The sequence below is a fragment of the Stegodyphus dumicola genome, chromosome 9 (genome assembly GCF_044657685.1).
Source record: "Stegodyphus dumicola isolate Sdum_Otavi_A_Nest chromosome 9, ASM4465768v1".
Lineage (NCBI taxonomy): Eukaryota > Metazoa > Arthropoda > Arachnida > Araneae > Eresidae > Stegodyphus > Stegodyphus dumicola.
The window spans coordinates 70,590,066-70,704,581 of NC_140776.1; the positions used below are offsets into that span (position 1 = coordinate 70,590,066).

The 114,516-nt window shown below is 31.7% G+C and overlaps 5 protein-coding genes across 9 annotated transcripts; 2 read left to right on the plus strand and 3 right to left on the minus strand.

The window, feature by feature from the left end:
• Positions 1-14,757: 14,757 nt before the first annotated feature.
• On the minus strand, positions 14,758-23,670 carry LOC146995379 (lambda-crystallin-like). The gene is made up of 5 exons (XM_085823579.1): positions 23,365-23,670; positions 22,392-22,626; positions 19,962-20,123; positions 16,605-16,905; positions 14,758-15,158 (listed from the first exon to the last, which is right to left on the minus strand). Exons 1-5 carry the CDS (start codon positions 23,397-23,399, stop codon positions 14,941-14,943), a joined length of 951 nt encoding a protein of 316 aa, XP_085679705.1. The 5' UTR covers positions 23,400-23,670; the 3' UTR covers positions 14,758-14,940.
• Positions 23,671-27,116: 3,446 nt separating this feature from the next.
• Positions 27,117-34,369, minus strand: LOC146995380 (uncharacterized). Of its 3 annotated transcripts, none has more exons than XM_085823576.1 (4): positions 34,132-34,368; positions 32,159-32,301; positions 31,927-32,040; positions 27,117-31,278 (listed from the first exon to the last, which is right to left on the minus strand). In XM_085823576.1, exons 1-4 carry the CDS (start codon positions 34,238-34,240, stop codon positions 29,275-29,277), a joined length of 2,370 nt encoding a protein of 789 aa, XP_085679702.1. In that variant the 5' UTR covers positions 34,241-34,368; the 3' UTR covers positions 27,117-29,274. The 3 variants fall into 3 exon arrangements, with proteins under 3 accessions (XP_085679702.1, XP_085679704.1, XP_085679703.1); XM_085823578.1 differs by lacking the exon at positions 34,132-34,368 and adding an exon at positions 33,194-33,253; XM_085823577.1 differs by lacking the exon at positions 31,927-32,040 and having other exon boundaries at positions 34,132-34,369.
• Positions 34,370-41,576: 7,207 nt separating this feature from the next.
• On the plus strand, positions 41,577-72,453 carry LOC118198102 (dnaJ homolog subfamily B member 13-like). 3 transcript variants are annotated; one of them, XM_035369698.2, is made up of 5 exons: positions 43,239-43,384; positions 52,055-52,250; positions 52,760-53,015; positions 68,437-68,686; positions 72,297-72,453. In XM_035369698.2, the coding sequence occupies exons 1-5, from the start codon at positions 43,281-43,283 to the stop codon at positions 72,442-72,444; spliced, it is 954 nt and encodes a 317-aa protein (XP_035225589.1). In that variant the 5' UTR covers positions 43,239-43,280; the 3' UTR covers positions 72,445-72,453. The 3 variants fall into 3 exon arrangements, 2 of the variants coding, with proteins under 2 accessions (XP_035225589.1, XP_035225590.1); XM_035369699.2 differs by lacking the exon at positions 68,437-68,686; XR_004759699.2 differs by lacking the exons at positions 43,239-43,384; positions 52,760-53,015; positions 68,437-68,686; positions 72,297-72,453 and adding an exon at positions 41,577-41,870 and having other exon boundaries at positions 52,055-52,189.
• On the plus strand, positions 57,225-58,691 carry LOC118198101 (protein roadkill-like). Its single transcript, XM_035369697.2, has one exon. It carries the CDS (start codon positions 57,461-57,463, stop codon positions 58,559-58,561), a length of 1,101 nt encoding a protein of 366 aa, XP_035225588.2. The 5' UTR covers positions 57,225-57,460; the 3' UTR covers positions 58,562-58,691.
• A 2,644-nt stretch (positions 72,454-75,097) lies between the features above and the next one.
• On the minus strand, positions 75,098-98,352 carry LOC146995381 (alpha-tocopherol transfer protein-like). Its single transcript, XM_085823580.1, has 6 exons — positions 98,168-98,352; positions 96,623-96,774; positions 86,288-86,530; positions 81,182-81,375; positions 77,041-77,151; positions 75,098-75,396 (listed from the first exon to the last, which is right to left on the minus strand). The coding sequence occupies exons 2-6, from the start codon at positions 96,768-96,770 to the stop codon at positions 75,214-75,216; spliced, it is 879 nt and encodes a 292-aa protein (XP_085679706.1). The 5' UTR covers positions 96,771-96,774; positions 98,168-98,352; the 3' UTR covers positions 75,098-75,213.
• Positions 98,353-114,516: the final 16,164 nt, after the last annotated feature.

Genomic DNA, 114,516 nt, shown 5'->3' on the forward strand with positions numbered 1-114,516 from the left:
TTTCTCGCATTTTCAAAAACAACGGTACCTAGAGCCATCCAATTTTGAATAATGTAGTCATCCAACCGAACATGAGCACTTGTAATCCCGAATTTGGAATTTGTTTTATTAGCTATTTCCAATTTTGTAAAACTTTAACGAATTTTTTATTAACAAACTCATTGATTTAAAAGCGTACAATGGGAACACTACGAAAAAAAAAAGGTATCTCCAGCGCCCGAAACTGTGTATCGGAAATTCTTAAATTATGCTCTTTTTAAATATTTTGGGATATTGCTGTTGAATTGAATTTTATGGTTAAGTGCGAAGAACATTATATTTAATAAATAAAGGTACCACACAAAACATTAAAAAACACTCTTTTAGGCGTAATATAAAATATGAAAAGCTTTCAGATTTTCCTTTATTTTCTCTCTTTTCAGCCAAATATAAACTGTAATATTAACAAAACTGACGTGGGTTCCTATTTACGAAGGGAGTTGAAAATTCATTGATTAAGGGGTAGAGGCTTTCTGCTTTGGAAAGAATGCTTTTAAGAAGCACTTTATAAAGGAATTCTCGTAATTAATTTGCGCACTTGAAAAGCACATAATCTCTATGCACTTATATCTATAACTTTGGATTACAGTGTCTAATCAACACCTTGAAAGAACGGTAGTGGTACTTACTGGATAAAATTGTATCTCCCATTAAGGCTATTTATGGGTTCGACATTCCACATCGATGCTGCGTATGATCGACAAGGCAAGCCCTGTTATAAGAATGCAAGCCCTGTTATAAGAATAATTTCGACACGCGTAGAATCGACACTGACATACGAACGATAGTTATCAGCATAAACGACATGGTAAAAAAGAAATTTGAATAATGATATAATAATAAGTATTGCACTTTATTTTACGTGCACACAGTCTTCACACGCATACAGTCGATACCACATACAATTTGCCTATATATAATCGGCATTTTCATAATAGCCAACCGTGTCTAACCAAGAAAATAATAATTTGATAAAATCAGCGATTTCCAGGGTAACTGCATAAGGTCAACAACGATGCAAATCGAAACCAGTTATTGAGCTGTTGTTTTGGTTTGGTTTATTTAATTACGGCAAAGAGCTTTAGGCAAAGCATACTACGGCTGTCTGCCTAAGGGGATGGATGCCTTCGTGAAGGATTTTCTAAGGGAAACTGGCTCGTATACACGTTACACATGGGGAAAAACACGAAAACGCCCATGCAACCAGCCCGTTCGCGGGATTCGAACCTCTGACCGAACTACCAGTGTTCAGCGACTTTACCTCTCGGCCGCTGCTGGGCGCGAGCTGTTGCTTTGATCGTACACATTACCGATCGTGGGCGTCATTTTCGTCGTTACGAAAGAAAGATTTTAAATATTAGAGGGAAGATTAAATATTAGATGTGTCCGCAGAGATAACATTTTTCGTTTATTTACCAGTTGTAAAAGTGAGCCACCTGTAACCGAGAGCTGAACTCTGGTAGTTCAGTCTGAACCAATCCCTGCGAATGAGCTGGTTGTACATTTTCAAGAGTTTGTCTTATGTATAATTTGAATACAAGCCAGCTTCCCTCAGGAAGTCTCCCATGATGCAACCCACCCCTAAAGCAGACCTCTCGCAATTTTCTAATAAACATACTAGTATAAAAGTTTTTTTTTTTTTAAAGTCCAAAGAGGCTTTGTCCCTGAAGGACTATACTTTTCGTTTTGCGATTTTGCGTTGAATCACTATAAATGTCCGTTTCACTTTTCAAACTGTTGCCATCAAATGTTAGAGATATTTGAAGAAATAAATTAATGAAAAATCTGCATAAATCTCTACATATAATAAAAGAAAGAGTCTGTCTGTGTGTCTTCGTTCGTACTTGCGCGTAAGCTAATAGACCCACGGCTACGAAATTTGGTACATAGGTGCATCTAGACAAGAGGCAGTGCACTTCGAAGCGATTTTTTCGAAATTCGAATTCTAATTATTTTTATTTTTATTTTATGTTTTTTTTGTGACGAAATCGCGCCATTTTGAGACATAATGGGCTATAGGAAAGCGAGATTTTACTCTACACACTCCATTTTCACATCATCATGAAACATAGGCACTTACCTATTTTACAAACTTAAAATAAATTTCGTGTTTCAATAAATCGATTAATTACGAATTTATTTAACAAAGTGAGCTTAACACCTTTTCAACGGGATTTTTTTAAAATTTACGGTATATTTTTCTTTGATTTTTGGACACGTTAAGCTTTCATCCTTGCGACTGCTTTTACAAAATGAATTTTGGAAAAATGATAATATTTTGTATTTTTAAAAAATTTTTTAAAAGAAGCTTCCGAGTACACTTCTCACATCTCACATCTTTAAAAATGTGATTTTGGCAACAAATTTCCTTTCTTATTGTTGTTGATAGATTTTTGATGAAATCGCATCATTTTGAATAGTTTCATTCTTTTAGAAATATGGGTTTGGCAACAATTTTTCATCTTATTTCTTATGTCGCTGTTTTTAAGAGATTGGCATATTCCATTGTCATTTTTTTATATATATAATACATTTTTATTGATTTTTTTGATAAAGTTGTTCTTCAGAGTAAAATTCTGCGCAGAATTTTTTGTTTTTTGAGTTTTTTTTATGTTAGTTTTTGCTTATTTCACTGTTTGTAAGATATTGAAAAGTTTTGCATGATTTTTTTCCTTCACCGGAAAGTTGGTTAATTTTTTTATTAGAATAATTAATATTTGTATTAAGGGATATAGCTTATTTCATTGTGATTTTTTTTTCTCTTGAAAATCTCTACATGTAATAAAAGAAAGAGTCTGTGTCTGTTTTCGTGCTGCGCGTAATCTAATAGACCCAGTGCTACGAAATTTGGCATATAGGTGCATCTGGACAAGAGCCAGTGTACCTCGAAGCGACTTTTTCAAAATTCGAATCAGATTTTTTTTAATTTTACCTTTTCGATTTTATCGCATCATCTTTAATAGTTTCATTCTTTTAGAAACGTGGTTTTGGCAACAGTTTTTCATTCAGTTGTATGGATGATGACTGCTTGATGCTGACTGTTGAAAATCAGCACTGTTGCCACTTGGAAAAATGACGGCGATAATTCTGTGTAGTTTTTAAATTTAATGTTTCTCTTGGATACTGGACGTTTGTTGAGAAAAGGCAACGGGAAGTTGGTTAATTTATTTATTAGGCTAATTAATATTTGTACTAAGGGATATTGCTTATTTCATTGTAATTTTGTTATACGTAATATTTTTTTAATGAAGTTGTTCTGCACAGTAAAATTCTGCGCAGTTTCTAAATTTAACGTTTGGTGTTCCCTTCAGTCACTTTTCCGGTACATTTAAAATCCAGACGAAGGCTGGCAGCGAAGCTGCTAGTGTATGTATATTTCTCGCAACAACGGTACATAGAGCCATCGAATTTTGAATGACATAATCCTCCTGCGACTATGGGCATCTGGAAGCCCTAATTTGAAATTTGTTTTATTATCTATTTCATATTTTGTAAAGCTTTAACGAATTTTTGATTAACAAACTCAACGATTTAAAAGCTAGGAATGGCAACACTATATGGGGGGGGGAAAGAAAACAAACAAACAAAAAAAAAAAAAAAAAAAAAAAAACACCATATCTCCAGCTCGCGGAACTGTGTATCGCAAATTCTAAAGATAGGCTCATTTTAAAATTATTTTGCGACATTGCTATTGAACTGAATTTTATGGTTTAAGTGCAAAGAACATGATATTTAATAAATAAAGGTAACACACAAAACGTTAAAAAAACGCCCTTTTGGACGTAATTTAAAATCTGAAGACTTTCAGATTTTTGTTTACCCCAATGGCGTAGTAAAATGAATCATTAAAATCGAAGGTGAGCTTCTTAATAACATTTATTTCGAATATTCTAAGAAAAGTAGTTTCCCGTAACAATCCTAGTAATTTTAATTACTAACCACACGCTGATCGAATGATAAGAGTGATTAGCTTATACAAATTAAATGGGTGATGAGATGATTTTCGTCAGTTTTCGAGAAAAGAAAACCTGAGAACTGAATTCCCATTCGAAGAAAATCTGCGAATTTCGCTTAAAAAAGTTTAAAGGAACTTATGCTAAAAACAAATTCTTTAATCTGCGCTGTCATCATGGCTAACCAATTTCACTTTTTAAGTAATGAAAGACAGACCTGATGTTCCACCGTCGGTTATCGACTGAATGCTGTTAACAATAGACAGCCTTCTGTGGCCTATTATGCTTTTCATTACTGATCGGCTGTTAGAGGGAAGCCTCTTCTCAAGGGACAGAATATACCACTTTTATGTTCTAGCTTTCTGAAACATTTTAATTTCAAGTGCATTACTTGGAGATCATCAGGTGACAGTAATGAATCCCCCACCCTTCCGGAACCTACAAATGAGCACAACTGAACACATTTCAAACTTTTCCCCACACGTTCAGCGGATGTTAGGAAACATTCCCATAACTGAGCAATAAGAGAATTTTATGGATGTTATGTTTGAATATATAAATGTTAGCGTTAAAGCGTGGAATCCGTTATTTCATAAAATAACTAGGCATTCCATGACTTACCTCAGATAAAGTACATAAAATTATTGAATTCTACACTTTAACTAGTAATTTTATAGAATAACAATTTCCTAATCGTTCAAGAATTAGAAAACACCCTTCGTCAAAGTGTTAGTAAATGCTTAATCGTAAGTAAAGATGGTGTTAAAGCGTTAGTAAATGACGAATTGTTAATAAAGATTGCATGCGAAAGCCGCTAACTAATGTAGCAATAATAGTATATTATATGTTCCGTTTTTCTTTATTATTTATAAATTATTCTATCCGTAATATGAAACATATTTTTGGAGAGAATTTCACCGCTTACCATTAGTTAATTTATCAAATAACGAACTTATTTTAATCTCAATTTGTTTATTTTTCACTTTACCGGTCTGTCATTTGTTAATTATAGTATAAGTAGGTAAAGTGTGAAATTATACACTTTAACCGATTGGCTAGTTATTTCATTAAAAATCAAGTTTTTCTATGAAACAACTGAATTATACGCTTTAAAGGTAACATATATTTGTAAAGTTGCATCATTAATAACGTTCACTGGCAAGACAAGATTCATGATGCGAAACTTAGCTGAAAATATCCTAGTCCTATCTATTTTCATGGTTTAAAATTTTAGCCGTTTATGGTGGAATATTTTCAATTATAAAACATTCGTGGCACTTATTAATTATGAATGAAATAAATCCTAATAAGCAGATTTCGTAGCATTGCCCGCTTTTGTATTTTAATACAAATACGTAAGTGTTGCATTAGGTAAATATTTGATTAAAGGTATGTGGTTATGGCAAAGCCTCGAGGGCTATCTGCCTAAGAGAAGGGATGCCTTCGTGGAGGACTTTCTAAGGGAAATTGGCTCGTATACACGTTACACATGTGGAATTCCACGAAAGCGCCCATGCAGCCAGCCCGTTCGCGGGATTCGAACCTCGGACCAAACTACCCAGCGTTCAGCGACTTTACCGCTCGGCCGCTGGTTGACCCATTGATTAAAGGTATAATTTACAAATAAGTGAGAACTCCATGACTCAAAAGAAATGTTATACAATGTCGCTTCTCAGAAATCATATGTAGAACAGAATGATTTCTGAAAAATCAATCAAATTTCAAGTTATTCTGAAATGTTTTCCACAACAAAATTTATTTGACAAAGCCATCGCATAAATGCTGCTTATTATTATTTTCATATTTCTTTTTCATCAGTGGCATTTTGTTAATCATCTTATGTCATTTGGTGATCAAAATATTTAGACCGAGTTTAGACTTTTCGGCAAATATTCAGTGATTGCTAGAAAACCTGTCCAGAGAACGGGAGACCACTAGAGAGGAAAAAATAAGCAATGAAAAGCAAAAATTATTATGGAATACACCCCTTAGAATAATTAGAACTGATTTATAGGAATTTAGCTAAAGTAGTAACATATCATTGATAAAAGTATATCCCAGGAGAAAATATTCATATTATTATATAATGTTCCCTTAAAAAGAATGTAATATTTAGCAATCATACTTAGTATTGCCGATTTTTCAAGAAACACAAAATTCACAAGGTTTTGTGAGCTAGTACACCATTCAGTACTTTGAAAATGAGTCGCACTTGATCAAACAAACCATAGGCTTATACACAACCGTCCAGGAGTAATGTAGTCAGGTATTTTTTTTAATGTTATTATGCAAAATATAGAATTAGTACTAAATATACATAAATTTTAGACTTGATTTTATTTTAATTATGTTATAAGGTCAAGGACAATTATAAGATAATATTCACGCCAAGAAGGCTCCCGCCTTCTTGACGTGCTTTCGTGGTGTAATGGTCTGCACGCTGGGCGTGTATTCCAGAGGTCCTAGGTTCGATTTCCGGCCAGGGCGTTGCTCATTTTTCAAGTCTCCTGCTTCCATAAAATATCGAATGTCTCTACATGGAAGTAAAGAAATATTCGACATAACGGACATTTAACTTTTTCTTATAATATAAATTTTGCGTGGGAACAGTTTTACATTGAGCTGGAAATAAGTTTATGTATTCTGCAGTAAAAATTTACATTCATTCAATTAATTATTTATGTGTACTGAAAATTGTTTTTTCATTTTATGCAAAATTTATCTGGCGAAATTGAATTTAGAAATTTTCTGCATTGGCTATAATTTTCTTCCTTCTGCAGAGATTGGTATATAAACGAGACTTATTTGTCGAATGCCGTTACAGCACTGCCGTAGCACAGTGTCCGTTTATTTATACGATGTTCCCATCATCGCATTTTTTGCGATCCTTTTCTGTTAATATATTCAAAAATTTAAAGGGCTATTAAGTAAATTACAGCATTATATGTTACATGAAGGGGATTAAATTGAATCCAAATTCAAAATATTTGCATGTCTTTTCACTCATATTTCTAGCAATTTTATTTTCACAGGGAAAGTTACCAAACACTGATGATATAATAAGATTGACAGTCATTTGTTTAATACGTGTTTAATACGTAGTTGTTTAATACGTAGTCATTCGATTGACAGTCATTTCTATAATACGTAATGCAGCTCATCAGCGCTCCAGCGGTCGCTTAACACTTAGCTCGACAATGGCTCAAATCCCAGCAAACAAACTGGTTGCAAGATAATGTAGTTATTTCTTCATGTGAAAAGTAAATACGATCAAGTTTCCCTTTCTCATACTTCGTGAAAACCTCCACGAAGGCATCCCTTCTCTTAGACAGACAGTTCACGTGCTCTGCCATGATTCAAATAACCAAAGCAAAAATGAGGAGAAAATGCAGTAGATACTAGCTATTCAAGAGATAGAACAATTAATAATAGATGTAGAAGAGCATTTTTGAAATAATTTCTTGTACCAATTCCGGGGAGTTCTAAATCACCGAGAGTTCTTAAATGTTAAATAACTTCAGTGCCTTTAAATGAGTCTGAAAATTGGAATGATGGAGTTGAATTTTTTGAATTTTAAAATTTGCAAATTGCTAAGAAAGACGAATCTTCTGCTCAAGTGTTTGCAACAATTTTGAAAATTCAAAATTTGCGAATCTATGGGCGACGTGCGTGATTAATTACATCAAACGCTTCTAATAATTAACATAGAAACTCTCAAATTCCGGGGACTGTAAATAATCTAAAGATATTTAGAAATACAGCAAGATTTGACAGTTGAGGAAAATTGAAAAATACGTTTTAATTATCATAAAAGATAAACAGAAAATAATTATAATGTAAGAAAGAAAAATTTTCTCCTTTCTTTTTGTTTATTTTCACAATTTAAAAAAAAAATGATATAAATCTAAAATTTGGTTACTTAGGGAAATTGCTATAAATTAAGCATAAAACATATCAGTGTGAGAATGGTTTTGCATACGAACTGAGACTGCAACACCAGTTTTAACCAGCTTCAGATGTTAAAAAGTTCCATAATTAAGATCTTACTGTAAATGCACAAAGTTTAAATCTTGGCATAAAATTAAATAACTTGGTCATTTAAATCCCGAATATTGGAAAATATCATAATTAAGAATTTTTAAATTTTTGTAATAGCATACGTACAAAATAATGATCAACAATTGATTCAAGGCTTTCATACGAATACAATAATCCGAATGAAATGTAAAAGATTATTACTATTCTAATTTATATTGAAAGTTGTTACACGACCTTGAAAAATCAATATTATAATTTAAAAGGCGAATATGTAACTGAAATTATTAAATGCCACAAAAATGCAAATATAACGAGACTAATACGACCACTAACGGCGGCTTCAAGCAATTTTTAGGCCACTTATATAGATGGTTGCATTAGAGAGGCAAATGTATAAAAGCCTGTTTATTTATGTTGTAGGAAACACATTTAGAGTTCGCCGTCATGAGATTCTCTGTACTTATATGTAAAACAGTTACAAAAAATATGTCTTACTAAAACGATCAGACATATTTAGGCTTCTAAAATGATGTCCAAAATTTTAAAAAGAAAATCTAACAGAAAAGTTGCTAAAATGGTTAATTTAAAGTAGTTAACACAGTTTATGATAAATAAAACAATAATTAAAGCATTGCTTCAGTATGAGAAAAGATTAGCATAATCATCAAATCAGATTATTTGGGATATGGCAAAGTACCATAAGATTATCTGCCGAAGTGGATATGGATGTCTTCATGGAGGACTGTTTAGAGCGAGGAGTTGATACAAAAATTATTTCATACGTCTGATAGAAACTTGATAGAAACTGACTCGTATTTATGTTACACATTGAGAAAACCACGAAAATTTCCTGGTGAGCAGCACATCCGCCATGATTTGAACGCCAATCGAACTACCAATATTCAACGATTTTTACGTCTCGGCTGCTAGTGGTCGAAGGTCATTTAAGTTATTCTCTGAATTTCAAAGTTATCGGTCTATGCTTTATTACACGATTATTCATGTTCAAATTTTTGGAAACTAGAGATAAATTAAAAACTGGAATTCTGGATAACCAAGTTAAATAATTAAATTTATTTAATTTTACGTTTTGATGCGTTTTAGGTTATGAATACGAAAAACTCCCATGTATGATTTATTTGGAGCTCAATTTGGAAAGTAGAATTAATAAGTTTCTTTAATTTGGTTCGGTTTACTTGACTATAACAAAGCGCACGAAAGTTATTTGCCTAAAAGAAGGGTTGCCTTCGTGGAGGGCTTCCTAAGGAAAACTAGCTCGTAACCACGTTATATAGGGGAAAAACCACGAAAAGCTGCTTTGCTAGGAATCAAACCCAGATCTAACAACCACGGTATTCAGCAATCACCACGGTATTCAACAACCGCTCGGCCGCTTTTAAGTTTCCATAAGCTTTACACTTAATTGTAATTAATATAACTACTATGAGTAAAAATCCTTTCTAAGATATCCATTCATGTTTCAGCCTATCAGCGACCGAGCGGTAAAGACGCTGAACACTGGTATTTCGGTCCGAGGTTCCAATCCCGCGAACGGGCTGGCTGCATGGGCACTTTCGCGGTTTTCCCCATGTGTAATATGTATACGAGCCAGTTTCCCTTAGAAAGTTTTCCACGAAGGCATCCCTCCCTTTAGGTAGATAGCCCTCGTGTGCTTTGCCATAATTGAATAATCCTAATCCATCCATGTTTCTAGTTGATTTTTGGTATTCTGTGAAGATCATCACCCTAGAAAGATGATATTCAGTGCACGTGTTTGTTTATACCTATAGAAATGTCTGTCACTTTTAGAAGTGATCGTCTTAGGGTGATGGTCGCCAATCGTTTACGGGCTACTAGATGGTCCGGCTCTGAGTGGATTACGCATTGGTGCATTGTAAAATGTATTAAATCCTCTCTAAGACGATCATCCACGTTTCTAATTATTTTGGTCTTTGGTGGAAGTGGTCATCTTAAAGAGATAATGCTCGGCACAAATGTTAATTTCTACTCTGGGAAATTCTTTTGGAAGAGGTCGCCATAAGAGGGTTCACTGCATATTATATGTTTAAATCTAGATCACGTGGTTATAGGATCCATTTTAATTAGATTTTAAAATTTTAGTAAAATAAAAAATCTGAAAGGTTTCAGATTTTAAATTACGTCCAAAAGGGCCTTTTTTTAACATTTTGTGTGTTACCTTTATTTATTAAATATCATGTTCTTGGCACTGAATTTTATGGTTTAAGATAAAATTCAGTTCAAGAGCAGTATCGCAAAATAATTTTAGATTGGTCACATTTTTAGAATTTCCGACTCACAGTCTCACGCGCTGGAGATAAAAATGTTTTTTTTTTTCTATCCAACGTTGCCATGGCTCGCTTTGAAATTCTTGAGTTTTTTAATCAAAAATTCGTTAACGTTTTACAAAATATAAAATCGATAATAAAACAAATTTCAAATTTGGGCTTCCAGTTGCCCATATTCGCAGTAGGATTACGTCATTCGAAACTCAATGGCTCTAGGTACCGTTGTTTTATCACAATATTTGGTGGCAACGGTTTGAAAAGTGAAACGGACATTCAGATTGGTTTGACGCAAAATCGCAAAATGAAAACAATAGTCCCTCAGGGACTAATAATTTTGAAATAAACCTCTTAATTTTAATAACTGTGGTATTCTTGTTTTCAAACTTAAGTGCAAAATTAAACAATTTTTTCCTGTGCAGATACGTTACTTTTAATTAAAATCAAATGAGGGAAAAAAATATGCGAAAATTAATTAGCTAAAAAATTTAGTACTATTCTTATCGCAAACCGTAACTTGAAATTGCATCTACAACTGTTTCTTATACCAAAGCTCAGGATGAATTCGTTTTCTGTTATGCGTCAATCAATGTTTCACTAAACCGCAGCTTAAGGCTATAACTACATGCGGTGCGAGGAGAGTAATTACTAAAGACCTGACAATGACCGACGCTGGACAACCCGCCTTCCATCTCGAAATCTTCTCCCTCTAAACACCCCTCTATTTTTAACTTTAACGGGGAAAACCATGGAGGTAGGAAGTAAGAATCCTCCATGGAATCTCCCTTTCTTACCTCCATGGGGAAAACAGCAGCCAAAAAATTGTCTTGCTTCTACTCACACATGTTTCCGCTAATTCGAAGTTACGGTTGTTGAGACAAAACTTTTATCACCCAGCTTGGCGATCTTTCTAAACACGCCTTATATTTCCCATTGCAAACGAAGGGGGACATTTTTTCCGTTCCTTATTTTCCGGGGACATTCTTTCCGTTTCCCTTTTTTCCGGGTGACATTTTTTCCTACAACCTCACAAACCAGATTCATGAATAAAGATAAAATAAAAAAGAAATTAAATTAATAACAAATAATTGAACAATAAACAATTGAACAATAGCGGAACACATTTCATTTTGGTCTCCGGCTGAATTAAAATCCTATATGTATATAGAACAGAGTGTCAATCAAAATAATATAATTAAAAACATATACATGTATGTGTAACTTTGTTTTTATATTTACGCGACAAATGGAAGTGCCCTCGTGTAAGTCCGACAAAGGGAGGTGAAAGGGAATACTGGCCACACTGTTTCTTTTAATTCTACAAAATTATAAGGCGTATAAAATATATGTAAATTTTCATTATATAAAGAGAATAATTTAACACTGCAGAAAATTTTGCATATTTATGAATTTAATATGGAGAATTAAAGCCGAACTTTCATTTCAACGAAAAAAATAAAAGTACCGTATTCTATTATGATTAAAAAAACATTTGTGTGCGCTATCACAAACACTGTTTTAAAGGTGAATTAAAAGCACGGTTTCAAATAACCTAGTTAAATTTTGAAAACTTGGATTTTACATAAATTAATTTCATTCCCACTTGAAATTTCATTTTTAATCATAATAATTATTACTCGTAAAATTTTTCGGGAAGTCATAGCTATTTTGGATTTCCTGAAAATGTATGCTGTTTTTAAGTGGGCATTCGTCTTGTGAGCTTTTGTCTTGCAGTTTTCTAACTCGCCGCTGGCTAATTCAGGCGAAAAACCATTGCGTTCCTTTTTCTTTTACCCCCAGCTGTGTGAAAAAGCAATTAAAGAGAGGAGAGCCTTGCTTAATTGCTTTATCCCCTATCGAATCTGGGGTGCCAAAGAACGGCCTCAGAAGGGACGGGGTGGCAGGAGAGCAATTAAAGTGTGGTCAGGAATAAATTAAAAAGAATTTTAAATGTTTTTTGTTAGTTACTAGAAAATAACAATATCTGAAATTCCACGTTCGCACTTATTCTGTCTTTCCCGTTTCATTTGCTGTTTGAAAAGTCACTTTATGATTAAGAAAAGATATATTTAGACTAAATGACCCTTACTACTTTGACCTGACTTAGCCTTTGAGTTCTAATATTTATTAAACATTTTCTTTAGATAAATTTATTCCGAGGTGTCCATTTTTTTAATTGCACATACTTCTAAAGAAATAGAACCACTGTTCCTCTGCTTTTGACAGAAAATCAAAATGTAGCAAGTGTGTAACGACGATGTACATGGTTTATTAAAAATATAGTGAGACCTCTATAAACACAACCGTTCACGGTTTTAAAGGATTTTTGTTGTAGATATGGTGGTCTTAAGCACTATAGCTGTAATTAAGAGCACTGTAATTTTTCTTTCACAATCAGCTGTTGTATAAGATTAGCTGTTTTTTCATGTTATATAACATACGTCTTGAACAAATATACAGCAAATGCAAGACAAATTATTAAAATTTTACAATTTGAAATGTTAATACTAATTTTCTATTACTATACATAATACTATTAATGAATGATGAATTTATATAATATATATATTTAGAATTTAAAAACGATGAACTTTGAATCTAATGACTCTATATATTTATGTAGTTACAAAATTTTATTAAATGTTATTATATAACATTTAATAAAATTTGTAATAGTTCTTTGTAATCTTCACAATCTCTAATAAAATGCTTCATATTTATTACTATATTTTGAGGGGATTGTACTTAAATTTGTAGATAAGAGTTATTCTTCTAAGAGTTGTTCCACCCTAAAAAAATAAAATGAAAATTAAAAAACACTATTCCAAATTGCTGTAGTTGAAAGATTAAGAGGTTACATTTGGAATTCATTTTCTGACAGGGTGACAGCTGACAGTTTTAATTTATTCAGAAATCTTAAAGAAAATATCTCTAAAAAATCGCCAAATTATGATTGTCACATTCAAAAAAGCTATCAATGAGAAATATATTTAAACTTTGAAAATAAGTTCAATCTAAAAGTAAAGAATAAAATATCTCTTAGCCAAGTTTTTATTGTGCTTAACTGTTTTAATATTCCTAAGCTAAAAAGGAATTAAAGGAAAAACTAAAAAGAAATAAAATTAAAGTTTTTTTAATTAAAAAGTTAATAGTTTTAATAATGAAACATAATTATACTTAATCTCAGCCATATTACCTTAAAAATAGCATGTGAGAAACTCACGATGATATTTTTCATTTTCACATACACATACCAAAGTTAAATAAGTAAATAAATAATAAAATGCAATTTCAGATTTATCATCGAAATGTTATAGCTAATCACTTAATCAGAGAGTAGAAAGTTTGCTTTCAACCTAATAAATTAAACGAATAAAGCAGTGATAAAATATACAAAGAGACATATATTTGAGACATTAAAATTCAGATTTGAATACTCCATTTATTATAATTAAAATTATAAATGCTATAGTAATAAAAAACCATAAGTCTCTTTTGATTATGTGCGCTTTTATCACGGTGGGCTTATATCTATGTGGGCTTTTATCGGTGTGGGTTTTTATCAATGTGCGCTTTAATCGCTATGGGTATTTGTCGCATGGGCAATTATCATAGTGGGCTTTTGTCGCGAGCGCTTTGGTCCAGTGGGCTTTTGTCTGGGAACCTTTCGTAACAATACGACTAATTAATCTATTAAATTGTTATAGAGGTAAATAAAAGATATCCTTTCAATATCATTTTAACATTGATTGTAAAATAAGATAAGAATACTGAAAAAATTCTATTACCTGTCAGTTTGCTTACAAGGAAGCTGATATTTGTTTTGCTTACGTGTGTTTTTATCATGAATTCTATGGAAATTAAAAAGCTGATTTCTTGGCTAAATATCCTTTACATTTACTCATAGATATCAATATCAGCATTTGAAAGAATTATTGGAAGTCCTTTTATTATAAGAAGCTTTTATCTAGGTGAAATGAGGAATATATTTCATCTTATAATGTTGAGGGCACCAAAAAGTTCTTTCCCTCTATTTACCACAGAACGAATCCCAGTTTTTCCTCTTCATTAATTTTAAAGTATCTCAGTTCTTATCTGGTCATGATAAATTTGAAAGTTACCTGTTTCATTCCAATCTAAGTTCAAAAAATTTATGTGAGTACCCAAGAAAAGTACACCAAGATGTGGCACAATTACATTTTTCCTGCCCTACATTATGCTTGAAGAATGATTTGAAAAGTTTTGGTGTGACTTGACCAGTGAAGTTATCTGATTTTGTGAAGTCTAGACTGCTGTTCTCTGTTTATGTTCATTTTATTTATGCATGTAATATTTAATATTTTTCTTTTTCAAGCGCCATGTCATACAGTTGTGGTGCATGGCAAGATTGTATGTGTTCAAAATAAAATAAATAAATAAGAAAATATTGAAAAAATAAATTTTATTTCCCTTCTAAACTTGAATATATCTCATACAAAAATTTTCCATCTAAATACAAAAATTAAATGCATTGCAAAATTTATAATTCATAACAATCATATGGTATTTGTCTGGATGTTTATACAGCACAGAAAGAATAACTGCCCGTAGAAAAACCTTATACGCGTTTATACATCAGAAGATATAGATTTCTTCAATTTGGCTAAACATGCTAATCGCTCATCTCTCCATTTTCTTCTCATTTCTAAACAGTCTAGAGGAACCTTCTCACAAAGCTGACGATTTATTTCTTCAGCCATTTCTCCTTCCATGCGAGGAACGGGACCAAAGGTTTCAGAAACATTGTAAATACCATCTGCATAGCGTGAGCAATAATCTAACATACCTGAAAAAGGGCAATTCATTACACAAAACACTGAAATGAACAAAAATGTTTTATAAGCATTAAGATTTGACTACTCTAAAAATTAATTACAATTCATTAACACAATTTCCATTAAGCTGAAACTGAAGTATTAATTTGATCTTTTTATTCAGCTTTATCAAGATTAACATTCAGTTTAGTTGAATAATTAAACTTTCCATTCACCTCAACAGAAGGTTAATTTTAATAAAACCTAACCTCATATTTAACTGAATAATTTAATCTAACCAAAAGCATCACTTATTTAATTTAGTTAGGAGTAAAAAAAAAAAAAAAAAAAAAAAAAGATTTACTTGAAAAGTTAGCCAATCAGATATAGTAATAACATAAACAATTTTGTTTGAAACAAACTTGATAAGAATAATTTAAGAAATGCAATTGAAATTAATATTCTTTTTTCTCTCATTTTTTAAAAGCTTTCAGATTAATCACAATTTTTAGTTAACCATGGATATTAATAAGAAATTTATTATAAAAAATACACTAAATTCATGTAAATATGAAAAAATAGAGAAAGAGATTCATATTTGTCATCAACCAGAGGTAAAATCCGCTTGATAAGAAATAAAGTCATTCCTAACAAAATTTTCTTTTAATTAATTTTGAATAATTTATAGCTCTTAAGCACAGAAATTAATTTTATGTATTTGGTGATATATTAACTATTTTCATCAAAACTTGCATATAACACTTCAGCTGAAATGGCCAGATCGTGATTAACTATTTTCGTCAAAACAACTTGCATATAACATTTCGGCTGAAATGGCCAGACATTTCATGCCTTTCACTTAAAATATAATAAATCTTTACAGAAATCTACAACACACACAAAAGAAAAGTTCCACAATCTTGATGATTTAAAATTATCAAAATACTTTTAAAAATGAAAAGATGGCAATAAGTTTCAGCTGCACCATATTTAGAGAGTTGGCAGCTGAAATTTTTCAAGGTAGAATAACATGCTTTTGAAATATGTATTCTACACAGAAAATAAAGCCCTCCCCCTTTTAAATTTAAGTAATATATTTTATGTAACTTAAATTTGTTACCTAATAAGGTCTCAACTGCACTATTTCTACACATATTTATTTTCATAAAAATAGGCAAGAAAATGCTGGAAAAAAATTTATCCTCTTATATAATTTGTTTTATATAAGAAATAATTTTCTGCATAATAGTCATATTTATTTTTAGTACAATTTTTATATGCTATTTTAATCATGCAGATATTAACAGTTGTGAATAAGTACTATATTTTAAATGATATTACTATTACTGAAGAAGAACTATATAATATTTCTGGTTATTAGAGAATTCTGATTGTACATGTGGAAAGAGGCACTAGTATTACTTTTTAAAAGCAATGAATTGTTTAGCAATAACTATATGAAGTAAGTCGCATATTACCATCTGCATTAAGGTGACAAGTTTCAAAAACACCCAGAAATGCGTAACGCATTCCTAATCCTTCAGACATTACAGCATCAACATCCTCTACTGACATTACACCATCTTGAACAAGCCTCCAACACTCATTGATAATTGCATATTGCATGCGATTGATAGCAAAACCATAGATTTCTTTTTTGCAGACCACTGGCTTTTGCCCAATTTCTTTCATTAATTTTACAGTTTTCGAAACCATTTCTGGATCTGTCCATGATGATGGGACTACTTCTACAATAGGAACATAGTACGGAGGATTTGCCTGAAATAAAATAATACAAGATGATTATGAAGATAAATTCATACATGGAAAGAAATGTAAATTTCTTAGCACAACAAGAGGGGCAACATTTCAAGACAATTATGAAGTGCTATATTTAAATAGCACTTATCACCTTTGCACCATTTACTTTGCAATTGATTTATTGATTTTTACAATCTACAGACCATATATCAAAGAAAACAAATGCAAAATATCCAAAAGAATATGATTATATATACAAAATAGGATACTATTCCGTTTTGGAGACCGTAAAAAAAACTGCAGCGAAAATGTATGCGCAAAAGCGCCAAATCTAGCAAATGTGCCCATTTAAACAGCGCACCAAATCTAGCGTATGCACTGATTTCAGATTGCGTAAGTTTATATAAGTTTATACAGTTCTATAATTCTTAAGACGCCATTGAAATACTAGTTTAATTTTTAAATCCTTTTTTGATATCCTATGAATTTTAACAATTTGGGAATTGCCCAGCCCATGAAGAAAAGTCTGCAAAAGAATTTTGGGTAAAGTACAGAATCACCCACTGCGTAACGCGTTTTTAAGTATTGCACATACTCGGTATCCATGTACACATTGACCTATTTTCACTTTATCCCAGAATTGCACAAAAATGGCACTGCGCACACCCTTGACTTTATCTACGTACACATCGACCTATTTTCACTTAAAAAGAAAAAGAAAATTGACAAAAATCCAATTGTTTTTACCCTTGTAAAAAGCCACAAACAAATAAGTGGGCGATTCTGCGCTTTAACGAGAATTTTTTCATAGAAAAGGCATCATTCATTATAGAAAATTATGTTTGACCAACCAATGAGATGAAACTATGCTTTAGCGATAACTCGCTAGTGAAATAGCGGTGCAGGCATCCATTCAGTTATGTTTAGCAATTTTTATATAAATTATAATAATGATCTGAAATAGTTATTTACTCTTACGCTTCCATTCAATCATGTTTAGCCTTTTTTATATAAATTATAATAATAAAAAAGTATTATATGAAATTAACTTTTCATCTAAATTATCACACGAGAGATGCAAGAAGCAATTTTTCTAAGAAATGTGGTTTTCCATAACTAGCTGAAAGGGTAGACTCTAACATGCACATAAAAAATTATAATAATATTTAACCACATGTTCTTAACAAAATACAATTTTTATTTTTTACTAATAATGCTATTTGAAGTATGATGATAATAGACACAGCATTTTTTTCAGAGATACTCAATGTCTACTTTCTTTTTAATAAGAGTAAAATCACACTTTAAATAAGGGTAAAATAAGATCATAAGGAATTATTGAAAATTTCTAGGCCCTTTAATATTTTAGATCTAAACGGTTATTATACAGTGCCCGAAGTCTGAAGGATAGCTGAATCTGTTTCTTCATATTCTATAAGATTTTTGAACCACAGTATTCTTAACAAATAACAATTCTCTCACCAAATATCATTCTTGTCTGTTATGCACTTTCAGTGCAAATACATTATAACAGTCCTGGATTTCATGTGATAGTTTTTTGTTCATCAGTTATGCCAATCTTAATGTATTTATCAATATAAAAAAGTAGATCCAGATTTCAAGATTACTAGGAAAAGTATCGATGTTCTAAGAACTGTAATCATACTTAATTATAAAGAAACTTTTAAAAGACATATTTTTTTCATGTGTAGGTTTGACATCTTTAATATATATATATATATATATATATATATATATATAATCTTAATTTATCCAATTTTAAACAAAAAACTTTGTATGGTTCAGCATCACAGAGAGAAATATATTACTGATTAATATTATTAAAAACTACATATAAATGAAGTTATATTCATGCTAAAAATTGATTCAAAATAAGACAAAACATAAGAACACTGCAGTACTTTATACCATTCTTTTTTGGTGTGGTGTGGTGTATTTAATTACGGCAAAGCACACGAGGGCTATCTGCCTAAGGGGAGGGATGCCTTCGTGGAGGACTTTCTAAGGGAAGCTTGCTCGTATACACGTTACACATGGGGAAAACCACAAAAACACCCATGCAGCCAGCCCGTTCGCGGGATTCGAACCTCGGACCGAACTACCAGTGTTCAGCGACTTTACCGCTCGGCCGCTGGTGGGCCCCATTCTTTTTTGAAAAGACAAAAATACATATTAAAAGCAAAGGATTAAAATTCTATATCAAAAGAAAAAAATTTTTTAATAATAATAATTTTATAATGCTGTGAAAGTCTTCCTATTAGATATTACATTAGTTATTTTTGCTTAATAATGAACGTAAATAATTTTGAATCATTTATAATCAAAAGAAATTTTTTATTTGAGTTAGCTATGAAAAATCTTAGCTAATATTACACCAGGGCTATAATAAAAAAATTCCATAATTCATTTTTTTATTTACAAATATGTCAAAAAGCAAACTTTTATCTTACTTTTCACTAATTATTTAGTTATTTTCCTAAAATATTATTCTGCTTGCATATGCTACTAGCCTGAAGGCAAATATAAGGAAAAGACAAGCATGTTTGTGAACTTTTTAGAATGAGGGTACTTAGAATTTGTGAATCTTAAAATTCTCTTGATATATTAAAATTATAGTTCAAATTTCATTCTCTCACTTACTAAACTGAGGTGGAATTAAGATATCTCTCATGCTTTTACTCAAACCACAGAATCAGATCTAAAAATTCATTTATTTATAACTATTACAGTTACTGGTACTAGGAGTATTTTTTCTAGTATTGAAGAAAATATCAATAATTTCACAACCACCAATAATTTCTAAGTTTGTATAGTAATTATTTCCCAGAAACTTTCAGTAAAGCCCCCTTTAATTTTAGCTAAATTTCTATTTCTATTTTTATTTTAAGTATAAATATAAGTTTACTGTTTATATTTTAAGTATAAATTATTTTTAAAGAATATAATACATATCTCAATTGAAAGAAGAAAGTCAAAACTTGCATAACTTATTTCCAATACATACAGCTATGCTCTATTAAATCATAAGAGTAAAATATATTTGAATTACTTACAGGATGAGCAACTAGGACTTGCTCGCGATGTTTCATGTTCTCTGAAAATGTTGATGGAGTTATACAACTAGAAGAGCTACATAAAGGTATGTTATCAGCCACAAGCTCATCTAATTTTTCAAATACTTCCTTTTTCAAGTGAATATCTTCAGAAACAGATTCCTAAAATATTTGTTAATAACATCAAAAAAAAAAAAATGTATATAAATTTTGAGACTTGGCAATAAGAAAAAAAAAAAAAAATTAAATAATATTATGTGAAGATTACATGAAGGTGAATTAATTACTTTATTGTTTTATTTTACACTATATGTTTAGACATTCAGGTATCAAATTTTGTGCCACATCGAGCAGTAAAGTTAGCAAAATAAATCAACTGTTCAAATTTACCCAAAACTTCACTGTACATAATGTTTTGGGTAAAAACACTGTTAATAAATACTGATATAAATAAAATAATAAATATTGATCAGCTGAATGCGTCCACACCACACAAAATATCTTTAAGAAGTTCATTACATGATTTAGCATGTAGAGTTTGAATACATTAGAAAGCAATAATATAAACCATAGCCACCACTTTAATGAAGCAATCACTGAGCAACTACTACAGGACAGCCAAAAAACAACATGCTCTTTGCATGTTACTTGCTGCAAATCAACAGAAGATGGAACTCATATTTTCTTTTAATAAAGCATTTTAAATAAACTGAAAATTTAGATTTTAAAGCTTGGATTATTACACACAAGAATGGATTTCAATATGGATATAGTTAGGAACATAAGTTACTAGGAAATAACATACCATTTAGCTACACAGTCTCGTGCTCCTTATCCCTTCAGGGCCATGATGACATGTGATCATGCAATTCTCACTTCTGGCTTATGGGATCATATATGTGATCAGCCCTTCTGAGTCTTGAGGCCTGTGATCACAGCGGTGTAATTTCAAATCGGAACATTATATTTAAGTTTCTAAAGACCACTAAATGGGAATTGAATTCTGTTATATTTTTGAATAATGCTCCATTGAGCTTTGACCTTCAATATGCCCTTTTAGTTAAAAATCCCCCCCCTTTGTTTGATGAGGGCAATTTGAACATGTAAACACATTGAATTAATTCATTCTGTATGGGAGGGCTCAAATATCACACACTTTCTACTGACATTTCAAGAATTTGTTTCATAACATTGTCATATTTAACTAATTATTTAATGCCATTATAACTAGTATACGTGTGATATTTTGACTTGAAGAAAGAGAGTTGCAACGGATATCTGGCAGCGTAATGGCTGAGTGTAAAGGCATGAAGATGAAGCTAACCAAACTGAGCTCGAAGTATTACAGTCTTTATTTTCACGCATATAAAATCATGTCTTTGTAGACAAGATAGTTCTAGATCATAGTTAGCAACAATAATTTTTATGTACATAGGTTAACATCATATTACGTCATCTTAGATCAGGAATAAAGGAGGACAATTATGCATAGCGGCACAGAGATGGTTGCAGGGCAGGAGAAGTTAAGAACAGAATGATGTAATTGCTCACGAAGCAGTATTTATACTAGGCAGGTGCACAGGTACAGCTAAGCTGCGATTAGTAACTGGATTGCAGTCTGTCTGCTCCTTCTTTCTTACTGCAAATTTATCAAAAATGTAAACTTTGGGAATAGGTATCAACTTGTTTGTGGCCACAATATGTTTGCTGAAATAAAATTTGAATTAAATATACTTTTACTGCCAAATTTCTTATTCACTGTGGATTGGAGTTTCAACATCTCTAAGCCATCAAAATTCTCACTGTTTGTTATGGATTCAACCACCTGAGTTCTACTACAGAATCTATTACATAATAATATCTTCTTTCACCACAAAAATGTACCACATTTTTCGACAGCATTAAGTGTTATGTTAAATAACCATTCTAAAACAATTTTGCAAAAATTTGCCTCATATCAAATTTCTTTTCTGAGCTCTTCATCAATAATCAATTCCCCTTCCCCTGTGAAGCTTATTATACAGCAGTCCAGACTATTAAATATAAATATGTTTTTCCAATAATAATGTAACAATGTCAATTATAAATTATTATTCCCTCTGAAATATCTTAATTACTTCAGTCTGCATTTCAAATTTAATGAAATGCCATTCCCATAGCAGATAACATGTTTTGATAAAATATTTCAATAAGAGGGAAAATTAGCCATTAAGATTTAATAAGGAATGCAAAGTCATCCAGGCCAACTTCAAAGATGAACAAAATTTCAGTTGTATTATTCATCTACTCAAGTGATACTTTAAGTTATGGCATTAGTATGCTAACACGTTGATTAACTAAAGAAATGCATGACCCTAGTTTATTTTATGATTAAAATGTTAATTAATCTTATGTATTATTAAACATTCTTAAATTAAAAGTAAGACAAACCTGTACATGAATGGCTCCCTTAACAACATCTGCAAGATTATTGGTTTTCGATATTAGTTTAAGTTGCTGTGCTGCTGAAAGCTCTCCTCGAAGTAAACTTGAGCTTTCTAATTTGTTCAACTGATCTTTAATATCTACCAATGCATCTGATGAGACTTTGGGATCTTTATCATAAATGACTACATTATAGCCAGCACTAGCAAAAAGCATAGTCCAGCTTCGCCCAATTAAGCCACTGAAAACAATAAAATTTACTTAAGATGTGAAGTATATGGATTAAGACAGATTTTTAGAAAATTCATTGCAGTAAGAATAAAAACTAAAAAGAGGAAAACAAAACATCACAAAATTTTTTTTACTTAATTTTGTTATTAAATAAATGAATTTCGTACACACATAAACGTAATTCATCAAAAAACAATTTATAGAAATAACCTTTTTAGGCACAAATTTTAATTATAAATTTCATGCATAACTTGTTAATAAAAAAATTTAATTAATAAAAGTTAACTGCTATGGTTTATTAAATAATCTTCAAATGCTTAAGGAAATTTATTTCATATAAGATGAAAATTTTAAAAGTAATTTTACCGATGCACACAATAAAATTACAGTCAAATCTAGTTACATTTACACTGAGTTATACACAGTTTGGATTGCTTAATAATTTTGTTCCGTTAATAAAATGAAACCATATCAGCTCCTACAGCTAGTTTACACACTGTTATAGATTCAATGCATCAGTTATTTGTTTACTTTTTTTATCATATAGTTGGGAACAATCCTAGTTGTTTCTTTAATTTCCCAATCTTATCAAATAACTAACGGGACATAAAGAGTTATACATTTATAGCAAAAATCCTTCAAAGCTGGTACTGTTACTTCAGATTTAATTTATAATCTTATTTAAAATACTGAAATATATGATTTTAAAAACTGACATGCTTTGATTGAGATTATTTTCAATTCTCACCTGCCAACAATTCCAATTTTAGCCTTTCCAGCCATTATGAATTAACTGCCTGAGCGTCAAGTAAAAAAAGGTTAAATTCTTTACACTATCTCTTCACAAAAGCTGATAAAGATAAATCTATGAACTGATAAAGGAAGTCCAAAGATAAACCTGCAGTTAATAAGAATAAAATGTAGAACCTTCATGCATACAATTTTAATTTTAAATAGTTTTGAAAATATGAGGATAGATTATAGCAAATAAATGTAAATATACTGAAAAAAGAAATAGACTGCTACGAATTTTAAACCCGACAGTCAACAAATTTTCGTTTGTTTACATTGTTACCCATGTGCTCAATTCAATTCAATTCAGTTTCCAATTGTATGTCATAGGTCGTAGGTCATGATGATTAGTCCAAGATATGGCCAAGGCCAACTAGATATCTATTTAGTTGGTGTAGTGGTCCAGTTATTGCATGAGAAATAATTATTTTTTATTTCATATATTTGTTCATATATTTAATTATTTTATAAAATTAACTTTAATATTTTGTTAATATTCATATTTATATTTAAATTTCTTTATGCTGAATGGCAACTAGTTAGGTTTTGGTTTCAAAACGTTGATCGTAGCGTCGCATTTCGATAGCTGGAAAATAAAATTCAATAACTTAGCTATTTGTTTATAATTCATGCTGTTACTAGTCATAAATTAATTTTAAACATTAGTAGCCAAGGCTACATCGTGGTGACCCTGATTAATTTTCGAAATGTCAACAAACGACTCTTCTGAAACTGCTATGAAAGATACGGTCGCCGCTTTTTCGAATGGCCAAGAGTCACAAGCGCGAGTCTCCTTTCCCCATCGATGACGACTAGCTGATAGCTTTGCACTTTGTAATCGATTACGAAGTCTCGATACTTTGTTTACGTTTTAGGCGGAATTGTGGAAAATTTTGCGGAACGGAAAAGGGCCTTCACCTTCATATTTTATTTTATTTATTTATTTTTTTGCGGTATACGAGACTGGGCGCAATGCGAATAAATCTGTATGATACACAGAAACTTGCTCATATTGCTGATACAATGATCAAGAGTATTGATATGTTTAGTTCATTTCTGTTGTTAAAATAAAAAACCGCAATTGTGCATGTAATGAGTGTAAACAATAATGAAAATTTAGATATGTCTGTATTGTTGACTAAGTAGTAATAATGCCTGATTGTAAAATATATATTAGACTACTGATTGTATATGTACGATTTAAAGTAATAATTACGTAGGGTAGAACACAGTGTTCATAGGGATATATCTTTTTTAGGTGATATATCTATTTTAATATATTGTGTACTTAATTGTGTGTGCATATATATACGAATAAACGGGCCTTAAAACTTGGATTGATTTAGTAAAAAATTAAATATAGTATAATGTGTTATTATAAACATTATAATACTATACCACACAAGCACTTTCTTATATATGTAATATAATCTTAGAGAAATACCAACTGAATCCTTCTTTGAATATCTATAATATTCTCTGACTGTGTTGTTTCATATACAATGATCAAGCAAAGACAGCGTTAAAATTTTGCTCCGAACAGCTGAGATGCGTGTCTTAAATTTTGTACTAAACAGCACAAACTTATGTCTGGAGGAAAGAAATTTATAAATTTTGTTTTGTCTACGATTTTCATTTCTCTACATCGAAAAATTATACTGGGGTGGGGGCACCACTTCACTTGACATTTGATTTCAAGTGGCATCTGATGTTTTATGTCAATAAAAATATGACAGTTCATCCTAATTTTAATCTCTTCTTTATTGTTAGCTTTTAAGAAATTTGCTTCTTATTTGCATTTTGTTCTCTTTCTGTCAGTAGATGATATTAAGGATTTGGTTTTTATTATTTAACCATACTCTCCAATTTCTTTCTGTTGCTTCTCATGTAGGCACGTTTCTTTTTCATTCTTGCAGCAGATATTAAGATGTGTAGTGCTTCAAGTGAACTAATATTTTGTGGATTTTTGTTTGCTATTGATTTCTTTTTAAATTATAATCCTGCTTAGTGTTAAGATTTATGCGCTGTTTATATCTGGTAATTAATAATAAAAAAACTATGTATTTTCATCATTTTGTGTACATTTTAACCATACAATTATTTTTGTATGCGAATAAATTTGTATTTATTGACTTTTCTTTACACCCAATTATCCCTAAAGTATATATGCTATGCTGAATGCATTATTTCAGATTCAAAATGTATACACAGAGAGATGCATATCACACTATGATGATAACAAAAGTGGTAATTTAATAACATTGACATCAAATATCACCTAAGACAACCACTTCCATAGAAAAGTTTTTGTAGCAGCTGTGTCTGACTGTCTTACAGAAGTGTTTTGTGATTTAGAATTAACTCGCTGTAATACTGATGCAATTTAAGGTTACTAATATGTGCATTCAGCTGTTTTTCTTTATTAGTTCAAACAACCCATGTTATTGATCAAAAAGCAATACCTTATTGTTAGTCATATTATAAAAATTAAAAAATGGCTTTTGGAAATTTTCCTCCTTATGCAATGATTTCCAGTTTGGTAAAAAAGCTTTCATAAGTTGATCTTACTATGGGCACATATTGAATTTTATTTAGTGTTAAAAATCATTTCTATGGTATATGTACATATTTTTACAGTTTTTAAAATACTTCAGAAATTCATTATCTCATGCCACAAGGCATGCATAAAATAAGCTTATTTCCTTGTACTATTATTAAGCTGTCCAGAAGAAGCCTTTTTTTGACAATGGATCACTGAAAGTTATGCTGTATCTTTATGTTAATTAGAAAATAATTTTGGATAATAAAATAAATGTATTAGAAAAATATTATATTAAAATGATATTTTTAAAACACATAATTAAATTAATGTATTCTAATACATTAATTTAATTATGTGTAATTAATCTGTAATTTAAAGCAAACCTTCGTTCTTCAACTACATATTCATTTCCGATACCCAAAGGCTAATTCCATCATAATAACTTGTATTTTAACTCGTCATTATTCAGCAAAACTTTTTGATTAAAAAATTCTGTATTCGTCCTTTGTGATAAAAGCCCAAGATACGAACCTCCACCATCTGCAAAATGCATGGCTCTCTTTGTACAGGATCTCTGTGGCTGTTACTGGAAGCCTAGAGTACGTTCAAGCAGTAGTAAATAGGCTTCCTTATTCTCCGTTTATTTAGTGTGTGATATATTTGTTTGTGTGTGTTTATTTGATAGTGTGTCTGTATAAATACTTTTGTCTGCCATTGGAAATAAAAATATATGCATTACAAATCCGAGTTATTAAGTATATTAAGGCTGTTTACATTTTTCATTCCAAAACATATATTCAATTAAAATACATTATGCAATTTGTTTTCATCTACATTTGTTAATGTTTAATTAATGCCAACAGAAACATGTTCGCATAAATTCCTCTAAGTAATTTAAACATGAGGTTGTTTAAGAAGGCCATTTTTATCCATTCATTTACTGAAATATTTGCATTACTTCTTATATATTAAAATTTACATATATTATGTACTTTTTTCAGTACACAATCCAAGAATATTCTATATGTTAAAATGTATGGTATATGCAATAATTCCCCCCCCCTAAAAAAAGAAAAGAAAAAAAAAAAACTTATCCTCTATTTGTGATCTTATTATCTGATTGTGTCTTCTTCAAAATACACAAATAATCTGATGGAATGAAAATATTTTGGTCATTAAAACTTTTTAATCACTGCTCTTTACATCTACATTTCTTTTTTCACATAATCTGAAGTTTTCGAGTAGTCTGAAGGTTTTCAAACTGTGTTTCACAGAAATTTTAGATACCATGCAACTCCTCTAGGGCATCTGTAAGTCAAAATTTAAAACAATTTTTAATATCACTGGACATCAAAATGAAATACTTGAAATAATCTTTGAAATTCTCTTATTATTGTTAAAAAATATTAAGCAGATTTTTGTTTATGATTAAATTTATAATGAAATAATGAATTTCTTTTTACTTTCTGCATAAAATGCACAAATTTTATATTTCAATTCTTTAACATTTATTTTTCTGAGGATAGAAATTCTTCTATAGAAAAAATTACGATTTTAGAAGTTTTTCTGAATTTAAAGATTTGAAGACAACCCTGTTATAAGGGTTTACGATTATAATGTGAATGACCCAAATAATTGTAAATGGCCTATGGCCATACTTAATACACATATTATTTAAATTGACATGCTTTACCTGTAATGTACATTTGTGACTTATGTTATAATTTAAGTGCACCAGTTTACTCACACTTATCTGTATTGTATGTATGTAGTATTATATGCATCTCTAGACTCAGGTTAAAGCTAGCTCGTTTTCCCTTTCTCAGCTTTCCCAGATGACATTTTTGGGTCTTTACTGGAACTTGACGCACACTTTATTTCGGCTAGAATAACCACTTATCTCACTCTTCTTTTATTCAAAAATTATAACATACTAATTTGGGGAAAAAAATATATTTTATGTTAGTTACTCATGACAACATTCGAAACAACCTACATGTTCGACAAGGGGTAGGGGTCTAGGAAAGCCACAACTTTTTCAATGAACTGGATGAATAAATGCAGCCCTGCCTTTTGTTGTGTTTTATGCATTTATAAATTTCTACCTGACTGTTTATTCTTTAATTCTATATAACACAATTAATCGATGCTTGTTTCTTGTATGGAATTTTAACATTAATTCTACATAATAACATGAGTAATCTTTTTTTTTTTTAAATTGTATTTTAGCATTATTAAAAAACACTTTGGCACTATGAACTGAGAATATCTGTCAATCTACGTTAATTTACAATAATATAAATGTGAATATCTGAATGGAGTTATATTGAAAGATCTACTGGATGCTATGATTCCATGATGGTCAATCCACCACATTGGAAATATTAAATCAAACAATAAGTACAGGAAAAGATTCAGCAAGACAATATATCCTCTTTTGAATGAATACATTTAACTGTAGTTATTCCATATGATGTATTATACAACACCCCAAAATCATGGAAAATAACTTTCTAAACCGAGTTTACAGTGTAAAAAAAGTAGTGGAAAAATGTTGTAGTCATGTAACTGGGCTATCTAACATAAAAATTACAGCATATTACACCAGTGTTCTTACCTTTACTGCATATTACAACCAAATAACTACAATTAGATATGAGAAAGAACAGGCAGTGTCAGTACAACCAAGAGTAAAACTTTTACAGAGTTGCTAATTTGAAAACAAGTGAACCTGTAAAACTAACCCTGCATACTGGTTTGCTTTAGATGCATTTGGTAACCAATATGCCGTAAGTCTTTACCAGATTCAGTTTTGAGTGCATTAAATACTATATTGCTCATATGTCTTGATCGTGACAATCAATGCAGCTGCAGCATTATTGAATAGAAATAAGTTATATGACTCTCAAATAAGTGTTTGTAAAGTTGTTCAGGAAATAAATATTACTAAATAATAACATGTATTATGTTTATTGAATTGTACAAAACTTATATGTTATACTTTGAATTATCGTCAATTTTAATTGTCTGAAATCTGGTATTTGATAGTATATAGTTGTAGCAGTTTTTTCACTATAAATTCTGAAGAATCCGAAAATAAATGCACATACTAAAGTATTTCAAGTATGATAATATTCAGTATATAATATTCAGTATTTAAGATTATCCTAAAAGTATGAAATTTATTATTTTATTTGAAAATAAGTATTAGTGTATCCATGGCATGCAGGTCCCCGAGATTACTCTATTATCCACTCATAGGTGGGGGTGTCACCTTTGCCAAAGGCTCTTTGTAGCCTGCTTTAGGTTTTATACTAATTTTTATTACTGGCCATCTACTGAAATGGTTTCTTTATGTATATCCACCTTTATTCCAACTCTGGTATTTCTACGGCGATGGAGGTTTAGTTGACCATACTTCTTGACAATTCTTTTACTTTTTTTTAGTTTAATTTTTTTTTCAATTTGAAGCAGTAGACCAGTATATTCATCTCGCATAACTGTTTTTGAAGCAGACTCGAAAATCTCCTTCAAAGAGTTGGCTACATTGTGTAAATTTTCGCTATCTAAATTCCAAAGGAGTGACCGAATTGATCTGTAATTTGCATCACACTCATTGATCAAATTTCTTTTTTTACTCAACGTTGCTTCTTCAGATATGGTGGGTAAATTATCTGATGTTCCACCTGAAGGAGTTTCAGTTGATGAATATTTTCGTTTTCTGGTGCCTGAAATACTTCTTGAGACTAAATCTTCATCAACTTTGAAAATAGGTGTTGAAAATAGCCATTCTGCAGTACATTCCAAACTCCAGGCTGGAAACTTCATGCCAGCAAACACAATATGCTTGCACAGCAGTCGGTTTCTTCTGAAATCTAAGCACGTGCATTGACACAGTTGTTTCTGTTCATCAAACGTGACAGAATAAACTGCATCATGCTTAGTTTCAGAAGAAACTTTAAAGAAGCCATGTGAAATTTTTTTTATACTACCCACATAAACTTCAGCAGCTCTTAATTTTGTTTTTATGTGATCAATTAACCATTTTGGCTTATTGATTAAATAATTTGGTACATGTTCATTGTATAACCTGGCCTGCGAAAGCATACTCAGATTTTTTCTGACGTAAATTCTATATCTTTCTGGAAGAAATTTCTCAACCAAGATCTTAATTATTTCACACAGCATACAGTTTTTATATCCCTGAAGATATCTATATTTTAGTTCCTCATTTAAGCGTTCAACACCATTGTTCGAGTTTATGAATAAGTCATTTGGTTTGTAAGCCAAAGCCCATCTCTCAATTTCCTTGAACCATGTTAATTCAAAATAATCTTTCACAGCTTCATATTGGTTCCATGATTTTAATACCTCTATTGCTGCAACCATTTCATCTTGAGTTGGAGCATTTGCTATGGCACGTAATTTACACAAAAGCTCTTCTTTGGGAACCACTGCATTCTTTTTCTTAGAAGCCCATCTTGACCATGCCTGCTCTCGATGGAAACTACATATAAAAACCTTAATTCCTGTAAAGATATTTTCTAAACTTGTAATTTCTTCCATTGCAAAATCAACCATCCCATATTTTGGTCTAACGAGAGGCGACCAATTTTTAATAATTATAAGAGCTTCTTCTAATGCTTTGGCTGTTTCATTTTGTGTAATTATTATGCTCACTATTTGATAGTTCACATTTGTTTTGACAACTAAAAAATAAAGTGGGAGAGCATACTTACAGGTTCGATAGGTCGCGTCGAGAAGAACAAGATTAGAACCATATAAGACATATAAATTTTTCATTTCTTCACTTTGATATACAAATAGCAGATTTAGTTTTGAATCTGTAAAGTCATTTGGCTCAGTACCATCATATGTATTTTCAGTACATGGTCTAAAAAAAACAGAACACTTGGAAGTATCCCAGCTATTTATTAACATTTCTATATTTTCCTGGTCAATTTTACTAGTTCTAATATTGGATTTTGCTTGGCTTATTATTTTCCTTATTGCCTCCATTTCTGGATAAAATCGTCTGCGCGTTTTATCAGTTTCTCCCAATTCAGTTGAAACGTATACTTCTAATAGCTCTGCAATTACAGTGGCATTGCATTTTCCATTCTTAACTTTAGAAGCTATGAAATGCCGCACTCTAGCATCTATAGGTTCTATTACTGCAGCCATGTTACCCATTAGATGATTTTGATGATCTTGGCTATTAGGTAAATTAAACATGAAAACTTCTTCACCAGCAATACTATCTTTATTGGCTAGTTTTTCCTTAATTTTCCGAGATATCATAATCTTTCTTTTTCGGGTTGGCACTACCTGTAATTTAAACATATTTATCACAGTAAAATTTAGAAATTCCAGCACAGTCATCTAAAACTAATTATTGATAAAGGTTCAATTTTAAAAACTTTCTGTTCATAGCAAATTATTCAAAAAAAAAAAAAAAAAAAAGAGAGAGGAGTCATTTCTTTCCTTTAAAAAAAGCTGTAAAAAGGATCTTCCATTTTTATAACAATAGATCAAATTACTTCTTCAAAGAAACATAACCAATAAAACTTCACTTTGAACAACTTATTTCTATTTGTAGCAAATTGGTTAGAATATAATTAGCATAAAAAGCCTTTATTTCTGGCCTGAAAACATCATTTTATTTGCATGTCAATTACTGAATTATTTATTTAGGAAAATATTACTGTTAAAAACCCTCTTTTGGCCAAAAAAAAAAAAAAAAAAAACTATTTAGAAAAATATGTTGAATAAAGAGACACAAAAAATCATTTCTCTTTTTTACATTGTGACTCTAAAAATACCTTTTGTTTCTATGTCAAAAAGTATGTATACTTTATCATAGAATACCTTCAATACATCTTGCTCATACGTGACAGAATTATATTTTTTCCTTAAAAAAAAATTCTCTAACATTACTAAGACCATCTTAGAACAAAAAGTTAAATAAACTTCTACCTTGAACTGAGGCATCCTGTACATTCGGGTAACATTAATTACAGCTGGACAATTAACTTTTTTAGTTGTCTGGTTCTTGGAATATGCTTTACCAAAAGCATGATCAGTTTGACACTAAAAGAAAAAAAAAAAAAAAAAAAAACACACACACACACACATATATATATATATATATATAATCCAAGAGGTGATATTTTTGTATAAATTTTTAAATATAACAATGTTATTTTACCTTTTCATTTTTTTCTTTAGCATAATTTTCCTTTTGACGTTTATTCAGATCTTTTCCTTGATGGCAAACATAGGTTTTTCGCCCAAAGTGGAAATAGGGAATATCATCTAACCAGTTTAATCGTAAATCTGGAGTTAGTTCAACTGGAAAGAAAATTTTGATTTAGATCACAATCTGATAAGCTTTGATTTTTAAAAGATAGAAATTACAGATCTCTATAAACATATTATACATTTAACTGTCTCTATATATACTACATAGTGTAGACACTGCTTAATGTATTGCAGCTGATGTCGTGTATATTGGCTATTGAATTTCTAAGTTCTGCTCTTTCATATATGGAAACATAAAAAATGCATCATTTGCTGTAATTTTATTTGCTCAATTTGGTTAATATAATCAAAATATTATACAATAAATTTCTTAAACTGAAGAACGAAAATGATTTTAATCAAGCATTTAGAAAAAAGCGCAAAACAATAAAATTAAAAAAAAACTTAATTTCATACGAATTTTCAATAGCTATTGATTTGGAAGGGCTTCAGCACAGTTCCCTCTTCTTCAAAAGGGAGGTAAAAATTCCTGAAAACATCTTTGCCAAAATACACTTGCGTTTTTGCGCAATTTCAGATTTTACATTGGCAAAATCTCTTTAAACAAGGATGCCCTCCAAGTATTAAGATTATAGGTATAGAATTGGTCCAATAAATTTCAGAAACTTTATGCACTACTCAAATGAACTTTTGCAATGAAGACTGTAAACAATTGATAAACAAACTTTTATTTTTCCTAATTAAAATGTTAAGAAAGTGGCTAGTTATATTTATAGTTAATTCAATTCCTATTTTAAAAGATACTTTTCTCATCATCTTATATTATCAAAAATGGGCAAATGTAATCACACTAAGCAGCACCTACTGCAAACATAGAGAGATATTAAAAGCATTAAACTATTATGTAAAAAAATTATGTCATTTTGTCTCATATTAAAATTATATATGCTAGGTAAAGTATAGAATGAGCTAGCTGCCTTACGCAAAAGGGATGCCTTTGAGAAGGTCTAATGGGAAACTGTCTTGTATTCACTTATATATATAAGGTGAACAGGAAAATTCCCATGCAGCTAATCCATTCAACAGTATTTGTACCTTGATCAAACATCCAGTATTCAGCTATCTTATCTGCTAGTCCATTGGTGCTAAGTGTCAAAATAGACAACTTTTTTTTTACACACAAGATAAGTAGCATTCATTGACTAAAGAAATATATATATCACATCACTAAAGAAATATATATACATTTCAGAAAACTTTCCTGTTTTCTAAAATTCAATATCTTTATTATTATAACTTCCTGATATTTCAATGCAATATAATTTTATGGTGAACTATTACCTGAAAATAAAACAGAATATTTTTTGAATTGGTAGTGTTTATTATAAGGTTATTTTGAAACATGTTGTTAATGATAAAACTAAAGAATGGATTTTCTTTATAGACTATTAAATGATTATATTTCAAATCAACAGACTGCATTCATACACTAAAATAGGATGAAAAATATAGTAGTCATCGAGACAAATGTCGAGTTTCTCAAGAAACAATAATAAAAATTTTCAAATCTAACACGGTATATCTTGTTTAATGTTTAATATAGTACGGAATGTTTCGTGAAGCATCAGCTATTTAAAAAAAAAAAAAACATGCAATACCTGACAATGAAACCAAATAAAAATCAAACATAACGCTATTACACGTTATGCAACAAAATTAATGAATATGAACGTCTATAAACCCTTTTTTCAACTTGGACCGAATCTCGCAACATCAACTAGATCGTACGCAATAAAATTAATACAAATTAGTGATAAGTTCTTTGGAACAAAATGGCCAAATATCAACTAAACAACCAAAGAAAGCATTTACATTCTAGAGGATTTTTATTTACTCATTACATCTTCAAAAATTACTTACTCTCTTTATCGAATGACTTTCCATAGTAGTAAACATATTTTGTTACAGTTTCTACTTCGTGTCTGCGAAGTATTTCTTTAAATTCGCTCCAAGATTTCGCAAAATTCATTTTGCCTCTAAACACAAAGGTTCATACACGAGACGGACTTTGAAACTCGTAATCGATAAACCGGCCATTCCCCTATCGTTGACACAAGTCTTTCTATCGATGGGGAAAGGAGACTCGCGCTTGTGACTCTTGGCCATCCGAAAAAGTGGCGACCGAAAGATACGATGCAGTCACCGGAGCTTCATAAGGTGAGTGTAAAAATACCTCCTTTTTGGATTGATAAACCGGAAATATGGTTTTTTCAAGTTGAAGCTCAGTTCAAAATTAGTAATATCGTTTCAGAAGAAACGAAATTTAATTATTTAGTTTTACAGCTTGAACCTAAGATCGTCGAAAATATTTGGGACATTGTAACGAACGATAGTGCCACAAAATATTCGGATGCTAAAATTAGGTTATTACATTTATTCAAAGAAAGTGAAAATGTACGGATTAAACATTTGATTACTGGTATCGAACTTGGAGACATGAAACCAAGCCAACTTTTGCAGAAGTTGAGATCAGTTGCTACTACAGATGTGTCTGAAAATCTAATCAAAACTTTATGGCTGGAGAAGCTACCTGACTCCATAAAAAATATATTATTAGTTAGTGATGAAGATGTAACCAAGTTAGCGTCTATGGCAGATAAAATTAGTGATATGAATCGGAAACCAGAAGTATTTAGTACTAATGCTCCTTCCGTTCCCGCAAATGATTTGTTGCAAAGAATTACCTTTCTTGAACAAAAAATTGATCAAATAACCATTCGCTCAAGACGCAGGGACTCGGATTTACGTAATTCACGTTCACGGTCTCGAAGCCGATCTCGTAAACGATATGACCCTACTGGCAAATTTTGTTTTTATCACTTTCGTTTTGGAGCAAAATGCATTCCAGAGAAATGCAAGCCTCCGTGTGCTTGGGTAAAAAACGATTTCAAAAACCAGGAAAACTCGAATCTGCAGTAGGTTCAGCGGCAAACGCTGCTGCAGAAAATATGAAGGATTGTCGCAAATTTCGTTTATTCGTTCGTGACCGAAGATCAAATTTGCACTTTCTTATTGATAGCGGAGCTGACGTAAGCATAATTCCTGCTAGTTCACAGAATAAATGTAAAACTGAATATAAACTGTATACAGCTAATGGCACAGATATTTCCACTTATGGCATAAAAACGCTAACTCTTGATTTGGGATTACGTCGTGATTTTCAGTTTCCATTCATAATTGCTGATGTCACAAAAGGTATTTTAGGAGCTGACTTTCTTCACAAATATAAATTGCTTATCGATATAAATAAGAAAAAATTAATTGATGGCGTAACACAGCTTTGTGTCCAGTGTGATGTCGCTGCTATTTCCAGTGATTACTCAGTAACCACATTAAATAAATCCATAAAAATTTTCGATTTACTGTCGAAATATCCCGAAATTTCTAAACCTAACCTTTTTCCTACACAAATTAAACATGGTGTTACACATTTTATTACGACTGATGGTCAACCCGTTTATTCAAAGGCACGACAGCTCGATCCAAAACGCTTAGCTATAGCTAAAAAGGAATTTAAATTTATGCTTGACAATGGAATACTTCGTCCATCAAACTCCCAGTGGTCAAGCCCCTTGCACCTTGTTACGAAAAAGGATGGTTCATATCGTCCTTGCGGAGACTACCGACGATTGAATGCGCAGACGATACCTGATCGATACCCGATTCCTCGCATTGAAGATTTTCATCATATTTTAAGAGGTACAAATATTTTTTCTAAAATTGATTTATTCAAAGCTTATTTTCAAATTCCCATTGCAGAAGAAGACAAATGTAAAACGGCTATCATCACTCCTTTCGGTTTATACGAATTTAATGTAATGAGTTTCGGTTTAAAAAATGCTCCTGCAACGTTCCAAAGATTTATTCATGAAGTCTTTAGAGGATTAGAATTCGTTTTTCCCTATTTAGACGATATACTCATTGCATCCAGTACCCATGAAGAACATGAAAATCACCTTAAATTAGTTTTCGAAAGATTACATACATTTGGGTTAAGAATTAATGTTTCAAAATCTGTCTTTGCTGTTCCCCAAATCGAGTTTCTAGGCTAAATTACACCTAAGGGTTCCCGTCCTTTGCCAGAAAGAGTTCAAGCTATTACTAACTACAAACGACCAGAAACAATTCATGAACTTAGAACCTTTCTTGGAATACTTAATTTTTATCGTCGTTATATAAAGGATGCAGCGAAGAATCAAGCATTGTTACATGCGTATCTCAAGGGAGCTAAAAAGAGGGACAAACGTAAAATCGAATGGACTGAAGAAGCTGAAAAACAGTTTGAAACGTGCAAGAATGACCTGGTGAACACGGCACTGTTGTCTTTTCCCAATTCTGAACTACCTCTGGCTTTATTTACAGATGCTTCAGATACTGCGATTGGCTCAGTGTTGCAACAATATGAAAACTCCTCGTGGAAGCCAATAGCATTTTTTTCTAAAAAATTAAGTGATACTCAGCAAAAATATAGCACCTATGATAGAGAACTATTAAGCATATATCTTTCGGTTAGACACTTTAAGCATTATCTAGAAGGAAGAGTATTTACAATTTATACAGATCACAAGCCCTTAATATTCGCCTTTCGTCAAAAACTTGACAAAGCAGCACCTAGACAGGCTCGCCAACTTCAATACATCTCCCAGTTTTCGAATGATATCAAATATGTAAAAGGTGAGAATAATATTGTGGCGGATACATTATCTAGAGTTAATGAAATTTCATCGATAGATTATGATAAAATAGCTGATGAACAAACTCAAGATGAAGAACTGAAGAGTTTGCAAACCACTACTTCCTTGAATTTCAAGCAATGTTCTCTACCTTCGGGGAAATATTTGTGGTGTGATACATCAACTAAACATGTTCGGCCGTATATTCCTCAGGCTTTCAGAAAACACGTCTTTCAACGAATTCATGGTTTATCACATCCAGGAATAAAATCGACTATGAAATTAATGACATCAAAATTCATTTGGCCTAACATAAAAAAAGATGTACAGTTGTGGACAAGAACCTGCATTCCTTGCCAAAAAGCTAAAATCAGTCGGCACACCAAAACAAAATTAGGTGAGTTTGAAGTACCACCAGGAAGATTTTCTGTCATCCATATCGATCTCATAGGACCACTTCCACCATCTAAAGGGAATATTTATTGTCTTACTTGCATAGATAGATTTTCGAATTGGATGGAAGCAATTCCTTTAGAAAATATTTCCGCTGAGAACGTCGCAAGAGCCTTTTATAGCAACTGGATTGCGCGTTTCGGAACGCCAAGTAAACTCATTAGTGATCGTGGATCCCAATTTAAAAGTGATACATTACGAGCTTTGTCCAAAATCTGTGGCATCAATTTACAACACACTACTGCCTACCACCCGTCGTGTAATGGCAAAGTTGAGCGCCTTCATCGAACATTAAAAACAGCATTAAAAGCACACAACAACATATCTTGGACGGACACGTTACCAACAGTACTTTTGGGTTTGCGTACTATTCAAGAAGATAGCAATCATTCTATCGCGCAAGTAGTTTATGGCCAGAGTCTCAGACTTCCTGGAGAGTTTTTCAGCGAACCAAGTATCCAGACAGCATCGGAGACTTTTGCTAATAAACTCCAGAAACAGATGGAAGTTGTTGGACCGAGACTAATTCGTAAAAATTCATCTGAACAGATATTTGTCCATAAAGACTTAAAAACTTGTTCTCATGTGTTTCAGCGAATAGATCGGGTAAAAAAACCTTTGGAACCTCCTTATGAAGGACCATTTCCTGTTATTGATCGCAAGGACAAATATTTTACTATTAGCATAAAAGGAAAACATGTTAATGTATCCCTGGATCGCTTGAAACCAGCATATATTTTAGCTGAGGAAAATTCTCAGTTGATACAACCTGACTACACTAATTTGCAGAGACCGGACTCAAATTCGGATGTGAATCAAAAACATTCTCGCACAGGCAGAACTATACGTTTACCTGTTAGATTCAAGGACTGACTAAATTATTTTGACAGTGGTTAACACTGCAATACTAGTTACTACCTATTTCTCCATCTTCGTAACGTAACTTAGTTACTGGTGGGGGGAGTAGTGTAGTGGTCCAGTTATTGCATGAGAAATAATTATTTTTTATTTCATATATTTGTTCATATATTTAATTATTTTATAAAATTAACTATAATATTTTGTTCATATTCATATTTATATTTAAATTTCTTTATGCTGAATGGCAACTAGTTCTAGTTCTGATTCATGATTGCTAGGTTTTGGTTTCAAAACGTTGCTCGTAGCGTAGCATTTCGATAGCTGGAAAATAAAATGCAATAACTTAGCTATTTGTTTATAATTCATGCTGTTACTAGTCATAAATTAATTTTAAACATTAGTAGCCAAGGCTACATTGGCCTTGATATGGCCATTTCTTACGAATCGTAATATTTGTCTTAGGGCACAGGGTTAAACAGTGTCCTAGGGCTTAACCTATTTGTCATGTTCAAGTTAACATCTAAGTTTCGAGAATAGGCTATCATTTAGTATATGTGCAAATCATATAATAATATATCCATAAGTCTCTTTCTTGAGCAAAGTTACATTGTCTAATACACATACACAATCAAATCCGAAAGTAGTTGAAATATTTTTCCTCACAAATGCATTTTAGTTAACTTTTAAAACTAATTTAGTGTCACATAAACAGAAAATGAGTCAATTTTTTTTTTAAATCAAGATTTGCCTCCTAGGTATTTAACTTCGTCAACCCAGGCAATTTCTTCATCAAACAGAAAAGGTCTAGGTGGAGTGAAATTTGTTTGGCCTTTGCGAAAAATTATTGCTTTTGATTTTTCGGTATTAACTGCAATCCTCCAAAGAGTGAGCCAATTTTCTGAAGAAAGAGCTGGACATCAGTAACAGTAGAAGCTTGGGTCATAATTGCCGTATCATCAGCGAAAAGAGCAATGGTAATTTGTGAGTCCTTAGGAATATCGTAAATGTAAATGTTATATAAATACGGAGAAAGTACAGATCCTTGGGGCACTCCAGGGAAATTTTTTTTCGTGGAAGAAACAGAACTGCCAATTTTCACTGCAAAGATTCTGTCTTGGAGATAGAAAGCAATAAGTCTAATACAGTGATCGGGGAAGTTTAACTTGGTAAGTTTGTATATAAGTCCCCGGTGCCATACCCTATCTAAAGCTTTCGCAATATCAAGGAAAATGGCTCCGTTAGGGAACTTACAATTTGAAACCGTCAGTAATATAGTCGATGACACGAAGCAGCTGGTGATTAGTACTGTGAAGTTGACGGAAGCTAAACTGTTCTTCTGGAATGTAGGAGCTCTGTGGAATAATTTGATTAAGATGATAAAGAATAATGTTTTCAGCTATTTTAGAAAGTTGACTGAGAAGGCTGATTGGGCGGTAGTTCTGAAGAAACGTTGAATTTTGATGCGGTTTTGGGAAGACGACGATGATGGCATGTTCCATATAATAGGAAAGAGAATTTGATGATAGAGTTGATTATCTTAGTAAGACAAGGAATGGCATTGATAGGAAGATGTTTCAACGCTTTGGTAGAAATACCATCAACACCAGGAGCTTTTCTGGGTTTTAAGGAGCTAATACAATCTGCAACCAGCTTAGGCGTGGCAAGGAATGTAAAGTTAAAAGGACCTGGGATTTTTAGGAAGGTATTAACAGTATCATTAACTTTGGAGATATGATTGTTGTCGTAGTGGGTAGTATTGGGAGTAAACGTTTCTTCTAGTATATCTGCAAAGGTGTTAGCTTTATCTTCGTCTGAATAAATCATTCCGTTGGTACCATGAAGTGGCGGAATTTGCTTGAAGGGTTTCTTAAATTTCTTTGCAATGTCAAAAAGAGACTTATCTTCAGTTGCATGAGAGTTGAGGAAGTTTCGCCAGCGTTACGTCTTGAAATTACTAATGTCCTTTTAGATGTCACGTTGAAGAGCGTTCAGTTGAGTTTTGAACCTTTGGTCTCTTGTATTTTGCCAGTTTTTCCTAATACGACTTTTGCATTTGATTTTTTGTCTTATGCTGGCTGGAAGAGGAGTTCTTAGCATCAACTATGGGGACTTTTCTGTAACCTCTCGCCTTGGCATACGTTATGCTTTGCTGGTGTGGTTGGCTGGCGTCTGCTATACACTACTGGCGATTATCATTGACCATTAAAGCCACTACGCGAGAGGATAATAAAATTAAAGAGCTACAAATTCTCGAAAAGGAATTTTTTCATATTCATAAGGGAGCCCTTTAATTTCTCAGAAATAAGAATAAGCATAAAGACTTAAAGACTGACTAAGGTAAGCACTACCTCATTAAGCTAAATGAAAATTTCTGCCGTAATGCTGAAACAAATTATGATTAAATTTTGCTGAAATCCTAAACTATGAAATTGTTCCAGAAGATCACTTTTCAGATCCTACGCAACACATTATTCCTATCCTATGCAACACATCTATTAAAGATGTTAGATCTATATACATAATTGTTTGTTTACATCATCATCTCTAATGCACAACTTTTAATTTAGGAACATTTCCTTCGTCATTTCAGGTGTCTTCAATTTATCACACTTTTTTACCTTATCAGCAATGGTCCAGGCTCTCAGATCAACGGATCGAGTCCAGCTGCTAACAATGACATACTTTATGTCCCTCGCTCATAAAAGGTCATTTTTGAATCATCCACCTTCTGTTCTGCACCATTCATCAATCATTATACTTTTTCCTGCATTTGTGCCTTTTTAATTAATTTTAAAATTTCGAAATCTGTGAAAATCTGATTTAAAACATGGACTACAGCATACTGATTCAAGTCTCTGAACTTTTGTCATACATCCTGTGAATTGATCCCTGATCATGTACGTAGTTTTATTTAAAAGTACCTTATTTTAATTTCTCAATTTTGGTTGCTTTTACTCTTCTGAAACACAATTTAGTTTATTCCTCACCGTGAAGTGGCTAAGGTAAATTCTAGTATTGCCAGCTCTAACTAAAATAAAATATCCAAAAATTGAGATGAATTTAAAAAGAACTTTTATCATGGCAGTAAATATGGGGTGAAATATCAAACAAAAATGCATTAGGAAACAAATTTAAAGTAATTAAAAAAATTAAAAGGGAAATTTTTCAAACCCAGAGTCGAGTAAAAGTGCTGACAAAAAAAAAAAAAAAAAAAAAAAAAAAAAAAAAAAAAAAGAAGAAGAGGACTGTGAAACAATGATTATGAATGAAGCAGATTACAAACACTGGGATTAGAAATTGCAATCGAGGGTACGCAAACTGTGATGCCAATGTAATGACTTCAGTTAAAGAACTGATTGGAAACATTTTACCAGATAAACATTTAAGTAGCGGGGATGAATAAAAAAATGCAGAAATAATCCAATCTTCTTTTCAAAATGTTATCTACTACATGCGAGGAGACACTTCAAGAGCTGAATTCGATTCATAGTGCTTTGCTTAAGATTCAGAATCAAAAGACACGTCAGGGGACAATTCTAGCTGTTTTCTTAAAAAAAAGTTAAATTTTGCTTCAAAATGTTCTTGGAAAGAAAATTGCTTATTCAAATATAGGTATGACTTTATTTTAAAATTTTACGTGACTTTGTACAGAAATTTGCATTTTTATGATTTTAAAAATATTAAATTTGTATGAATATCATTTTAAAATATTAATTATAAAAATGTTTAATTGTTTAAATATTAATATTAATTATAAAAATGTTTAATTGTTTAAATATTAATATTAATTAATTATTTATTTTAAATATTATTTTAAAATTTATTTGAACATAATTAACATTTTAAACAAATTGAATGTCCGAAAATAAAGTTATGTAATGTTAGTAGTAGGTTAGTAATATCAAAATTGTGCAGCTAATATATATGTATGTTTCACATCATAAATTAAAGTTCCGTTTATACGATCCTTTTTACTTATATGTCGTTTATGAATGGTCCTTTGAAAGACGTTTAAACGATGCCCCATTATATCAAGAGAATTAAATTTTATCTCTCTACTACTTATCTGTCTACTATCTAAAACAATTTAAATGTAGAACTCGTTTATCTTCTGTATAAAAAACAATCTTATTACTTCTATATTAAAAAACAACTTAATTTTTTCCTCACATATATGAAAAATATCCAAATCTTCCTATCAAACTTGAAGTAGTACTTCAAGTTTTATAGGACTAACTTGAAATAGTACTTCAATCAATATTTTTTAAAGTACTTGAAGTAGTACTTCAGTCAATATTTTCATTACAGGAAACATGCGCCAAACAATTTTCTATAGGAAGAGATATAAGCTAAATATGTATTAACTTGATATATCGAAAGGAAAATATATTGTCCTCATTAACTCATTTCGGCTGTGATATAAGTTTTCTGAGCTTAAAATTTTGGATTAGAGTAAAGCCCACAAGGGTTATATGCCTAAGGGAAAGGAGGTCATCAAGGAGGATTTTTAAGGAAAATAGGCTTATAATTCATGATACACATGGCAAAAACCCGAAAACTCCCATGCAGCAGCTAGGATTTTAACCGGACCGACTTACTGGTGCTCAGTGATCTTACCGCTCGACCCCTAGTGGGACCACTGCTCGCCCAATAGTGTGCCAATTAGCATTACTCTGGTTCCTTGAAGGCACCATTTTATAGAGCCCGTTGCAAATACTATTTAATTCAAAAACTAAAATCCAAATTCTTTTGATAAAACTAAGTGGTCATCAATTTATATAACTAGTTAGCAGTTAATTTTGGATTTCTTCTCACAATTATTGATTGCATGCGACTATAAAATTAGAGTCAATGAAAATAAAGTATGCTATAAATTTTGAGAAATTACCAATTCAGTAGCTTATTATTCAGTTAGTTGAAATTAATATTCTTTGATTTGGCAACATCCATTAAAAACTGATTTGGCTTAGGAACTTTAAATTTTAGCAATAAAATTTTTAGTAAGAAATTATACCAAAGACAATGGGTTTGGACTATTACAGTTTATTGGAAATCACTAGAAATGCTAATGATGAGGATATTAAAGAGGCGTATAGGAAACTTGCATTAAAGTATCATCCCAAAAGGTAAGTTGCTCGCAAAAAAAGTTAAAAGAAGAGTAACCAATTAACGCTGCTTAAAACGGGAAAAAAACTACATTTTAAATGCCTCTTGTCTGTCTTGGACACAAAGCAAAATTTTATAATTCTTCACAGATATCCCACTGCTGATTACTATACTCGATTTTCATTACTTGCGAGGGCTACTTCCCGGAACTTCAAAAACAGCTTTTGCCAGAAAATACATTTTCCTCTAAATAATTAGGCTAGTTCTTAGAAAAGACGTCGTCAAATTCGACAATTCGATCACAAATAGCATAACAGATATCGTTAATTGGCTTTGTTTCATTAATTCCTTATTGTGCTTTTCTTTAATATTTATGGTTAGAGTAGATTGGAGGGTGCCTCTTGTATTATCGCGAAGTTGTTGTTTCATTTATGGTAACCTGTGTAGTTGAATGTTATGGAACCCTATTACGACTCAATTGGTTGCATGATTGCGGTAAATTTTGAATTATGGGAAAAGATGTGTAAGGGCTTGTGGTGTGTGTGTTGGTTAGGAAGTACATTGCTTGCTTTGTGGTTTAGACGGTAGAATGGTTGAATGTGGTAAGATTAATTAAGTTTCGGTACGATTTGGAACAAAAGGGGAAAAGAGCATTAATTGAGTGGTGTGTAAATGAAGGTTTACTTAGAAGCCATCGTAAGTGTCCTGTTTGTAGGAAGGAAAAAAATGCGTATGGTCGAAAGTCGGAGGTTACCGGCACTACGGAGGATATTTTTGACTCTTATTTTTGGGAACTTATGTGGCGTCGCCAGTATACAGATTCTAGTTCAGATAATTTTAAGAAGTTTTTGGGTGCTGTTAAGGAATTTTGTTTGACTGAAGAAACGGAAATTTCTAAATAAGGTTAGTGGATATTTCCTTTTTGTAGAGCTAAAATGAATTTCCTTTTTTATGTTATTTGATTGCTTAATTTAAAATGTAGTTTAATGAGATTATAAATTTTTTGTTGGCTGCTCCTTTGACTTTTTAAGTGAATATAGATCGATGTGTACATGGAGTCAAGGGAGTGCGCAATGCCAAGTTTGTGCAATTCTTTGACTTTTTTAAGGGAAAATAGGTCGATGTGTACATGGATAAAGTCAAGGGAGTGCAAAATGCCAAGTTTGTGCAATCCTCTGATTTTTTTAAGTGAAAATAGGTCGATGTGTACATGGATACCGAGTTTGTGCAATTCTTTGACTTATTATTTTGTCTTTGTGTAGTAGCGCAATAATCGCCGCTGTACAAAGTCAAAATAACAACTCAAAGAATTGCAAACTCAGTATCCATGTACCGCCAAAAATCGGCAATTTTCGCCAAGGCGCACCCGGACGTATATTTTTACTATACTTATCATCTGCAAAAAAACTAAACTGCAAATAGTTTTATTTGAAGTTCAGTTTTTCTGAATATTTAGTTAACTCAACGGAATGTTTTCATATTCTGGAGTTCATATTTAGATCTTGGTTGTTTTTTAACGTGTTTGTTGTTGGTTCTTTAGTTAATAAAAATGCATCTCCACAGTAAAATTGGGTAATGTTATGCTATCGGGACCAGATTCAGATATTGCCAAATGTTGAAGATTTGGCGAAACATTCGAGGCATAAAAATAATCGGGTACTTTTACGTTTTGCCGGCGCAAACGATAAAGCCGCCAATAATGGTACAACTGATACCAAACGGATTATCTTCGCTGGTAACATTTTACGCCTCATTTTCAAAACAAGTCGCAGCCATTTCTTATCAGATTGATTGTCTTTCAATACTGGCATACAATTACATAAAATTTTTACAAAATAGCTGAATTTTATGCTGTAAGAACATTCGCAGTAATTAAGTCAATTAGATAGCAATCAAACCTCTCACCCAAGGTGAAAATATAGGAAAGGCAAAATCAAGGGTTAAATTCATCTATTCTAATGAGAATACACTAGCGAAGTAAAACATTGGGGTTTTACATAATTTCTGAGTAAGCTATTCGTACGAATTGAAATAATTCTTGCATTTAAACTTGTATTCCAAATTAAGATTTAACTTGAAATTAATGTAGATAATTAGAGAGAATTAGATTTTTGTAGCGCAGTTTAAGTGAGATGAGATCACTTGAAGTCACGTGATACGAACCGGTGAATCAAGATGTTGAACCATGAAAGCAAAGTAAATTCTTAAATTAATGTCTTTTTACAAATTTATTATCTTTATTTATTGGCTTTTTTCAAAATTTTAAACCATATTAAAATGTTTATGAATTCAAAATAAAAAATTCCTAGGCCTAACATTTGTTAACATTTTTTATGTCTATACTGTGTGTTGTCGCCAATAAAGTCTGCTTGGCGAGATTAGCGCCGGCGAAAAAGTAACATTATTTATGTGTATACCGTATGTTGTCGCCAACAAAATCTCGCCAAGCAGACTTTATTGGCGACAACACACAGTATAACACATAAAAAATGTAGACAAATGTTAGTTCCAAGAAATTTTAATTTTTAATTTTTTTTAATGTCGTTTAACATTTTGTAGAAAAGCCAATAAATAAAGACAATAAATTTTTAAAAAGACAATTTAAGAATTTACTATGCTTTCATGGTAAAACATTCTGATTCGCCGGTTCATATCACGTGACCCCAAGTGATATTATCTCACGTAAACTGCGCTACAAAAATCTAATTCTCTCAGTAATTATCTACATTAATTTCAAGTTAAATCTTAATTTGGAATACAAGTTTAAATGCAAGAATTATTTCAATTCTTACGAATAGCTTACTCAGAAATTATTTAAAACCGCAGTGCTTTACTTCGCTAGTGCCTTCTCATCAGAATTAAAATGTCTAAACTTAATTAATTGATGAATTTACTTAGATACATTGATACTTTTGATATGCCTGTTTCAGCAGGAATTATATCCCGCTATTACAGGCACCTCAAATAACCTCGGTTAGAGGAGACATAACATACAGTGCTTCGCAGAAATACCTTGACATGTAACTGCAGGAAGATTGTGTTGATGTGGCCCAGGCCAGTGTAAATGAAAATGTCATAATTTGATACTTCGAAATTGGCTGGAAGAAGTTAAGATTATTTATGGGGGATTCCGATAAATGTGGGTTGCATAGGGCTTTAAATTGATGTAAATTTCTAGTAACTCGTACTTAAAATTGTCTGAATAATTTACCTCCGCGTTGGTGATGGCTTTGTTGAAAAAAATATCGTTTAATTTATTGATGTATAACGCCAGACTTTGGAGTTTCAGGCCTCTGTGTAGCTGTTCACTGCGAACGAAAAAGGGGTCTCCTGTGATTTTTCGTAAGTAGTTGTTTGGGAAAACCTGCAATTTTTTTAGTACGGAGGTGGGAACAGAGCACCACGCAGGGGAGGCATATCTAAGGATGGGTCTTAATATTGATGTGTAAATGCGCTTCTTGCGAACAAGATCCAGTAGTGATGATGAATTTAACCCTTGACTTTGCCTTTTCTATATTCTCGCCATCGGGTGAGCGGTGTGATTGCATCCTAATTGAATTAGTTACTGCCCGCGAATGGCCTTAGGGCATAAAATTGAACTATCTGGTAAAAATTCTATGTAACTGTATGCCAGTATTGAAAGAAACAATCAATTTGATAAGAAATGGCTGCGACTTGTTTTGAAAATAAGACGTAAAAAGTTACTAGCGAGGATATTTCGTTCGGCATCAGTTGTACCATTACTGGCGACTTTATCGCCTGCGCTGGCAAAACGGAAAAGTACCAAAAAAAAATTTCAAGGGAAATAAATGGTGTAACAGATGATCGTAAAATTAGAAATTTTCAATGTAAAACATTTTCCCAAAGAAATCAGAGGGAAAAATTTGGTTAGCGAATTAAGATTAACGCGGAGTCAAGAAACTGCGGATATCAGTTCAAATGTCTGAAAACATTTGCATTTTAGGACGCTTTTGCCGCCACGTAGACTCAATTAAATAAGAATCCAATTGGTTACGGGTAGTGCTGCGTTGACGTTTATTTCACACTTCCCCCAATAACCTTTCAATAGTCTGACAATCAGTATCGAGATCGATAAAATTATATTTATGATTAACGCAGAAATGTTCAGATGCGGCGTACGTTAATTCTTCAGTGTCATACCCTTTCCAACAGTCTCAGAATATTACAGTGCCATCAATAATATTTTCTTCAATAACTTTAAGCAAAGTTCTGGCAAAGGGGCTACTAAAAATCCATTTTTGTTTCTTGGTAAATCTCGCCGTTCACTAACTGGGGCGGAAAGATACGACCAACATTGTTTTTTCGACCCGAAAAAAAGGCTTTCACAACTTCGACGGTATTATCACTGCCGCCTATTTTAATTGATGATCTAGATATTAATGCACGACCACAGACTTTCTTTATGTAACTGCTCCAGTCAACAACAGTGCAATGATTCATATCAAGCTGATACTGACCAAATTCAAGGGAAGTTAATTCTAAACACCATACATAAATGAAACGAATTTCCGTTAAGAAACTCATTCTCGATCCTTCAAATCAGTTTCTTTGAGAACGTAATCCTTTTTTTCTTTTCTGGACACACCATATCTTCACCTCTTGATTCCGCTGCATCCTTCGAATTGAAGCTGAGCTTTTTGTGTACTTTTTTCTGAGTGAATAATTTCTCTTCCTGAAGAAACTGTATGATGAATGTTTCATCATTGGGTAAGTCCCAAATTTTCATATTTAGGGCAAATACAATAATAATAAAAACCGTTATATATTTGGAATTTGAATTATCGTTGCCAGTTTAAAAAAAAATCCTTCTTTTACTTTTTAAAAATATAAACATTATAAGGACTTTAAACATTGGCGACTTCATGTGAAACAATCTCTTGGCTAATTCAGCAAAAGATTTGGTGAGTTTTGCAAAACTTTTGTAAATAAATTTCCTGAAAAAAAAAAAAAAAAAGGCGGGGAAAATACGTAATTTGAATCTTTGGTTAAAAAGAAATATGAGGTGAAACACGATACGGGAGCCTTGATCGTCAGGAGTATGAAAGTTGATTTAATTGCTAGGACGTATAGTGGCTCCCATTCGTTTTCGGAAACTTGTATTTTTAAAATTTTATTTACATATATCTTGTACTAAATATTGGGTACTTACGTACTAACGGAACCACAGTAGGTGCAAACTAGCAATTTTTTAAAGATGAAAAGGTAAAAGGGTACTTTTCCATTTCGTCGACACAGACGATAAAATCTCCAAAATTGGTACAACCGACATCAAACGGAATATCGCCGTTGGTAACCTTTTACGCCCCATTTTTAAAACATGTCGCGGCCATTTCTTATCAGATTGATCGTTGATTGTTTCTTTCAATACTGAAATACAATTACATAGAATTTTTACCAGATAGTTCAATTTCATGCCCTAAGGCCGTTTGGGGTTTTTAAGTCAATTAGGGTGCAATCACACTGCTCACCCGAAGGCGAAAATATAGAAAAGGTGAAGTCAAGGGTTAAATTCATCCGTTCTAATGACAATGCACTAGCGAAGTAAAGCACTGCTGCTTGACATTATTTCTGAGTAAGCAATTCGTACGAACTGAAATAATTCTTGCATATAAACTTGTATTCCATATTATGATTTAACTTGAAATTAATGTAGAGAATTAGACTTTTATATTGTAGTTTACGTGAGATGAGATCACTTAGAGTCACGTGATATGAACCGGCGAATCAGGATGTTGTACCACGAAACATAGTAAATTCTTAAATTAACGTCTTTTTCCTAATACGTCAAAAATGGATGAAAAACCAATGAAAATTTGGGCATTGCCCAGAACCAGAGGAAGAACCTGTCAGATTCTTTCAAACGAAAGGCGTTATGCCTAAAATTGCAACTTGTGATAATAATCATGAAAAGAAATTGTATTTCGGAGACGAAATTCAATGGCGCTGCAACCTTTCAACTTGTCGCAGTAAAAGAAATATACGGAAAAGCACATAATTTGAGTAATCCAAAGTGAGTTTCTTGAAGTGTGTGAGGTTTATTTATGGTCGGAGCTAAGAATTAACTTCAGTTAAATGATGTGAAAAACATCTAGAAATCAGTCACGGAACAGTTGTGGATTGGAATAACTATACGCGCGAGGTTTGTGTGGAGTCTGTGTGGCCAAATTCTTACAAAACACTTATTTCCAATTTATTTAACTTATGAATACTTCTTACGAATTTTCTCTTCTGTGTTTGATATTGATGTTGAACTACCGCCCTTTCCTTACAAATGGAATTATTCGAATTGCACGAAAGCTTTGTTTCGAAGAGAAAAATCAAGAATATTACACTAACTGACTTTTATGAAAACTGTTTCCCATGTGACAAATTTCCAAAACTGACAACTCTGTCCCAGAAAATATGAGTTTATTTGGAAGCATCTATAAATTCGAGCAAAGTTTTTCAAGATGAAGTTCGTGAAATCCGAACAAAAGCGTGACTTACTGATGAAATACAAGTTGGTAGTTTCAGCTTCAGCTATTTCACTGACTATTGACCATCTTGGAGCATCCATGAAGTTGCAATCGTCGTATTAAAATGTGTTTTATTTATTTAAAAATATTATCGTATTTTATATTTTTATAGACTTTTATGATGGAGGTTCATATGAAGTAACAGGGAGATTATAATTCATTTTTTACATATTCATATAAATAAATCCTAAAATCCTCCTACACTTCTAATTTCTAATCTTGCTCGTAGTCCTGTCAAAATTACACATACGTGCTATTAATCGTAGGCTTATTTTGGTATTTAAAAAAGTAATCTGCGGTCTAGTCCGACAAAAATGGGTTTGAATGGTAATTATGTTTTAATGAATGATAATGCCCCTAAACTTACAGCTCTAAGCATACAATTGAGAATATTATATATTACCCGAAATTTATGAAATTCCCACTTCAATCACCTGATCTCAATCCCGTTGAGAATGTATGGGAAATACTTGATAAAAACGTTATATCCAGGCATATTTCTAATAAAAATGACTTAATAATTCCCCTTAAACAAGAATGAAACTCCATATCTATCTCAGTAACAGGAAATATGACTGAATCAATGCAAGGAGCCTCAAAGGTTAAGGTATAACCTACAAGTCCTAATCTTAAATACTATATTTATGAAAATATTCAACGCAGTTTGTAATGTACGAATACTTTTTTTACACCATAAATTGATGGATTTTTTTTTTTTTGTTTTGTAAATATTTTACTTATGTATGCAATTATTTTCATGTTATTTTTCACATGGAAGCAGCAAAATAGATTCCATTATATATATATATATATTCTTATTATAGAATTTATATTTATAGTTGTAATTAAAGATACTTTTCCAGATCATAGCTTTATCAAAATTTTCTACACTCACTGTGCATTTTTAATTAAGCACGCATTATAAGGATGTGCTGACATGAAATGCAGATTTGATTTAATATTCAAATATTCATACTTTGATCATTGGAAATTTTTTTACGATTTGCCAGGCTTTACTTAATTAACCCTTTCGCGACAAGAAGCGCAAACGCGCGCTTGTTTCTGAGGCCGGCAGTCCTCTTTCGCGAGTGTCTGTCCAGGGCCGGAGGGTTTTTTGCTATTAAGCCTAAAACCATGAAGAAGCAAGAAGCGCACTCACTTCCCGATCGGGACGCTGGCGGCCAGAGCGTTTTCTCGTGATATAAACATTTGCGTTTCTATTATCCCTTCGAATCCTTTTTGTATTCTTTTTTTTTTTTTTTTTTTTTTTGCTACTATGTGGAGTCTTTTAGGGTTACTATGTGAGGTTCTATTACGTTTTGCATTGCTTTTATTTTGGAAAGCCTTCAGTTTACGAATATACCTTATAACACTTCAATTTATTATGGCAAGCAAGCGTTTTTTATCACACGAATGAAAAATGACCCAATTAGTGATATGAATGAGAGTGATGATTCATTTCCTAAAAAGTTAGAAAGCGGTATTTCTAGTGATTCTCATATGAGCATTTTCTCAGAGACTTAGCTCACTGAGTGTCTAGTCAGTCACGTGAAAGATATTACTTTTTGCAAAGATACTTTCTACTACTTTACTTTAAATAATTTAAAAGTTTATTAATGTATTTTATCTATTAAAACTTTGGAATAATTTGAATAGCGCTTCCAAAATTATTTTTCATTCAAAGTGAGCAATTTTTTTTAAAAAATATATTTTCATGTAAAGTAAAGGAAAAAGTATTTAAACGCTAATTTTAACATCGATAGCTTAAAGAGCCGTCATAAAGCATGCCATTTCGAAAACATTCCTTTTCCTTTATGTTTATATAATCAAAAACCACGTGTATGGGGGTCATGCTACTCTCATTTTGAGTAGAAGGTCAAATCTACGTGTATCTGAAACCATATGGACACACAGTGCCATCTTGTGCCAAAAGAAATAGTTTATAAAACGTTCCAGGACACTGGGTGACGGCCGGGGGTGAGCGAGAAAACGTTCTGACTCGCCAGCGTGTCGGCCGAGAAATGAGTACGTTACTTGCTGCCATGTATACGTGACAGTCACAGCGAAAGGGTTAAATATTTATACTTGGTCATCAGAAAAAAGTACCACCATAATTCACGAATAAAGCTTATATATCCCTCTGAAATCTTTTAGAAGTGATGATCCAAAGGCTTCGGAACGTTTTGAAGCAATTGGAGAAGCTTATGATGTACTGACTACCCCAAAATGGAAAGCTCTATATGATCAATTTGGAGAGGAAAGTATCAAAACTGGAGTTCCAGTCCCACCAGAAATAGATCAAGCAGAAGGGCCTATTGAAATATACACATATCATGGAGATTCAGTGAAGGTGAGTTTTCTATGCCTCTTCTAATACTTTCAGTCCCAATTTATTTGTTTAAACGTAAAGACGTAGAACATGACGTAGCACTTAAAGACGCAGCCATATGCTCGCCTTATAATAAACACATTCACTAAGCCTCTGCAAGGAGATGCGCGCGACTATTTTCAGAGAAGATATTTAGATCTCTCCCAAATGCGTGTAATTCCCTCTAAATTTCTTTAAACATCTACTGGGTCTTGTATAACCCATTGGTTATTATACAATTTTCTGTACCGGTGGGAATTGAGCATTCATAAATTTTCTAAGGAAGTTTCGGTAAAATAATTAGGAAGCTTTTCTTCAAGCCTTCTAGTAGTTTATAATTATCAGACAGTATACTGACCATTATACACATCAAGAATGCAACGTACGATGATTTTAGTCCCTTACCTACTAACAAAAACTTTCGATTTATTATAAAGTATAAAAAAATCACTGATAAACGTATTCTAACAAGTAAACTCGTCTTCATGAAGGTATTCCGAGATTTCTTCGGCGTGGATAATCCTTTTGCCGATTACTATCTTCCTAATTTGGATCCAAGCTATCAGTTTTTTGAAGAACCTGCCAAACCAATCCAAGGTCCAGATCAAGAGCATTCATTTTCATTATCACTAGAAGACGCATTTTATGGCTGTACGAAAACAATCAGTTTGCCGATTCAAGTAGCAGGAGAAAATGGAGCAAAAACAATAACAGTTACAAAGGATTTTACTTTCCGCGTACCAAAGGGTAAGTTTTGCTTAAGAACTAAATATAACAAAATAAAAAATAGGTATTATTAACACTAATGCTAAAAATCACTAAATACGAAAACATGTCTGGCATAATTTTCCCTAAATTTCATTTGCAAATGCAGAGCTATTCAATAATTTTTCTCATAGTGAGTTTTAGCTAATCTCCTCCAGATTTTCGTTTGCTACTATCGTTAGCTAGTAAACAAGAAATAAGGCTGTTCACTAAATATTATTCTGTATGAATAATTACACAAGAAGCTCGATCTCGACATTAAAGCAATATTTCAGGTGGCGGGCAAATCGAAGGCGGTCTTCGCAAGGGCGGTTTAATTGCAAATTATTTCAGCCAACTTAACAAAATTATTCTCGTTGATGTTGGGACATCCAAAGATTTCTACACTGCAGAATGGCGAAAGTAATGAATAGTCTATCATCTCCAAATTCTAAGCATAATCGACGAATACATGGGTAATACCGTGATATGACGGTATGACGACACCAGTACGTAGGTCTAAAGTAAAACCATTTTTTTTTTAAGTTTGAAATGAAAATTTCTTCAGCGGTGTCTTCCTGGAATTGTTTTAACCTTTGAAAGGCCAAACTGGTAAGAAAAATAGGTTTTCATCGACGGGACATTATCAATAATGTATGTTGATCTGATCCTTTTCTTCCTTTTTATCTAGCACACTAACCATGTAACCAGTCTGAATTTTAGATTATTCGAATAGACGATAAAACTACGAATTTCTTGCAGTTTCTGTTAATGCTACCGAAAAATATTCATGGTTTTGCGTTTTCACTGTTAGGTAATATAGTTCGACTTTTTAGCTATGGTGTAGTTATAAACAATGACGGATTTTTAAATCAATAGATTTAAACCTTCATTGCTCTTAAGTCTACGATCTTAAGTAATAGAGAAATCCTAGATAATGAGATCATAAGCAGAATTTGTGTTCAATAAGTTTCCTATGTATGTGGAGGGTTGTGTCACTACTGTGGGAGTGACTGTCAAGTTACCCTGTGTTGAGTGGCGGCAGGTAGCGTATCTGACTCCTTATAATTATTGGGTAAGTTTGTGAGGTTGCTTAACTCTTACTTCATTTTAAACTCAAAAAATATTTAGTACAATTACGAGAAGCTCTTTACAAGCATATATATATAATTCATAGATAGCATAGATAAGTATTTAAATGAATTACAGTCCTCGTAGTGTGGGGAGTCTGCTAACAAATGTCTCTCTAGTTGAGAGTTCAAGAGCATGTAGGTCTCTCTAGTCGAGAGTTCAGGAGCGTTCTCTTATGTTACTCCAATATTTAAATTCTTCAGACTGAATTAGCCGTGCCTCCGTAATTTTACATTAGTATTTTTACATCCTCTGATTCGTTATATCTGGAACGATATCAGAGCAAAAATCAGATCATTGGTTCGTCACCCCTCCTGAAATCGAGAGGCTTTGACGACAGACACGGTGCAGAACGTTAAAAATCTACCACTAGTCATGAAGTTATGTCTCTGCGATGTCAAAAACATGTCGTGTGACACATCATAAGGCTGGAAGCAATGAATTGCAGAGGCCGCATACACGATTTACTTATCTCTATGTGGTCCGCCGCATATGTATCAAATGTCAAATCCCTATAAAATGTATAACCACAATTTTATCTATAAAGACAGTAGTACATCATCTGTCGAGGACGCACGAGAAAATTCAATATGATATCGAGCATAATTGCATTCCGAATGTTTTAGCTTAGTTAATGCAAAAATAAAAACTAAATATCTTCCCTCCCCCACCCGATGACTTTTTAGTTTTTTTTTTTTTTTTTTTTTTTTTAAACACTTTTCTTTTCAACAAGGTCTCGTTTATTATTTAACTTTAAACGGAGAACGTAAAAACAATGTTTAATGAAAGTAAAACAACGTTAATAATGTTTTGGATGGTATGCAATACCATATACATTGCATAAAAAGAGGAAAATGAAGGCGCTTTGCCTCTGAGTCGCTACGGAGAGCATTGAATATGTGAAGAGAATCTGATAGGCAATAATACACTGGATACAGCTATTTTGGCAGTCTAACTATCAAGACAGGAATTTCCTGTGAAGCTGGGTAACAAATAGATAGAGGCCTTTCAGAGATAATTTCGTGCTGGTGGATATTCGAATAATTGACTTGTTCAACGTTTCAGCTGGTGAGCATTAAAAGATGACCATTTATGGGAAGATGGAATGATTATTAGCCAGGAAATTGTGCCTTTTTGGAAATATTAGCTTAAAAAAGCCAAAAGTGACACTAAATGATCGGGCGAAACATGAAAAATATAAGGCTGCAGAGCATGAAAATTACAAACAATTAATACTTGAATATTACTGAGTACAAAAATTTCCTAACAAGTGAAAATAAAAGCACTGTCAAATCATGAAGTTATATCAATGACAGAACGTGAAATATGTGGAATACCCTCGGCGGGATTCGAATCCCGGCATGCGTCGAGTGTGCGTGGAGCGTGCTTAGTTACACCATGAAGTTATGTGGAAAGGGGGCAGAAAGTATCTTATAAAGAGTGATTGGGGAACACATTCTCTAAATCCTGCTGGTAACGAATTATTGTGTACCCTCTTTTCACTTGTCTTTCAGAATTTTTCGATGTGAGGAAACTGAAGAAATCGCCGGGATTCGAACTCCGGACCTCCGGAATACGCGTTGAGTGTGCTTCCAGTTGCACCAGTAAGACATGCGGAAGGGAGGGAGAAAGTACTTTATAACATTATTATGTAAATGTAATGCATACAAACAGATAATGTATCATAACTAATTACTATTTCTCTAGAGGGTGAATATTTTGAGGAAATTTAGCTGAATTATCTAGTGTAAGGTAGTAGTCCACTAGGCCAGCTAGTTGAAACTATTCGCTGTAGTCAATATGAAATCACGGATGTTTAGAATTTTCATCTCACTAGGAGTTTGTGTGTTTCTAATAAACACAGAGCTTTGAGTATGATATCATACATACACCCTTACTTTGGAGCCTTACTTACTCTATTTTCTTTCATTTTTCAGACTGGTACAGCGTACATGAGAACTGACTTAATGAGAGTTAGATAGAGTTATTGTTTGTATAGTCATAAAGTTTTGTTGAAGCAGGAGACATGAAAAAGGAGCAATGCCCTCGCCGGGACTCGAACCTGGACCTCTCGAATACGCGCTTTGCTAACACGAAGGCATGCTGGAAGCAGGGTGAAAATACCTTATATATTTAGTTCGGATATTCAGTTTGGAGCGCAGTCCTATTAAGCTATATATTATAATTGTCCCTATTAAGCTATACATTAGAGCCACATTAGCTTTGCGAAAAATATGTCACATGGTATTTGAACAGTAACGGGCCATCAAAAAATGTAAAAAAAAGCTTAAACAAACGATTTGCGCTTTATAAGCAAGCACAAAGTATCTCAGCACACACAGAGAATATTTCAAGTCACGGAAAGTGCTGAAATTCAGAGCACTTTCCGTTCAGTAGAAAAATAGCATCATTTTCATAAAATTTGTTAAATTTATTCTGATAATATAATTATATTTTATAATAACTCTATGAAGTATTAATATATTTTGTATTAATATTTATTTGACCACCTTTATTAAACATGCGTTAGCAAGTTATTTTAAACACACTGGTAACAAAATTCATTCAAAAGCAATAAAAGCGGGACATGAAATCTTTTTCATTACAAAACAAGCAACTTCGTTCTCTAAGTTAATATTTACATTTCGTAGAAAAAACATGAACTATGTCTTAACAATTTATCGTGATTCAAGAGTACTGATACCGAATTGTGTATGACTGGAGCGGCAGGAGACTTATGGAAACATATCAGAGGCATCGGCAAGATTAAGAAGATATACGTCATTTGATTAAATTATTTCTTGGAGTTTCTTTTGATCAGGAAAAGCGGTCTCTGTATTCAGCAAAACTGCTATCAAATTGTAAACTCAACGAACTGAGAGGAACAGATTTTGCAAACACTTAGCAGCAGCATCGGCGAAAATTTAACAGAAGCAAGTTATTCGATGCAACTGAAAGAGATAACACGCTGCGCTAAATGAGACGCTCTTTTTTTTTTTTTACGTCGCATATCGTAATATGATATTCTAGTTTTACTCAATCCCCCTCCCCTTCCAAAAAAAAAAAAAAAAAAAAAAAAGTGTTAAAACGAAAGAGCCCGCTTGCAGCTACGTCATATCCCGATCAGCTGAAATTAAACCTGCTGCCAACCAAGGTTGCTGTTTATCATGTTTACGTAATTCTCTGCGCTGGATGACACTTGACCGTCCTTGGATCAGGGAAACGGGTGGACTGGAGCGTTAGTGCGCGAGCTAGAGCCTGAAATTTCTTAAAACAGTATCTGTCGTCGTTAGAGGCTTTAGTGGCAGATTATTGCGATGGATCCTGAAGAAGTGGATAGCGATTTGCAAGATGTCAGCTGCTTCAGCAAATGTGGTGTGCTCACTAGGAAAGACGTATTTAGATGGAACGTGCATTGCTCCGTAATTATCAATGACAAAAAGAATGCGAGAAGTGATTTCTTCACTTTCCGACCTGTTCCGAACGCCAAGTTTTGTTTATTGCTGTCTTCTGACCCAGATAAAATGAATTTTGCCCAGCAGTTCGGTGTTTGTTTATGTAGAATACCGACGGACGAAATTAAAATAAAAAAAGAGGAAGACATTACGATAAAAGTGTCATTTTCGTTACTGGACACGAGAGACAGACTTCATCATACGTGCGAACGAACTATGAAAGAATGCAGTAGAGTATATGCGGCTTTCGAACGCAGTATTTTCGATAAGCATCAGCTCATTTTTCTTCGCAAGGGAACTTTGACCATTCATTGCGCGATGGACGTTGAAGAAATAGTAAGCGAGACCAATCAATGTCCAAAAGACAACGTGACACAGCCGTCTATTAAACAGTTTATTCAAGAAACTGACGGTATTGGCGATTTAACTCGCGATTTCAAGAATCTTCTGGACAACCAGAAATTTACCGATGTTACTCTCACTGTTCATGGAACAGATTTCCAAGCCCATCGAGCTATTTTAGGTGCTCGTTCTCCAGTTTTTGCTGCAATGTTTGAGCACGATACAGTGGAAAAAATCCAAAACCGAATTGTTATAGAGGATTTTTCCAGTGAGGTGATTTCGTTGTTGCTGCGTTACCTCTATACTGACGAAACCAGCGAGTTGACATCTCAAACATGTTTGGCCCTCTTTGTGGCTGCTGATAAATATGCAGTCCCAAAACTGAAAAGGATATGCTCAAAATTTTTATGTTCTAATTTGACGACTGACATGGCATTAGGAGTTTTAACCGTTGCAAACCTGCATGAAGATGAAGCTCTTAAAGAAGCTTCTATTCAGTTAATCCTTGACAACGCCGTTAAAGTAATGAAATCAGATGAATGGCTTTCCTTTCTGAAGGATTACCCAGAACTTGCTAATAATATCATACTTAATTTAGCTATGAAATCTCTCAAATCATAGTTGTTAGGAAAGAATTATATGAAAAGCAACAAAATTATTCAAGTATTTGATTTTTTATGTATAAAAATTTCCTGGATCATCCTTTTAAAACGAAATTTGAAATCTTAAGAATATAATTCTTCATAAAGTATTGTATGCAAATGCTGTTTTTTAATTGTGCCTTATCTGCACCAGTGCAAAAAGTGCGTTTATGAAAATTTGAACTGGTTATATAAGTAAGTATTAATACGTACATTTTTGCAAAAATATTATTAATTCCTATTTCAATGTTTTTGGAACTTACGTACTATATTTCTTAAATGAAGTGTTATACAGTAACGAATTTAGTACGCGAATATCACTAAGTCGTTAAATTTGTAAGAAATGGGTAAAAGTTTACAATCGGGTGCCCCTTGTTTTTTGGCGATTTTTTTTTTTTTGACGCCAAGAGCGGCGCCAGGCAGACACAATTTCAAGATGGCCCCTACACAAAACCAAAATAAGAAGTCAAAGAATTGCATAAACTCTGTGTCTATGTACACATCGATCTGTTTTCACTTAAAAAAACATCCCAGAATTGCACAAACTAGGCATTTCGCACTGCTTTAAATTTGACCATGTACACATCAATCTATTTTTATTTAAAAAAAATCAGGAGGCTAAAGCAAAGTTAAACTATCATGGTAACCAGAAATGAGATTTCATCGCCAGAATTTTACAAAAAAATTGTCGCTAATCGAAGGGGCACCCAATTCTACAGTAGAGCCAAGAAATGAAAGAAATTTGTTATAAATTTGAGAAAAATGGACTGTTAGTGTGTATAAACCCACTATACTACATATATATAGTAGCGTCAGATAATATAATCCTTTAAAAAAACAAAACAACAACAACAACAAAAAAAAAAAAAAAAAAAAAAAACATGATGAATTTAATTAATAGCTTAGTTGATTTCTAGATAAAGTTTGATTTTGATTGTTTGATCCATTTTTAAAAAGTTAAAATAAAAAAATTATGTTAAAATAAATTTATTAAGGAAAGTGAAATTTCATCATGTTAAAAATATTATTCAGATGTCAGCTTTTTATTATTAAATATAAATAAATGCTACGTAGAATCATGTAAAAATATTCTGTTTAAACAGATAACTGTAGCTCAGATAATTATGACGTTTACGAAGACGAAAGCACAAAAAAGAGGGGTGATTTTCTTTTATCTATTGAGTCCTAAGACTGCCACTCATGTTTCCAGACAACTTTGGTCTGAAAATGTGGTTGTCTCAGAGTAGACGTATATATCGGTAATGGGGATTATAGATTTGCATAATGGATTTATCCTAGCTTACACTCTTGGAGTATGTTAAAAGACTTGGTTTCTTAAAGCTGGATTACCAACAAACAACACTATGAATATTAAGGAATCATTTTTAAAAATATCAGGAAATGATTTATTTTATCTCTAAATTTCGCAAAACAGGTCTTATGTATAAAAGGGGAGATAACTACAAAACCTTTAATTGTATAATTTAGTTTAGTAATTTTAAATAGACATCACTATTCATCAATAAAATTTGCTCATTTGATTTTCACTTTTGGTTACACATTTTTTTAAGCAATTTGAACTTGAAGAAACAATCGTATTATTTATTAAATTACAACTTAAATTTTTAACTGAATTTAGATTACGACTTAAATTTTTAATTTAACAGAATTTAGAACGTATACAAAAATTATTCCCGTCATCCAAGATCAAGAAGTTCCAGGATCAAAAGTCATCGAGAATTTGCAATTTGCCTTTCCAGCGTAAACATACCGATATTTTATGAAGCATCTTGATCGTAATGAATTGTTTTACTACTGATAACAGTTTTTATTCATTTGAAGCATTCTTTTTAACTCCCTGGCTTACTTTTTTCAGTGCCATGCGCGTCTTAACATAGAATATCAATGATTTAACGGTTATTGGATGATAAAAGACCAAGTCGTAAATGTTCATGAAATCATACTATTTTATTAGCGATTGGAACTGTTGTAGCCAGTTTATCACATTATTGCAGATAGGGAAAAAAAAAAAAAAAAAAAAAAAAAAATATGAAGAGTTCAGGAATGTACAAATTATTAAGTGTTTTATTTTACGAATTATTTAAAATGTTTTGGTATTCTAAGTTTCATCACAAACGAGCGTGTAAGGTTAAGTTACGCAGAGAATATAAATAAGAGTCAAATTTATATTTTAGGATTGTATGAAAAAAACATTTTCCATTAAAAAATAGTAGTTTTTCTGTTAAAATTATACTTTTTAATTTCTGTTGTTCTTGAAATTTTGTTAGTTTGATACCGAAATTAAGGTGTTTTTGGCAATTCAGAATGAATATATCTCATGGTCTCTGACGTGTTAGAGAGCAATCTTCTTAGAGAACAATATTACGATTAGTTATACCAATGTTTAATTAATGTTCTTAAAATTACTGATCACTTTTTAGAGATGGTCGTATATGGGAAGTGATCATCTCAAGATATTATCCGTACTAAATAGATATGAAAGCAACATAAATTTGTTCTTTTGGCTGTCAAATATTAAAATTGCATCCTGCAAGAGGTCATAAAGTTAAGTAAGACTGTAGAGACATTAGATATTTTTTGGAAGCAAGAGTCATGAAAAATTAGCAACGCCTTCGCCGGGAATCGAACCGCGGACCTCTCAATTACGCGCAGAGCGTGCACCACGAAGGCTCGTTAAGAAGGCGGGAGAAATACCTTATATACTCCCCTTTTTAAAGAACGACTGGGGTTTTTAGGGGACCCAATCGCCACATCCTGGGTGAGGAGAATCCAACACTCTTTTAGTTCGGGCGCCACTCTAGTAGAGACATTAAGTATTTTTTGGAAGCAGGAGTCATGAAAAATTAGCAACGCCTACGCCGGGAATCGAACCACGGACCTCTCGATTACGCGCTGAGCGTGCAGACCGCTACACCACGAGGCTCGTTAAGAAGGCGGGAGAAATACCTTATAAAGACATCGGCAACCTTTTTTATCTGCGGGTCAAAATCAACTAAAATGTGTATATTAAAAACGCGTTTAGGGTCAGTGATATTTTCATTTTAAAAGTCTTTTTTTATTTAATGAATAATAAGATAAACTTTATTGAGGAAATAATAACCATACGCTTTAAACTTTAAACATAAAAATTAAAATTCTAATTCTTATGATTATAAAAACAAACATAAAATTTTTTAGCTGCTGGTCAAAACCAACCAAAATATGTATGTTAAGAACACGTTTCGGGTGAGTGATACTTCCATTTCAAAACAGTCTTTTTTTATGACTAAAATTACATTTTATTGAGGAAGTAAGTACAATACTCATTAAACTCTAAGCATAAAAATTGAAATTTTGACTTTGATTTTTTTATAAAAACAAGCATACCTGAATGAACTTTACTTTTATGTGCCGCCCAGCGGGATAGTGGTTAGTGACTTTGACTACCATACGGAAAGGCTAGGGCTCGAATCGCGAAGAAGGCATGGATCCTGCAAATGTATAGTGTCTTTTTTGCCATGGAGGTAGGAAGTAAGATGGAGTCAACATTACAAAACAATCATCATTAACTTATTAACATTAAAGTGGAATATTTATTTTAGTAATTTATAAAATTCGGAGCATAAAATTTGCTGAGTGTAATGAAGGTAAAAAACAAAAAGTAAAATAAAATTTGGAAGCACTAAGATTTTATATTACGCCCAAAAGGAACCTTTTTTTAACGTTTTGTGTGTTACCTATATTTATTGAATATCATGTTCGTCGCCCGTAAACCACATACATTTGAAAACTTTAGAATTTGCGCACTGGAGATAAAACTGTTATTTTCCGTACAGTGCTCGCTCTGGACTCGTTGAGTTTGTTAATCAAAAATCCGTTAAAGTTTTAGAAAATATGAAATAGATTAAAACAAATTCGAAATTCGGCCGTCCAGATGCCCATGTTTCGGTGGAGGCTCACATTATTCAAAATTTGATGGCTCTAGATACTGTCGTTTTTGTCACAGTGCGAGAAACATACATGATTCAGCATACATGTATACATGTATGCACATACTTCATTATTTTATTTCTTTAATTATAATACAGGGCCATAATATTTGGTAACAACAATTTGCAAGGAGACACGAACATTTATAGTAAAACAGCGCAAAATGCCGCTTGGAAACTAACAGCCTTTCTAGGCTACCTCCCCTTTGGGCTAATAAATTAAATTAACAGTAAATAAAAAAAATCTTCTCCAGAACTAAAAATAAATTAGAAAAAATAATCACTATAAAATACAATCAAAATTAATTATTACAGTTAAATACAATTTTAATATTAGAATTAAATGTATAAAAATTTTTAAGGAGTCAAAAGTGTTTATCACTATGATGTATTATGAAATATAATTGAAATAAAATTCCTTTATAGAAATTGTGCTATAATACTCATCTATAATTTTAAAAAAGCAGCACAATTTAGAATTTTAAACAAAACTTTCAAAAATTCGTTTTTAAATATTTAAATATTTTTTACTTATTTACACCAATAAAAAGCATAAAAATTGCAAGAGAAAATTGCTTGTTTGAAATTTTCTTTTAGTTCAGATTTAAAATATTATTCTCTAAAAGAAGTAGTTACAAATTTCTTTACAGCATAGGAAAAGCTAAAAAAATATCCGGGCCTGAAAGCATGCAATAGCTTTATAATTATTTGGAACGTTAATTATGCTTGATAAATATGCTAAATTTTTAAAAATCAATCTCAATTTCAAAAATAAAAATATGTAAAAATTCTAATTTGTGAAATGAGGCGCTACAGGCAGCTTTTTCTTGACAATTATACGCGCTGCAATAGGTAACCACTGCCAAATTTCTGCAAATCGTCCCTACTCCTCCGGATGTGATCAAGGTGACAGCCGGGAACGCTTCAGACGAGTGAGAAAACCCATTTGGGTTAGTCTATTTCTTATAAGGTCCATGGGTGGAACTTGGCAAAATAGTACTGTCACCTATATGGTATCCAAGGCTCTTGCCAAAAACAGACGCTGTCTTCTGCTCCTCGTCACGATAAAATTTTAGGCTCGTTCTGATTAGTTTAGACATGTGAGAAGGGCGAGGCGCGCGTCACCGACATGTGCGCAAGAAAGAGTAGGGACGATCTGGTTTACTTTAAAACTGAAACCTAAAGCGTTTGTTTCACATAGCTAAGTTCTAACTGTTTATAATTATTAAATGTGATACTTTGTATAGTAATGAGATTATGAAAGTCACAGTTTTTTTCAAATAGGATTTAATACATCTTATTAAAGCACTTTTTACTGCATTTCGCGCATTGTTTTCACGCGTAATTCTTGTACAAACATCTTTACATTGATAAAAAGGTAAAAAGTCTAAGCACAAAATTTATGAACTTAATTTTGCGTAAAAATAAAGTAAAATTAGATAAGATTGATAGCACGTGATTAATTGAAAGAAATAAGGTAAAGTTAAACAAGATCTGATAATTTTTTTAAAAAAAATTAATGAACATTTTCAGGCAGTAGTTTTCAAAACTATAGTAACATTACAAAACGATTATTTATTTGATTATATCATCATTAAATTATTAACATTAAAGTGGATTATTTATTTTAGTAATTTATAAAATTTGAAGCCTAAAATTTTCTGAGTGTAATGAAGAAAAAAAAAAAAAAAAAAAAAAAGATAAAATCTAGAAGCACACAGACTTTATATTAAGCTCAAAAGAAACCTTTTGTGTGTTACCTATATTTATTGAATATCATGTTCTTCGCCCGTAAAACACATTTGAAACATAACATTTGAAAACAGCATATCTTTAGAATTTCCACACTGGAGATAAAAATGTTATTTTCCGTGCAGTGTTGCCATTGCTCGCTTTAAAATCGTTGAATTGGTTAATCAAAAATCCTTTAAAGTTTTACAAAATATGAAATAGGTAATAAAACAAATTCGAAATTCGGCCGTCCAGATGCCCATGTTCGGGTGCAGGATTACATTTTTCAAAATTTGATGGCTCTAGATACCGTCGTTTTTGTCACAGTGCGAGAAACATACATGTATTCATGCAGATTCTTCATTATTTAATTTCTTTAAATATAATACAGGGCGATAATATTTGGTAACAACAATTTGCAAGGAGACACGGACATTTATAGTGAAACAGCGCGAAATGCCGCTTCGAGCTAATAAATTAAATTAACCGTAAATAAAAAAATCTTACGCAGAACTAAAAATAATTTTAAAAAATAATCACTGTAAAATACAAGCAAAATTAGTTATTACGGTTAAATACAATTTTAATATTAGAATTAAATGTATAAAAATTAAAAATTACAGCTGTATCGTTCTCTCTGTTGTTAGATGCATTACTCTCAATCTAACTTGACTGGCATCAGGTATTTCCGCTAGTTGTGAATAAGTAACATAATATTCATAAACAGCTCTTACTTTCAGCGTTACTTTCAGCATGAAACTCTCTTGAATTCTAGCTGAAATAAGTGAATGAACACTGCCTTAAATAAACTTGCTGCAGCGTGCAGCAAGTTTATTTTTATTCATTCTGAAAGTAACATTCTGAAATGCCTTTTACGCGGACGCACAGCTGCCAGCTATGTGCAATGCATTCCTGCCAGCTATGTGCAGTGCATTCCTGCATTACTATGTGTTATTAAATTCGTAATCTCAAGAAAAAGTGACGTAAATAATAAATACGTATTTCGCTTCGATTTCTTTTATCCAAATAATCCAAATGGAAAATGATGTAGCCAGAACGCGTTTTATAAGTGAAATCCCTAGTTCGCGGCATGATGCAAACAAAAATAAATAACGCTATTTTTACAGGCCTTTATAGGGAAAAATAGTCGATGCATGTGGGAAAATGATCATTGCAGGTATGAATGATTGAAGTTACAATGTATTTTTCATTATGGAAAAATGAAATTGCTTTGGATTTTTTGATGGACTTGACTGTTTAACCCTATAAGGAAACCAGTTTATGACACCTTTTAGGTATCAAGCTAGAAGCCAAAGTATTACATTCCAGGTTGCATTCCATCAAGGTTATATCTGTTCATCACGTAAATACAAAAATGAAACAAGCCTTGGATAAAATGAATGCCCATTAAGTCGCACAGAATTCCTTTATACTTTCCTTAAGTAATTGTCTACCTGTATTTTGCTTTAAAAGTAATAGAAATATTGCCTCCCTTTTTCCCCCTTCCCTGAATCATATATTTGAAGTGATCTGAATTTCACAAAATAGCACCTATATTTCTATGGGTACTATTTCATGAATATCAGATGGCGATGATAAATTAACTCATGTAAACATCCGGATTTTGTAAAATTTCTAATATGAGAAAACGTAATCATTATAGCCAGTCATAAAAACTTAAGTAGTAATAAATAAAAAATAATCAAAAATTGGTTATTAAAACTACTTAGTACGCATAGTTATCTGTTTAAAGGAATATATGAATTTTCTTTTCATTCTGTAAATTCAGATTAAAGAGTTCCAGAATTTCTTGCAAAGAGCTCCTAGATAGTGAATATGTGTTGAAGATACTTTTAAATTACTGAAAATATTACTTATTTTTAAGCTGTTGAACAGACTTTGATTTTCTGAATACCGTTAAAAATAGCTATGCTATATTTTTTTTAACCGAATAATATAATTATAAATATGATTATGATGAAATCCTAAGAACAGCTATATTTTTCAGCAAGGTTTCAAATAAAGATAAGGTTCTTTTTATTTATTTATTTATTTATTATTTTTTTTATGTGTGGCAGAGTTACAACGTGTATCACATTACTGCATGTTAATGGGAAATGCCTCACAGAATATATGATAAGCAGTTGAGACTACAGTTCTACCATTATCTTTCCATCTGTCCTTCTTTTCCGTATTGTATGTAACTTGAACTTAGAGCAGATGACGACACGCATTTCAAAAAATCCACTTCTGATACAGGGGAACCGTACATAAATTGCTCGTTAGATGTATGAAATTCTGTCATGTAAGCAATAATAGAATTGAGATAAATTGAGAGTATACTTTGCAAATATATAAAGAAACTATGCGCGTACTAATTTATATTAATTATCTACACTCGTCTAAGAAATGCAAACAGTTCCCAGCTCAAACTAAAACTGATTAAAATGTTTTTTAAATTTCAAAATCAGCAAAAAAATATAACAAATTAGATTATACATTTTTAACCTCATTTCGCAGCATCGCTCTAAGATGGATTCATTAAATTCCGGCAAAGCATTGGTGCTGTAAAAGGAAATCGAGAGTTGAGAAAATCTCGCATGAATGAAACACTTTGGCATTGAAGGAAATGAAATTTGCATCCTTTGAAATTAATTCAAAGGATGATTATACAGATGAATGATTGAAAGATCAGATTTTATTTTGAAAACAACAAAGGGTTATAAAATAAAGCAATTAAAATCTTGTATCAGCTCCATTATAAAATTATTTCTCAGTTCGCACTTAAACAAAATATGTGTAAATCTCTAATAAATCAGACTGGATCGCAGTTAAAGTAATAAACAGAGGAGCGTTCTTCCACACAACATTTATTCAAGAACACCAAAGACGAACTGATACATATACATAATTGACATCACAGTTTCTTTTTACAAACACTACCGCCATCTATTGGCGATGTATGGATACACAATCCTAACTTAACAGCACTAAAATGTATAGGGTATATTCAATCGATTTTCTAAACAGAGTTCTTACAGATAAATCACATAACAAAACAGTTCATTAAAAAAATAGAAAACCGTATCTGAAATATCTATGCATTTCCTGGGAAGGGAGGAGAAAGCACAGTTATAAAGTTATGTTAAAATTTTAATAATTAATGCAGTGACGAATAACATAAAATCGAATGGTAAAGTTACATGTATTTTTGATCGGAAAAAGAATGTGTTTATATTATTGTAATCATATGAATAAGTATATAAATCGTACTAAAAATTAAAGTTTTTATCCATTTATCGTATCATTTCTCTTCCCTTCAAAAACCGCGAATTTTGTGAAATTAAGATAAGAAGGAAATATGGTTTAGACCCGGGGTCATTTTTATTTTTGACTATCTTGAGTGGTTCCAAGTCTAAGCATTTCTTCGATTAGCCGAAAAGAATTTTTGCTGCGAGAAGAAATTCGATAAAAGCTATAGCTAAAGGTTGAAGGATTGGTGTTTCATCTCCATCCACCAAAAATATATAATCCAAGTATTGCTTTGAATATAAAGTTTAATATTTACTAAAGGCAGATGGCCATTCAAATTAATATTTACAGGTTTTCTTTATTATGCTACGGTATAAGTGTAGTACATTTAGTAAATTTATTAATAATATTGTAGTTTTGAAACATTTCAGAGATTCTCCAGGCAAAATATTATAATAATTAAAAAAAAAACCCACCCTTACACACTCATGTAAAAAAAAAAAAAAAAAAAAAAAAAAAGACTTCCACTTATGCGTACGATCTGCCAAAGCTATGGAGAAATAAAATATTAAATATGAATGCAAAATATTTTTCGAAGATTTTTCAAAATTGTAAACGAAATTTTCGGAAAAAGTTCCGTGGCGTGTTTGTTGTGCTTCCCAGTAAATTCTTACGTAAACATGCTTAAAATAAATCGAAAAACAACCTCCCCTAACGTTATTTTCTATTTTGTGAAAAGCATATTACAAAGAAGTAATATGCTTTTTACAAAGTTTTTAATTCAAAGCTTTATTATTGTATCCAGGAAGGCATATTTAATTTCGTTGGAAATTTTTACATAATTTTCTTAACAGACTGATTTTTGCCTACGTACTTCCATCAGGCACTACAAATGGCAACTGCTTTCACTTCAACGGTGCCGGGACTTCGGGACCTAACATGTTACCAGGCAACGTTACCTTCAGAGCTGAGATGCAGCCGCATTCTGAATTTAAATTGGAAGGGCATAACTTCGTAATAACGAAGACCATTCATCTTGCGCATGCTCTCACTGGATTCACAATCGACGTTACCACTTTTGACGGCAAAATGATGCATGTTCCCATCTTTGACGTTATCAAACCTGATTCTAGGTATAGCTTTTCGATATACTATTTTGCCAGCAAACGATACGAGTTATGTCTGAAATTCTGTTAAAATATATTTTTAAAATGATGATTAACATGAATTCAGATAAGAAAAATTCCTAATAATATTTTTAATAGCATATATTTATTTTTCAATAGCTACTTTCTGGTGCATATATCTTATTAGATAATCGGCGATTAAGAATAGGACGGGGAAAAGGAACTTTTACATACAGTAGTGTAAATTACATCTAATCATTTAAATTTGGTCTCTGCCTGCATTCCTTGGTTAATTCATAACACTTCTACCAACTATGCGATTTTTTCGGTATTTAGAAATGGATGATATAAAATCGCAGCGTATGTGTAATAAACATTGTTACAAATTAAATGTTCAGCAGTAATTTAGAAAATGCTTTAGGGCAAAAGATATACAGTATAACTTCATTGATTGTCATATGTCAGTTAAAGTTATGTCGTACCCTTGTGGACTCCTGCTAACTCAACACAACACTACAAATTATTGAAAAAAATGCGTGAAATTATTGAACATCTTACGTGGATGATCCTTGATGCCTGTAAGATTGCTGGATTTTCTTATTTTACGTTTTATTAGTCAAAATTAATGGGAGGAAAATCACTGTCAGTAACATTGCGCAAGATTCCTTAGGCAGCTTCAAGAAATCAGAGATCCTTAATTTCATTCTAGAATCGCTATTGGTGATGGTTTGGAATTAGAAATGAAAAGTATTCTCTAATGCGAAAGAACAGCATGTGGGTAGTTCTTTTTTTCTTCTACACTGGAGGGGGGGGGGAGGCGAGTGGATATAAGAATCTTTTTTCTACCAGTGGGATTATAAAAGCCAGCTTTATACAGTGATAATCTGAGCAAGCTGAGAAAAGACACGAAAAAGAAACGTCTTAAGTGTGGCACTCAAAAAACGGAGTTATCAACCAAATGCTTTCATTTACATTGACTGACGATGTAATATTTTTACATAACAAGGCAGCTATTTCTCAATCTCCTCAATCGGTAAATCTAATCCTTCAATTCTAATTCTTGCTCTTTTCAAAATGAAAATTAAACTATAAAGGACAAAATCTTAGGGGGCATGAGCAAAAGTTCTACCCGTTTTTTCAATCGAAAAAGAAAGGCGTAGTTTGATTTAAAGTTGTTATGATTTCTTACCAGTACTATCAATTTGTATGATCTCTTGCCATACATCTGGTTACAGGTTTGTCCACATCCATAAACTAGACTATTTTTGAATAAAATAAGCCTTGTAATGTGGCTTTCACATCATTTTCATTACCGAAGATGTAGAGAAATCGATATTATTTGATGATCGAATGAGATTGTAGTCTGATGGTCTAAAGAAGGTAACATTTCAAAACCAAGTGCATTAAAATTTCACTGAGTGATAAATGAAGAAATTAGAATCATGACGAAATATTACAGCATTTGCAATTGACGTTGGGCGCTTAGATACCAGTTCTCTTAATCTGTCCGATTGTTAGTACCAGAAATTAGTATTTATCGTTAACTACATCTCTTTAGATTTTATTTCAAGTTTCATCATATGCTTTTCGGGATGCCATTATCCTTTTGAGGTTGAAAACATAATTCTGCAATTCTTTCAATGCTTAACACTGCGGTAGAATACCAGTTTCTCATCTTTCATTACGATTCGTTTCAAAAAGGTTATTTCTGGACCGAGAAAGCAAAGAAGCATATGTAACGACTCTCTTCTCAGGCTGTTTTGCATAAAGCTAGTATGAAGCTCTCTCGTGGAACATCGTGATGCATTCTACTTGCATCCATCTCTCGCTTGTTAATATGTGCATTCAAAAACGTTTCCTGCATTATGTGGACGGTTGGAGTGCGGCTGAAGTTCTACACTTGATCCAAAACTTATCAGAAACCACTGATGAACATCCACGGAACTCATCTCTCTCTATGTCGCAATTTCTGAAACTGTCGGTCACATACATTATTATCCTCTCTCTATATCTGATAAACGGAAAGCTCTGTTTGCAGTATTGTCTTCATCAAACTAATAAAATAAACAATGTATGGCTTGTTTCTTGCGGCTTTCCATTTTAAATTGTTAAACACATTATTTACTCTCAGGAACTCAGTACCTATGATCCGTTGCCCTTTACTAATTTTTTTTTTGTAAAAGATCCCTGTCATTTAGTGTCATAAGTCATTAGATCACAATTTCCATTTTCGAAATGGGTAGAACTTCCACACGTCACAGAAAAACGACCAGTGTCGATTGCTTTGATTCTAGGTGTTCCGATCCTTGAGAATGAATGAGGATTTATGCATATTCAGATGTGAAATGAGTTTATTTCTCATTAACGACGACGAGGAAGAATCCAGCACCGGATATGTTAATACTAAGTTTATTTTGTAGTGTGTTCTTCGACTACGCACGCGCTAACAAAAGCATACTGAGTAATCAGGAGTGTGTTGAATACTATCTTTGCTGAATAAGTATTGCACTTTTTGTCTTTTACATACTTTTTGATCATTAGTCTTAAAAATATCATATCCTCTAACTTCGAAGACTATATTGAAGATTGAACATTACCTCAAAGCTTCACTATCAAGGCTTGAGCTTCGATATTGTCTTTCGATATTATCAACGACATTCAATATGTAATACAGTATACTTACTAGTAGGTCCAGTACCATCTATGAAATTAGAAAAAAAGTCTCCCCCCCCCAAAAAAAAAGGAGGGAGGGGGGAATTCCACTTTTTTTCTTCCGAACGAGTAGAAGAAAGTATTTTGTCATAGAGTAACTTTTATTTAAAAATGAAACAATCACAAATGTACACGCGAAAAGAGTTATGAAGTTCTCAATCCAAATTTCTAGTATAGGCTTCCATCCCCATATGGCAGACATCTAATTCCAGTTAATTGTCGTATGACAAGGCACCAAATAATTAATACTATAATAGACTAATAATTCAATATTTTTTAAATAGCCAATAGTCTTATTTCAGGCCAAAATGTTCACTGTCAGTTTTAGGTTTTTTATGAACAGGATAAATAGCCAAGAGCTAAACAGAAGCCACTGGCTGAAAAGGTATCTTGAGTGTGTTGAGCTTCGAGAGCAATCGATTGAGTCGGGAGCTGTAGTTAGTGTTATATATTTTAAATTTTGATATAAAATTGCACGAAAAAAGTGTTAATACTTTCAATGCCAAAAGTAATTCTTGCTGAGTTAAAAATATATTAACTAGTACAGCACTGTATTTTTATTTTGAAAAACTAATGGTCTTATAAGATTTTCTTAGCATTAATTTTCCAAATCAATTTTTTAATAAAATGAAATTTATTTAAAAAACTTATTTGTTTTTATACTACCACGCATTTCAAATATATTTGATAATCACATTCATCTAATAATAAAAAAAGCCTTATTTAAAATTTGTATTCTGCAAATTAGAAAGGTATCTAACATAAAAAAAAAAAAAAAAAAAAAAATGTGTAGAGAAAAGAATGTGCAGAGAAAGGAAACTTGCAAGTTCAATACTTTAATTTCTAAGATTAAAATTGTTCCATTCTTTGATAATTATATTCAATTTTTTTCTCCTAAATTTAGACTATTGTTGAAAGGAGAGGGAATGCCAATCATAGGCTTGGCTGCTAGAGGAGATTTAGTGATTGAATTCAATATAACTTTTCCAGAAAGTCTCAGTAGGAAACAGAAGATACTTATAAAAGAAGCTTTCATTAAAGAAAATATGTAATAAATTGTATACTGCCGTTTCTATATATTAACAATAAACACACACACATATACAGATAAGAAATACAAAATTTAATGAAGTTTTATTAATAGTACTTCAAAATTTAAGGAACTATTAAGGAGCAGAAGGAAAAAGAAGGTTTATCTCAACTGCAATGAATTTTCAATTATACAATGTTTTATGGTGGTTTTCTACCTTGCTTTGTTTCAGGAGTGTAGGGGCAAGGCCAGCACTAGGCATTTTACCATCCTAAATTCTGCTTGGCCCTGGGTATGGGAATAACACAGAAAATATAAAATGATTAATTTTGGTTAAGAAAAACTAGAATCAATATTTTAGTAATCTGTCAAAATCATAACTAGACAGAAATCTTGGTATAAATTTTCTTTTCACATTCAATTGAAAAGGAATAAAAATTCACAGTATATCATACTCCTTCCTTAATATATTTGCATCTTGATTTATATAATAATTCTAAACACAGAGCTTAATTTTTCAATTTTAATGAGCAAACCTAACTTACAGTCAGTGTTTAAATTTCAGGTGAAGTACAATGAAACTTGGCTTTGATATTCCTGTATTTCTCTGTCAACTGAAGCCATCATTTACATGAAATCTGATATAGATTTATTTTATATTTGAAATATTTTAATATGAATAGAAAGTGTATGCTTTACATTTAATATTTGTTGAAATGTGTGGTTTTTTTTATAAATAAATTGGTAAAACACTAAAAAAATTTCCAACTTAAGTGTTCAAGACATAATCGGAAGTCTGGTGTATTTAATTATGGCAAAGCACACTAGGGCTATCTGCCTAAGGGGAGGGATGCCTTCGTGGAGAACTTTCTAAGGGAAACTGGCTCGTATACACGTTACACATGGGGAAAACCACGAAAACACCCATGCAGCCAGCCCATTCGCGGGATTCGAACCTCTGACCGAACTACCAGTGTTCAGTAATCGGAAGTCTGTCTAGAATATTAAAGAATCAACTTTTTTGCAGTTACATCTTCCTCCCTGCTACATAGTACTCAAGACATAACTTAAAGAATGTGTAATAGCTAACCAACATTCATGTATTATGTTTAGCAGTGTTATTCTGAAAACTCATCCTAGATTCACTTCTTTACATATGTTTAAAAAAAAAAAAATCCTAGTAATTTTCATACAAGGAATTTATATAATAGTTTAAAATAAATGCTGCCTGTTTAACATGATGGTTAATGGAGCCATCAGCCATATTGTTAGAACCCAGGTTTGAATCTCTAAGACATGGATGAGTTGTGCATCTTTGTTTTTGCATGTGTAATATTGGTGGCATCTATGGTGCACCTGGTACAAACAATCTCAGTGAAGAGGTGGCTAAATGACAAGTTAGTTTGGACATTCCTTGAGAATGTTTAGTATAAAAATGTTTGGATACTGGATAAGAAAAATATTTGCAGAAATATTATATTTATCCAAGTTTAATATTGCTTTATTCAGATTACTAAATGCTGGGAGTTTGACTAGGGTTCAATACCTGGAAAATGGACTGGCTGCATAGTTGATTTTCTCCATGTGTAACGTGAACACAGTTTCTCTCATTAAAAGGGCCATTAGGCAGATAGCTCTTGTGCATTTCTCCATATTGAAATAACTTAACCTCAGATTTCCTTACTGATTTATTATTTGAAAATTTTTGGGTTTCTAATATATCATTTTACAATTTTTAAAATCAATGCTCTTAGCTACTTTTTTTTTATTTTTGAAATGAAGTCCTGATTATAGTGTTACAACATGCAGAATTTATTAATATGTGCTTATGGATAGGAAAGCAATTTTACAGCTATTAAATCAATGAGAATCAACCTTGTGATTCATTGTTGTCTCAATGACTCTTAACAAATCAAGTACAAGATCAGTGCACCAAACAGTTTAACAAAGCTTATTTTAAGCAGGAAAACAAAACAAATGTATTTGATTACATTACTTGCTGACACACCAAAAAACAAACTGTTTGCAAAATCTGGCTTTTAATTTTTATTTTTGGAAAGTATACTGCAGCTAATATACTGGAAGAAATATTTAAACTTAAATAATGAAAATCTGAGCTAATTTTAAATTAACCCACAGCGAATTTAAACCCACAGCGAGATGCTACTTTAACTTCAATAGCATATTGTAAGGAAATAACATATTCCCTCAGGCATGCTTTAATGTCCTTAGTGGTTAGCACATCGAGTTAACAATTGGAAGGTTTATAGTTTGAATTCCAGCGAATGGTTTGAATCTATGATAATTTGTTATCAGTTGGATTCAACTGACTATTTTGTGTCCCTTCCCAATTGTCCTTTAAGGAGAATGTAAGAACTAATTACATCCCTTCATGCAAGCTCAAATAGTGTTTAGCACATCGAGTTACAACTAGAAGATTCATGGTTTGAATCCCAGTGAGGATTATCAGTTTATTTTTCATGTTTTCTGATTCAAAAAATCTAATGTCTATATAATGGCTTATAAAAAAAAATGTGATGGATGATAATTTGTCACCAGTTGGATTTAAATGACTGGACATGATTTAAAAGACAGGCGAGTTAAATTTTAAGAAATACATGATGTCAAAATTTAATTATATCAATCACTTTTGCTTGTAACAATAATGATATATGTACAAATTAGTGAACATTTTAATTTACTACATAGTCTACAAAAGTTACGTTATATATATATATATATATCACAGAAAAGATGCTAAAATCACAGAAGAAGAAAATAAAATTAGTATTTAGGTACTTGAACCTTTCATATAACCATAATTTTGCCTAATAACAAATGTTTCTTCACTATTTATTAAGGATTTGTAAAAATCTTCATTAGGCAAATCACTCAGCTTTCCACCCAGACTTTCAGGTAAAATTTCAGGAGGAAGGTGCTGGTGTAAACTATTCAGATCACCATGAAAATAAATCTGCAAATTAAAAAAAATGTTTTTACATAATTAAACAAAATAATGTTTATTATAAAAAAGTTTATGCTTACAATGTATCCTAATTAAAAAAACCCATTTAATTTATCTGATATGATGCAAAGTTTTTTGAGAAAGTTACTTTCTTGAATGACATATCATTGACAAATATTGTACTCCCCCCACAGAAGTGATTTCAGCTTATTAACTCTCATATATTTTAGTGGGAAATTAATTTTTGAGATTATTTGTTCCATAGTTCAGGATACATTGCTCAACAATGAGTTCAGGATATGAACTTACTGTTGGACAAAGGATTATGAACTTATATTTGAACTGTTCAGGATTATGAACTTACTGTTGGACACTATTTCACAATATATCCTAATTCAAAATTCTGTTTAAATTATCTGGTGGGTTTAATGCAAAGTTTTTTTTAGAAAGATATTTTTTGGAATTTCTAAATTCAGATCATGAAACATGAATTATTACTACACTATCTGAGCTATAAAATGTAAAAGGGAATAAGGCAATAGGCAGTACTGATCCTAGAACATTGGCCACCCACATGCAAATTAAAACTGGCCACCCTTTTTTACAGAAATATATGTTTGATAATCATTTTGCCACCCACATGCTATGCACCATCTTGCCCCTGTCTAGGATCAGCCCTGGCGATATAGAATTTAAGTCAAAATTCAGCTTAATCAGTGTCAATATTGCCTGAAAATTGAACTGTAGGTTTTATACAACAGCATGACTACACAACACTTAATCACTAGTTTTTCATATTATATATATTAATTTATACTTCAATGATTTTAAATATAAAGGAATTTTTTTTACAAAATGCATTAAACCTAAAAAACTTGTGTTTGTAAATGATGTTTTAGTACTTTTGTTTTCTGAAAATTTAAAATTTTACAGAATGAGGTTTAAAACACAACTACAAAGTGCTTGAATTTAATATGCAAATAAAATTATTAAAAAAGTTCTGTGAGATTCTTTATAATCAGCTATTTTTAACAAGTATATAATATATGGCATTAAAATATATTTTATTAGATATTATAATGATTTTAATTTAAAATTAAAAAAACAGTCTTAGATTAGAATTAGTTTTGATTAAAACTATCGATTTCAAGAAATATCTGATTCATGTCCCTCTTTTTCAGGAACAAAAAAACTCATCTGAGACCTATGTCATATTGCTTCTAAAATTAACAGAATTTTATTCAAAACCAATGCCAATCTAAGCTTGGTTTTTTGCTTAATTTTAAATTTTAGATTGGCTTATTTCTTTTCCAGTTAAATGATTTAAATGTCTATCACTATCATCCATTAGGCATATTATAAATAACATAAATTAACATAAATTTTAAAATACATAAATTAGAAATATTCTTAAACAAATAACATTACTTGTTTTATGTAAGTAATTGTTCTGAAGTATGTTAGAAAGAACAGTAAAATTATTTCAGATAGCTACTGTAAATATATGCCATAGCTATTTTATTTTTATTTGAATGTTTTATAATATGTCATTTTATGAGACAGCAACATCCTTCCATCATTTTTAAGCTTCATTGTTATGCAAACCTAGAATAAAATTAATACTTTACAAACAGGATAAAAAAAGGTCAGTACCCTATTTTTTACTTTTTGGCTCAACAATGGCTTAACAAGAGCAAAGAGTATTGAGAAGATACTTGAATGATGAATGATGTGAATAGCTTTGTCACGAACTGGCAAACAGTCCTGTAAAAGCAAAATAAGAATCTTACTTAAAAAATTTTCAACAGCAATTTCAGATAAAATTATTAATTAAAAAAAAGATGGCTTTTTAATTTGGGAAGCTGCATTCCCTTAGTTATATTATTCTACTAACTATAACAATAGCAACAAAGGAGGATATCAGTTTTCAAAAATTGGTATGTAGTGCAAAGTGAAATGATATCTTTGGCAATTAATTTGCAAATGCTTTAGGAACTCAAATTCTCATGGATCATATATAGTAATGAATAATAATTCTGAAAATAAATACTCATGAATAACTTATGATGGCACATGATATTGTAATGTAATTTGTGAACAAACGGGAATTTCGAAAAGGTAAGTTACAGAACAATTAGGGATTTAGAGACTGAACTTTAATTATGAACAAAGACAACAAAAACAACAACAAAACTTAATAAAACTAGTATTACACTTCAAAGGGAAGGAAAAACGTGACACATCACGTAAGAATTTCAAAGAAATATAAGTATGATAATGATAAGAAATTCATATACTACCTACTATTTTTAATTTATTTAGCCAGTCAGATCTACCAGTTGAGTGGTTCAGCCCTCTGAACACTGGTAGTGATCCCAGGTTAAATTTACAGCAGCTGGGGTGGCTGCATGGAGTTTTCATAATTTTCTCTATATAAAATATGAATATGAGTCAGCTATTAATTATTTATTGAAGGCAAAAGACATAATGATTGCCTAATTCAGATGCCTTCATTTAAGACATTTTTAAGGGAAACCGGCTTGTACTCGCAATATTTCAATGGAAAAGTACAACTACATGCAGTCAATCTACTCTACTGATTGTAAATGGAATCTGAGCTGTGTCTCTTAACTTTAGCCATATTGTGGGTTTAATAGACAGAGAACCAGGTTATTCTGCATCTTTCGAAGAAAAGATTGCAGAAATGAATTGTAATCATTTTATGTAATCCTTTTAACATGAGTGCTTTCTTGTGATACACCAGAAGGAGACAACCTCAACCAGTTACATGACTGTAAAAGAATCAGCAAGCAACTCTGAAAAGTTAGGTTGGGCTTATATTTAATGATTTAAATTTAAAATGAATGACAAAGAGGTACTAAAGCTTCAGGAAGCAACAATTCCAAATCGTCTTGGAAAAACTATTTTGTGTTGGAAACTGAGATGTTCTTAAGCTGAGTTTTGATACATTCTTCAGACAATAAGTAAAACTGAGTTAAATTTTATCCCTTACCTTTTAGGCACAATGTTATGTTCCCCCCTTTTTTGAAGTGGTTTGTCTCTAAAGGCCCGTCCACACGAGGATGCTCCCAACGTAGTTGACGTAACTTTTTTGACGCCGGCGTAAATTCGCGTGATGCAGAAGACGTAAAACTGAGTACGCTCCTGTTCAGCTTTTCGCCCGCGACGCGCGCGTTTAGCCAATAGCCGACCGAGTTCTTATCACGTGTCATAATCAGAAAACCTTCTTGCTTACCCGTTTCAATATGGCGTCAGAACCACACAGAGATGAGTTTTTGCTTAGAAATATCATAACTGTATACAACAATAAAATAATCGGCATTGTTCACGTCATCTTCAGATTTCTCAAACCGTACATATTGGTTTACATTTAAAATTCTCATTAAAGGGAAATACTGTATATTTATAAACCAATGATCCGACCAGTATATCCATATGCTTCACCTATTTATAACACCTTAAGTAATAGGAACCTAAATAAATTACAGTTTCTACGAAATCAAAGTTTCTGCCTTACAAAATTCTCCTTAATTATTATAAATATTGGCTATATCATGTGTAATAAAAAGCTCTATAAATATTCCAATATTAAAATACACCAAAAACTAACTTCAGCAATGTAACAACTTCTAAAATAAAGCAGTTGACTGTGAAAGAGTATTCAATAAAAGACAATTACGAAATTTTGGAGGAAAGTTAGAACTTGTGTCATACAGCAATCATTTATTCAAGTTTAATTAAATTACCTTTGCAGCGACTTCTACTTATTACATTATTTTTCTCAAATGCTGCTATCACAGATAGAGAGGTGGTCAGCGCGCTGCGTTGGTGGTGGAGAAATGGAAAGGTGGTGAGTTTGAACCTCACCCATAGACGGTATATAATTCAGCTAGTTTTTCTCATTTTGAAACGTGTTTCTTATATTTAATCATGAATCATTATATTCTTATTTTACCTGTTATTATTGTTTTCATTTCTTATTTTATTCATTATTATTATTATTTTTAATTTAGTTTAAAAATGTGCATTGCAAATAGAAATCCTTATGTAATAATATATCTACATCTCTTTATCATATATCATCTATAAATTCTCTCTTTATTTTTAATTTATTGCATATTTTATCATGCACATAATTTCTCATAAACTGTCCAAAGTTTGAACCTCATTCTAAATTCAAAAATAAATAAAAAGAAAAACAAAAGGCCAAGGGAGGGGGAGTTAAAAAAATATGAAGTTGGTTTTATTATATGGTGGATGGTGTATATAAAGAGAATTAAGTAATTTACTTCTCTTTATATACTGTATTCCAAACCAATTTTATAAATCCTAATTTTCATACAATATAGAATCTGCAAGTCTGTCAAACTGGTCGATACTCATCCTGAAGTAATTAAAAAAACAAGTAATATACCAAAAAAAAAAATTAAGTCAATTCCTACTTCCACAAAGAAAAATTTAAAAAATACAAAAAATAAATAAATAAATAAATAAAAATACAAACAGAATTTTTTAAAATTAAAAATTTAAAAAATTTTAATATGTGAAAAAGCTGTATTAACATCAAGTGTCATTCACTACAAGTTTAAAAAATTGTATTTGAACTTGAATGGATGAATAAAAAGCATTTTATGTACTGAAAATTTCAACAAGATATAGGGAGAGTGTGAGCTAATAGTAGGAATTAAATAATTCCGGATATTCCTTTCGCAAACAAGACAGTAAAAAAAAAAAAAAAAAAAAAAAACTCTTTGAACAGGTTGCTCTAAATAAATCTTTCGGACCCATTCTTGCCATTTTTTTGCGGTTTTGCCTCTGCTTAATAATTGCACTTAATAGTAAAGTTTGAGCTATAAAAAAAATCATCTGATTCGGACAACTTGCCGCAAACATACAGAAGTACAGCGAAGTAATAAGATACAGCTCTGTTGACGCTATATTACAGCGTCACGTGATTTTTGCGCAAAATAATTCTATTGGTTAAACGCACTCTTCGCAAGCGTACTCGTTTGGACGCTTTTACGCTAGTAACGTAAAAGCACGTTTGTCAGCTACGTTTCGAGCGTACTTGTGTGGACGGGCCTTAACTCGACGGACCCTGTTTCTAGATATCTATCAAATTAGTAGACTGCTGTAATTTTTGTAACACAAACTTTAAAGTACAGAATTATTTACAATTACAGTTACTTGGTTTCATATCAAGAACAGAAGAGACAAGCTCTCTTCATGGCTACCCAGACTATCTCCACTCCCGAAAGCAGCGTTGCCACAAAGTTCAAAGAAATAAATACTGCTCTGCTAACAGACAGAGAAGAACTTCAAATTCGTAACACTTAGAATTTTGTTTTTCAATTTTTTTTGTTTTTTTTGTTTTTCAAGTTATTTACAAAAAAGTGATTTGCTATTTAAACAATATTTAAACATTTCACACATTTTTATTTTTACCCTATCTAAGAAAGAACCCCCCCCAAAACAGAATATACCTAAACTGCATTGAATAAATACATCTAGTAAAGTCCAATAGTTTACAATTAACAAAGCTGATAACTTTCCCAGTCTGTTTTACTGCAGTTTTAGTAAAAACTTAGGAAATATACAGGGAATGCATTATGTAGAGTGAATTCTGATAGGCACTGTTTTTATTAAATATAATCATTTCTCATTTACATCTATATCAAAATATTGACATTATTATTTTTATGTTTTGAAATGAGAGATCTTCTAATTTTGTATTTTATCACTTTCATACATATACAAAATATATAATAATTACCTGCAATGTGCTAACAAAACACCGCACATCAGAAACTGGAATTTGCCATAAATGTGACCATGAAAAATCCTTCATATCAGCTATTGTAATTACACCACAGATTTGAGTCACAGGGTTTTGAATAGCCATTTCATTGCACATCAAGTTAAATTTCAAAAGGTTTTCACATGATAGAAGTTTAGGATCCCATTTTCCTAATAATTATAATTAAAAAAAAAAAAAAAAAGAACAGTACTTCATTTTCAGTGTAATGAAGTTACAAGTTACTGAAATTATATTACATATTCAGAAACGAAATAAAAATTACTTATAGTACTTCATTAATGACTTGTTTTCTTGTGACAAAAGATTCCTTATTTAAACTCTCTTGCTAAATGGATACTAAATTTGCAGATAAGTGTAACAAAAGAATATAATCAAAGGATAAAGATGCTGAAATTGAATCTTTAATTAATATATGCCTATTAATACCTCCTGCTCTCTATCATTACTCCTGGTGTTCTACTCTCATTAAAAAATGTTTCTTTTTAATTGTTTGATCTTGATGATGGCATATAAAAAGATGAAATAAAATATACAATGCTATTAGGTTAATTGAAAAATCTGGATTATTGTGAAGAGAGTCAAAATGTTATGTTACTGACATAGTAGATAATTTTCCAGTTAGCTGGGCACATACCAAAATGACAATGCTCTTTGTAATAAGCCAAATTTTTCATTTAGCTTTTGACAGCTATATCTCATGTTTAGACATTTATTTCTGATTGCTTTATGATCTTGAATTAAGAAAGAAAAAGAATTATTAAGAAATTTATTTTAAGAAGAAAATTTATGAAAATCTTATAGTCTAGAACTGCTAAGATAAATACTTTGAATTAATATTAGCTTCTGATTTATTAAATATAATCTATTTATTAGCTAATATAATATGTACTGTAATATAATAATAATTATATTACAGTACATATTATATTAGCTACTTGCATATTAGACAAACTATCTTAGTAGAAGTTGCCAACAATTTCAGAATATGCCAAACCCTGGTACCATGCACATAATATTTTTACATATATATACAGTTAAAAGTCGTTAATCTGGACTCGTTGTGACTTCGGCGATTCCGGATTATCGATTTTTCCGGATTATAGATCATCAGTTTAAATCTCATAAGATGGCATGCAGAAATTCTAAAATTAATAATATGAAACCATAATTTATGAAATAAAGAACAATCATTATCTAAAGGGTATCAAAATTTGCAAAAAGAAAAAGCTTAATATTTATTTGTTTACTTTATTAAACATTTCTTTCAATGTAAGTTGTTTAAGTTTTGCTTCGTTTCATGTGATAATACTTTCTCTTTAATTCTATTAAACAGACATAATTTCTTGTTCAGTTACAAAGTTCCGCTGTTCAAGTCCTGTAATTGCTGTGTTGAGAACACCGACTAATTTGTCAATCGAAATTTTTCGTTTTCAATAACCTCTGTCACTTTCTTCGCTATCGGAAGCGAATTATAATGACGAGGAACTTGTTTTAAATCATATCAAAGACGGAGCATATCAAGATGAAATACTACATTTGGTAAGGAATTATAAGCCAAACAAAATAAAAACATCTGCGCTGAAGATAAGGATAGTGCTGACAGATCAACTTCCAATTCATTATGCGCCCGTCGTCGCAGCGTTCCCCCCGCCGAGCAGCGTGAAACTGATAAACAGATTTCAGATTTCAAAACATACTTTCGCTTTAGATCCTTTACATATTAACAAATATATATTGGAAATTCTATTTGATATAATTGAAAGTTTAAGCTTACTTTTATAAAATTGCTCTTACAGTCTGCAAAAAATAATAAGCCGGATCCAATTCGAAAATTAAGGAACAACGCAATCATCAACATTAACTGAAATAGATAATTAGATAATTTTAGCTTATATGTCCATTATACATAAAAGGTGCACGCGAAAACGTATTCTGCACTTGCGCACACTCATATGCGCAGTCGTAAAAGGTCTCACGCGCATGCGTAAACGCCTATGCGCATGTGAAACGCGGCGCATGCGCAGAAAGTTTTTAGTTTTGAGGTCCGGATTATAGATCATTCTGAATTATGGGTGTCCGAATTAACGACTTTTGACTGTATATATATGTGTGTGATGTTGCAGCTTTTGTCCGGAATAAATAGAATGCTGAAGACTCATAAATGTAGTCGTAGCTTAAATAATCAGACGATAAGTTTAAAAAACAGGATCCATTATTTATTATTCAGGAGAAAAAAGCAGTTACAAAAATCAGATATCCGGAGTAAATAAAAGAATTACTAATAACTTTTTGTATGAAGTTTACTGCATCGTGACATTTAAGAAAAAGCCCCGATATTCCTTTTGCGAGTCATTTTATAGCCTCTGGAAAGGCGGAGCTTCCAAGAAATGACGTCAGCCTCGTCATCCAATCCAGTTCGCTTGAAATATTTCCAGAACATTATAAAACTGTACGTGTAGAAAAAGCGGGAAAAACAACTTGACTATGGGGCTGTGGATTTAATTCCACGTACTTTCAAATAAGAGAACGTCGCCATTAAAAATGAAAAGAACATACAGTTAGAATTTTAAGTGTATTCTTGATTATGGAATTTTATTATTACATATATATATATGCAAAATATAAAAAATACGATGGCTTTGCTCTACGCGAATAGGCAACCTCTAATTAACTTTCCACAATTTCGGATCTCCCCCTAGACCAGTACCTTCGAGAACATTCTAGCTTATTACATAACAGCTACTATAAATAATGAATGCGCGCCATTTTGCAGACAGAAGCTCGCCTCTCCTCCTGTGCTATACATCTCGCTGCCGCTTAACCTTTCCTTTGTTAGAAATTGTGATGAAGCAGAAAGTTTAAATTCAATCATACTTAGTCTAAACCACTATTGAATATGTAATATGGAGAATTTCACATGAAGTACAGCATAATCTATGGTGAAAATTGAATTAAAGCTATAGAATAAAGATGTGCAATTAAAAGTTAAATCATCTTGTCTCGTCATTTGGATTCCGCCTTACCACTCTGCAAAAGCAATGCCAAGCTTCATAACAACTGCTGGAAAATATCACACATATATATATATATATATATATTTTAATAAAACAATCTCACTATTTTTGTATTCATTCTTTTTATTGTATTCTAACTCTTTTTATATTATTTATCATGATATTTTTTGTCTTAAATTTAAATTATATATTTGTGGGATTTGCTAACAATGGAAGAAACTGCTGAAAAGTTTCAATAAAAATAATAGTATTTTAATGCAAAATCACTGAAGAGTGCAGTTTCTTTGAATCTATTCTTAAAGTTATTGCCATAAAATTTTTACCAGTATAAAAGAAACAAAAACCCACTAGATAAGTAAGTAGGTTTATGGATCGATTTTTTAAGATACATAATTAAAATGTAAAATATGTATAAAATAATATGTATGTGTGTAATAAATATTTTAAAATTATAAATGGTCCTCCTTTTCCTTCTGTAAGGGGGAAAAACACTGCTAAAATACACCGAGGTAGGTGCACTAATACATAAGTACTTGATATTAGATATGTAAATGTGACATCTTTAATAATTTACAATATTCTATATTTAATTATGTTAGCTCTAAAAAAAGAGTCAGAATTTTACAAGATAATTTTCAAATTATTGGATACAAAATTCCCATAGGTGTGCAATGATTTGAATTCTATAAATGTAGCAGGCTGAACATATGTTGTCAATTATTAAAGATATATATTGTAAGATATGAAAACTGTCACATACTTTAAAAACTGGATTTACTGACTAAATTAAATATGAAAAATTTTAAAAATATGAAAGATTTTATAGATATGTAATTTACCTATTAAAATTTTTTATGCTAAAGAAGAGGAATCTGTAGCAATGTCCTTAAAGATTCAATGAATATTTTTATTGAAAATAAGAGTCATATAAAAGTTGAATTTTCTAAATTATTAAAATTGCAGCTTTTATCATATCTATTAAATTTAATGTGATATGAAAACTGGATATTAGAACAAGGTTGTTCTTAGCAAGATTGCAGCATGTAAAAGTACGTGTGCAGAGAAAATCAGGGGTGGCTGGATTCTAGTGATACCACGTCAATATATTTTAAATTCATTAAATTCATTGTAAGTACTTTTATACAATTTGTCATATGCAAGTACTTAGTGAGTATGCAATGCAAATTTTATACATGAGCACTTTTTTTTTTTAATTTGGGGGCAGAAATCCCAGGAAAGTATGCGGGCAGCCAAAGGCCTAGGAATGGCCCTACTTTAGAAAAAAGGAAAACATGAGCATTTGTTAAAGTGGAATATTTCGTTAACTGGAAATTTTAATTTAAAATATTTTGCAAAAAGAAATTATTTGTTTGTATTTCATTAAATTGACAGCTCATAAATGATACATTCACTAATCAAAAAAGGGTCAGACAGTACATAAAACAGTCATATTTTTGCAAGCTAATCAGCAATGCATAGGGGAAAAAATTTAGGAATTTTCAATAAAGTCTCCATATTTGCCGTATAATGATGATTTAATTATGATAAAACTTATTTTACAACAGATATTTCAGTTGCCTTTATTGCTAGTAATAAATATTTAATTATTACTAGCAATAATTCTTTTAATTGCCTCTATGGCTAGTAAATAAGTATTCAATATATAAATCAGAATAAGCACGATACATATATAGATACAGACTAATTTAAAAATTGATAAAATTGCAATACACTGGTCACTGAACTATGAATGAAAAATTTAACTTCTCGTTTTTAAAGATTAAACACTTAAAAAAATTGCAAACATTTTAGAATCTTAGTTTTAAACTCAGTTTTTAGCTCAATTTTCTATATGCAAATTATAAAAATGATTTTAAAAAACATATAATTTAAGATACAACTATTAACATCAGTGAAAAATGAGCTAGATAAGTAAAGTTTCAGAAGTCATAAACTGCTTTTATATTAAAAAAAATCAAAAAGACAACAAAACATGAACAATCTTTCTAGATGTTAAAATTTTAAAATTATTAACACAATTTCTTACCAAATTTTGATAATAAAACAGCACAGCCATCTGGACTTCTGTATGGCAAGAAATAATGAAGATTACACTTCATAACATTCATGCATGATTTTGGTGTGTAATTTCTAAACATGCTTGGATAATTCAATTGGGCAGAATAATATTTCTTTATAAGATTTGTAGCTGACGAGCAGTCAAATTTCCTTGCTCGCAAGAACATAAGTAGAAAATTATCATCAAGGCAAGGATTTAGATCTTTTTCTCCTACAAAAGTAAAGGCAAATTTAAATATGTAGTAAGTTGTATGAAAACAAAATTACTTATAAGCTTTACTGCATACTTTGGAATAAAGTAGCACAACTATTTTTTTAAAGGCAAATTTGTAAAAGAATAGAAACACATTAAACGCTCCAGTAAAATGTATTAATAGGGCCAAACATAAAATAGTTTTTCCTTTGTTGGTGACAGAAGCTACTTAGTAAAGGCAACTGGTAAAAAACTAAAAAGTATTTAAATGATGTACTAATTAATAATACTTACTAATTTATGCAATTATTTTTAATGAATAAGTTTTGTATAAATTTTAATTTATATATATTCAAGATAATTGATTAACCAAAACGTAATCATAATAATGGAAAACATATATTAATTTTTAAAATTTAAATCACCATACTTCTACAAAAATATGGGCTTAAAATTAATCTTTAAAGGAAAAAAAATAGAGAGCCATTCTCCCTTCAGGTAGATAGCTCTTGCATATTTTGCATCAATGCAGACATTTTGCGATAAGTCATAACTGACTAAATGAACAATCAAAAATAAATTCTAATTAGTTTATAACTGTCTCATTCATAAAACATTGTACTGTCAGATATTATATCAAAGCCAATCTGGTTCACCAGTCACAGCTTGATTTACTTATTTCAGACCTAATTTCATATTTAAGGATTTTGTCAGAAAGAAAGTTTCAATGTAATTTTTTGACAACTGTTAATGGCATAATTACAGTGTATTATGTCTACTTCTACAGTCTCTTACTTAAGAATAGGCACTTCAAGGCTCTCCATTCCCAAACCATGCCACATAACCATAACTGCTTCGCTAAAATTTTTTAATTTCCTCTACGCTGTGATAACACACCTCAAGAGGGGGGTTAGTATGATCTTGAAATGCCTGTCAGACTATAGAAATGGTATGTAACAGATAAAATTTGGGGTTGCAGAGATAATTAAATGCAGAGAAATAACAAAATAGGTTACAAACCTTATAAAGCGTGTTCAGTTACATAAATGTTGTTAGTGCTAAACCCCACAGAATGTAATAGCACCAGAAAAAGTGCAGTGATGATATGAGTACTAAAAATAAAAAACTGCTAGACTTAGCCTTTGACATACAAGTTATAGAAGTCATATTCTAGATATTCAGCTCCACTTGTAAAATACTAAATAAGATGCAGAAAAAGGATGAAGACAGATCTTCAGGTGGCATAGAAGACAGGTGAATAAGAAAGACATTATTAACTCAGATTTTTCATGTAGTAATAAAAAAGTTCTTTTACAGTTGTAATATTCCATTCTCTGTCGATAACCATCAGTCATTTGCACATGTGATCAACTTATTCGGACCAAATGATGCACCTTCATTTTGAATTTTAGGTCCAAACTTTTGACCAGTTGGAGGGTAAACATATTAATTTGGAATGAAAATGATTTAATAGCTATATTACACACACACATATATATATCAAGTGACAATTAAAATGAATTTTGTCCTTATTTATTAACTAATTAAAAATTACTTTCATTTGAGGAAATATGCAGACAGATTAAATAAACTTACTATACTAAGTAAGTTTGCTGAAAGATGCTAAAAATTGTGATTTTCTAATATTTTTGATGATATAGTACTAAAAAAGTTACATAAATGATTTGCTTATAGTATTAGATTCCAGTTGTTAAAGCAAATGGGGCATATAAAAAGTTCTAACATAGATATATGTATTATCATGCAAATCTTCTGGATACATATTAACATAATTTTAAGCATGTAAAATTTATTAAAATTTTAACAATTTTTTATGCTTGTACTATGTATGCCATTAATTCCTCAACAATTACACAGAATGTGAAATATGATACTTTATATATTGACTATTTCATCGAATTTTGCTTGCAAAATATGGGCATAACTTGCTGGCAAATATGTACCTCACAGCAGTAACCATGTCCTCAATCTATGCTATGCTCTTTTAGCAACATGTTTAATCTTATTCTATTAACTTCTGGCATGTTCAGCACTTTTTTAAAATAAAAATTTTTATTTTTGTAATACATATCTGGGATTTGTCAAACAACAAAACAGAATACTTATTTCCTAATAATTTTTTCAGAAATGTGGAATACTGTTCACCAATATAGAAATCCCATACAATTAAATTATGTATTGCTCAAGTAATTATGTTTTGAACACATAATGCTGAAAAAAACATACATATAAGTGAGTAAGAATAAGCAGGAAACCACACAAATTTCACCAAGAACTGAATGCGGTGAAGAGATTGAAATAACTATCCTTGAAAAATTTTCATTTTATAAACAGAGGTGTTATGAACTTCCAATATTTGGATCTTCAAGCAAGTTTTCTAAGTATAAAACAAAGTTACTACAAGCAGTTAATTCGTAAATATTTGACTGGTTAATATTTATAATCTAAATATCTGGCTGATTAGGGCTAAAGCTATTAGCCCTAATCATTACTTTGGCATTAAAGGCATTGATTAGAGCAAAAATATTTTACTAATCAATACCTCTGTGAAGGAAGTGATGTGCCGTCACTGTATTAGAGAAACCAGGCTAGCCTGTTAATAACCTGTTTTAGGTAATAACATTTTGAAGTAAATTTTTATCTAACATTTAAAAGCATTGAAAGAAATGCCATTTCGATTCTTTTAAGAATGTATACCTTTCAAATTAAGTAGAATTTTTGCACCAATCCACATGCTCTTGGGTTATGCTGCCTCTACACAAGAAATATTAGCTAACATCCATCTGTTCTTATAGCTTTCTTAGATAAGCTGTTCAGAACTGACTATGATTCTTTAAATGAAATTAATTGAACTTAGTATTATAATTTAGTTCATGAATGTTTTTGTGATGCGTGAAAGAATGCAAAGTTAAATACAGGGTGTGTCAGAACAATGTATATACACTTTAAACTATCATAGAAAATTTATTTTCTAACCTACAAGGCTATATTTCTGAGAAAAATAAGGCTATAATCTAATTTGAAAAACAAGTGTACTTTTTGGTCAAAGTTAATGTTCCAAATAGTGTTTAAAGTAAATATTCAAAATAGTGGCCTTCAAAGCCAATACATTTCTGAGTACGAGTCACGACTGATTCTGTACTTCGTACCAAAATGTCCTAAGGGAATTTTGCATATACTGCTTGAATTTCATCCCAAAGCGTGTCAAGGTTACGTGGTTTATAAAGGTACATCCCATCTCTTACTGCATCTAATAATTAAAAAAAAAAAATCGAGCAGCTAAGATTTTGAGCGATAGTCGGGTATAGTTTTGGAAATGGTTTCAGAAGATGGTTACACATGAACTGGGATTTATGGGTAGCACTGTTGGTCGGACGAAGCACAATTTAAACTTAATGAAACTGTCAACAGGCATAACTGATTGCACTGTGTTTAATATAATCTACACATTACTATTGGAAAGGCTGCAAATTTTCCTGGTCTGAATGTGCCATGTGGTATGTCTCTTAGGGTATTCATTGGGCCTTTCTGTTTCAAAGGTACTGTAATTGGAGTAACTTACCTAACAGCGCTTACTGATTCTATTTTCTCTGCCATTTTGCAATGTATGATAATTCCACATTTTATTACCAATACAATGATGCCCCTCCGCACTTTCATAGGGATGTGCAAACATACCTTGATCAAAATGTACCAGCCCAGTGGATAGGACACAGGAGACCAATCAAACTTCCTGCATGCTCTCTAGACCTTACAACAATTCATCTTTTTAATTGGGCACAGCAAAAGATGGGTAAACCATGTAACCTTAATACACTTTACGATGAAATACAAGCAGTGGGGACAAAAATCCCACTGGACACTTTGGTGCAAAGGACGGAATCGGTCGTGACTTTTACACAGAAATGTGTCGATGCTGAAGGGCACTATTTTGAACATTTACATTAAATACCATTTGCAACATTAAGTTTGACCAGAAAATACACTTATTTTCTAAATTGGACTATAGCCTTAGATTTCCCAAAACTTTAACTTTGTAGGCTCGAAAATAAGTTTTCTGTGACAGTTCAAAGTATGTATACATTTTTCTGATACACCCTGTATACTGATGTAATAATTCTAAGCATAAATTATGGAGAAGAAAGCAGTGAAAAAAGAAATGATTCCCCATATAAGAGATCATTTTGAAGCATTCACATACAAGCTATGAAGATGTTTCAACATAATGTGCTAATTACCTGTCAGTATTACAGTCCTATGGTTTTTGATCATTTGTTTATCACGTTTTCAAAAGCAACACAAGAACTAATCAGAAAAGGTTGATCTACCAAGGACTGATACTACAGCTGATGCAACTATTGTGGCTGCACCATGTAATTAAGAGTGGGAAAATGTTTAGAACTGTAGGACACTGCTTAATTTCGAAAATCTTAATTTCTAAAAATAGTGCTTTTTTACTGACTTAATGCCAGAAATCATGTTTGACTCAGTATTTAATGCTTTATGTGTTCAAATTACATATTGCATATTATACAGCTTCATATTACTGTAAAAAAAATTACTTAAAATTGTATAATGGTGCATCACTAAGTGTAAAGTTCCAAATTTTGTGCAGAGGTAATTTAAGGTTTTCTGTTGATAATGTTACTTGCTAATTTTTTTAATAACTTAACATTTAACTAACTTAGGGTCTCTAAATGTAATTAATGTTTCTTAAAACATGCTTTTGTATTAACATATTGTAGGTGAACGAGGGATGTGTATCTTGACTCCATAAAAAGAGCCTGATCACTTCAGTGACCAAGGTCATATACTCTGGGGGGGGGCTCTGAAATAATTCTGTAATTCTATGTAATCCTGTTTTTCTCTTAATAAAAACCAGGAAAATGAATGTTCAAAGTCTCTGAAAGCATATTGTGGATATGGCCGTAATAATATCTTGATCAGAGCCTGGTAAGACGGTCTAATTTAATTCACCTCCTTTTCTAAGACCTGTTACAAAGTGCTGGAGCCCAATGGAAAGCTGTCAGAAAGAAGGGAAAAAAAATAATTAAGAAAATAATTTTTAAAAAAAATCTGAAAGGTTTCAGATTTTAAATTATGCCCAAAGGGGCATTTTTTTTAAACATTTAGTGTGTTACCTTTACTTATTAAATATCATGTTCTTCACACTTAAACTATAAAATTTAGCGCAAAAGCAATATCAAAAAATAATTTTAAAATGAGTACATCCTCCAGAATTTCTGATACACAGTCTCGTGTGCTGGAGATAAAAATGTTTGGTTGATCTTTACATTATGGTAACTTGGCGTTTTTTTGGCGAAAATTTGGCGACCAACTCTCCTACAGCAACCCTCTATTTTTTTTTCCCCGCCGCCATTTTGTCTTCACGAAGTAAAGACATGTTTCTTTTTTTTTTATCTACTGAACACTTCTTCCAACAATCTAGTAGCCGAATTACACTTATGCTAGAAATTTTATCAAACAAAACTGCTTAATCATGACAAATGTTCACTGCAAAATTGGGAAAAAGTGCACAATACCATACTCCTTACGCGTTTTTCAAAATAACACATACACATAAACCATGTACACGGCGACTTATTTTTACTTAAAAAAAATCCCAGAATTGCACAAAAATGGCATTGCGCACACTCTTCACTATATCCATGTACACTGCTTTTTTCTCATAAATTAGAAAAATTTCACGAAAATACATGACAATTTTCTCAATCTTTAAACCCGGTAAAAAGAACATATATGAAATTACCTGATCGCGAAAAAGTATTTACCCTTTACAAATATGAACATTTCCACATATAAAATAAATAAAATATCCAAAAACTTTTACCTCTAAATCATCTATTACATTATACACGTCACCAACGAATTCATACCGCAAGCATTACAAATACTTAATATCAAATATTTAAATTATTTCCATGCACGTTTATTTCAACTTAAATGTATACCAAATTCCTACAAACATAAAATTCACAAAATAACTATCATTTCATTAAAATATAATTAAATTCAAAAACACTACTTAAAATATAAATAAGCACATACATTAAATTAATAAAAATTACCTTACAATCCTAATTACTTTAAACTAAATCATTGCTAATAACAATTTTCCCAATAATACAAAATTCCTTTCCACCTTACATTTAGAACAATGCATAAAAATAATATCCTCAAATAATTAAAAATACTAACTTACCTAATCTTCTTCAGAATCTTGATTACGTGTCCGATAAACTTTTCTTTAGTTACGGCCATGGGATCTAAAAATTCACGAACACTGTTTCACACAACACAGAATAAACCAAATACAAAATTTCCAGATTTGTTCCCGATTTCCCCCCTTTTCCGATTCAAGAACCGTAATTCGTCCATTAATATCAGATGACATATCCCATGATCTCTCATTTCCCTCACACAAAATAATGCGTAATCGGAACTGAGTACTGCTCACATTATTACCAAAGTGCCAGGTAGTAACCTTTATCGCCTCCAAAATGTCGCCAAACTACCAGTTACCATATTGTAAAGATCAACCAAATGTTTCTTTTTTTTTTTTACAACGTTGTCACAGCTCGCTTTGAAATCCTTGAGTTTGCTAATCAAAAATTCATTAAAGTTTTACAAAATATGAAATAGATAATAAAAAAATTCCAAATTTAAGTTTACAGGAGGATTACATTATTCAAAATTTGATGGCTCTAGGTACAGTTGTTTTATCACAATGCGAGAAAAATACATACATTTATTATTCTTCATTATTTAATTTCTTTAAATATAACAGGCGATAATATTTGGTGGGAACAATTTGAAAAGTAAAATAGAGAGAGAAGAATCCAACATTTTCATTCCAACATAATCCTAGCTGTCAAGCAGAATGCAACTGGGCAAAAATATTTCTCCCAAATCTTATCTGATAACAGTATGAGAACAAACGAACAATGTAAGAACAGTGCACAAGTGACAATTTTCGTCCTTTGTTTGTTTTGACAGTCTTAACCTCTGCCAAAGTGATGGAGAAAGAAGGCATGCATTCATAAGTTATAATAAATTTTTAAAGCATATTGATTTTCCAAATAAAATTTGTTGACTTAAACTGTGTTTCACTTACTGGTGTGCTCTGGCTAAAATTATGATTTACCTCAGAAAACCAAGCTCCGCTGAAATTTAAGCTCTGACTTACAAAGGCAGAATTTGTGAATCACTGAGATATCATTGGTCAGGAAAATGTCTAGTGCCCACCCTAAATCTACCTTTTATGTTGTCATTCTTATAACCATGAAACATTACAAGCCTGCCATTTCAAAAGTGGAATATTATACAATATCAAGATGACTAACTATATGGAAACTGAAAAATAATCTGTTTTGCTGGACTTATGATCTTTGTGAGGAAATAATGCCTTTAATTTATCATCAACTTTTTATAACAACAATCAGATTAAAAATGTATGTATTATGGCAAGATGATTTCGATTTTCCTTTCTTCTTAGCTTTAAAAAAATTTAGGTTATATTAAGCATTAGTGCACTCATTAGTTTTTATATTTAAAATACAGTATATCCTGTCAAGGCAACCAGTTATGAGAGGGACCATAACTTTTGAGATCACAAATAAACAATGGTATTGAATGTCACTTCTCTAAACCATATCCACTGAGGTCCAAAATCATCTAGAATTGTGGTGATCATTTTAGAAAGGATTACAATTTTTCTTCATACCTTAGGTGGACACTATGGCATGCCATTGATGGAGAACTTTTTAAATGAAACTCATTAATATTCATATTATAATGGGAAAAACTATGAAAATGACCTTGCAGACAGCCTGCTTGCTGGGATATAAACCCACTACCAGTGTTTAGTGGTTTTGATCACTTCTGGGCTACAAATGCTTGAAATACTTTGTACTGCAATAAAATAAGTCAATTTGATTCAAATTTAAATTTATTCATAATTTCAAAAATTTTTAATTTAATGAAAAAAAAATTATGGGCTAATCTTTGGAATATGGTAACAGGTAGTTTGGCGACATTTTGGTAAGGCGATAAAGTTTGCTAGCTAGGACTTTAGCAGTATACATGGATAAAGTCAAGAGTGTGCACAATGCCATTTTTGTGCAATTCTGGGATGTTTTCTTAAATGAAAATAGGTCGACATGTACTTGGATACCGTGTATGTGCAATTCTTAAAAACGCCGTAAGCAGTGGGCGATTCTGCACTTTCTCCCAATTTTGCACCTAATCTTCATCATGATTAAGCACTTTTGTTCCATAAAAGTTCTAGCATAAGCATAATTCGGGTAGCAGATTGTAAGAAAAAAAGGTGAGGAAAAAAAAAAACTTGCCTTTACTTCGTGAAAACAAAATGGCATCCCCCCCCAAAAAATAGCAGGTTGCTGTAGCAGGGTTGGTTGCCAAATTTTCGCCAAAAATTGTTAAGTTACCATAATCCGAAGATTAACCAAATTATGTTAAAATACAGCACTGATTATTTTTGTCCTTTTCCTCTCAGCTATAATTTGCAGTCGTTATTACATGGCCTTTTCTGGAGTTGAAAAACCTTCACAAAACTAATAAATGTTTTTAAGAAAAATTTCAGTATCAAAACCACATGAAACAGTTTGCTACTTTAAATTTTTATCAATCTCTTCAGATCTAAAAAATTCCACAGATTTGAAAATATAGTAGCATCCTTATACTTTCAGGTAATTATGTTCCAAAGACTTACTACAAATAATAGCAGAAGCTAAATGAAACAGGATAAATAATAAAGTATCCTTTACATTATACTACATTATATATTATACTATTAAACATAGTAATATGTGATTAGAGTATACTCTTATACTTACAAAAGTTTTGACATTGTAATTCAATCTGAAAAAAAGATGATCAGAAATGAAGAAATTCAGTTCTTGTACTGCACTGCATAATATACTGCTTCAAAGGGTGGTAGTAATTAGAATCATTTATCTTTTAACGGTAATACAAATCCGTAGGACCACTGTCAGTATCACTAGCCTTTTATTTTGGGCATTTATTGTGATAAATAAAAATTTTAAGAACAGAAAAGCTATAATAACACATTAATAATAAAAAATAGTACAAATAATACAACCAAGAATGAATGAAAAGAAATGTAGGTATGGGTAAGGTACAGGTTCAAGAACAAAGAAACTAAAAATACCAAATTTAATTTTTATATTACTAGGCAATGAAAGCCTTTTCTTCAGAAGTACTCTTGTACCTCTTTCTGCTTAGTAAAATTAATTTATGCAATAAAAGAAAGAAAATAGCATAGATTGAAAAAAAAGATGAAAATATGATGAAACCTGAGATGAGTGTCCACAGTTCCATGAAGAATCTGGCCTTTATTGCATGTGCAGCTTCACTGTATAATTGCACTTAAAATGACATTTTGATAATGAAAAAAATCATTCAAAATTTATTTCCATAATGACAAATTCATTATAATAAACACAATAAATCATAGCTCTCTTCACAAAACCTGAGAATTCTAAGCTTATTTCTTGAAAATAAAAATAAAATTATAAAGTTATTTTACACAAAATTAAAATGATTACATGGTAATACACTGTACATGTGCTGCCAACATAGTATTTTAATGTTTAACATTAAAATACTATATAGTATTTAATAATTTAAAATACTATATTGACCATAAATTTATTGTTGATTTTTAACATTCTAGATTTTCCTGCGGCACAGATGATATAAGTGAGAAAATCATATCGCTGTCAGTGATTTGACTTGAAATACATTATTTAAATATAATTATTTCAATATAAAATTTAAAAAAAAATATTTCGTCCTTAAAGAAATATATGCAACATTCCTTAAACATGAATATCTCTAAATTTTTTCAATGCTTGTTACAAAGCTAAAAAAAATCAAACTTTCCTTCTCGGATTTACAGTTGAATAAAAATTCTCTAATGAAATAAAATACCAGATGAAAATTACGACATTACCTCTTTTACATTTGAACATCATCTGGCAAGTTTTATTTTAACCAGCAATCTTTTAAATTCGAAATATTACTTACGTTTAAGCAATTCCTTAACTGTCTCCAAAGCAGATGTAATTGCACTGTCCTTCTCATTTAATTCAATTTCTGCTATTCTTCGAATATCTTCAGTTATCGCATTTGAATTAAAACTAACAAATTGTGCAGGAGGAGTGCTGTTTTCCATGGCTCTGCAATTTAATTATGCATTATAGGAGATTAAAAACGTACACAACGTTTCTAGAAGGCAGAAAAATATATACATTTATTATGTTTAAGTATCAGATCAATTTTGACACAACATATACAAGCTACCTGCAGATATTAATAAACTCGGCCGCTTTTATTTTCATAATAGACTAGGCATTTCTCCAGCGCCTGGCTAATGCCAGACGGATTCTCATTCGACTACCTGTGCTTGCTCATTTGTATTTTTGGCTTACATGATCTTAATGGTTAAACATACAGCAGCTGCAAAAAGCAAGCGTAGAAGTCTCTCCCGAAAAAAAAAAAAAAAAAAAAAAAAAACACTCTTCTTGTTTACGTGCCAACTCCATTTAGCAGACTACTAAGTGGGTCTGTTGCCACTTTTTCATCAAGTTTCATCAAGTTAAAGGCTGACTTCATAGCATCGGAACAAGACCGTAGATATAGTAATACAATATCTATGGATAAGACCAGATTTTACAAAATAAAGTTACGCTTAACTCTGAATAATCATAAAAAAACTACTTAACAGAAGTAGATTTATTTCAAATTGGTATTTATAACTTAATTAGTTCTGAAAATTCAATTTATTTCAAGTTTAGTTTTAGACGTGGTCAAGCAAATATGTAATATCACTTAAGAATATATCCTTAATCCTCATTACTATATGTTGTAAACATTTTTGAAACAAATGGTAAAATGTTGATAAATACTGGTAAAGTATGCAGGGATGTGCATTTGTATTTTAAAGAAGAAAATATCATGGAGAGGAGAAAAGATTCGCTGTGGTCGCTGTGGCCGTTCGTTGCTATCCCATTCCACTGAAGTAAGCCTCCTCCTTCGTAATAGACTCTTTCGATGATTTTTGTCGCCCGATAGCGTTTCCCTGGCTCTTGCCATACCATTGCCTTTTCAGAATCATTCTGGGTGTTAAATAGAAATTCATCCGTAAAGAGTATGCGGCCTCACTGTTCTGGTGCCCAACTGCGATAGTTACGGGCTCAGTTCAATAACGCTGTGACATGCGATGGGGACAAAGGAATACAAACCACAGGTCACTGGGAGAACAGTCCATTTTCATGCAGTCGACGCCACATAGTTTGGCGGGTAATGCTCCGGCGTCCACACGAACGTTTTCTACAGAGATTTTGATCTCTTTAGTCGCAATTTTCATTTTGAAAACTATCAGCTGCAAAAAACATTGAAACAGGAAGAAAGTAATTAAATTTCATAGCACACCAATTATGCTTTTATCTTTTTCTAAAACCAAAAGTGTAGAAAATTAAAAAAAAAAAAAAAAAAAAAAAAAAAAATACAATCTTTAGTTTTCACATACAAATGCTCTATGTATTTCTGATAAAACTAGTAGATAAATACCTCTTTTCTCTTGAACTTTCCTGTGATGGTTCACCAAATACATAACTAGTTCGCTTACGAGTGGTTCCTTTAGTCGAAATAAAAATAAATTTCGTTGGCACAGCATCTGCCTTTAATGACCTCCTGTTCGTGAATGGCTGGTATGTGAAACATTCTTCTTCAAAATGTTCAGAGCAAATTCTGGTAGTGGGGGTTGGAAATGATAAATGAATTATCAGATCAAGGAAAGAATTCATAAATAAATATTAACAATCAGAACATGGTAAAGCAGCGAACAAGAGAGTATCATGAAGATAACAATAACATATAAGAGTGGCAAAAATTATACTAACCAAATGAATGAACAGTTAATTAACGTTTGAAATAATACTTAAAACTGAAATGCAAATTTCATAACTAATTAAAAATAAACAAAGTTTCCGATTTTTCAACACAGCTACAACAGCGCAAGCTTGTTTGTTTACATTAGCAGTCCTTACATCCCGTGACCTCCGACGTCACCGGAATGTATCTCATTGATGACATTACTATGCACATTCAGCTCTCTCCCAGCAGCGGATTGTCTTACACCAGCTTGCAACATCCCGACAGTCCTTCAACTCATTTCATCGTGCATATGGTGTCTTTTTGGCTCATGCTTTCCGCTTTGGCCATCTCAGATTACAGAGATGTGACTGCGGGTTTGAGTTTTATGATAATTTTGTCTATTTGCATTCGGCGATACCTTTTCTTTTAACATTTGTTGCTTCTTAATTTTTTGAGCAAGAGTATAATTGGCAGTTTTTAACTTTAACTATCACTTGTTTATCACGTATGAAATGGTGTATCATCAGAGGTACCAGTGCAGGAAGCACTATCCCTGTCTAACAATTTACGATGGCGCAGCATGGGGGCACTCAAAGTATGCGACGAGCCGAATGTCCACAATCTTGCCTCCTTGCCACAATGAATTTCCTAGGCTTGCTGTGATATTAGACAAGCGAGATTAATCACAACAACAATTTACGATTGCGAATCATTTCCTGTAACAATAACTAGTATCACAATGGTCCTTAATTCTAAATGTCTAAGAAAGTTTTTCAGTCGCTTGCATAAAGAGTAAAAAAGCTGTGATCATAACAAAGATTAATAAACAGTGAGTGGGATCTAATGATGCCAGTCAAGTAATATAATTATAATTAATTATAGCAATGAACAATAATAATTATAATTAATTATACAATGAAAAGATTACATGTGGAAGTGTTTAGCCTTGGGTCTTTTAGCATAAACAGAGTTACTAATATAACATGCACAAAATTCCAAATAAATTATCCATGTAGAATATTAAATTCTACATGGATTTTATTATTTGGAACGCCCCATGTCTGAATCAGTAACACAGTTATTCTCCGTTTGCTATGCTTTGTGGTTGGTCTTACAAGAATAGGTCTAGATAGGACCAGGCATAACAATGAATGGAACGCAGAATGGATTTATGAATGAGTAATTTATTGTCAACTGACAGAATACTGTTTCGATCAATTCAGGAGTAAGGTTTGACTTTATATACTACAAACTCTAAAAATATATGCAATGTATGGGGTCTATGTGAGCGATTAACATAACAGGTAAGGCTATTCTGAGGTTCATGAAGAAGATGCGTTTTCAAAGTTAAGATTGTAAGATTCTTGCAAAACAATGTATCATAAATTAATTATATTAAATTTACGACAATCCTTTGCTTTTTAAAGGCCGTTGAACACATTTAACTTAAATTCTAGTTCATAGTTACATTACACATCAGGGAAACCAATCTTTTTATAAGGAAACTAGAAAAATAATCCCCTTCTGCTATTTTATTCATTTGACATTAAATGAGCTGAGAGAATAATTTATGTTTGCCACTCTAAATTTAAGTTCAGAAGATAGGTATTAAAATAATTATAACTGATTTTTAAATATGCAGCTGATCTGGTATAGCTACCGTAGCGCCAATGAAGTAAGGTCATGAAACAGAAACAAAGTATACTTATAATTCTTTATAGTTTTTGCTACTGCTGATCAACCATCATTTAAATCTGGAAATATTTGTTCATTTTTCTGGTTTCAAACCGTTGCCATATGTCTCTCAAGCTCTTGTAGGTAATAGATAACAGAATAATTTAAAATATATATCTAATACTTTGTTGCCTGCATTCTGTTGTTATTTAAATGCTGTTCGCAGGTCTCATGTTTAATATTACCCTCACTGTTTCAAGAAATGTGAGGAGCATGTAGCATTTCATGTCATAATAAAAAAATTATAGGTGTTTCTAGTAGAACTGCTTGTACAGCTTTTTGATCCTTCTTTGGGAGTAGGATTTAAATTCAAAATGCATTATGATCCACTTCATAAGTAAATGCAAAATTTCGAATTGATCCGTCTGATGGTGTTTGCATGATCGAGTAACATACATGCACATAATTTTTCTGTTCACATATTATTGTGATACCCATTTTTGCAATGTTGAATGATTCATAGTAACTTGAAATATTAAAGGTTTTGCGTATTTGTTACTTAACAAAAATTTAAAAATGTACGATTTTATAATGTGGTTCTTATTCTCGTTCTAATTTACGCTCGTTCTAATTACGTTCTAATTTATTACGTTTAATTCAAAAACCTTGAACAGCCAGCACAGAAAAAATAAAGAGATAATATAAAATGAGCAAACCTGTATATTTTAAGTTACTCGAGTTTCTATTTTTTGTGTTTAAGCGGAAATGTCATCGTGAATTGCAGGCAACTGGAATAAGAACTTTCGCATAACTTATTCCCGTTTAAACACAAAATAAAATTTTCAATTTACATAAAAAGTATACAAGATTTTGTATTTATTGCTACGGTATGTATTCCATTATTTTTTGTATATTACGCGAAGATTAAGATTGAAGGCTAGTGCGGACCTCAGATTCATCACGTAGTCTATCTCAAGCACTTGTCTCTAGTACATTATTGTTGTAAAAAATAAGAAAATTTACACTTTTCTTTAGTTAAATATATCTCTAAGCTACCATACGGTTATACAAAATAATGTGTGAATAGACTTATTTAGTATCATATTCTGAATTATTTACCGGAAAATTTATTTACAAGCTAATTTTACAGGTTCATTTGTAGCCAAACTACCATCTTGCTTGCACAAAAATTAATTCTAGTCTCTCTCTCTCTCTCTCTCTCTCTTTTTTTTTTTTTTTTTTTTTTTTTTTTTAACGGGCGAACTTAAGCAGAAAATTAAGCACGTTGGTTAGAATGTACTATTGATAGAATAATTCCTCAGACTTATGTTTGCGAAATAAATTTTCTGTAACTTCTGTAACTTATAAATGTTCTGCAACTTCTGTAATCATCTACTGAAGTAGTTTATATTCGATTTGCATTCATCTTTTTTAATAATTTCCTTCATCATCATTACTCTGTATTTTATTGTTTCTTTTGTCGAATTTCATTTGATCATGGAAAATTACACACGGAATTCAATGATTAACTGGAATTAGATCACAAATAGCTAAATTGCTAAATAAAATGAAAATCTTGACACCTCTACATACAGGATTCATTTTGATGGTTTTTCTATTCCTATGACCTCTAAGTGCATATTATTATTTCGCAATAAATGAACTACATCAATTAATCTTTATAAAACAGTTCTATTTTTAATATTAATTTGTGCAAACATCTGTTTTTTTTTTTTTTTTTTTTTTTTTTTTTTCATATTTCGGTAATGATAAATTCTTTGCGACATAAATGTTTAAAAGTACTGTAAGCTTTAATGAGATGAAAAGAATTTTCTACTTATCGCAAGCAGTAACTGAATAATTTAAACTAATAAGGCCAATCCGAATATAAGATTCTGCTTTATTTTAAAGTAACAAGCAAAGAGAGGCAGGATGATTCTGGGTGACGATGTTATTGGAGCAGGATGCAATCATCGAGTCACAGGGAGATGATAGATTTAGATTTAGCTTATGGGCAAAGAATATAAATAAGTAAGCTGATAGTACCCTGGCTGTTCCCAAACCGATAGATGCGGTTGTGTCTCCGGGTACTCACCAGGGTACCTAAGCACGAGGCCTTGCCCCTAATCGAACAATTAGATTTTCCTAATCAATACTTCAAATAATGAAAATTAAAAAATATTTTTTTAAAGGGCTTTTGATGATTATTTGTAAGAATAGAGTAAAAGAAAATAATTTGTGATAAGTATGGTAGTAAGCTAATCCAGAAAGCCACCGAACTGGTGTGGGTGCTGAAAACATAATATTAATGCAATACATAATAGAAAAGCATAGGTAATGTACGAGTACTTTGGTGCTTTTTAAAAGTAAATGCATGGAAGGAGAAACAAGACTAAATATAGCTGGATAATTAAACTGGTACATGTAAGCTCACAATGTGATATCTAAATAATTAAAGGTAAACACAATAAATACTGAATGTGCAATAAATAAATGGACACTGGTACAGCATAAATTAGCAAAGATAACAACACACATGCATAGCCGGAACTTAATCATTGTCTATATTCAGAACTGACATAGGTCTTTTAGAGTTCATAGGATTGTTAACATCATATTGACATATTTCGACATCAGGGTTGTCAATCAGTTTTTTTGTCGTCCTTTACGATTCCATTTGATGTCACATTTTTCCTGAGTTAAAAATGGGTTGTTACTAATTCCTGACTTATCTTTAAAGTTTGAAAAAAATTGGATCAATAGCGTTTCATGACAAGTATAGTATAACACTGTTGTACTTTTATATACTGCACAAATAATGCCAGTGAATTGTTTAAGGCGACTTGTAAAGTAAATTTTTAACAAAATTAATTCGTGAGAAAAGCACTTTTCTTCAATGTTGTTCGACCTGGAGATGGCAAGTTTGCGTATTTGGCTGAATTTCTTTATTTTAAATGGAATGCTAATTTATTCATTAAGTAACTTTTATTAGTTATAGTTAATTTAAGTTAGAATAATTTAATTTCAATTTTGCTTCAGTGATATTTTCCTAAAGAATAAGTTATTTTGAATGAACAGTAAAGAAGAACATGATTTTCATTTTCAAAAGAAAATCAGCAAATAAACACTTTCAACTGTATGATCAGCTGTAACAAAGAATTCAAGTCTATCTGTCCAACGGGAGGAGGACTTTCTAAGCAGAACCGGCATTTACTGCACATGGTTAAAACCATAAAAATCCCATGAAGCTAGTCCATTCGGCAAACTCATTTCCAACTGTCAGTATTTTACAATCTAATCTATTCAGTCGCTGGTAAGCTCAAAGATTGCAAGTTACTAAATTAATACAACATATTGCATTTGTCAATGCGTAAGATGCACTTTTCTTTTCTCCGAAAAAGCTTCTTTCTCGAAAAGAGCATGTGTCTTACACGTCTTTCACATATTAAAACATACCTGTTTGAACTTCTTTGGATTTGTTAGTACAGTGGTACTTTGGACGTATAACCTACTTTGGACGTATAACTACTACTTTGGATGTATAACCAAATGAATTTTTCCAATAAAGGGTATCTGTTCTGATAAAAAATTCCTATTGTTATTATTATAACATTGTTTAATACTAAATTGCAAATGCAGTGAGTGAAATACATACTGCACATACATATATACTGCACGTGAATGAAATACAGTGCATAAATATTTTTCTGTTATCTAGATCAAAAGAAATTTCTCAACATGCTCTTATGTTTCTGATGTATGGCATGCAATAGCCAAGGCCCGGATACACATGTCCTCTTATATTTTTCAACAATCTCTTTTTACACTTCCCTGGTGATGCGATCCTAACAATTTTCTTAGTTGCTTGATTCTTCTCATTAACTTCCTTAAAACGAGTTTACAAAAAATTTATGCGTAAAAAACATAAAATTGTATGAAAGTCCGTGTTCTATATTAAATACTAGCAACAAGCGTACGACACTGTACAAAACCTATAAACGTGTCGAGATGCAGCAATGTCTCGAAAGAATTAAACAAGAGTAGTGCCACACAGACGGGATTCATTAAACTCGAGATGTATTCCAAACAAATAATTGTATACCAAACAAAAATTTCTCTTCCGAACAGGACGTATATCAAGTTGGACGCATTTTAAAGCGGACGTATACCGAGGTACCACTATATAAAATTTCGATCGAGGAAATCAACTAGTTTTATGGAAGAATTATTGTATGTTTAGTCTTTTCCTTGGCTAATGCGTAGCTCTTGACTGACTGATTTATTTAAAGTTGTAAAACAATATGAAATACTGTTTTTTCCCCAACATAATGGATAGTTGGTTAGTTATTTGATTATGGCCAAGTGCATGAGGGCTATATCCTCCGTAATGGATGCCTTAGTGGAGGACTAAAATAAAGTAGCTTGCAATCACGTTATGCGCAGGGAGAAACACGAAAACAAACCGCACAGCTAGTCTGTTCGGACCCGGGACGAACTAACACCCTATTCAACAATATTCTACTGCTCGGCCACCGGTGGGGCTCCTAATAAAAGAAATTAAATTTAGCTTTTTTTTTTTTTTTTTTTTTTTTTTTTGTCTTTTTTTCAACCAAAGACGCCTTTAGAAAATAGGATTTGTCTTATATTCTGTATAATATGTCTTGTATTCTATTTGTAGAATTTTATTTTGATTTTATTAAAACATTCATTAATTATTGAAAAAAAAAAACATTTACTGTATCCAAACTTTAAATTCTTTGTTCTTTCAAAATAATTTTCATAGGTTAATTTTGATAATTTTTTATTTTCATTATAGCTAATATGTGCACGCAGATCCTTTGTTTGCACAATTTATCTTAGTAATATAAATCCCGCGTACTTTGGAAATATTTCACTATGTCTTTTTTTTCCTTTATGAAAATCTTAATGCTATTAGCTTGCAATCGTAGCACTGTCTTCCATTGTAGGTGTACTTTATTCATATGCTCTTCATTCTGATTCGTTCAATTAAGGAACTGAATGGAAAAAAAATTGGGTTTTATTTAAATCTGTTGGCCACAATCTCTTGGCGAAATGTCATTCTGTGCATCAGTTGCTGATAAAAAAGTTGTTTCTATCTTTACTCCCATCAACAGAATTAATTGACAGAGTTAATCGAAGTAAAATTCGAAATAACGAAAATTTGATCATTTAACTGTCATTAAAATTTTTGAGGCTAGCACAAGTCTGCTCCAAAGTAGGAGTTGAGATAATTCGATTCAAGATTATAGAAATTAGATAAATTAAAATATTTCTTAGATAAAGTCTTTAAAATATTTCGAAATGTAGAAATATAAAGTGGGAACATCTGTTAATAAAATTTAACCAAAGGTAAGCTGAAAAAAATCAGGAATGACATGGAAATCAATATTGTAGCGTAAAATAATTAATTCCAAAACTGAGATTGCTTTTGTTGAAAAAAATATTGATGTTTTGCTGGAAAAATCTAGAAAGATTCGAAGTAAAACTAATCTTAGATTTTATTTCTTTTGCCATTTCTTCCTTTTGTTATTTTTTACTTCACAAATATGACGATGGTTTCTTAAATGAGGTATTTTTGTAAACAATAAATTTGATATTGACTTCATATGATAAGTAGCTGATATTTTGATTCATACCGAAAATGCACTATAAGTTTCAAAAAAATTCTTAAGTATAGAGATAATTAATTTTGAAATGTGAAGAAATGAGCAATTCATTACTGCTCGAATTTGACTGGATCATCGTTATTTGTTAGAATTAAATTTAAAGAAATGGTTTAAAAATATTCATCTATTATTTAAGACGCGTGTACCACTTTAGTTACAATACGCACTCATTTTAATCAAAACCTTTCTGTATCCTGGCAAACAGAAGTTCAAAGAATTAATCAAGCTCTCAGAGACATCCCATTTTAACCGCAAAAAGTTTCTGTTATGATATTTTGAAAGCTTAAAAAAATTTGACATTTCAAAATCAGAAGAATAAATTTAATGAACCGTAATTTCCCATTCCTGTCATTACCTCTTTTCTCTTCGTTAATATAGATTTTTTCTCATCAATGATTTACCCGAGCCATATTAATGATTCGTAATATTATCCTCCAATGATAGTTCTGAATTTTCAATAAAGTCCATATGGATATTGCCTTCTATATTTCACCTACACATGACGCTATCTTCTTTGATTGAAGTTCTCGGACCCTCAGCGACGGTAAAGCCTTTCTCAAGATTGGCTCAAATCCGTTTCGGAGGGGCCTCACTGCTTCTCTCACTTTAAGAAAAAATTTTTGTGCAGAGTTTAGCTGACCCAAACTAGCACTGAACAGAGATTTCATTAGCCAGATCTGGGTTAATTCTAAAACTAGGATTGATTTTGGAAAAAACAAAATGTTCGTGTTTTATGATAAAATATCTAGAAATATTCGCAGCCAAATTAACGTCATATTTAACTTCCCCATTTCTTACTTTTTAATCTCAAACCATAAAATTGGTTTCTTGAATAAGACCTTTTACAGAGTCTTAACCGTGAAATATTAACTTAATGTTCTTCAGATTCTATTTGCCTTCCAAACGAGTTATTGTTCTGTCTAAAAATGTACGACAAAGACTTATTCAGTCTTTATCTAAATCTTTTTTAGTTTAAGCTTGAATTTAACAGAAGGCTTACAGTCAAAAATCTGCCAATTGCGAGTATTAATATAATGTACTGTTGAATCTGCATTTTAAAAAGCTATCGTAGCCGGAAACTACACCGATTTGGCCTAACTAAACTGGTTCGGACTTTAATGGTGCAGGCGGCTGCTGCTGGAATACAGAGCTGGACAATAGAAAGTAAAGTCGCTGCCAGAAGCTCTATCTAAAACATTCAAAATCCTTTCCTTAAATATTTTTAACTCATTTACACCGGCAACGTTCCTAGTGTCGGTCTGTACTTTTGAGTGATCAGAAAATGAAAAATATCCATTAAAAATATTGGAAATAATAGTTTCTGGACCTACTAATTCAGACCTATTTTACCTCACCGCTCCGTTTAGCGAGATTTCATTTGAGTAGAATTTTACTGAATTTCATTTATTGCTGCTGTAACAGTGTTGTTTTAGTAAAACTTCCAAAGGAAAATATGTTTTAAGCAGTCATTTGACACTTCCATATTAAGTTTATTTTTCATTTTTTAGATATGAAATATTTAACTGATATATACTCATTTAAAACACTTTGCAAATTTTAATAATAACATAACTATTATAAGATTACCAATCACTGTGAAAGATTACATCATTCATTTTGACCAGTAAATTAAAGAAATCTTTTCTATTTAAGGTATTTAAGGTTTGGTTTCCTTCAGATCATTTTCTAGTATCCAATCTAATAGGTAATGCAGGAAATTACGTCGCCTTTTTCACATAAAAGTAAGCTAAAATTTAAATCCACTATATTCTCAACCCTGCATTAGTAGATTAACCTTTCATTACTACTATGCAAATTAAAACTCATAATATATTTATATAAAGTCACGAATGTAAAAGAAGCTACATTAATGCAAAAGATTGATTTAAGATTATTAAGTTATGCTTAACATATCGATTCATTAGGATTTTTGATGCTGGAGACGTTAAAATGTACAATGCCTTTGCCGGAACTTAAACACTCTAACTTCTCGAATACGCCTGCAATATGCTTCCAATTACACCACGAAGGCATGCAAAAAAGAGAGAAAAAATACCTATGTATTCCGCCTTTTAAATGGCAGCTGGGGAATAGAGGAACCCAATCGTTAGATTCCATGGAGGTAGGAAAGTTACTTACTTCCTACCTCTATGTTAGATTCTGATGGAGACGAATTATCGTCCCCCACCTTTTGTTCGAACGCCAGAGTCATTAGGTTGTTTCGATGCTGGATACGTTATGCGCAATAACCCCGTCGAAACTCGAACCCTGGACTTCTCAAATAAACGCGTCGAGCGTGCTTCTGATTACATCAGAAAGGCATGCGAAAAAGAAGGATAAAACACCTTATAAACATATGTATATGTACATATATACATGTATTGTTACAATGGGCGTTAGCAATTTGAATGCTTTTTCAAATAAATGTTAGTAATTATTTACGCAAAGCAATCAAAAATTAATGGAAGCAGGAGAGTCAAATTTTTATTTCAGGGCAGTAATGAAAAAAACATTAAAGCTGAATTAATAAATTTTTTGTTGCTATAACTCATTTAGATGTAATATTTGTTTGTGTTGTGTGCTAATAATAGATAAGTGACAATTTCCATCCAAAAACCAACCATAAATCCGCTTATGACAGCGGCCATAGTAAGTCGTGACGTTTCATGCTTTATTTTCATTGCGCGAGACATACGCGGGAAGCTTACTCCATTTATTCTAACTTCCTTGGATTCAATGCAAAATGCCGTTTTGAGACTAATATGCAATTCCGGACTAACGTCCTTTTTGGGCTAAAAAGAAAATTCATGTTATCCTTGCTTTCTGTTACAAGGTAAATGAACGTGTAAATAAATTTTGTTTAAAGTATCGTGAATGCGTTGTTTTAGAACTGATGATAGTTCAGTTTATACTTTTTGATTTGAATTATGGATAGTGAATGTACAAACTGCATTCGCTATCCATAATTCCCGGTTTTGAAGACGTGATCTTGTTTGAATGAGCTTGTCTATTTTTTTTAACATTAGATAAAGCATATTGATTGCATTTCAATTCATTTTTCAATCCAAATCAAGTAAAGAAATATTTTTACTTTCCAATTAGATATGAAACTTCCTAATTTTGCCCATGGGAATATTTTAAATAGTATTTACATTTAGCATCATTCCTCACATTTTAAAACTGGGAACAGAACCCTTTGAAAAATAACTTTTGCTTAAAAATGGTAACTATTCAGAAGCAAAAATTGTTTTATATTAACATTTTGCTAAGTGAAGGATCATATTACAATAATTTACACTACGTATTTAAACGTGAAAGGTCAACACTCAAAAGAGTTAATTTTTGATAACTTATTAAATCCAGAAATTGCACTGAACGAGAATCAAATTTATTTAACTAATGAGTTTTAAGTATTTAATTAATGACTGAAAGGAACATCAGTTTAGCTGTTCAAAAGCAAACAGCAAAAATTATACTAATGTTCTCATCTTAAATTTTCAATTAAAATAATTTTATTTAAAATACATATAATAAGTTTTTGACGTAGAAATTAATCAGAAAGTAATTATTATTTTATGCTGTAATTTACAGAGACTTAATTAATTTAGTTTTATGATTAAATACGTATTTAGTTATAATTTTAATGTAATTGACTTCCTGAGTCAATTCCTTAAAATATTTTAAAGAATTATTACAAATTTAATATTACACATATCAGGATCAAAAGTCATTTTTAATGATCATAATTTTTCACAAATATATCCCGATTACTTTTTCTATTGTCACATCATTTTTCTAACTTACATATTTTTCATGATTATCAGCTTACATCGAAATGTTTAAATAGAATTTTTTTTTCTGTGTGTTCAGATTATAGCTTCTTTACAGCCTATTGCCTTTCATATTACAGCAAATTGTTTTCACACTGATGTAAACATTTCATAAAAAAATACATTCTAAATAAGATTGATTATAGTAAAATCTATTTCCATTTCTTTTTAAAAATACTTAAAGTGCCTAAGTAAAACTTAGATTTGATTATCCTTAGCTTAGATTTTAATAGCTTGATTTAATGACAGAAATTTTTTACATTTAATTTACTTACCCCTTCTTCAAAAGAAAAGAGCTGAAAATGGATTTACAATTCTTTGCACCTGTTTCACATGTAGAAGATGAGGCAGTAATCTCGCACGTGACTGAAGGAGTAAAGGTCACACGCTTCTCTTATTTCTCTGAATCTTCCGTATGAACGTATTTTATGTAAATAATATGCAACTTGTAACTAAGACTTACTCACCAGTTTACGACATTAAGTATTTACGTGTACGTATAATTGGTGTGTTTTCATACATTTTTTTATTAGATTTTAAATTATTATATTATTTTAAAATTTTATGAACTGAAATAACGGTTCCAAAATGGGTGCAGTAATTTATAAGACAAATTATTGTTTTATTAAAATAAAACACTCTTGATTAATTGTCATTACATATATGCTGCATAGAGTCGCGTTTTCTATAATGGGAACTTAATATGTTGTTTCAGACTAGCGGTTCCAAATCTGCGAAATGTATACATCTCAGGGTGTACGATAGGAATTTCGATTTTGTGACTCTAATAAATGAGTTTCGACTGACATGATGCACGTGTTAAGAGGATATTACTTACCTAGCGGTTGTAAGTACTAATCAAAATTTTCTTAGGCTGTCAGAGCATAGAAAAGTTTTGTTGTTTTTATTCCAATCTTAAGAGTTATAAAATAGTGAATACATAATATATTCATTGCTTTATGGCAAATATTTAAAAGTCTGTTAGAAGATAAGTCATCTCTATAAAATTCTATTGGAAGCATGTTAATTGCATGATTACTTTGAATAATAATAATTTCAATCAATTACGGTTTTCTTAATTTCGTTTGTATTTTAATTTTTATCCTTTTGCAGTAAATTTACTATTTTATCAATTTATTGTTATTTTAGAACTAATTAAATCATTATATTATTAATTTTTAATCAATAATATTTTAATTGTACTTCATATTATAAATGTGTTCTATGTAGTATGTCTCTTAAAATTATTAAAACAGACATAATTTGGCTCCAGAACCATTGTTTTTATCATATGCCCCTTTGCATTACAAATATTTTATCATGCGCATTACTTTAAAAAAAAAAAAAAAAAAAAAAAAAAAATGCCAGGAATAGTACTGAACGTGATATGCACAGCTGCAGAAGCAAACCAACATAATATTAGCGGAAAACAAACAGAAAGGAATGATTCTTTGATATGTTGAGCCCACCAGCGGCCGAGCGGTAAAATCGCTGAACAATGGTAGTTCGGTCCGAGGTTCGAATCCCGCAAACGGGCTGGCTGCATGGGCGTTTTCGTGATTTTCCCCATGTGTAACGTGTATACGAGCCAGTTCCCTTAGAAAGTCCTCCATGAAGGCATCCCTCCCCTTAGGCAGATAACCCTAGTGTGCTTTGCCGTATTCACAATACACCATACACCACCTTTGATATGTTGATACTTTGTTATCATGCTATTGTTAGCACACAATTTTGTGCGCTATTAAAAGCAACTTAATGAAGTCCCAGTATGGCCAACATGCGTAAGAAATTCTAAACGAATATACAAAGTTGAAGAAATGCAGGAAGAAAAATAAATAAAATTAGTCCCAGGGCTCGTTTTTTTTGCCAGTGAAAACCAGAATATTTTCTCTCAGAAAACTGAAGTCCTCCAAACAACTAGAACTAAAAGCGATGAACAAGTGGTGTATGCATCGTAGTCTGGACCTAGGAGGAGAACTGAAGAAATTCTCCGATTAGTCAGAAATACGAGAGGTTGTCAAGTCATGATTATGTCAAATTACGGTTATAGAAGGGAAAATGGTTGAAGAAGTTCGTCCATCAGCGAATATCATGAAATTAGAATAATAACTGGAACTTTTTATGCTTTCCTAGATCACATCTTAGTGAAAAAAGTTTGTCAAGGAAAAGACTCATCTCTGAGGATGTGGGAAGTGTAGTCTTGAGGTTTAGTCTGTATTAATAAGTTCGTATTTGAATTTGTCAGCGTAATATACGGGTTACAGCCGGAAACATCGCGGAGAAAACAACGCAAGGCGAAAACTTCGTGAAAAAAGCGTGACTAGAAAGGAGGCATCTATGTCCTCTGAGTACCATGTCGACGCAACTGTTGCTCGATCTTAATGCCTTTTTCGTTTACAATTTCATGGATCAGAGAAAGCTCATAACCTATGGGTAGATTTCTAATGATAATTTTCTTCTGGATGTTAAGGTAACCACCTTCTTCCGTAAGGTCTTCCGAATGGATTAAGGTGGTTATTCTTGGTCTTCCTGCTAATACTAATTCTGAAGATATAACTATGGAACTTTTCATCAAAGGTTAGTTACCATGTTGACAGAGTCATACAATTTGCAACAAAAATCTCAAGGAGCTGAAGGGAAGCTTCCTGTGTTTTTTGCTTCGGTGAAGAGGAACGATGCAGGATAAAGTATCTACATACAGGAAACACTTTTGAACTTTTTTAGGTTCAAAAGTTAACACCAGAAGATATAGATCAACTAAGAACATCACGACATATTTTCGGTGTCAGAAAGGGCCAAATTTTCTGCTACAGATCCCCAAGATACCTAAAGTATAGTCAGGAGCCATTGAGTTATACATGTATTCTCTTTAAAGACGAAAAACCAATTTGGGCTCGATGTAAGCTGAATCACATAGCCACATTTAAAGCATATGAATTTTATCCAAAAATTCGCAAAAGAAAGTCACACGAAAAGCCAGCCATCGGGTGGACCAAAATTTTTTTCAATAACGTTCCCGGTACCTTTCCGTTTTGCCGGCGCAGGCGTTAAAGTCGCCAATAATGATACAATTGATGCCAATAATGGCACAATTGATGCCAAACGTAATATCCTCGCTGTTAATCTTTTACGCCTCATTTTCAAAAGAATTTGCAGCCATTTCTTATCAGATTGATTGTTTCTTTCAATACTGGCACACAATTACATAGAACTTTTACCAGATAGTACCAGTTTTATGCCATAAGGCCATTCGCGGTAATTAAGTCAATTAGGATGCAATCACACCGCTCACCCGAAGGCGAAAATATAGAAAAGGTAAAGTCAAGGGTTAAATTCATCAATTCTAATGAGATGCACTAGCGAAGTAAAGCACTGCGGTTTTACATAATTTCTGAGTAAGCTGTTCGTACGAACTGAAATAATTCTTGCCTTTAAACTTGTATTCCAAATTAATATTTAACTTGAAATTAATGTAGATAATTACTGAGGGAATTAGATTTTTGTAGAGTAGTTTACGTGAGATGAGATTACTTGGGGTCACGTGATATGAAAGGGTGGTGGTGGTGTGTGTATTTAATTATGGCAAAGCACACGAGGACTATCTGCCTAAGGGGAGAGGTGCCTTCGTGGAGGACTTTCTAAGGAAAACTGGTTCGTATACACGTTACACATGGGGAAAACCACGAAAACGCCCATGCAGCCAGCGCGGGATTCGAACCTCGGACCGAACTACCAGTGTTCAGCGACTTTACCGCTCAGCTCGATATAAAAAGGCGAATCAGGATGTTGAACCATGAAAGCATAGTAAATTCTTAAATTAATATCTTTTTTAAAAATTTATTGTCTTTATTTATTGTCTTTTTGCAAAATTTTAAACGATATTAAAATGTTTATGCCTTTAAAATAAAAAATGCTTAGAACTAACATTTGTTAACATTTTTTATGTCTACACTGTATGTTGTCGCCAATAAAGTCTGCTTGGCAAGATTTGATCCGGCGAAACGGAAAAGTACCACGTTACCAGATAAGGAAAGCACTGAATCTGCAAAGTAAGCAGTGATGGACCTATTTATGGTTGAAAGAATCGCCAGCACGTTCAGCAAGTTCGTGGAGTTTGCTGTAAAATGAAAACAGATTGAGTTGTTAGTACAAAAACTTAAGCTAGCAGCTTTCACTGTGAAACTTTTTGAAGGAGCGAAAATATAATTTTCTGTTGCCTTCTTTTAGATGAATTTCAGTGGCGCGAATTTGGGTGCGAAAGATGGCGCCACTTATCAACATTGTACTCCGTATCTTAAGAATAATTTGGACTTTTCTCATTTCTGTTATGTTTTGCGTTATCCCTAACACTTGAAATACTTCTCGCTTTAAACAACAAATTTTAAGGTAAAATCTAGTATTATGCGTTCCTTCCTGGCATTACTTTGATAGCTAGAACGCATCAAACAAAAGGCTCGATAATAATGGCATAAAGCAGCCAGTTGGAGAAGTTTGTGAAAATCGAAAACGAAAATTAAACCTCCTAATAAAGCAAAGGACCTTATTATTCTATATATCATTTCATTTCACAGTTATATTTTTGTCAATAATCCTCTCTGGCATCCATAAAAAACTTCGGCACTTTTTATTATAGAAGATGGTTCCTCCTGCAAAGAAAGGCTCAGAAAGAGAAAAATAGCAATGGTATTTTATTCCATATCCTTCGATAAAATGAACTTAGTTTTTTTTTTTTTTGTTTAAAATCTGAAAACATTATATAAGATATCATCAGTTTTTGCTGACAGTTACCTATGACCAGTGATAACATTGCGATAATTGTTCAATTTCTTTAGCCAATGAAATTTTAAGTTGC

Bases quoted from the DNA above. Each gene is read 5' to 3' on its own strand.
- LOC146995379 (XM_085823579.1), bottom strand. From the start codon at position 23,399: ATGGCTGGAAAGGCTAAAATTGGAATTGTTGGCAG. The intron at 16,906-19,961 runs GTAAGTAATTCA...ATTTTATTTCAG, and splicing joins AAGTCCTAGTTGCTCATCCT to GCAAATCCTCCGTACTATGT. The intron at 15,159-16,604 runs GTAATATGCGAC...GCCCTTTTTCAG, and splicing joins TTGTCACCTTAATGCAGATG to GTATGTTAGATTATTGCTCA.
- LOC118198101 (XM_035369697.2), top strand. From the start codon at position 57,461: ATGGATCCTGAAGAAGTGGATAGCGATTTGCAAGATGTCAGCTGCTTC.
- LOC146995380 (XM_085823576.1), bottom strand. From the start codon at position 34,240: ATGAATTTTGCGAAATCTTGGAGCGAATTTAAAGAAATACTTCGCAGA. The intron at 32,302-34,131 runs GTAAGTAATTTT...TTTTCTTTCCAG, and splicing joins AAAGTCATTCGATAAAGAGA to TTGAACTAACTCCAGATTTA. The intron at 32,041-32,158 runs GTAAAATAACAT...TTTTTCTTTTAG, and splicing joins CTAAAGAAAAAAATGAAAAG to TGTCAAACTGATCATGCTTT.
- LOC118198102 (XM_035369698.2), top strand. From the start codon at position 43,281: ATGGGTTTGGACTATTACAGTTTATTGGAAATCACTAGAAATGCTAAT. The intron at 43,385-52,054 runs GTAAGTTGCTCG...GAAATCTTTTAG, and splicing joins TTAAAGTATCATCCCAAAAG to AAGTGATGATCCAAAGGCTT. The intron at 53,016-68,436 runs GTAAGTTTTGCT...TACTTCCATCAG, and splicing joins TACTTTCCGCGTACCAAAGG to GCACTACAAATGGCAACTGC.
- LOC146995381 (XM_085823580.1), bottom strand. From the start codon at position 96,770: ATGGAAAACAGCACTCCTCCTGCACAATTTGTTAGTTTTAATTCAAAT. The intron at 77,152-81,181 runs GTAATTATTATA...TTGCTTTTACAG, and splicing joins GTTTTGTTAGCACATTGCAG to GACTGTTTGCCAGTTCGTGA. The intron at 75,397-77,040 runs GTACTGACCTTT...TTTAATTTGCAG, and splicing joins GCCAAAAAGTAAAAAATAGG to ATTTATTTTCATGGTGATCT.